The sequence below is a fragment of the Anarhichas minor genome, unplaced genomic scaffold (assembly GCF_050575085.1).
Source record: "Anarhichas minor isolate MPS153535 unplaced genomic scaffold, ASM5057508v1 ptg000040l, whole genome shotgun sequence".
NCBI lineage: Eukaryota > Metazoa > Chordata > Actinopteri > Perciformes > Anarhichadidae > Anarhichas > Anarhichas minor.
In genome coordinates, this window is record NW_027466486.1 from 5,017,163 (window position 1) to 5,136,161 (window position 118,999).

At 43.6% G+C, this 118,999-nt stretch overlaps 2 protein-coding genes across 3 annotated transcripts; both read left to right on the forward strand.

Annotated features, from left to right (window-relative positions):
• Positions 1 to 45,578: 45,578 nt before the first annotated feature.
• ddhd1a (DDHD domain containing 1a) lies at positions 45,579 to 63,643 on the forward strand. 2 transcript variants are annotated; one of them, XM_076108736.1, is made up of 14 exons: positions 45,579 to 46,836; positions 48,502 to 48,678; positions 52,710 to 52,811; positions 55,907 to 56,035; positions 56,856 to 57,003; positions 59,874 to 59,983; positions 60,438 to 60,544; positions 60,632 to 60,894; positions 61,392 to 61,467; positions 61,657 to 61,806; positions 62,119 to 62,183; positions 62,289 to 62,461; positions 63,012 to 63,209; positions 63,314 to 63,643. In XM_076108736.1, exons 1-14 carry the CDS (start codon positions 46,062 to 46,064, stop codon positions 63,499 to 63,501), a joined length of 2,661 nt encoding a protein of 886 aa, XP_075964851.1. In that variant the 5' UTR covers positions 45,579 to 46,061; the 3' UTR covers positions 63,502 to 63,643. The 2 variants fall into 2 exon arrangements, with proteins under 2 accessions (XP_075964851.1, XP_075964852.1); XM_076108737.1 differs by lacking the exon at positions 52,710 to 52,811.
• A 219-nt stretch (positions 63,644 to 63,862) lies between these two features.
• Positions 63,863 to 105,772, forward strand: fermt2 (FERM domain containing kindlin 2). The gene is made up of 17 exons (XM_076108738.1): positions 63,863 to 69,528; positions 70,326 to 70,483; positions 82,942 to 83,175; positions 89,181 to 89,309; positions 91,672 to 91,704; positions 93,270 to 93,495; positions 93,662 to 93,764; positions 94,342 to 94,449; positions 96,855 to 96,989; positions 97,614 to 97,663; positions 98,068 to 98,192; positions 98,326 to 98,432; positions 98,524 to 98,742; positions 101,023 to 101,043; positions 102,226 to 102,350; positions 102,487 to 102,628; positions 103,372 to 105,772. Coding segments are annotated over exons 1-17 (2,091 nt in total). The 5' UTR covers positions 63,863 to 69,526; the 3' UTR covers positions 103,546 to 105,772.
• Positions 105,773 to 118,999: the final 13,227 nt, after the last annotated feature.

The following is a 118,999-nucleotide window of genomic DNA, read 5'->3' on the forward strand; positions in this document are numbered from 1 at the left end:
AACAACTTCAGAAATGAACAATGTTTTTTTCCCTTTTATTCTAGCTGAAAGTCTGCGCATTGTCATCTCCATCTTCCACATTACGCACGGGGATGACACGAAGAGAAACATACACAGGCATCGGTGCCAATCGGGCAAATTCGGTGCCAAACTTCGGTTTGAAAAGTAAAAATCTGAATAATGTAAATATTTAAATTGTTTTGAAGAGAGACAGGCGTAGAGAAATGGACGCTCTGTTTGGAAATGACCTCACTATATTGGTTTGTCACTGCTCAACTCTTCGGCACAAAAGGCTTTAACCTGCTTCGATCTCCACTAGGATTATTGCCCTATTCGTCCCAAAATACACTTCTATTTCACCTGGTCTCCGTTTCTGTGTCAATGAGGTAGACAATAACAAGTCTATGGACATTTATACTTCTACATTTCTACCTGGAATGCTGTCCAAACTTTCATTGAAGTCGGTTAAACGCGCGCAAACACCGACAACCAAAAGTAAAAGCCACAAACTGTCAACTTCCTCCTGTACAACTCAATGCGTTTCGTATCAAAAAGCTGCGTTGCGGAATCTGTTATTTGTGAACGTGTCAGATGTGCGCGCTTACCATCAGTAGAGGTACAGGTATCCTCGAATGAAGTGAATATGAAAGGGAAGGTGTGAGGCAGTCCAGGCGTAAAGCCGAAAAACGGCGAAATGAGCCTTAAAGGAGACGTTGGGTGCCTTTTTGGCTCATTAATCCTTTGGCGACACCTCTAAACGGACAAGAGGAAACAGGGTCGGGGTGAAGACCGGCGCTCGGGGTCTGCAGCGGGGTTTCCTATCCGTCTCCAACTCGGCTCGTGACGGCGGGTGGTGCGCAGGACGGCCAGACTTTACAAATGATCCAGCATCTATGGCCCCTTGCAGTTTTTATGTGTCCGCCCAATTTACCGTCCTTGCCTCCTCCTCCCTCCCGCCCTCCCTCCTTCCCCGACCCCCACCTCCCTCATCTGTCTCAAACACCTTGGATAACCCCCCTTCTCTCCTCCTCCACTTTAAATAAAGAGAGTTCATTGCGCGAAGTAATTTCTTTTTCATTACGAGAAACGTTGTAATTTGACTGTGAATAACAGCAGACGGGTCAAACGCTCAATCTGCATTTAAATGCTGAGACTCAGACAGTAAACTACTCCTTGCAAGGTGACGTCGTGGTACTCTGAATAAAAAGACCCATGCAGGCCACCTGTAGATGTAATCGGTCTAAAGAGAATTTGAGTGGCATCTAATGGCCACATCAAAATTGGGCAACCAGCCTAACTTTAAGATTTGCACGGTAAACAATCAACAATCAAACATCAAATAAAAAAACAACAGCGCTAGACCAATTTTAATAAAAAAGTGTTCCCTGCGCGGCTCTGCCTTAGATTCGAGTGGACCTGCTGCTAATGTATCACATCCACCGAAAATCGTTTTACTGCTCCGCATTAGCCCTGAAATGAAGTCCATTTGGGGGTAACACAGTTTTCCAAAACGTTTCGTTTTCTTTGGTCCTTAAGCAGATGTGGTGACGTTTGTTTGGCCTCTAGAGAAGTAATTATGAGTGTTAATGAGGTCGTTGCCTTCTTCACTCACTGTCACTGGTACGAAGAAAGCGAGATACTGAGGTGCTCGCTGTCTTTTACTCCTCTGTTTATTAGGTTAATGTGGTCATTTTTAGGGGATCCTGAACCAAATATGTTTGTTTTCCTTCCTGAACCTCATTACAGAATATTTTTGTTGTTTCGAGTCAGTATAGAGCTTAATTAATACGACGTGTGCGAGCCATTTGATGCATTGTTACACATGAGTTCTAAAGCTCATTAGGGAGTAATATAAGTTAAAAGAGGGGTGTTCTTGGAACCCGAAAATCCCACAAGAAAACAGTACGCCTGCTATCTTTGGAGTGACCCCTATTTCACATGTGGAGCTGGTAAACAATGATTTAAACAGAAACTTAATTGGGCTTCTCTTTTTAGTAGCTCAACACTATAATAAAAATAATAATGATAGTAATAATTAATAATAATAAATCATGATTACAATATAATATTAATAATTGTAACAACAATATTAATGATGACATTAATAATGATGGTATTGATCATAAATACACATAAACTTCAATCAATTAATTCCATAATACTTTATGTAAATATGTTGTCGTATATTTGAAATGCAGAGAGGACTATAACACACAATAATACATTCATCTTTAACATGACATCTTTAATATTCTTTATACTTTTCAAAAGCATTTCTCAGTGTTTCATTCAATTATTGTTTGGCAGAAAGAAATGAAGAAATCTGTTTTCCCTTAAGATGTCTGAGAAATGGAACCACTACTCTCTGCTCTTATTTATGTCTGACCATTCAACAGCCAAAAGCATTACAGCATTAAACTATTTCAAAATAACAATTGAAGCTCTGTTTTGTTTTGTTTGCAGTCATGTCTATCCTTGTAGCACCTCTCCAGACATCCACACACTCAATATGGATCTATTTATTCTCTTTGTGAAATGGATTGCTGTTTTCATACTCAAGATAACAATATTGTCTGACGTTTAGCTTAAGCAGCAGATATATATTGTATGACTCTTTGAATGAAAAACGCAGGAGACCCAGAAAGCTGACCTGAGGCACACCACACTGTATGAGGAGGCTGTAATTGACATCATATTAGTGGAACAATTTTCATAGACTCCTGTGATCAAAAGCTGAACTAAAAACTAAGGAAAGCACACAAGAGATTTTTTTAAAGGCATGCAGACTTTCAAAAATGAAACAATTCTCTTTGATATGACCCCATAGATATTTATGCACTTCTCACTAGATTATCCAGAGCTGATCCGCTATTGTTTAACATAAGAAGCTTTTTATTGTCTTTTAGTGGTAATATGGGGAAAACTTGTCAAGCTTCCAGGTTTTGGGGAAATTCCATACTTATAATGTGCAATGGAGCTGAAGTGGATTAACTAAGTGATAAGCTGCATAACTCATATGTGTCATTGTCACTGCCCGAGGATTTACCCTCAGGTAATGATTACATTTGATTGAAACTTTTTCACTGATTTTATGTCCAATGTGAGTGCAACAAGAAAGTAAAAGATAGCTTCAGACAAAACGGGTTGAAAGTTTAAAATCCAACAAATATTTAATGCCAAAATAGTCCTAAAGAGCGATTATAGGTCTGACACTTATTGCTGAAACACGGAGATGAGTTACCCTGAAGGAAAACCCTCAATGCTTCTTGAGGCCATGTTGTCTGAACAGTGGTCTGTTGAGATCTGGGATGCTAGAAAGCTGACTTTATTGGCCATGTTACATTTATTTGTGTGAATACATTGTTTGCAATGTGTGCTCCTTTGAATCAGATCATTTATTTTGTTAATCATTATGGATCTCCTCAGACTTTGGTTCTTCCTTCAGCTCTTGACTCCGGGGTTTTGGAGATAAATTCAAAAAGTCATGCAAAAACTGCAGATAATTGGCATGTTGTGTGTGTGTGGTGTAACCCTAACTTTCTGGCTCATACCTTCTGCATGACTCTGGTGATGGATATCCAGCTGTGATTGTCTCATTTCAACACATATTACTAAAACCATTTGTCTCTTTGATGGGAACCTTGTCATGCACAATTACATTTTTGGTCATATTTACTGCTTTTCTTGTGGGATCCATATTTCATGTTTTCACTCTCAAGTTCTAATGACTGGCTCTGATCATGCTGGTGACCTGATGGATCAAACATTTTCTGTTTGTCAGCCTCATTGCATGGTTTGATATCACTACATTATTGGAGGCAACATTTCATATTGAATTACAGCTGAAGGTGAAACAGTAACAAGTGTCGCAGCTCACTCGCACTTTATGCTAGAACCAAGATAGATAATCTATGGTGTTTATGCAATACTTTTTAAGATAATTATGATTATCGGAACAAGGTTGTGTTTTTCAGTGTAGGTCATTTAATCATCTACACAGTTTGCAACATTGTCAATATATTTCACATACTTTGAAATGAACATTTCTGCAGCTTAACATCAGTATGATGTTGTAATGTCGATTTGTTTTTTGTTAATTTAACACATATGCAAAGTTGTTAGATATGTGATACAGTGTGACTCTTCATAAAGTGTGTGAGAGGACATTGGTGCAGTGTTACAGGACATTATACTATCACGTCTGGAGGATAAACTAACAATGAGCCAATTATAACATAACATGATGTCTGTTTGAGTATAGTTGAGATGTATGAGATTATGCAGTATACGTCAGCATAGTACACGTACTGTAATCTGTGGTTGTGTAAAAGACAACTAGGCAAGACTACACCAGCATCACCTTAGACCACAAGATGCAAATCGCAGATAAGCCTCAAAAACAGTCACGTAAAAAACAAACCAAACAACAGAGTTATGGAGCAATTTGTGATGGACAGATAACACAAAGATCAACCCGTACGTGTACAGTACATGTACCAGTGGTTTCAAATGGAAAGTTTGTAGAAATAAAGAAACATTCCGTTGTCATCATTTCTTTGGGTGGATCGGTGTCACTGATGGCAGCAGCAGCAGCAGTCTACTTCATCATTTAAACTGAGAAGTTGCTCTAACAAGAAATTACTCTTATGATTATTACTGCAATTTTACTCTTTGAGGGTTATTTATTATTCAATTTATATATTATTATTTCCCAAATTTGATCATCTTACCTTTTAAAGAGTCCATTTGGCTTTCTCTTTCCCGCAAGAATACACAAATATATTCATGTGTAAAATCATATTTAGCATGTCATGGTTGTGATGCATTTGCAAGTGTTATTTTACAGAAAAAAAGAAGAATGGTCATGGTTGTTTGAGGACAAAATATATATTTTGGTGATCAAATAATTGTGTAGCAGCATGCTTGTAGTTACTTAATATAGATATGGACTCGTTTTCAGTGTAATCTTTTTTGAATATTTTTGAATGTATTTATTAATATTTTCACTTTATTTTACTATTTAATTTTGTTGAAAGACTGCAAACCGAAATGTCCTTATGCTCCGTTACGTTCTTCATCGTTATTAAGTTACAATTTCAGGCAGATGTTCAGCGGCGCGGCCTATAATGGCTTCTTCCACCCATGAAGCCTCAGCCGTGTTTTACCAACCAGGCTGCTGGGAGCACTTGAAGATATGCTGTGGATGTCCCCTCTTAGGTGTTGACCAGGCTTAGCCCCTTTGAGCCCCTCCAGTTCCGAAGGTGATTACCAACTGCGGGTGGCTTTTAGACCCGCTGACTATTGACTTACTCCACAACTTACAACATGAACCTCTGATCCCAAAGTCTGGGACTCGTAGATCAGAGAAGATTGCAAAAAGAGTCAAGTGTGTCATGCCTCCAGCCATCTATCTAGTTCTTTATCTTGTTCTCTTTTTACAGTTATTTTTCTATTTTCTTTTCTTTTTTGTCCATAATTTGTTTGAAAAGTGACTTAAAAATATTGCGTTCCCCTGCCATCACTTTTCTTTGCGTGAACTGAGCTCAGTCCCAGAGCTCACTTATCTTCAGCCATTTGCCTTTGGCCATTTGGGGGAGAGGTCAGCAGTGCTTTGCTGCTTCGACGTTTGCTGGGAGAGTGGGGGTGATCTCACCTCTGTCACTAAATCCTGCTCGGAGCCGCTCACCTGTGAACACCAGCCCTTAATCAGCAGCAGCTCAAAGGTGACCCAGCCGCCTAGACCCTGAGCCCCATGTCATAACACACCTTCAGTTTCTCTTTCTTCTCTTTCAGACGCTCCATGAAGTGCTCACTAGTGCAGACACGCGCCACCGCCATTGATCAAACCTCAGCTTTCACTAATGCTCGGACATCTCATTGGGACATTCTTCGACACAGCCGCCTTGTGTTTCTTTGGGTGCTGGGGCTGCAGCGTGCTTGTCCTGTAATCCCCTAACCCAGCCCTGGGACCTGAAAGCCTGTAAGTGGTATGAGGGGTTAGGGGAGAGAGAGGGACAAGGGAAGCAGAGTTTGAGGATGGATTGGACAAACTATTTTAATCCCTGTAATGGAATTGGCATGTAAACTCATGAATTTAGAAGTAAACAGAAAGAAAACGGAGAGGGATGGATGTTGAATTGGTCTCAGCCTTTCCGGGGGAGCTGTGTTGAAACTCACATTCAGCCCCCTCTAAACTGCTTCAAACCCCCCCCCTTCACCCAGAACAAAGATAGGTCAAAGTCTTTTCCGGCCCATCCTCTTCAAAAGACATCACTGTTTAGATAAACACTATAAGTTTCCCTTTATAAAGAATGTTTAGGTTTCAAGTCTCAGAGTTTTTGTTCTTGTTCTGTGGTCAAAAATACATTTGTACAGAGACGTTTGGCCTGAAGTGAGTGTCAGTTATTCTAATGATAAGATAAAGGGATTTGAGTTCAGAATAAAAAGCAGCCATGCCAAGCCATCATCTCATATAACACTCTTGTTGGAGAATATCATCAGACCCATTAGAGAGAGAGAGATCATCAGTGACACTCCAGCGTAAGCGATTGAGCTTCAGTCTGCCGAGTTACCGACTGCCTTCCTGCCAAGTGAGTGACAAGACTTTAATGTCCCTCCATCTCCTGCTGTCGCTGGTGCAAACCTGCCCCTGCCAGATGTTATCAAAGCGGGGCTGGTCAAGTGAGTGGCGGAGGGGGCCTTTTTTTAGGCCTTTCTCTCCCTCTGTCAGGGTGCAAGGAGGCACACTTGGGCCCCAACACTGTCCAGACGCAGCCTGAGTGGGGCAACGCCTGATGCTGGGACTCTGGGGGGGGGGGGTTACACCGGCAAACCTTCTCAATGGATTAAAAAGCTTTTTTATCACCATTTGGATTGGCACTTGAGGATACTCCTTTAATCTGAGAGGGGAATTGACTTTGCCCACACCGCAGTCCCCAAGAGGCCAAGCTAAGAGGCAGCCAAATAAATTCTCCGGCGGTGGCCCCGCTTTGTGACAGAGAGCCTCACAAGTGTTGTGTGCTGGTGTTCGAGAAAGACAGATTAGACTTGAATAGATGGAAATTGATGCGGTAGACTCTGATACAGTGTCCTGAGAGGGTCCTGTGACCAGAGCCTAAAAGTTGAATATCTGGAATTCTTTGTGTGCCAATCAAACTCTGTGTTATTCTCAAAATCAGGTTATGAAGTCACTGAACAAAATTGCCATTTAGCTGACCGTGAATGAAAGCAAAAATGAAAAAGCGTCACATTATTGATACACTTCAAACTGCATGTCATCTAAAGTTTTTAATTCCTTCAGCGGCAAAGGGTTTAATTAACCTCGTAACTCATAAATGGACCAGAGACCAGCCACAGACATCCCAGCAAACCACTGTGAAATAAGACATCAGTGATGCTTTACAGAGGTGGAATACACTCATCTCCAAGCCTACCATTCCTCTATATTATATTTTCATCGTCTAAAGCTGTCTTATCATTTGAGGCTATCAAGAAGGTCCTAAACGGGCGAGTGTCAACAGTGTCTTTTCGAAACCGTGACCTTTAATACAGCATGTAAATCACTCCAGGGACCCGTTATTCCTTCAAGAATGTAATTACATACTTTCAAATAAAACTTGAAAGGGTCCAACAAGTTTTAAAAGGCAGTGTGTGCTTCCAAGACAGCAGGAAGGAATTCCAGGCACTTGGAATATGCTAACATCCCTGTGTCAGCGAACGATGGGCAGCAGGAGAGACGAGGAGAGAGTTGAAACAGAAAAATGGACAAAACACATAACGAATAACAATCAAAGGCAATAAAATGCTCAAATCAATGGTATTGTATTTTTCCCATCATAGTGAAACGAAAGTTTGTAAGCACCACCTCACTGTTGCTACGGCTGTCAGGCTTTCCTCTTACTTTACATACTTTACAGTGATAATGACGGCAGACTTACCTCTTGAAATTCTTTCCAACTTTTGAAAAAGCGTGTCTTTGAATTCAGACAAAGATAGAGAAACTCAGGCTGCGTATGTTTAGCCTGACAACTGTCCCTGGCAGGTTTTATCAGCTAGAAAGTTAAGCTAAGGATAGCTCTGTGTATTGGCTTAAAACACTGTTTTCAGCGGACGTGTTTAAAACAAGAACCAAAAGGAGTCTTAAACATGTACTTGATGGCTGTATACATATAATTTGTGCTAAAAGAATAAGGTTATAGCTGGATTACCCAAACTATATGTCTACATCTCCACCGGTTCATAATGGAAGCAGAAGACATGGAAATAAAGAAACAGCAGCATTCTTGTATGGCAGTGTAGAGCTTATTATAAGAAGATGTTATTATAAGGAAAAACGTTATTTCATTCTGACATAACCCTGTTTGCGTATTAGGTATTATTTCAAGCAGAGTGTCAACACTCATGTCGCCTGACATCAGTGTACACTTTTAAAAAATACAGTAAAGAGCAGGACAGAGCTGCTAACGTTATCCTAAACTCCTTCTCCTAATACAACTGCAGTAGCTAGTTAGCAGAACAAGCTAACTAAATATACGAGCTTACGTCAAATAAAGTTACTGTTTATTTCACCTGAACTCTTACGTTTTTGGTTAGAAAAAGGCAAAAAACAAAAGACAGCACTCTCCAAAAGAGTATCCCTCTGGAGCCCCATTCACACCGCTTTGGCATGTCATGACAGACCTGCCTTGCTTAGTTACAGTTGCTAAACTATGATTGGACAATTGCTGTTCAGTGGTGTTTAGCAAACGGTAAGATCTGAGAAAGCTAGACTCAAAAAATGTAATTCAACTTAAATAAGGATAGATTTGTGGTTTGTCTCTCATGGACTGGTTCCCACAAAGTGAGTCGAATTTTGGGGGAAATGCTCGGACATTTTATTCATTTTACTCAGAATGGATATTTGCCAAAGTGAATTTGTTTGTAATGTCAACACTGCACAACAGCTGGATGTGAAATAGAGGGGACACTTGTGTCACAGTTCAGCTCGTCAAAGACTTTATTGGGATTGACTTGAGGGTGTCAGCATATATGTTTATACTCAAAACTGATTTGGAAATACTTTGACGAAGTGCAATGCAAAGTTATCGCACATGTAATAATCATACATAACCATAAACTTACATATAACAGTTATTTATCAGACTTATTTTCCACATGTGAAAACAAAGCTCAATGGTTACTTTTTGGTCTTTAACAGTGTCCATTAAATGCACTGTGACACTATAAACTGAACAATATGGCTGCCAGAAATGACACGTTTCCTTTCAGTGACACGGTTTATTCACCGGTTTAATCCAGTCTGAGTAAAGCTCCTGTGTTTGTGAGCATGTAAAGCTGTTCTAACCGAGGCTCAGTATCCAATGACTCACTCCTGACGTAATATTTCATGGTGCAGTCGGATGTTACTCTCAGGAGTGTCTGGCCTGCTGCTTGGGATTTGGCACGGAGCAGTCGGGTGGTCAGGCGATTAGGTCACCACACTGCTCAGAGATCCAGGAATGCTGTAAACCAGGTTTTGGGATCCGCCGTGATTCCGATCGCTCTGTGGGAACCGATATGTTGCATGCTCGTGCCATGGAAAATGCACTTACGTTGAAGCAGAGAGGAGAGAGTAGCCTCCAGGTTCCACCCAGCACCACATAATTAAACTAGGAGGGAATTTTACACACTTTAAAGAGAGAACCTCTCCACTTTGCTTTCAGGGCAGCGGCATGTAATTGCTTTTGCTGGAACGGTTGACATTTTAGGAGTGGTCGAAATATCTTGGCGAAGCCGGTAGCAACAAAGCTCTCGTGCTTGGAAGAATGAGCCTGTTGTGGTTGTTTTGGGAGGAAATTCTACAAATATGACCATGATGTGACATATACACTCTCAAACCACCGCTGTGTTAGTGTGCACGGTAACTACATCAACCCTTTCACAAAAACTGGGGAACATATTTTGGAAGCAAGTCACTTCAACAGCCATGACAGTATGGCGTTTTAGGAAAAAAGGGAGAAGGGGAGGACTACTGAAGAATTCCATTTTGCAGGGTATTCTATGATCTTTTTCTGGATGGCTGACTGAAAACTTAATTTCTAGCTGGGGATTGTAATTGTAGGTCATTTTGCTCTGTGAGTGCAATTGCAGATTTGATAAACAAGGTCCTCTGGCAGTGCACTGTTTACTTTCAGGGCCTTGATTTGAGAGCTGAAGCTCAGGGGTGGGATACAGTTTACCCCACATACACTCACGCAGGCACGCTAACACAACATACTGTAGAGTGTGTGCGTGCGCACAGACGTGCACACGTGCATGTGGGACGAGAGGTCATCATGCTAAGTGATGGTTTTATTCTGTGATTTTCTGATTGTCAACAAATCACATGGAAATACTAACAAATTGTTATTTTGGTCTCTCCATACTTTCTTGCTTCCCCAGCCTGTCTGTAGCTCTCAGCTACAAGCACATTTCTTACTACTGAAGACGTAAATCTTTAAATGCAGATCGCAACTTTCGCTTAATAAAAAACTAAATATTTTCCCAAAACAGCTGGGCTCTGTAGGTTTTAGTGAACATCACTCAAACAGGAGTATATATCACATATTGTGGGAACTATTTTCAGCGACTGAGCATTTACGGATAATGAAATGAACTACAGCCCATGTTCATTGTACTTAACATGTCACCCTGTAGAACTGTGTGGCTCGTTGATGTGTTTCTAATAGTTTGTTGGAAACAGGAAAATAAAGAACATCATCAGAATAACGCTTTAAATTTCATATCGCTGCTGAGCTGCACATAATCTGTGAATTATCTGCAGGGTTGTTTTAATTCCCTCTCGTTTAAGTTATGGTCTGCACCTCTGGTGGGCTAGTGCAGATCCTAAATCAGAAAGTTACGAGGCCAGATGTAACTTGAGTTGTTGACTGCTGGGAAGCTCTTAAAAGCATGCTTAGTCATATTACCTGTAATTCCACGTCAAATCAAGATTCCTGTTAAAAGTCTGTACAGAGAGGAGAGCGCGTAATGCCAGAGCAATGGAATAGCAGAGGTAGTGTGGTTGTGTCGTAAAAAGAGATGCTCCAGTCTCCACAAACAAACACGGTTAAATAAAGATAAAGAGGGGAGGAGAAAGCAGTCAGATTCATCTGCTGTAGTTTCAGAGACGTGGTAACGGATCCAGCTAACTGAAGCCACATTGCTCTCCTCTCTGTGCTTCACCACTGGTCCCCGGGGCCCGTTGACATGACACAAATTTTCCGCTGACAATAAAATAAATGAATAAGTATACAAAGAGTTGGTGAATCGCAAATGAGTCGGGAGCATTAACAGCTGTAGTGCTTTTTCATTATTATTATTTTTTTTTTTTACTGCAAGAGCATACTTGAGGGCTGCAGCTGGAGATCACACACAGACACACACACACACACACAGACTTCGAAGATGGGGACAGGCCCGTTGACATTTCTGTGTTGACGCATGCGAACATTGTATCCTTTTCACAAAAACCCAAAATAAGCTCATGGAAGAAAAGCTTAATGGGAAAAAGTTGAAATAAGAATACCACTGTTTTAATGATATTAACCAGGATTATGATGCATGTGTCCATGTTTTTCCAGTTATTGTTGTCTTTAGCGGGTTGGCTCACTTTCAATGGCTTCTGAGGCCTCATTAGAAATGTTTTGTTTGTTCATATGTGTGGTCATATCCGGGAGCACGATCTAGAAAACAATATGTAGAAACATAGTATTCTGAATTTGATCTTAACCAGAACGCAACAAAAATACATAAAAAAGGAACAGTGTGTGTGAGTAAACCTCCCTCCACCCTCTTTGTTCCTGTAACAAACACCTTCCATCCCAAGCTGCTTCCTCCCTTCTAGGTGAGAAAAACGGGAGGCCCCCGGTCCCTGCTGCGGGAGCCCGCTGGTCACCAAGGCGACTGCTCAAACACGCCAGTGGTTGGTGTCGGGGTAGCTGCCAAATTTGTTGCGTTACTCCGTCGATTTCCCCTCCAGCCCTTTGCCCCACCCACAGGGTGCCTGGGGAGAGGAGGTGAGAACACAGAGGAGGTGAGAACACCGAGTGGAGAGGGTGGGGAGGGATGAGAGGAAAAAGGAGCAACCAAATGACTTCTCAGAAGTCTCCATCCCTCCTCTTGCTGCTTTGAGTAAAATGGCACCATGCTTCATGCTTTCTTGTTCTCTCCTCCCATCACAGAACTTCTGGCTGGCTTTTTATTTATCTATCACAAAAAACACTAGAAGCTAACTGTGAAGAGGTCGGGGTTTGGATGCATGTTGTATTTTCCCAAAACTTGAAGGCCTTATTCAGACTGAATGATTATTTTAGATACGGTCATCATCACATTGCAAGAAAAAAGAAAGAAAAAGGGGGTCCTGGCTCAGCTTTTGCTGCAACGCAATACAACCTCATCTGCATTGGCCGATCAAATACGTGCAATAACACATTGTGTGTAGCAGGGCCAGGAGCCAGGAGTTCAGAAATATTCAGGGGATGAGTCCAGATGCCGACAGCAGAATCCCCGCACATACAAGAAATTCTGGAAAAGCTACCAACCAAGCTCTGTACAAGTGAAATTTGTATTTGAAAGATAATCCCCAAATTCCATATTTTAGCTATTCATGTTTTCAATTATATCTCATGTAAACTGTATATCACCCATTATGTTCTGAAGTTGTTTCAAGCCTTGTCAGAACTGCCAGATGCTTATAATCATTACTGTATATTATTGTTGTTGACCAAAACAGTCACATTTTATGATAATTACTCAAAACAAATATATCAGAATCACTCTAGGAAAAACAATACAATGTATTTAGTGTGCAACTGTTTTTTTCCTCATATTACTAAACCCTCCAATTTCCCAGAAACATTAACAGAGGACAGGACCTCAGCGTCCTCAGGGGTCTGGTGCAGTGCTTTCTAATGTGAATCACATTATTCTACTTTGCAAACATGGTACAAATGTCACAGTGATCATTTGCCAGAGAAGTAAAATCCTGTACTTCATTACTTGTATGAATGAAACTAGATCATACTGGATCATATCTGATCTTTCTCACTGGTACCTTCAGCTCCACACCCACGCTCACGTGTCTTTGGAATATGTTACATTTTCCTGTAATTGCCTGCTCACACTCTTCTAGCTGGAGGCAGGCCCACCTCGACGATTTGTGCACAACTCTAGTCTTTCACTGCCAGCCACTGAGCGGTTATTAGTAAGTGTCATGCTCAAAGGCACTTCAGCGGTGGCTTATAAAAAAAGAGAGAACAAAACATTTTGCCCGGTAGGGATTCAATTATGTAATCAGTATTACGTACAGTTGGCTGGTGTGACTCATTCCCAGATTTTGCTCATCCACCTTTGTGTCTCTTTGGCGTGAAACCAAATCGGTAAACATGTTTGAATGAAGGCTCCTGAAGAGGGGTTGTTGACAAAAGGGCAACAAACATTTACAGAAGCTGCTGCACCCTTCTTGGCAAGAAGAGCGGGAGATGACATCAGAGGACAACACAGTAATTCACTGTTTACGCGGTTTATTTCGGGGCTTGATTATGTGTAACTCCACAGCGCTTTGGAGGCTTTAAGAACACTTCGGACCGTCGGGGCCTCAGCCGTTGTTATTATTGCCTGCATCTGTTGAAAACCAAATAATGGCGGGTGGTCACCTTTCATCATGGAATGACGGGAATGGGTTCTGTAAGGTGAAACCGTACAACACAGCCATGGCTGTGACATCATTGCTTTTAAATTTGTTGTCCGTCCATTCGCTAGCAGTGACAGAAACCATCTGTTGGAGGAGCCTGGGTGATCAAGGGAGCAGCAGTGTGAGTGTGTGCATCTGTGCTTGTGATCGCATATAGCACAGTATGTGTGAGCCCAGTCTTACTAAATTCTTGTATTTTGGGTTTCCCTGTAAGGTTTTAAGCTGTTCAACCCACTTTGAGCTTTAATGCGCTCTCAGGAGAACGATGTGTACGATTGTGAGAGAAGGTTTTCTGGGTGAATGTCGAAGAAATACCTTCAAACTCTCTGACACTCTCCCGGTCTCTTCTTCCATGAGGCCTATGCTATTTGTGCAACCCAGTCTACAATAAATACACGTATGACTGCACATACACACAACCACAGAGACACACACACACTGTTACCCATTATCGCCAACCCTGCCCACACTCTATTTCAGTCTGGACTTTACCGTTCCAGGGACCGCAGGCCACGCCACATAGAGAGGACTGTGTTGGGCTCTCTAAGCCCAGTCAGACCAGGCTATTCGCCGGGGCGGGGCGGAGCGGAGCGGTGGCAGCGGGGAGGTGGGGTGAAGGTGGTGGTGGTGGTAGTGGGGAAGAAGGGGGGGGGTGTAGTGCTATCTCGCAGCTGTTTTGCTAAGGACGGCGAGGTCTCTCAGCATAAATTTCACTGATATCACCTCCATCAGAGGGCCATAAAGCTGATTTATTATAAATACAGCGGTCATGTGTTTACTGCGCGCATTCTTGGGCCTGCAACATCTTTCAAAGTGAGCACTTGCAGGTGCTCTGGCTCAGTCTCTGTGGGGCCGATTGGAGGAAATCAAGGAAAAAAACAACGACCGGGAGACACAGGGAGAAAGAAGGGAGCGATGCACAGGGGAGGGAGTGAGAAGGGATAACTGATGATGGCGAGCTAGGAAAACACGGCAGCCATTACGACGGTGAGTCTGAGGTGATAAGGATAATGTGTGAAAGTATTGAGTTACTTTCTGTCACCATACTTTCAGCTCCCAGAAAATAAATCTGCAGGTGAAATCCCAGCTAATCGGCCTCTGCTGCTAACATTCCTCCATTGAGATAGCTAATGATAGCTAATGGTGCATGGACGGCCACAGTGGAATTGTGATTTCAGTTATAGCAACCATTGTAGAAAATTACGGATGGTGGACAATTATGCACAGTTGTGGAATTTAAAGGATAATTAAGGACAAAGGAACCTTAACGCAAGGTCCACTTACTCACTTGCTGTGGAGCTTTCGACTCTATCGCACAGTCCTCTTCAGCAGATTGTGTTTGCTCAGTTATCTTTGAAGTGTAAACGTTCAAACTTTCTGTGATTCTGAGCAGCGTAAGAGGTTCGGCATGCTTCAAATGAACCATGTACAAAGTGTAGTTACAAACATGTCTTGAGGCAAACGTTTCGGACAGCCACTCGCGAAAGGGATCGCACTCATTTGCGCGTATGAAAAGTGACGGAAGTAATTCTGTGAAGATAGAAAAATGAAAAGTTGAGAGAAAAGTTTGAACCTGCATACTTTCTAACCTCCGCACCACCTGGTCAATCACTATGTGAAGTGGGCATGCTTGTTACATTGTTACGCTAAAAATGTTGAGATCATCATAAAAAGAGAAGTCTGCAGTCAGATGATCATACAGGTTTTTAACATATATCGCCAGCTTAGTCAAATATAGTGTGAAGAGAAAACAAAAGCAAATGGTTAATGTTTACCATCGTCTGAAATCCAGGATAAACTTTGACCTGGTGGGCTTGCCGTAGTTGTGCTTTGATTTTGACAAACATTGAGACAACCCTGTTAGCCAAAACTAGAAAAATGAATGAATTAAGTAAACCTCTGTGTCTCATTAAGGCTTTTCTACTGTCCTACTGGTAGGAGACCCGATAACACATTGAAGAGATTATACATCTAATCTGTTTGGCAAACTTCAGTCATGAATGACTGCATGGACGAATTTAAAATAAACCAGAGTCATCCTTAAAATAAAGTAATTTCTGTTGCCTCTAATTTGAATGAACATCCACTGAAATTAATTCAAATTTACATTCACTTTAAACTTTGCATGAATGACTAACTAGACTTAAACGGTAACTCGAATAACAAATGTTAGCCACAGTACCTCGTGTAGTGCCTTTTTATCTTACACTCCGCATCTTTATTAGTTAACCGCTTCTGTTTTCAGACAAGCAGTAGGATTTAATCTCATCCCTTCACTCTCTTGACATGAATCTGTTTGTATACCAGCCCTGCTGTCAGAGAGCATGGGAAAAACACTTTTCAGTAATGACATCAAGTGCTATTTAATCTTGTTTATGAAATAAAGACTTGGCACTAGTGATGTAGAGTTGAGAAAATTAACAGTTCTCATCTTACAAGTCCTGTTTATTTTAAGCACTTTAATCCATTAACATAACAGGGGTTTGTTCTTAATCTTGCCACTATATTGTTTGATTGCAAAGCACTACAAAAAGATAGCATCTAAAGGAAACAAAATGGAGTCCAGATGAACGAGAAGGGAGTATCCTTCACCGCTGCTCGGTGGATTTGCTTTCTCTTGATCTCACCTCAGTTTCCGAGAGTGACGCGGCAGAAAGGACGAGTCAGGAGGGAGAAGCGAAGGAAGGAAGCGAAGGAAGGAAGGAAGGAAGGAAGGGGGGCATCTTGGCTCAGAACCCATAGGAAGATCAGCAATGATTAAAAAGAGAGCGGAGAGGGAAGAAATGTGAGTCATTCCAGAAATGCGAGGGAGCTGCTTGCTTTGTGGATACAACAGGAGATTGACTAAACCTAACACCGGGAACGCACTGCTGAGCTGCATCATTGTGTCTCTCTGACCTTACGCACAAACACACTCATACATTTTCATTTACAAAACATATCTGGTGCAAAGACGAGGCTGAAAGTGAAAGACAAGTGAGAGATTCGAACGTAGGAAACGCTAAAGGGCTGATGTTAGATAGAGCAGAGTAGAAATTACAGCTACCTTTCACTTTGATGGAAGCCTTTTAGCAGACCTGTCAGCGTCGATTGTGGTCCCTTCAGGCTCAAACATTTCTAACCTTCTCCTTCCCAGTGCCTCAACGCTTCTAATCAATCTTCTGCCTCGTCCCTCGATCCTCTCTTCTATTTGTTAAACACTCCAGAGTAAAAGCAGCTTTGGTAAACAGTAACGTTAAGCTACCATTGTTTTAGAAGCACCTGCTATGCCACGGAGAGCGGTTAGGCTTGGTATTTATTTGCAAAGGCACACTCACACACACACACACACACACACACACACACACACACACACACACACACACACACACACACACACACACACACACACACACACACACAGACAGCGACATGTAAACAAATACCCACAATCGTCCTACCACTAGTCCACAATCTGGCTTGTGTTTGCTTTCCGGCATTTTTTCACAGGGTGGAAATATTTAGCCCTGATGAAACATGCATTTATCTAGCTTTTTTTCTCCCCAACCACAACCTCTAAAATCAAATAAACGAGGGAGCTCTATTCTTTTCTTTTTTTTTTCTCCATAAAACCCCATCAAGAGGAATGCTGGTAATCCATGTCTACTCCTCCATCATGCCTTGTTCCTCTCATTACCAGCCATGTTGTTCCTATTACGCCTCAACATCCTCTGCTCTTATCAAGATAAATGCGCTGAGATATCATTTCATGTTCCCTCCGTTTTGCTTATTGCCTGCCCAAACACAGAACACAGGTTCACTGCACTGAACCAATTTGCTGCATGGTTGTGGTGTGGGGGTTTCTTTTCTTTTTTCTTTTCTTCCATCCCTCCTTTCTTTCTCTCTGTGAAAGCTTTTCCACTGACTTGCCCGGCTGCTGTACTCTTTTTTTTTTTTTTTCCTTTAGCATAAGGACTTGTTTACTTGGCTCTTGTTAAAGATAGAACACAAGCCTCAGAGACTTGGTTTAGCGAGAGTGATGCAGAGAAAGAATGACGACAACATGTACGTGACAGATATACATAACACAGAGGGCGGTCAATGTTCATTAAAGGGGATCGCAACACGATTTGACAGGTCCCACATCAGAGGAAGTATCTGGGGATTTTCAGAAAGTCATATTTTGAAAAATCCCCAGTTGTTTACAGTTGTTGATCCCATTCACCATGACCTTGCACAGATCATCTTATTTCTCAGCAACAGCTCAATGTCGCTATAGGAATTACACCCATATTGGACGATTCCACACCTCATGAGTGGCATCTATTGCCAACTTTCAGTGCCAATGCATATAGTGAATGTGAAGAAAGAATGTGGCACGTCTAACTTTCTTTAATGCAGTCCAGCTTTCTACGGCTTTATCCAGCAGAGCAGGGCACGTTTTGTACGTCATCATGTTTCTTCTGCGATATCCATCCATGCTCTCTGTTAACGTCACTTCCTCGATTTATTTTCTTTTTTTTTGCTGATATCGGACGATGCTGTAAAATCCCAGATTACATTCCATGACAAAGTTATTCAACATCTAACACTTTTCTTAAAAGAATTCCACTCGCTACCCTATCTGCACATGCAACTGTAGGTTATGGTTTTGGTCAAGGAAAGATTGTTGCTGTAGTAGATAAACTATGGTTAAGGTTAGCCAATTGAAAACTTGGATATGGTAAGGGCAGGATTGTGGTTATGGAAATCACATCTGTGACTAAATGCACCCTCCTGTCTGGCCTCAGGAAGGTGATGCTTTGTGGAACACTAGATTGATTAAATCTAATACCAGGAACTGTGAGCACATCCCTGATCATCACTAACACACACACTGCAAAGATGACGCTCAGTTGCGGTGACTGACTTCCGACTAAGCTGTTGATGTTTAACCTGCAACGGTCTTTGCCTTTTGGGAAATAGTGCATGTTAAAGGCATTTTAAGTTTTCAAAAAATAGTTTTCTAGACAAATGACCACATAACATACATTAAGGCAAGATTATGTTGTAGTTCTTGTTGAATTTGGTTTTCTTACTCCTGGGACAGAACCTGGAAGTTTCGGTTCCTCTTCAGTTCTCTATATTGTTGTCTTCTATCATGTCTTTCCTCTCCTTCCTCTCCACACAAGCGTGCAGAGAGAGAGGATGAGAGAGAGAGAGAGAGAGAGAGAGAGAGAGAGAGAGAGAGAGAGAGAGAGAGCACGGACGAGAACGAGGACAATTAGCCAGTGTGTGAACAAGCTCTTGTTTATTGACTTTCAGGGAGAAACTTTATTAACCTGCCCAGCCTTGAATGGAAGACACCTGCTGTTGGCACTTAGGCTGTCATTACCGCAGTGGAGAGCCACAGGGAGGGCCCTCGCCATGCCCAGCGTCGCCTGCTGTTCCATTGTCCAGCGCCCCATCATCCAGCAATTGAGTGCTAGAACATTTACAATGAGATTGCCCTTTATTGGGTATCGTCACTAAGCTGACAGACCTTTTTTCCCTCACTTGTCAGCAATCAAATTATGGTGGACAAACCCACCGACTCCGGTTTTGTTCCTTTTGTCTGTTGGTAAAAAATAGGCGCGCCCGTGATTGACTGTTCTGTTGAGGTTGCTGTTGGTGAAGTGGGCGAATGCGAAAGAATTAAGTTCACTACAATGCTGAAAACAAAACCCCAGTTTGGATGGATAAAGAGCCTAAATGGGAGACACTGAGTCATTGTTAGCTTTAAGTTAGCCAATGTGGACACCATACAGTAGACAGGACTGGGCATTCTGATTTCACACACTTCCCTGTCAAACTCGCTGCACTTCCTGACATTTACAGTTTACAGAACTGAGTTGTACGAAACCAGAATTTTCCTTTAACATCAGTCGGACAGAACAGAAGAGCAGCAGCAACTCCAATAGTCTATGATTCAGTTTGACACCAAATGCTGCATTCTGTAGCAATAGTAATAGATTTAATTGCAGTAGCTGTCTCTGTCTATATTCGATCTTGCCTCAGAAAGGGGAACTAACTGTCACCAAGGAGATGAGAGGATAGATGGGGACTCCTACTGAGTGACACTTCCTCTAAAGTGCATAGTGTCAATGGCTGACTTTCAGCAGAGCAGATAAAAGCCTGCTATCCTGGCTTTTATCGTCCTTCGCGGGCTCAGGGAGCACTGATACCGCCCATTACAAGGACAGCGCTGAGGCGAGCCTGGATGCGTGGGCTTCGGTATGTCTGCAGCTAAAAGGAGTATCTGTGTGTATACTTGTGTATGTCTGTGTGTGTGCGCTCATCCACTAACTGATGTATGTCCACTAAAAAAAAGAGTTAGAATTATGGAGATGAAAACGGAGTGTTGCTTCGTCGTCTAAAGTCTCTTTACGCAAGTGTGTATTTATTTACTTGTTCTCATTCAGGAAATTAGGTAACTGAAAACCAAAAGCAGTTTACAACCAAACATCCACAAATATACAAGCTGTGCACATCCAACTTTTAACCTTACTGGAGCCAACATGTACTCTTTGGACCCCTCAGGCAAACATTATGTTGATGATCATGGTTCAACAAAAATAATGTTTCAAATTCACTTATTGGCTTGTCCTTCCGTCCTCCCTGTGCCCGACAACAAACTGTCCATTTGTTTATACACTGTTGGAAAAGATTTGATAGCAGACACTGAATTTCCTGCTTTTGCTTCTTTGTGTGCAACTTTTGCTCTCATTCCTGTCAAACTGGCCCACAGTTCTGAGCATGTTATGAGGGCCGAGGTGATTAGCTGTAGCAAATTCCCAAGGATTACCAGCCAACTAACAGTTACAGGTCAGCCCTGCCTGCCTTCAGAAATACCAAACTGTAAACAAGTCAAAGCATGACATAAGCACATGTTTTGGTCCAGCCTTGCTGCAAACCTGCATTCTACTGTATCCTCAAACAAGCTGCTCTATGATTTGATTTAAAGAAAATGCATTTGGCCTAAAGGAGGTGTCAGTGTGTGTGTAGAGTGTGGGGAGTGTTAATTAGGTGTGGAATGATGACCTTTGCCTGGCCTAAAGGGACCTTTATGCATAGCAGCCATGGAGAGATTAATAGGTATTGCTAGGCAACATCAATGAGTGGTCTGCAAATTCTGCCTCAAGTCGTTAAACACTTAATTTGGCCATGCCAACACCAAATCTACACGCAGTGTTAAGTTGTGGACTGTAAAGTTATGATTTAACCAATGTAAATGTATTAATACTCGGCTAAACAAAATAAGCGAGGCTCCAGTGAGTGACAACTTGTGTACTTGTTGCTCCTAAACAGCTTCTTGCTGATGAAAATGTGAAACAATGCAAAGATAACAGAAGTTATTTGTGCAAACGAGGTATGAACAGCATTATTAAAGCTTTTGTTCATTGTTCTCTCACTCAGCCTCAACACCAGCAATAACATATACCTCGGAAGCAAGTCTGTATAAATATAAATGTATTGTCGTCTACTAAAGGCATTCATTTCGTGACTCCCAAAGCCTCCATCCCACCCTTCGTCTGCTGCTTGTTGGCCAGACTCTGCTAACCAGCCCGCTCAAGAGAAGAAGCAGAGGAGCTAGTGTGGTGGTGGATAGATCCGTTAAAATAGAAATTATAACATAAAGGCACGGCCACTTTCTCTCTCTCCCTCCTTCTCTTGGTGTATCTTCCTCTCTGTCTTGGGTCGTTCTATCTGCTCCCGTATGTGTCTGAGCACTGCTGAAGCCACTTTTGTGGTGCTTTTCAAGAGGAACCCCTTCGAGAGGCAGCTCCTCAGGGAATGGGGACAGGCAGTCGGCCAGCTTCCAGAGTAAACATATAATCATCCTTGGACAGCTATAATTATATCTGGGACGTGAAGGAACAGAAGCAAGCGAGAGCCGGGCAGATGCACAGTAGGAGAGGTAAAAGCAGAAAGCTGTGCACTTAATATTTGTTTTTTGCCTTGAAATAAAGCTCATGTTGTGTTCGGGCAAACAGGGAGGAGAGGGGAAGATGGGAAAGCAAGTTCACAGCATGTTCATTTTGGAGAATCATTCTGGGCAGTATTGTTTTTGCACAGACGTTTAATGTTAAGACACGTCTGCGTCCATGCAAACACACGCACGCAGGCACACACACCTTATGTGCACATCTCCACCCACGTACAGTTGAACCACACAGGGAACAGTGGGTGGTTTCAGGGCCAGTACGGGGAGCTCCCCTAAGGCCTGTTCTTTAATCCAACATCTCTCAACAGAGCAACTTTAATGCGGTTCAGGCTTTGTGGTCAACTACTATTCCACCAAGCTACGCTGAAGAGAAATTGATTACAGCGCCTGGCTGGAAAATGAAACGACTTCCAGGATGTTTATTCTGTAATTAAAAATAAATTTGTCGCTACTGAGCAGCAGAAATTAACTTGGCCAGTAGGTACCTGTCTTCCTTTGCATCACCTGACTTGAAACCAGCCAAGCCTTCGTCTTTTATGTGAAAGTTCCCCTCTAATTTTCCTTGTCTATGGTGCCCTGAGGCGGGCTGGTTGGAGGTGGGGAAGGGTGACATCACACCATTTAGGCAAATTCCATATGAAAATAAAAAAAGGAACGGTTGAAGCTATTCTCTATAAAACAGTGGAAACGCTATAAAGTTATAGGAAGCGATTAGCTAATAATTAAGCAACCTACACCCCCCCCCCCCCCTCCTTCCGTTCTCATACATCATTACAGCCTCACCTAACATACAAAGCAGCACACATGTGCACACAGTGGAGGCTGTGGCTGTCTCCAGGGCCGTGGGTTCAGGCATCAGGAGCAGTAGGGACCGAGGAGGGAGGGACGAGCGAGCAAGCTGCAGCTGGGGTCAGGAGAAGGCACGTTAATCACCGCTATCCTGTCAACAACAAAGAGTGAGCCTCACCCAAATGCTCCACTCGGTAGCCATAATAACACCACGTAGGTATCACTGTGAGTCAGGCAGAGGTGTCACAAGAGAACCGAGGAGAAGGAAGTGAAGACGCGGTGTGATGATGCAATTACAGGAGTAAAACAGGAGAGGGGAGGAACAGAGAGTAGGACAGAAAAAAAAGTATCGCTTAAGTATCACTTACAACCACAGGGGTTTTTTTTGGACAGGGATCCCACACACCCGCTCACCCCCCCCCCCCCCCCCCCCAATTAAAACAGTATAAATTATCATCACTGGCTGGTGTCTGATGTGACTTATTGCCTGTATGCCCCACTCATCCCCGTAAACACAGCTACTCTTTTGACCCACACCAGTCATACTTGAACTGAAAGTCACTGAAAATGAATACTTTCACTTCTTCATATTTTTTTTTATTGTTGCTCCATAACCTCTGATTTAGTGATTTTTAGTTATAGCCTAAATCTTAAAATGTTAAATGGACTGTGCTTGTATAGCGCTTTTCCGACAACTCAAAGCGCTTTAACACTACATGTCATCATTTACCCATTCACACCCAGCAGGGGGCTACCATGCAAGGTGCCACCTGCACATCAGGACTATCTACCCATTCATACCCATGCACACACCGCAGGAACAGCCTGCGGGAGCAATTTTGGGTTAAGTGTCTTGTCTAAGGACACATCGACATGGACTAGCGGAGCCGGGGATCGAACCGCCGATCCTCTGATTGAAGGACAACCCTGCTCTACCACAGTGGCTTAAAGATGCTCCTTAAGTCTTCCTCAGCTCTCTGCGTACACACATGCACGTAAACTCTTTTTAGTTCCGTCAAGCAAATGTGTTGATTCAAGCCTCAGTAATTGAAACATAAGCCTTTCCTGCAGTGACCAGACTGCGACCCCACATCGGGTCACATTACTGAGCAATGGACATGTTTAGATTTTTCACTCCAAAAGAAAACATCATTAGGATCTGCGAGTGGATTTCACTTTTCCCTCATGTCCACCCCCCCACACCCCATACCCCCCACCCCCCCACACCCAGCAAGGGCCGTGGCCTTAGACCTGACATTCAACCTACTGGCCTTCCACAGTATACACACACACTCACTCCTTTTTTTTTGCATTTAAATTCTAAAACAGCATTGTCACTTACACAAGTGAACTGTCTCCAACTGGTCTTTTTCTCTCTGCCGCTCTCTCCCTCTTCCATCTGGACTGTCTCTGCTGCAGCAGTTGTCTGATCTGACACTCAGTCTGATAATAGGGTCGGGCCCAAGTGAAACCAGAAACAATTTGTTTTGGTCTGAGCTATCATTCCATTTCCCATAAGCCGTGCCTCTCCCTTCTCTCCTCTCAGCCCCTCTTTGTATCTCTTGCCAAGAATTAAAAGGAATGACTTTAGACACAGTTACAAAAAGCAGCTGCTGAGTAACTTCCCTCTTAGAAACATACTAAAGGCCATTACAGATTTACATATCTTATTCCAAATCACAAACTGCATGCCTTTTAGAGAGCCCCAAGGCCCTCTGCTCGCTCAGATGGAGCAGCATTTCAGAGCCCTCCTCTGGAATGAATAAGGGAGGAAGTGGAGAGGCCACACTCACCCTAAGGCAGGAAGTGACATACACTCAATGACGCTAGGCAGCAGTTGTTTTGAATCTTGTAAGACAAAAAGAAAGTTCTTAAGAGCAACGATAGACTGAAGGGGAGAGGATGAGGAAAGGAAAAAAGGTAATTTGATTAAAGTCGTTGCCTACAGCAGCATTTCCAATTCTAAACATGTCCTTCCTAAACCCGTTGATGTAAACACAGCATGCTCTCTGACCTTTGTGGTAAACATCTGGCCAGGGATAGGCTTTCACCCTCATTCGAGCACCGCCTGACATGACATTGATGAAAACGCTTTTAATCACCAAAAGCAACACATAAAATGAATCTTCATTATCTACTTAAGCAACTAAGTAAACACTGCTGTCTTGTGAGCACCAGAGCCTGCAAGTAAAGCTGTACAAGCTAACTTTATTGACACAAACAAAACGGGAATTTCAAGCTTGCTGCGAAGTCTATAATCCATGAGGGTTTAAAGAAACTATGATTGGATCAAATCACTTTGGGGTGAAGAGTGTGAAACTTTGTCCTACTTTATTTCAGGACTAATTCCCCTTCATCACTTCTCATCACTCCCTCTATCTGTCCTTAATCTCGATGGCAAACAGGTTCACATGTTGGTACAGCTCTACTGTATCATCTGAAAATGGAGACAATTGGAGTCTCGGTGCCTAAGGAGACAGAGGTACATCCCTCTGGAGAGAAGGAAGACCCTTGAAAGGGTGAGCAGCAGCCGGTGGGTCCGGGGCCTGGGCCTCGTAAAAGAGCCGCAGCCGGCTAGGCCAAGGGGGAGGAAGGAGGCAATTAAAAGACCCACAAGTGGCCTGAGCACTGGGCACCAGCTGATTTTTATCATGTCATGAAATACCTACATGCAGTGGCAATGGCAAAGATCGAGAGAGTGAGAGAGAGATGGAAAAAGAGACAGAAATTGAGATGGAAGTAGATGAGTGGTTGACTGTATGTTGGATTGGTGCTATAGGCCTGGACGGACCACTGCTGAGAAAAGGGGAAGGCTATCTAGACAGACGACTTCCTACCGAAGTCTGATTATCCCCTGGAGGCCTAGGGAGAGCGCTATAAAAGCCTCCTCATTAAGACCGGACCATTTATAGACAACTTAATGAGTCTAGGCCACTAAAAGAAGAGAGGGAACGAGGGACTGATAAAGAGAGTGTCCACTTACTACTTTGGGGTTCCTGTCTCTGCACCTCCCTGCCCACAGAGGTCTAGTTGAAAAAATCCCCATCGTAGGTAAAATTACGTAAAGCCAAGGCGACAAGTCCAAATTTTACAAACCCAAAAGTCAACTTATTTGTCCTGAAATCTTTGCCTCCGTTAGCACTGTTGGCTCACAATGGGAAGATTCTGGATTTTATAAACGGTCCCTTCTGTGTGAAGTCTGCTCATCCTGAAATAGAAGTCCCTTATTTCAAAGAAGCAGACATTATGTGGGTTGCAGACTTATGTCATACATTTGTGAGTGTGTTCAGAGTGCTTCCGTTTTACCTCAATGTAAGTTGGAATGTACTGAAACCTCCCCATGAACGTTAATACGTTTAAGGAGCAGCATAAATGTGCTACTCAGGCAACACTGGTCTCTGATCATAAATGTACATCCAGACCACTGATTGCTTACTTAAGTTGCGCAATGGGTCCCGTCATTTTTACATCTAGCTTGAAGTCGTCACATATTATTGTTCCACCTGCACATCGATTCACACTTTTTTGCCTCAGAGGCAAACACTGAAATCTAACCAAGTGATCGGATGGGCCCTCAGCATCTGATAAGTCCCACAGTACAAACGATGAGCTCCGATAGGTCATTTGTCACACCCCTCCTCCTCAAGCTCCATGCATCTTGGTCACCGCCCTCCACGACTGATAAACCACACTGATGCTATCTGTTCCTCTGAGAACAACAAACGCTACGTCTTGACACCAGCTCCTTTAAAGTCACCCTAAACCCATACATGCATGCGCATGTGCATACGTACCCACCTGTGGTAAGTGTGCACAGGAATTTAGAAGCACAAACCTTGTCTGCTGTAATCGTAATTAGAACCATATGCTTCTTTGTGAGATATTTGAGAAGCATTCAACTTCATTCAACAAGTAGAAAAGGAGAGAAAAATATCATAAAGCCTCCCTCATTTACACTTTATCCAACACCATCCTCGAGACCACATTGTAAAATCCCAGTTAGACCAATCATGCAATACTTATAATAATGCAATGCCAATAACTAGTCCAATAAAAGTGCTGGCAGTAGTCCTGGAGTCCTGTCACAGTGCACTTCTAATGACTGCAGATGGATTGGTCTCTTCACTTGCTCGGCGGCACACTGGGTGTTATTCTCCCCCTCGGGAATAAATAGGCATTTTGTCCTTTCAGAAAGGGGCTTTGGGGTGGTATCAGTGCGCCACTTTGTGCCAAGGCAGAGAAAAAGAAAGTGAAGAGCGAGTGAGGCAGTTTGTGGAAGAGGAAGAGGTTTAGAAGAGTGAATGACTAATAAGAGCGCTGCGAGCGGAGAGCAGTCAGGAAGGGATGAGACACCACAATAAGACAGGATGATTAGAATCTTACACATTTAATTAGATAGGTTCCCTCCCACAGATCCCTTCAGCATTTGAATCCAGGCAGCATAATGCTGCGTCTCCCCTGCAAAAGGACATCATGAAGAAAAATGGTGTCTCACAATCAAAGAATAGCTGAATTCGAGGGAACTTTTTTTTTTCTTTCAGGCAAACCGTGAAGCACCTTGGAGCATGAAATGTGGCTCCAATTGTTACTCTGTGTGTATCCACCCATAGCGCTAGAGAAGGGTTATTGGCAGGCAGGAGGAGGGGAGTTTCGGGAGGGGATGCTGAGCTGAGAATGCCAGGAATGTCCAGCCCTGTTTACAGCCCGGGCCGGTTCACACCTGCAGGTCAGGGTGCTATCACCAGCCCCGGCCCCTCCTCTCCCTTCTGCCATCCTCATTACAAGAGGGTCAAGCTCAGAGGTGACCTAATTAGAAGCTCATTACATCACAGACAATCTCCATTAGCATGCCAAGCTGGCCTGTTAATCCATTAGCACCACAGAGGCCCCCAGGGCAGCCTTTACATTCCTGCCCCTGTGGCCCTCACTGAGGGCCCCCGCCACACACAAACACACAGTCGCACACACACTTATACCTATGTTGATGGGAGACACAGAAATAATGCGATTGTTCCGGCACAAATATGAACAATAGAACAGATGGTAATACAATGTCACCCAAAGAATAATCAAAAGCATTTACCTCTAAGGGAACACCCACATATAATGGTTGCTACAGTATCACGCCTGAGTCATTGTTTTAATACCATTAATGACAATAAAGGGTAATTTTGTCATTTTTCATAAATTGCGTACTTTGTGAGAATTGGAACAATATGCTATGGTCTGTTATCTCTTTTAACCCAGCATATAATTTTTTGACCCAAAAAACCCCAAAAGAAAACTGCTACCACTGGGTCAGGTAAAATATATACTATATAAAAATATAGTAAATCTATATTCGTCGTACAGTAACTTTAGTTTTCTCAAGTTACATTTGGCCTGCGAAAGCCACCATTCAGAAAGAAATTACTTGTCGTGTTTGGTGAGACCTTGCCAACATGACAGTTAGCCATTTTGATGAGGCGGTGGTGTCCTGACACTTAAAGGTCTTCTGACACAATGGGACAGGCAGAGGAGGGGGAAGTGTCAGCTACTTCTGGGCTTTTATACGACTACGAGTGTTTTGGCTGCAACGAGCTTGAGAAAAACTCAAAACATGTTCGCTCTACTATGCTGAAGAGCATGTGCAGCTCCAAGATAAATCCTTTCCTCCCCCATTTGACCATTAGAGAGAAATGGAAAAAAAGACACAAAACTGAAAGTCATATTTCAGCAAGCTGTTTTTTGGCACTGAAATTTCAAAGTTACAACCCTCTAAATGCTTTTGTGTATTCGCCCTAGGTCTGCTTGTCATTATCGTATACTTCCAAGTGAAGTTTTAAAAAGTGAAAAAGTACAGATCCTCTCACAGTAAGGTGCTGAGCTGGAGTCAAGCATGTGTCAATGAATTTCCTTGCTCTTTTTCCACTGTTTACCACAGTAAATTACCTTCCCGCTCTGTGTCTTTGTTGGATGAGGCCTCTAAAGTGCTGGGTGCAGCTGTGGGGTTGTGCCTCAGTGCTGGGGACTGAAAGAGTCAGTATCTGTCTCCTCAGTAGGGACCTGGGAGACACTGAGCCCCACTACCTTCCCTTTGAAACCTCTCCCCTCTGGTGACTGGCAGACCATACAACGCTCAGAGCTTTGTAAGTGACTCCATTGTCGGGGGCAGATTGAGAGTAAAAAAGGGGGCTAGCCCTAGGGATAGAAAAGCAAGGTGAAACAAAAAGGTCTGGCTCTGTGGTCTGAAGAGGGCAGAAATGGATCAAAGGGCTGGGTGCTGACCTGCGGCCTTTGTCCGTCAGACAGCCCTGGCTTCATTTAACCTCTCTCTGGAGGCCGGCAAAGCCCACTGGGATATCGTGCTACACAGAAGCCATGCCCTATGGGGACATCTCAGTGCCTCCTCTGCAACCCCTCCACCTTTCCCTCTGTCTCTTCCTCCACCCCTCCACCTGGGACAATATCACAGGTGAAAGTGGAAGGGAGGGGTTGGTCCGCGCTTCGCCCCAACCTGTCAGGGATCCACCACAAAGGGAGCTGAGCTCTCTCTCCGGATGCCCGACGGCCAAGTCTTACCTTACTACACAGCATTCACATGGCCTTGCTGCCTCCCTGCCCCGGCTCCACTGGGAGAGCCACAGCATGGAGGGAATCCGAACAGAGAGGAGCTCTCAGTTGCTCACCTGGGGACGATAAACCTCAGCTATGTGGCAAACAAAGGTGAACTTAGTGGATCTCTGCTGCATTGTTTAGTTGGGGAAACTTAAATCTTCCAGCCTTAATGAACTGTTGAATAGAGGGGATTTTCTATGGTTCAAGGGGCCATGTGTGACTTTTAAAAACCTGTCCATCATGCTTTCTATAGGGGCAAGCCTAACAAACACACTGTGCACAGGATCTGTTCTGATATAGTCAAATTTTATTTACAACACTATTAGGCCCATTATCACATGAATTGATATAACGAATCTGCAGGTTTTAAGTGGAGGCCCTGCTCATCTCTCTCATCATGAAATTCAAATTAATAGAGGTTACAAGTAAGAACCTTATAGAGAAGTTGCATTAGAGCAACAGGTGAACATTTCCAAAGGAGGCAATTGGCGTGATTACTGGGTCACTCTGCCCCAAAAGGCAACCAGAGGTCAAGGTGTGGAGTAGTTGAAGAGGAAGAAGGAAGCTGGGACTGGAAGGCAAATGGAAGCAGAAGGAGTACCTGCGCTGAGATGGGGATAGGGGGTCTAAGTATGTTGGGAACGAAAGCGGCCAAATCGTCCTGCTTTCATTAGTGCGCTGAGTGAAGCCTCTGCCGAGGCCTCGATTCCCAAGACTCTCAGATAACAAGTGGCTTCCCACACTGAGGCTTTCTGTTTTCTGTTTCCTCTCCAATAAAACCAGCCAGAGAGCGGGAGAGAGGGAGACGGGGGAACAAGAGTGATAGACGGGTGGGGAAAGGAGAGAGGGGACCCCCTTGGTCTGCTGTTATCTGTCTCAGTCATTTGGGGGAGGGGAGGGGCAGTTTGGTTTATTTTCCCTAAGCCCAATGAATGGCTGCTGACAAGGCATTTCTGATGGCCGTGATAAGATATCCCACACCCGGTGTCCAGCCCCTCTAGCCCCGACCAGACCTCCAGCTCCGGCCTTTCAAGTAACCAGGTTAACCATCCTTCGAAGAGCTGGTACTGAAAGACAAAGTGAGGTGGTCTCGCGCTGAAACGCACAAATGTAGCAGACTGAGTGAAAGCGGAAGGCAACGAGTGGAGGTCACTTAAATGACCCCCCACAAACAGTAATGCACAGACCGAGACAAAAGCATTCCATAGGCAATGTCAGCCATCCTGTTAGTGATAGGCTCTAGATAGGGCCTATAGGACTCTACTCCATGCAGCTGGCTGGTGTATGCAGAGAATGTTGTGTTTGTCTGAGGCCAAGCCACGGTCCTATGGATACAAACATTTTGAATGTACAGAGGTCAGTGCTGTGGTCTGTTTAACCAGCTGCCAGCTGCTATCATACGGTATGATCATCAACATGTATTCTGTATATACAGCAAGAATGGAAACAGTAAAGGCATAAAGAGTCATTCATCCATTTGTGATTTGTGTTATATAAGTGAATGGAGGTTCCTCGTCCTCCTCAAGATAGTAATGCGGAAATTGTTAAGGCTTTGTCACACGGAATTTGCATTTGTTAAAGATAAAGGTAAAAGTTAAAGTTTTTGAAAGATCTGTATATTTGGTACAGGGGCCGTCATATGAGCTCAACACGGATGGACCGTTTTCTCCGCTCTGTAGAGTTGGCCTGTTAAACGCCACATAAAACGGAAGTTAGGAGGAGGCCAAGACATGAAATCCAGCAGGGACAGCCTTATTACTTCCTGCATATACCCTATCATCCCTCCTCCCCCATGATATGAAAGGAACACATTCGAAATATACACACAAATGTGAATTAAATTGAACTGAAGTAAATACTAATTCACACAGTCAGAAACCACATACAAGCAAGAACTTCTAATGCTTTCTTGTCAGCACTGAGCATACAGAGAAAGGGCTTAAAACTGAAGCACAGTGAGATGAGAGGCAGCATTGGCACAGAAGCTAAACAGATGTACACTAAAACACATAAACACACAGCAACAGCATACTGAGCCAAGCTGCTTCTCATTTAGAGGTTCCACTGCAGAGCATGCACACCACTGAATGGTCCTAATCGAACACTCCCTGCTCTGCCCTGTCCGCTCACCTCACTGACAGCAGCTGGGGGACGCGGTGGAGGGAGGGACGGAGAGGGGAGCAAGCGGGTGTTTGTGTTGGAGAGGTAGGGTGGCAGCAGGGGTGATAAACTGTGACCTTCTTCTCATACTGCAACATGCCTAATGGCTGCCCTGAGTGCTCCTGCTCAAGGTGTCTGAGCCTCTAAATGGAGGGGTATTTTTATCCAACTCACTCACACACACACACACACACACACACACTCGCATATTAACAAACGCTGCGAATGGTGTGTAGAGCCGTGTCTGACGTCCGGGTGCACCACAGGGTGAGGGAGGGCGGGCGAGTTGGCACGCAGTGCTGGCAGTACTCAAGTTCCTGATAGCTTTCAGGGGCCTTTGATGTTCTTTGCATCCCCCGGCCCCCTCACCGCTCCATCCCCCCCTCCCCCCCTGCCTCCCCCTCGCAGGAAATTGCATTCTGTCCGCTGCCATAGCAGATAAATGAGGCAGGAGAGGGGCTGCACACTGTCACCAGCCGACCTGGCCTGTCTCACGCTGCAACCTGCTGTGTGTTAGCCGCGTGTACTCCTATCCGGGACCCACGGCTGGCTGGCCTCAGGGAGAATGCATGTGCACATACATGTAAACACACGTGTGTGTGTGTGTGTGTGTGTGTGTGTGTGTGTATGGACGGACGGACACATAGACAGAACTGTAGACAAGCATGTCGTTGTGTCATCTCACATACAGTTAAACTCATATATAGGTGCTCATGCAGTTACACAGAGAAAGCAGGCAAGTGTACCACAAATTCCCAATAGCTGTGCAAACACATACATCCTCACTTTCGCTATAGCATCAGACAAGGATAACAACACTTGTCACGCTTGCAGCTAGCGTGTCACATCTGATTACATCATGGTGAGATTCCTGCGATTCCTCCATAGACATTGTCTGGGAATGTCGAGAAATAATACAGCTAAAAAGGACTGCTCACGCAATGGGGACCCCAGTGGTATACTTACGGGCATGGAGGTGACTTGAAATTTACGGGACGTTGCCTATGAGCGTGTGTGTCCGTGCATGTGTGAGATCATGCTTTGTGATTGTGTGTAAATGTGCACATGTGTGGCTCTAGGTACGTGTCTGAGATCATGGGCGTTTGTGCAAGCGACTAGCCTCAGCCAAGAAGTATGTTTGATTAATGTTGCACTACATGCAGCAGGATTCACTGTAACGAAATGAGTTACAGCTACAAGGTGATGTCAGTCCTAATGAAACCCAATGGTACAACCCCACCCACACACATGTAGCCCTCAGACCAGGGGGCCACTACACTGCTGTTATCAGATTTGTAAGTATTTCACATATATACATCAAATATTCCAGTCGAATTAGGTGTCCATGTCCAAATAATGATACGACCATGACTCTTTCTTTCTGAGGCTTTATCAAGTTGTTTCAGAGATATTTTGGGAACTTTATGGTGCACTGCCACATGCCCAGGTGTAAACTTTTATGTTGCGTATGACTCATGCAGGCCATGAGCATGTTCATGGGACATTTATTACCTTTATATAGTTTCGTTTATCTTCCCGCTCATAGCCTTCCTCTTTCCCTCAGTCTAATGATTGAGATGTTGGGCTTAAACGGGGAAATCAGCTTCATGCTCTGAGTTGATTCTTTTTTTAAGGATTCCAGTTAGAAGTATAGGTTTGTCTTCCTGGAGTTCAACTGAGTTTTAGAGTGGCAGGTGGTTGTTCAAGTGTATATTAACCGCACTCATTTGAGGTGAGTGGCATGATGTTTGATGCACAGGCAGCTGTTCTTTTACCTTGTGATTCAACTGTGTTTCATTGAGGAATTTGCACTTGTTTAAGTGAGTCCCATTTTAGCAAGTAATGAAGAAATAAGGCATTTGAAAAACACATTGGCATTTAGAATTTCAATCTGTGGATGTAATAAATAAAATATTTAATCTGGAAAATAGTAGCCCTTTTCTCGATTTTGTTTTTTATTTTGACATTTTGCACATGAAAAATGTTCGATAAGCATGTTTAAGCATGTTTATGCAGAAATAAATGTTTATCTGCTGTACTGTATATGCATGGTGATCCGTTGGCCCAAGTTACATTTACTGTGGCACCAAGATGGCATAGTACTGACTGAGTGAATTAGACATAGAAAAATGATGGCAACAAAGTGACAATCAATATTATTGAATAGATTTAAAGTTAGAATAGCAGTGTACAGTATAAATCAATTTCACCCAGATATTCACTAAATATAAATACATTTTAACTAAATATTCAGTAAATGTAAATCAATTTCACCCAAATATTCAGTAAATGTAAATCATTTTCCACCTGTTATTTAGTAAAGTAAATACATTTTGATGGTATTCTCAGTAAACATAAATCAGTTTTGCTTGTGAAATTGATTTGGATTCAGTAAATATTTCAGGTCAATACAACTCATCATTTGGCGTGCTGTTACTAAATACAACACATTTTAACTGTTGCTTTTATTATCATTTACATACTTATTCTGTTTAGATTTAATTCATTTATTCAATACTTTTTACTCAAAGTTGTAGCACTTAAAATCAAATCAGTTATATTACGTGTTACTTTGTTGCCATATTTTCCACCTCAAAGGGCATATTTGTTTTTTAATGAAGGAATTTGTCTCTTCTGGTCCATGTGTACTTTCTGTTGTTTTTATAAGGAGTTATTGTAATAGAGAGGGGGACATATGCAACAAGCGCCACCGTCTGGACTTGAACTGAGAACACTGCAGCTACAACCACCCCCAACACCCTGCTTGCAAGTAACATTACATGGATGTTTTTATTACACCTGTGGTGCAGATGCAATAACAATATGTCTTTGATATATCTCTTTCCTTCAGCCATCACTGGGGCTTCGCTTTTGTGATATGGCAACCTTTGTGCAAAATGTTGGCTACATTTTTCTAGTTTCCTGGCGTTTCCACTGGAGCTTTTATGAGCAAATGGCTGAAAACATACACCACATGTATTGGTTTATATATTAGTCACATTGATGTAACATGCAGTGCAATTACAGAGACAGTAGCCGGTGGGATTCATAGCATTGCTGACTCAATGAAGAATTAAGCCAGTGAAAATAAAGGTTTCAAATGTATTTACTCTAGACTGTGTTTTCAAAAACATTTATTTTAAAAGCCAATTTGAAAAGAAAAATATGCTTTTTTTTGTAGCAAACATGGCCTAACTCCCTCATCCTTTCCTCTGCGCAGAGACTCTCCCCTCCCCAAAACACTCTCCTGTTGATGGGAGTGATCCTGCATGTGGTGAGTGAGGAGAGCAAGGACACCATGTGGTTCTCTCGTGTGTAACACACACACCAAACGCACATACACACATCACACCGACCCCATTACCCACCACCACCACCTCCGCAACTGCCCCACATGACCCTTCATGCTCTCCTGAGCTGTACCAGAGCGCCCCTACAGATCAGCGGGCTTCTGATTGACAGGCTGTGAAGATACACCAACATGGTCTCCATTTAGCTCAAGTACCACACCGCCATCACCTCAGAAACCCCCACCCGCCCTCCTCTCCGAGTCCCAGGAGAAAACACACTTGAGCCAAAGTGTTTCAGAGCAGGATGTTTCCTGGGGAGAAAAGGTTTCGTCTCGGGTCAGCGTGCACTGCTGTGATGGAGGGTGCTTTTTCACGAGGGTGTGGGAGGGGGCGGTCAGCTTATGGTGAGAGGCTGGAGGAAAAGCCAAGAGGAGGAGGGGTGGTGAGAAATGGAAACAAGGCGTGTGGATGTTTGAAGAAGCGAACCATGGCATAGGGTGGCAGGAGTGTGTGTGTATGTGTGTGTGTGTGTGTGTGTGTGTGTGGTTATGTGTGTGTGTGTGTCTGGAAGTGGAAGTTGGGTCAGTGGATGAAGGGGTAGAGGGGTGTCAGGAGTTTGGAGAGGTGAGGTGGTGGAGGGGGTGCTGAGGGTGTTTAGTCCTGAGAGGAAACATTAGCAAAGCGAGGAGGAAAAGCTGCCAAATTAACTTCTCACCCTTTCAATCACACCCCTGAGAGTTCCTGCCCCACTTTACTTCTGCCGATCTGGCTCCACTTTTTGGATGAAGGAGTTGTTTCTTTTTTTCTTTTTTTTTTGACCCTGCACAGTATAGAAACATCGCACCCTTGTTTCACCCACCGGCCAAAACCGACTACAAACACTAGTTCCGCAGCCAATCAGCTTGCAGGACCTCCCTCTGCCTCCGCTCCTGATTCTGCAGAAAAGGAAGGGCTTCAAACACGCCTGTCTAAAATAACAGCAATGTGTCAGAAATCAAACTCATACCTTGTTAAATATATCCACTCTCAAACACTGGCCAACAGACTGAATTTGAGCCCCAGAGAAAAGGAAAAAAAACACTCTCAATGTATCACATCATTGTAGGAAGAGAAAGAAACATGCATTAATGTGGGTTTAAAAGATCACCAGAGGAGTGGAGCAGATGGTCTTTCATGACTGGCGCTTTTGTAAAGCCATCCATGTGCATTCAGCTCAACCCGCTCCAGCCTGAGCAGCATGGTCTGGAGTGTGGTAATACAGTTCAGACCTGCTCTCCTCCTCCGTCGTTCTCTCCCGCCCTCCCTGACATTCCTACACAGAGCCGTTCTGGCCTAATTTGTTTGTATTTGTGCATTTTCTTTGCCTGCTTTCTTTTCTCGCTCCCTCTCTATCATGTACCAGATTAGGTGGTTGGTTCCTCCTCTTTAGGTCCCTTCAATCGAAAATAGATGATTAGAGTCATTCTGCAAGACAAATGTAACTTTTCTGGATGCTCTAAATCTGTTTAGGCACATTTAATAGTGTCAATTATTGTGGGGCCAGACGGGGGACTTGGGCCTTTCTGTAGTCAGGGCCCTTAATAACATTGGCTACAATGAGAAGCAGATGCTGACCTGCTTGGTCCCTTTGAAAAAAGACATTTGAGGAGCTCTGCTTCTAATTTATGAGCCCCCCTCCACATCTGGAATTCTTTATAATTAAAACATAAACCCCAAAGTTCTACTTCCACCTGTCAAACGTTGAGAAGATGAACATAGTAATGGGCTTCTCCTGTATTGGTGGAGAGATGGAGAGACTGGTTTTGCTTGTTCTTTTTTTAAGGGAGGGGGAATAAGGGGCAATAAGGGGCAATAAGGGGCAATAAGGGGGTGCAAAGAGAGGCCTTCTTTTCTGATTGTTTTGCTTTATCGCAAGGTCTGCTGCACTGCACAATTTTCAGATCAAGTTTAACCAAAGTTCCTCGATCCACAAAAGTGCACATAGAAGTTAAAAATCACACTTCGGTTGTGGAAGTGTACAAATTCCTATTTGGAGTCAAATCCTCTCTGGGTCAATAATAGGGAAGAAAAACAAGAACAAATGTGCCATTATTTCCTTTTGAAGTCTTTTTTTCTCTCTCAAGAATCAGGTTCAAAGTGATGAGAGACAAAAGCATTACAGCGAGACGGAAACAAAGATTTCCGATCTCACACTCAATGCGAACCGGAAGCAACACGTTCAAGCTTAATAGATTTCCTTTCCATGTATTAGCAAGTAATGAAAGCAAAAAAATGGATTTGCCATGGCTGGTGAATAACATAATTGCCCATAATAGGGTTTGTTCCAACAGATCAATAGGACCTACATGTGTGAGTGCCGAGTGTGTGTGTCCATGTGTACGTGCCTGTGGAGGTGTGCGAGCGCAAAGCCTCTCAGACTTAAAGCTACCTTCATTAAATCGAATTAAGATCCTGCACCCAGCAGATTAATTTTCTTTGTCTTTTTCTTCTCTTTTCTTCCTCTCCTCCCTCCTCCTCACACCCTCCTTCCGAGACAAAAGCAGCTGTGAGAGGGGCCGCCGAGCTTGTGGAGGTTGCAGAGTGCAGCTCGTGCAGTTAATCCTGCTGTGAGTATGGCCATGAGGACAGCATTCCTTCCATTTTCTCTGCTATTACCAGATCACCGTAATTAAGTCTTCAGTGTTAAAGGGGACACCAGGCCCGGGCAGAGAGCTGATTCCCACCAGCTTCATGTGGCTACTGCTAGAAATTGAGGAGGGGGTCCCACATGCCGAGTGTAGGAGGAAATGGGTGTCTGAGAATCTTCTCCCAAATGCACACCTGTAACACCTGCAATACAACTCATGGACATATGAGCCTGCATGGATTAACACTTGCTGGACCACATGAAAACACAGCCATAGTTTTTATTCCCAAAGTGAAGGTCAACATCCTGTAGATATCTTGCTCCTAATGGGGTCTCTGCAAATCTTCCTCATCATTCTCCTGAAGACAACTGGCCTCTGTTGCTACTGTCAACTCGTACTGTCAGCTGTGATGAAGAGGCAACGTTGTCTGTAGGTGTAAGGTCGTTAAAACCAGACCAAAGTAGTTCCCAACAACGACATAAAATGCACAGCCTCAAAGGAGATGGAGTCGGGTGTTTTTAAAAGGGAGGAGGTTACGCTGTTGTCCTGAGGGAGAGAAATGAGCACAGTGTGTGACAGGTTTGGGAAAAGAGCGGGGCAGCAGGGAGGAGAAAATGAGCTAAACAAGGTGGACGGAGAAAGAGAGGGCAGACTGTGAGTTGAGCACAAGAAAAAGGGGGGAAAGTGGCAGAAACGCAAGGGGAAAGGAGGGGAAGGGAAGCTGAAGGGATGGAGAGGGAGAGGGAGCGAGAGAGGAGGGCCTCTTTGTGGATCATTGACAGATAATGGGCTCATTAGGCCAAACGTAGCTTAAAAAGGCTGTGGCTCTCTAAACAAACAGAATGGGCGCTGAGGAGACGGACTTAAGGACATGGATAGAGATATAATGAGGCCCTCCGCCCTCGTCCTGCAGAGCAAAGGGAAGCCTACCAACTGGCTGCCCGCTCAAATTCCCCAAAGATCAGCCAACCAGCTTCAACCCCAGTTGCCCTCAGCTCCCTCACAAATGAACCTTGATTCTCTGTTTCCCTTTTTTTTTCTTATTTATGACTATTTGGGTACGTTGAAAGACGTGTTTTCAAAATATTCGTACATCTGAAAACGCATCTTTTCCCCTCTGTTTTGGCCAACGTATGGGAATTTTTATCAATAGCACAACATTTTCAAGAGTCGTTTTTAAGCATTTTATACTTTCCGCGTGTCCTTTTGCGACGCTTTTGGATGTGTGTTGTTTCGACACATAGCTTTTGTTTTTTGATATAGCCTGCTTAGAGCAGACAAAGTCAAAATCTCACACACATACGAATACAAACACTTCTCAACTCCCCTTGCTCCACTTAGAGGCCTGGCCCACACATCAGCCACCCAGGTCTTACTCATTGCAAACAAGTCTGTTTGTTGACGAGTGGGAAATACTCATTTTGACTCATGCATTGGATCGGTTCTCCCTCACAAAACACCTGGAGTTATTTATTTTCCGTCACCTTGTAAAAAGCAGTCAATATCATACTGTACACGCCATTGTGCTGTATTACTCAGTCATTAGGCTTAGCAATCCAGCACTGTCCTCATCCCCAGCTCTCCCCCAGGAGCAATATCGCAAATAAAAACCCTCAAGTGATGCAAATAAAATGTTACCGAGAAGGCAGAAGAAATGTGAGCTGCAGTGTTGAATGTTTGCGGTTGTGGGATGCTGTTCCAACAAAGACGTTTGTGGGAAACTTGAATTCCTATTAAGCAATTGGGATGTGAGTTTCATTGCCAGAAGGGGATAGACCTTCAGTTGTGTTCACTCAGATGCCACTTACAGTAAAGAACCATCTCTGTGCAGCAATCGCTTTGGTGAATAACGAATTCCTTTTGAGGTCCAAATTGATATTGTATGACAGCGCAGGCGATTGAAGTGCTCCACTGTAGCATACTATTAGGTACCATGGCTGTAAGCAATAACAGAGCAGTTCGCCTTGAACTCCTGTAATCAACTCAGGGAAACGTTAACACAGAGCATGGCCATCAAACCATTGAAACTGCCACGAGATTTATAGCGAGAAGAAGTATAGAGGCTGCTGTCTGGTTCTCCAGGAAACCAAAATATCTTCCTCTCCTCTCCCATTACAGAATGTTTGCCTTTGTTTCCCTTTATTAATACCAATATATTACACAGGGAAAAGCAGGAGAGCATTACTTGGAGGGAATAAAAAATGGAGGTATTGAACAGGAGGCCCGGGCAGTTTCTGTTCATCTCCAGCTGCTTCCTTGCTCATCATGCTGAGAACTAACATGAAACTCGCTCACGCTACGGCCTCCTTTCACACACAGCTGACATCCATTAAGGAAACTGATGGAGGACCAAGCCTCTGAGGGGAATTGCGGTCCCATCTCTCAGCTCCTCTCCGAGAAAAGAAAGGAAGGAAAGCGGGAGGACGAAAGAGATTGTTAAAAAAGGGGATATTTCTGACAACTGTTGGTGCAAACTTGGGCTACAGTGCACACTTTTTCTCCTCTTGATGGGTACCCAACCACATGTGCATAGTTTGGTTTCAACAAAGTTCATATAAAACAACATTTACAATTAGGTAGGACATACATTTGTAGCACGACTCACGGTGAGAATTGAGGTATGTCTTTCTACTTTACAAACCATCACGGCATGTAACCAAATATCACCTGGTGGCCATATTATACTTCAAGATACCAGTTAAAATTTCTAAATACAAAAAATTGATAGACGACAAACAAAAAAATTGATCTATTTCTTGCTCTGGTTACCACAGCGGCAGTTTTGCAGAGCCTGGATCATACCCATCTTTGAAGGTTCCTGGGCCATTCTGTAAAAACATTCCAAAGGAGTCTGTGGGATATGTCTATTCCCTGGGAACTTTTTCCCCACTCAGATAAGTCAACCCTGACAGTGTGAAACATCATGTGAAAACACCGAGGATCGGCCCAACACATGTAGGTCTCCATGCAGGGCCACACAGGTCCTAAGGGCAGAACACTCACCTTGTAAATGACAGGCAGATCTAAAAGAGAAAGTGTTCTCACGGACAATATATTCAACATCACCTTTTAGGGATTATTATCCTTCCTGGAAGAAGAAAAAAAGCAGTGTAGCACACTTGCAGGTGACAGTGACAATCAAACATTTGTGCTGATATGTTTGTTGAATAACCTTAGTTAAAACTTAAAAATGTAAACAGAGGGAAACAGCTAACCTGGCTCTGTTCTATAGTAATCATACCCACAGCATCTTTTAAGCTCACTAATCAATATGTTATATCACATTTGCTCAATCCATCCAGAAAATGAAACGGAGAAACACACTTCTTGCCTTATCATCGGACAGCCCTATGCTAGCTTCTACCCCCTGTTACCAAACGTTATGCTAAGCTAAGTTTACAGGCTGTAAGCGAGTGGTATTACCCCTTCTCAACTTACTCTCAGCAAGAATGCAAATATGCATATTTCCCCAAATTGTCACTTTTGGCAAGAGAAGAAGTTCAGCTTGGAAAAACAAGATTGATAGATAGGAAGTGTGTAGATTGAAGATACAAGCTTTAGGAGAAAACGAGTCGGAGAAGGTGTTTGTCTAAACAAGGTAACACAAGCTCCGTGTTTGATGTGTATAAAGCTGAGTGAGAGGAACATCACCCTGCTGTCTCCTCTACTTGTTTACTTCAGCACGGAACCCCATCGGGCCACCCCACATGGAGCCCCACACACATGGACCCACAGCCCGCACAGACAAACAGAGGGACAGAGCGAAAGGTAGTGTGAAAGAGAGGAGAGACACACCTCATTAATCTTCCTGGCACTTTCCACTCCGCGGCTGTCTGTTTCGCCAGCGAGTTTACTTTTAAGCGGAGGTGAAAGTGACTGATACCCAAACGGCCTCCTGAAAATGCGAAATGTTTAACATCACCCACAAGTAATCATTTACACAGTTTGTAATTTACACGCCATCTTATTTTCCAAACTCTTTCATTCTCTCTGCATTTTCTCATCTATTATAGTGGAATTCCAAATATGTTTGGACAAATACTTTCTCCTCCTGGCCGGGGTTTTTAAGGAGTGAAGTCTATTATGACGTGTTGAAGAGAGCACATCACAACTTACATGTACAGTTAGCGAGTTTTCCTGATAACATTTTTGGTCTAAAGATGGCCCTCCTGAAGTGCTCTGACTCACTCACCCCAAGTTATTTTACTCAAGTGAAAGTATTCTGTCTGCAGACACAAACCAGGCAGGCAGACTTGTCCACCTTATAAAACGGTGTGGCATGTCCGTTCGTTCTATTAAAGCAGACAAAAATAAATGTTTCAAGGAGGCAGTTGTCTGGTGGTGCATTAAAAGGAGTGTTCGACCTTTTTCCGGAAATATACTTGCTCGCTGCCTTGCAGAGACGAGAAGATTGCAGTCTTGTCCACACTGTGAGGTTACCAGGCAACCAGCAAACTCACTGCTCCTGGCGAAGAAATAGTCGGGCACAAAACTCCACATAAAACCGCAACTTGTCATTTTCACACCTTGCTTTTTAATAATTTGTTTCTGTTATGTATTATACAAACAAGATACAATGAGCTTTAAAGGTTTTGGCAGGTGGACTTTTTAACCTTTGGGTACAGCCAGGTTTGTTGTTTCCCCCAGTTTCCAGTCTTTATGCTAAGCTAAGCTAAGCTAAGCTAACCGTCTCCTGGTCCCAGCTTCAGTTTTGATGCATAGATTTGAAAGTGGTGTAAATTGTCTTACTTAAATCTCAGGAAGAAAGCCAATATGTGTATTTCCCAAAATGTATGTTGTCTGCTTAAGCTTTGAGTTAAGTCTGTTTGTTGTTGTTTTCAAGTCTAATTTTTAAAAAAGAGACAGCGCCACAGACACTAGAACAAACAGTTCTCCCCTATAAGAACACATTGTAATTGAAATACCACCACATATAAAGGCTTATTATTCTTGACAAGCTCACATTCTCTCACACAAACAAAGGCGGGGACAGCAGTCAGGCAGCCCGTCCCAGGCTGGGCTCCAGTGTGGAGGGATATCAGACTTGTGAATTGTAGCGGGGAGTCTGAATGACAATGGGTCTGGGATCCCTGTAGGAGATTGTTATGGGCAACAGGACCAGGCAGCGGCTGCCGTGTGCAGGAGTCAACAGCCCCAATCCCCCACCTGGAACCTGGAGCCCAGACAGCCGGGGGGGGGGAGGTGGAGCCGCCGCCCTGACCACGGCTACAGGCTGCAGGGACAGAGGAGCCCCTGGCCCAGACGGATCACCCTGGACTGTGTTGTCTCTCCGCCCTGTTGGTGACCTGCATGCGCCCCTCCCTTCCATTATAGTTGCCCAAACCAGCCTTGTTAAATTCCCCTCCATTTGCTCCCATCTACTACCAGCTCCTCCTCTTCAGGACCCTTTTGACCACACCCAGCTATCCCCACCTAAAACTGCTGTGCTCCGGTTTAATCACCTCTGGATGTGGGTGGAGGTGGGTGGGGGCTTTGAGGGAGTGGAGGCGAAAACCACACATTACATCATGTATTTACTTATCCAGGGTTGCTAGCGAGTGACATGGAGAGTGGAGCTGGGGGTGAAAGGTGAAGGATTCAGGAGTAAATGAGTCATGACCAAAACCAAAGGGTTGTATTCTGGGGACACGGTTGCTTGAACACCGAAAGGTTCACAACACCTCTATAAGGACACTAACATATCTGTGGTTGGAGCGTAAAAGTCACAAATCTCTGACACAAACACCTGGGGTTCGTGTGATTGCTACAGACAAATTTCTAACCTAATCCTCAGAGGCTTCCCAGATGTACACATCTTGAACATAGCACCATAACGTTTCCCAGAATACAGAGTAAGCACTTTAAGATTATTTGCTATTAATGAAAACAATTAGGGGCTCAGGCTTTTGGTATCCTGCCAACTGTTTCAACATTTTTCCTTCCTTGCAAGTGGAATTTGAACTCTCTAAATTGCTTCCCTTTAGTAACAATGCCGTAAACACCCTCCAATCCCCTCTCAAACATCTGCCCATGGTCAACATCACCTCAGTAACTGCTAGTGACATGTGCCGCGGATCGGCCTTGTAGTGCGTCCAGCCACCCAACCTTAGAAAGGTGGTGCAGCTCAGAGAGACCAAACAGACCCAGTGAAGTCAATCAGCAGACTGTTCCATTTACCGCGAGGGCGGGATTACTTTATTTTAATCGAGAGATCCTCAATCCTGAGAAAATAGAGAGGGTGAAACAGAGGTAAAAAAAAAAAAAGAAAGATAGAGGACGTGAGGGAGAAAGCAAAAGAAAACAGAGGAAGGGTGGATGGACTTCCACTCATTTATCTCTCATGTCCCAGCAACCCTGGCCTGTCTGTTGGAGCGGCAATGGCCCGCGCGGAGACATCAAGCACATTCCAAGAGTCGGCCCAATTACGGGCAGATGAGGGGCAGTTCTCTTTGTTTAAGAACAAAGCCAGAAGTGACACAACTGGTCTTTAAAGGGAGCTCTCACAGCCGTGGCTGAAGAGAAGGGGGGCCCAGTGGGTGGGGGAGGTGACCAGCTGGTTATAAATATCTATTTGGTCAGTTACTGGAAGGAAAATTTGCAGTTTGTTTGTCATCCACTCATCCAGGTGGTGGGCCTGGTGGTTGCAAAACGTCAGAGCAGAGAGAGAGAGAGAGAGGGGCCAACCTGTTTCAGTTTGACTGCCAGAGATGTGGAATTTTACTAATTCATATATGAAAGCCACGTGTCATCCTCAAGTGTGTACCTGCAAGTGAGAGAAAGCTCTTGGCAAGAGCTCGTTGCATATTTAACCAAGTAATTATCCTGGCCGTACAGATTAAATGTTACTGCAAAGTGAATTATGTCTTGCATTTATAATTACGAAATAGTGGAGCATTATTTGAATGGTTGTCATCTGGAAAAAAAACTACATTAGAACATTCATGTTGAGTTGACTGGGATTGCAGAACATTCTACATTGAGCAATTTATAACTAATTAAGGAAAAAAAAGTTATTCCAGGGCTTTTGACCACAGACAATTTTGTTCTATTGTCAAAACTATGAAATGGAATTATAAGCTTTTGTGGGCTTTTGAATTGGGAATAACTGTTGGGGTGACTCAAACAGTTAACACTAAACCCTAATAGGCTATAAATGTGCCTGTGAAAAGTATTTTTGTTGCTAGTGAGTGGATAGTGAGTTACAATGGTTTTCAAGTTTTCACGGTGGGCAAAAACATCCACAGAAGCATTTCAAACCACTTATGCAGGATAATCTCCTTCTCAGCTGTCCATCCATAATCCCAGAAGTTTCTCTTTTTTTTCAAAATAGAGCTACATTATGCAGATTCCACATTGTACTATTGCCTGAAAAAAATCTAAAGCTCCTCTGGAAGCTGCAGTGTCTCATTGTGAAAGACAACATTTTACACATCCATCTTCCAAACCTACCAGGGGTGTGAATTTCTTGCTAAAAAGACTGATCTGGGGTGAAGAAACAGTGCTACAATGCACATTGTGCAAGTAGTTATTGATGGCCAGAAACATGGAGTATTGGACTGCAGAGGGGCGGGACAAGTTTAAAGTTTAATTCCCACTCTGTAGTAAATTAGAACACAGCAGGGTAATGTCTGTTTATCCCAAATACAGCTGCCTGGGCCTCTCTCCTATCCCTCTCATTCTCTCCCCACAGTCCACACCATGGCCCCAGGATCACCTGGACCAGCAGTACACACACAAAACACGCATTATGCGAAGACATGCACTTGCATAAACAAATAAACCAGCACATGCATACATGCATGCATATGCATACAGATACAAACACAGACTCATGCAAGCACATGCAGAGATGTAAACACACTGGTTGTGCACTAGAACAGATACATTACAAAATAGATTTTGGAGTTCAATGACACTCGTGGCTTGTGGGCTGAACCTAAACTGAGAGGCAATTACTTTGTGGCTGCTAGCCTCATTTTGATTTTCAGTAAGGGGATGATTGTATCTATCTAGATTGTATCTTAAAATAGTATGTAAGAAGTAATTTGTAGAATGAATGTGTGTTTATTTTGGTCTATTTAAAATGCTGTGGCTGTAGCAGAGTTTGCCGTCATGCTGTGTTGGTCTGTTCTTGTTACTTTGGCCACCCTTCTGACTACAAAAGTTGCAGAAGTTTGTAATAGGGTTTTTAGACAGTACATTTACTCTAATCTCTCCAAAAAATAGCAGGCCAGCAGGGATATTGCTTTATTTTGAGTTGGTATTTGCTGCCAGCTAGTGGAGGCTCAAGTCATTGCATGTTATAAACCATTAAATTAAGACGAATAACCATTAATGGTTGTTTGTCTCCATCTGGTGCACAACAAGAAGAACGCAGTTTTTGAGCGGACGGGATGTCGTCATGCTCGCGCAGTTTGTACGTGCGCGTTCACGATTGAATCCTGTGCTCAATGCGTCAGCTGTCAAGCGATACACACGCACATCGCAGTACTGTCTCTGTGCAACATTTGTTTGGACAACGAATGAACCTGAAATTCCACAGAGACTGGAGCACCCACAAAGTATGGTGACTGCAAATATTACGCCTATCAAGCTGGACTAAAGCGACCCGGTGACAGCTAACGTGGTTTGACGATGGTTTAACGTTTTATTGGTTTAAGAGGAGGAGAAAAGGGAGAGAACAGGTTTTCCGCTTGCAACGTTGCAGACCTGCTAATAAGCTAGCCGCGGAGTTCTACAGCCGGCTTCATTAGCTTAGCTTAGCTAGCGAGCTAACAAACTGATGTAGCGACAGCTGTGGGGCAACAACGGACATGTGGTGGCAGTTTGTCTGGAGGTCTTTCATTTCATCAGTATGACATGTTGTGAAGTAATGGTGAGAGCTTTAACGTGAAGTGGCAGACGAGGAGGTAGTGTGTGGTTGGGTTGCTCGGGTAACGTCAGTTATGAGCAGTTTCAACGTTACAACCAAAACCTCCACGTTCAGCTCTTCATTAAGCCCCGACAGGAAAGGCTCGCTGATCAACAACAACAACAAGGAGTGGGATTTGGGGAGCGATGTGTTTCCGTGCTGTCACGAGATGATTCCCATGGACGACACGATGCAGGCAGGAATGTCCTCGGTCCAGTCGGGACTGGACGGACACCTGCCGCTCCTACACCACAGCGCCCAGGGCGGGCTGCTGTTGGACCTGAGCTCACCGACGGCCTTCCTCGACAGCGGCTCTCTGGAGTACAGCGACACCGACTGCAACAACGCTGGCCCGTTGTTCGGGAGGAGGAAGAGGTCGCGGTCCAACAGCTCCAGACACCGCTTCAACGAGGTGGTCACGGAGCTCGGCGCGGAGGAAGTGCGGTGGTTTTACAAGGAGGACAAGAAAACTTGGAAACCCTTCCTCGGGCACGACTCGCTTAATATCGAGCGTATGTTTCGGAAATACTGTGAGCTGAACCCTGGTGCGGCGAGCTCCCAGGACGGCCGCGGGGATGAAGATTGCGGGACTAACGGTGTGGAGAGCAGGGGACTTAACGGCGCAGTGCCGGTGGAGACGAGGACCAGCAGTGTGCACGGAGGCCACGGGTCCGTGGACACATCCGCCGTGTCCTCGGAGGAGAGGGACCCTGACAGCGTTGAAATCAACGTTGAGCCCGTTTGTGTCCGGGGAGGGCTCTACGAAGTGGACGTCAAAGAGAAGGAATGTAATCCTGTTTACTGGAAGCGTGAGTATCATGGGAAATATAACGTAAACAAAGTCTACAAATGTATGTTTTTGCTTTGCGTCAGTCACAAGTTGTGTAGTTTCTGGTCTCAAAAGCATCACTGAGTGTATTTCCATAGGCACTGATTCCTGCTGTGTGCCTATACCTCATATATACTTAATATTCTGCAGTATAATGGCTGACAGCATGCAGATGAATGGCCCACAGGTCATACAGAGACTCATTGACAGCAACATGCAATCTGCTCCCCCTTTAAAGATACAAACCAGCATTTGATTACCCATTTAGTTTAGTTACTGACTGACTCCTGCGTTGTTTTGTGGTTCTTTCACTGGCTAAGTAATTACTTCCTCTTGTCTTTTGGGAACATCCAAGCAACCCAGGAAGTCAATCTATTAGACTCAGCTGACCTGTGCTAACTAATTCATGGACATTTCTAGGAAAAGGCCCGGGAACAAATGAAGGCGGTCACCAGTGTAGAGCCTCGGCAAACCCGACCTCGATGAAAGGGTTCATGGGTAGCCGGTTCTTTTGAAGGTTGATGCCAAGTGACATTTAGAGAAGCAGTTATTTTCCTCAATGTTCCTGCTGTGGACGTTAAGTCCTTTTGTAGTCCGCTCAGACATTCCTGTGCCTTTTCAGCCTGGCCTGTACCACTGAAAACACAATGTCATGTTGACACCATGTCATGTTGACACCATGTCAGGTTGAAGGATGTTATTTTAAAAAGTCAAAAGCATATCAGTTAGGACTGGAGAGAGGTTTGTTCATGCAATAGGAGATGTGGAGAGGCGGGGATGTTGATATACTGTAATCCAAGAAGTAAAACATCCACACAAATATAATGGACTGAGGTGTTGGGCCGTGTAAGAGCTTTATGTTTTAACAAGGTAAAAAGGTCACTTAGACCGTGAAACATTGTGTTCTGTGAAGCGCACAGACTTATCTTAACTGGCCAAACACGAACGACCTTAACAAACGAGTGAATAGTTGCTACTGTGAGCCTCTTATCAGTGTGTCTTTCTTGTGTGTCTATCTTAGCGTGGTTTCGTGGGCCTCTTTGGCCGTAGATAAGAGCGTGCTCATGTGCTTTCATACCTTTTCCAGATGAGCAGTCTCACTCTGTTCAGAAATGAGTCTGTCTCTTTGCACAGTACTGCCTGTACAATCTTATTCACCACCAGAGAGTCGGTTAATAACGCTGCTCACTGTAATCAAAACTGTCCCCGCCCCATGAGCCGCTGAGACTTGCCCCCCCCCCCCCCCCACCCCTGGATTTGCCAGACGTGTTGAGTTCAGTGTCCAGAACACATTCTGAAAGGCAAAGCGATGCACTCAGTTACTAAAAAGTGACTAAAGCAGTTTAAATCCAGCATTGTTTACGCCCGTGTTTACAAGCTCGCAGGCTTCCTCTCCCCTGCCTTTGTTGGCACGTCGCTGCATGTCTTGGCGTGTTACCACCACCTTTTAGATGAGAGGTATAGTGGGAATCATTTGGCATCCACACTCGTAGAAAAAACAATGCCACAAAGAGCAAAACAAAATGTCAAGTTTCGTAATTTAGATAAGTATTCCACCACAGACTACAGACTAAACATCCATCCCTACGGTTAAGTCGTTCTTTTGTATCTAAATCCATGCTATTTTTTTTTTACTGTCTTACAGAACAAGACCATATTCCAGTCATGAGGGGCCAGTGGTTTATCGACGGCACCTGGCTCCCGCTGGAGGAAGAGGAAAGTGACCTCATCGAGCACGAGCACCTGAACCATTTCCGCGGGCATCAAATGCAGGACACCTTCGAGACGGACCTGCTGGTCAGGACCGTCGACAGCAAAGATGGTGAGAGAATCGGGGACGGGGAAGAGTAGAAGAACACGGATAAGGCTGTGTGCGTTCAGGAAATGTGACAGACGCTCCTCAATCTAGAAAGATCTTTTAAACAACACAGCACTGAAGCATCCACTCTGGTTACTCAAGTCTGAATAAATAACTGCAGCTGATGACTTCATGATAACTACATTAGAGATTGAATGTTGTGACGGAGTCAGTGTGCGGTTTCGGGGTAGAAACACAAGGCCAAAACACATTATTGCTCAATCGCCAGTATTTTACTGCTGCATTCACTAACCCTGCAGTATTTTTAATGCAGGCAGTAACAAAAAAACACACATATATAGTGCTGTGTTGGTACTCTCATAGGCATTATTACTAATGAATCCCATTACGAGTAAAGTCAACAGTTTCACAATAAACCAAAAGGAAAGCATTGTGCGTCATATATATATATATATATATATATATATATATATATATATATATATATATATATATATATATATATATATATATATATATATATATATATATATATATATTTATTTATTTATTTATTTATTTGACAACCCTATCGATTCAACGTGGAGAGAAATGAATGAAGCAGGTGCTTCCATTCACGTGAGTGTAGGTTTTGTCATGTCATCCTCCCGATGCAAAGCAGGTGCAGCTTCGTACACGAAGAGGACGTTCTCTGTCTGGCTCAGGCGAAACGTAGCAGGCTTTAGCTGCGAGAGGCAATAAGAAAGAGGCTCTTTGATTCAGCCGTCTCCTTAAGGCAACCAGATCTACAGGACCTTCACTTGGTGATGAATGTGTGGGTGTGTGAATGTGGCAGATAAACGGAGCGAAGCACGGAGAGAGAAAAAAAAGATGCAGCAACCATTAAAAGGGAGGGACAAAATGTTTAGTCTTGCAATCATTACAACTGAGCAAAGACGTGTGAGAGAGACAAAGATCATTTATGCAAATGTATAAATCATCAGCAAATTGCTATCAATCCTTTTCAAGCCTTTAAGTTTCTAGAACACTGTGACTGACATGTCAGGATCCTGTCACTCCCCCCCCCCCCCCCAGAATAAATGAAGTCCTATAAATAAAGATGTCAACAGAGCAGAAGAAAGTCACACTTCTCTGGGTCGGTCAGCCCGGCCTCGCATCGTCACCGTTTTGTGCGATGTGCTCGTAGCTGCCGGTACTTTCCTGAGCTGGATCACAGAACTCTTGAATGAAAATTGGAAGGTCAGCCCCGGTCCACAAGCACTCGTGTACATGTACACATGACACGAGTGGATCTCTACGTGGAAGCAGGCTTGTAAACAGAAGGCTCAGCCTCATAGCTGACTTGTACCTTTTTATAATTCTTCTCACCATATCATGAGGTAAGAAATAAGTACATACCCTTACAAAATACATGTCATTAAAACCTAATGCCCGCTGTATTTTTGACACGTTTCCTCTGCGCATTAACTTGAAACAGCGAGCATCTGTTTTGAAACCCTCCTGCTGCCTCTGTTGGCAGATTGCTTTCCACTCCTATATTTAGCCGAGTGTGAAAGCAAAGTGAGTGATAAATCCTTTTAATTCACCTTGTTTTGGTCTTTATTGCAGGGAGCCTTTACAGTAGAGTATTTCATCTTGGAGCTAATAATCTGAAGCACTCTGAGCCATAAGCGGGCTACCTTGAACTGCATTACAATTGATAAATGGACCATAAAGCCAGTGAGCAGTACTGCAGTACATACATCCCCCCCCCCCCCCCACCCTGCTATCTCCTCCCCTCCCCATCTCTACTCTCCTCTCCCGTCCTTCTCTGTGTCTGAGTAGCTAGCTAGCTGAGGCTAAAGGTTGGTAAAGCAGAAGGCAATATGGGAGGCCTACCAACATGCTATGCAGGCATAACATCATAATGTGGGCAGGACCACAAGGTACAAAATGTTCGTCTTCGTGATACAAATGTACTTTTGTTAATGAATCGTAAAGGACGAAGGCAGGACGGAAGTAAAAATGGTGTCTGCGTGATATAGTATTCTTTACGAAATAAAAGCTCACTAGTCGGTTTTAGTGCTATCCTAGTAGATCTTTCAGATATCGGAAGAAAAAAGAATTAATTGGAGGACTTCTGTCAACTCGAAATGATGAATTGTCCTTCACAAATGTTTTTCTTAATCACTGTGTGTGTGTGTGTGTGTGTGTGTGTGTGTGTGTGCGTGTGCGTGCGCATAGAGCAGTAAGCCCATTGTGGAAACTAAAGGGTGTGTCCCCGTCTGTCTATCAGACGGCAGAGGGAAAATAAATCATCTGTCAGCGTAATGCTTTTGGTTTGTTTGAGGTAGGCAAGGCCCACACGTGTGTTTGTGTGCACTACATATTCAGCTGCATATTTATTTAACCGTTACATGAGGCTGGGAACACCGCATGGTTGATAGCAGACATGTGCTCGAAAGAACAATTGATCATCTACAAACCAGCTCTTGAGGTTTTTGAAATGTTTTGTCTAAACATGCCTTCAGGTGACCCAAAAGTCATGTAGTGTGATCTTAACCCCCGAGGCTGAGCATGCACTACAAGCTGCCACACCAATGAGTTTTTCCTTATCACGTAGATATTCCAGTCATTAGGGAACACATATTCATATTGATGGATCCATCAGTGCCGTAATGCCCAAATGGACTTTACCGATCGCTTTTACTGCAAACAAACTTCCTGTGCACTCAGCAGGTCTCTCCTCCTCCTCCTCCTCCTCCTCCTCAGCCTTTCACCTCTGCTGAGGGAGACACTGCTGACATTTGCAAGTCAGATGTCTGCGTTATCACGGAATGAAGGATTTAGCCGAGTCTTGCAGACTTTGCTGATTTGATTAACAAATGCAGAGAAGGTCTTTTTAGATGTCAGACATCCATTTACAACGGATTCAGTGGTTCAGTGATCATATGGCTGCTGTAAGTTTGATTTGAACTGGTACTGATGGTAGGGCAATCATTTGAATACAACACACATTTACCAATATCTATGACCTAATTAATAACTTATCGTTGATCTCCGTCCATTAGTGTTTATTTGTAAGTATTGCTATGTGTGTTATTAAGATCATAGCAGACACACTTGTTTGGCTGCTTTTAAAATATGTTTTGATCAGTATAATAGAATTGGATTTGGTTACCATCGAACCATGAACTCTTGTCAGTGTAGCTTTTAATCTACTGACAGAGAACATTATTTAACATTTTTTACCATTTGAATCACTCGTACCGTAGCCTTTATTTCTCCAGTTACCACTAAAGCACAATTGTTTAACTCAATAACTTTCCAAAGAAAATAACGATTCACATCTTTACTCATCCCTCTCTAAAAATGCTACAGCTCACCCAATGTTTCCTCGACTGAAAGATTGTATTCAACCACACTGCATGTCATTTGTCTCACCTGTCAAGCTCCAAGTAAGAGTAATATTATACTCTCACAGATCTATTTGTATGTTTGTTGTCATTATGTTCCTTAATATACAGTATATTATTATTATTATCTAGTATCCTATGTGTTAACCCAGTTGGAAACATAAGTGCTACGAGATGCTGTCAGTGACTTTTGAGGTTTTGTTTGTAGTTGTATTTTCTTTTTTTTTTATATTGTTTTCTCCTTATTTTAGTCATGCACTAATGTGGCAAAGAAACTTCCACCTACTGTATACAAGTTTGTTATTAACAAACTAAATGTTTTCCAATGATGCTGCCTTTTTTTTTTTTCCCAGAAGAGTTTCAGTGTCTTCCACATTTGTCAAACGTCTTGACGTGTCGATCTTCACAGTGAAGACAGTAGCTTTCTGTAATGAGTGTAAAGCAGACGCTCCGCTAGTCATCGTGTCAAGCAGCGCTGCACTTTTTGACATTGTCTTAAGGTTAGCCCAGGCTCTGTCAGTGGTAACCTGATAGCAGCGCTACTTGATAGGAGTGATCAGGAGTGATGACAGCGGTAGCCTGTGTGTGTGTGACTGACGCCAGAATCATAGCCATTACTCACTCTCTCTTGGTTGTTAGTTCTCTCCCACCTGCCCCCTTTCTACCTCCCTTTTCTGTTCAAATGGAGTGGATATCAGACGAGTGCTAAAACTACATGTCACAAGCGCAAACGCTGCCAAGGTACTGTAAAATACCAAGTTATTTTCTGTTTTTATTTGTACCTCTGCTGTATTAGAACTGCTAGCTTGTGTGCTCTCTCCTAGTCGATCCTAGATCCTTACGAAACTAGATTTTCCTCTCTGTTGTGGTTCAGACCTGTTCAGTCTAATATTTCAAACTAGACCTAGGCTCAGTTAGAAATGGTTGTGTATAAATGGATTTTGGCTGCTCTGTCAGTGCTCCATTGCAGCCCTAACTGGGCCTAGTCGCTAGAGCTTCTCCCTTTTTGTGCTGTGACCCGGAGTGTGGTACGACTGCTGCTGCTGCTTTTTGAGGAAGCTTTTCCTTCCCGTCTCTCCTCTCCTTTTACCGGGATAGTGAGTTAGATAACATGGTTCACTCGACTGCTAGGGCAAGACCCTTTAAACCAGTAGATGTGAAACAAGAAAGGCTGGTCCTCAAACAGCCACCCTTCTTTACCCCATTTTATCTCTCCGGCCCCGTCTCCCACCTCCTCATTGCTTTCCTTTCCTCATCTCCCTTCTGGCGGTTTGACCGCCATTAATGAACCATCCCCAGTCCTCGCTCTAAGAGCAGCGAACAAAGCTCTCTGTTGAGAGCCGTACACAAGTGATGAGCTGGACAGTGGGGCCCTTGTGGTCCTCTGCTATAGCCCCCTAACATGTCGAGTAGAGTCACCCTTTTAGACGTCCCTAGCTGTCCTAGTTCTGGGTGTATTGACCCTCGTCAAGAATTCTAAACGGAGAGGTCTCGGGGTCTGATTCCTCATCTCACAGTTAATCTAAGCGGCCATTGACCTCAACAGAGACCCTGGGTTGAGAGTATTACAGTACTGCTAGTACTACTACTACATTACATTAAGATTAACCTAATACTCTGTCTTTTCCTTCGCTACAAGAGGTGTGAAAACCTTATGAGGGGAATGTAGCCGATATGTTTTTTTTTATTCTACAGCCAGGAAACGGTTGTAACTGGTATCTTGCCATCTCATCGTTGGACAAATGTTCCAAAGTGCAATGCAGACGTGATTAGTTAGAGGGGGCCCTTCCTTTTTAATTTCTTTCACCCCTCCTCTCCCAGCTCTGTGCTTCCCATATATTTACCCAACTCTCCCTCACACAATTTCCTTGTTTCTCTTTTTTCTGCAACACCCAGTTCCTCCACGCTCTTTGTCACATTCTCTGCCCTTCATCACTAACTTTTTAGCCCTTTTCCTCATCCTGTGTGTCCCTCTGTAATTCACCAGCAGTGTAAGAGAAAGCTCTCGGTAAACTCTTCTAAACTTTGGTGTTTGAGCTCCGGCTCCTCTGTACATTCTGATCCCCTGCCTTTCCGTTACTTTCGCAATGCATCGCCTTTCATTGTAAAACAGGAAGTGTCCCAAAACAGCCCCTAAGCAGCACTCCGTCTTGCTGGCTACATTGACGCCTATAAATCCCATCAGACTCCTATTTTGTATTGATAAAGCCAGCTAACGGGAAAACTTCACCATACAGTAGTTTCTATTCTAGCTGGACTAATACCTCCTGTTTTACAGTGGACTCGGCTATGAATATAGCTCAACAGTCTATAGTGGCTTCATTTGAGGATCTGCTAAAGATAAATGGAAAGGTGCGACTTAGGAAGCTGCAGCTCTCACCTCAGGTTCCTCAGGACATGAGCTTTATTGTTTTATGTGGTTGGGAAAAACAATGTCCTTCCTTTTTGTTATTCCAAATTGAACGAGTGCCCTTTTACTCCTATGCTTCTGTTCCTTATAGAACATTCTTCTTCCACACCCTGCTTGTTCTTCTCCTTCAGAGGCAGCCATTCCTGTTCACACTGGTTGCCCTCAGAGTGAACATATAAGGTGCAATAACTGCTTGGCCTCACATTACCCACCAGTCATGCTCGTCCAATGAAGAAATCAGGCTGCAGAGGCCCAGTTTAACTCCACCATGTGACACACAGACACATGGCTCTGTTTTATATATTTTTGGTTTATTAATTTACATGGTAAGTGGGAATAGAGACAACTTATCGTGTCTTATTTACTCCTTACTTCCTCGTATACTATATACACTAAGGAATGTCTTATAAAAGTCCAAATATTCAAGGACGAATGAGAAGATATAAAACCTAATGAAAGGTCTGACACATGACAAAAGTGATTCATATTTCTACTGCTCTATGAAACTTATAAAAGGATATTCAGTAAGCCCTGTATAGGTTCTCCGTGTACTTCTCGAAGCCCAACTGCAATACAATGCTACTGTTATTTTTATTGTTTGTGGGACTATATTGTTACACGTGTGTTAGAAAAGTAATCTGGGGCATTTTTTTTATTTTTGTTTATTCCTCCAAGTACTTTACCCCATCCTTAAGGGTTTTAATCCCCCGATTGGTTCGGAGCCGTACAAAGAGCCATGACTGTGCACTCACTTGGCCGACGCCAAAGTCCTCCACTTATTTCATCCAGATGAACCTGACTGCACAGGACGTTTAAAGGACATGCTGCAGAGACTTGAATAACTCTCAAGTCAACCAGTTTCATTTATCGCTCCTCTGTAAGCAAACAGCGTCTCCTCCCGAGCCACACCTCTGCTCTTACTTGCCCGAGCCACTGCGTTTCAGTTTGAAGCAACAACATGGAGAGAAATTGAACTGAGGGTGAAATTAATTTTAGACACCTGCGGATGAAACATCTTCGGTCTGACGACACACAAGCAGGACAGACAAGCAAGAGCTGAACTATGCAATCATGGTGTGCGATAGTTTGGTGTGTTTTTTTTTTTCTCTTCCGCCTGCAGATCAATGCTCCAGACTGCATTTGATTGGGCCGTGAATAGTGTTCCTAGACTTTTGCTTCATCGTACTGCGTTTTAAGATGATCACACCTTGGTGTAATTCTCACAATGTCTTCGCCCTCCTCTCCCTCTGTTCTCTTGGAATTCGTAATCGCATCCCTTTTGTATCGGTGATCCTTTTCCCTGATTTTCCCCTTCTCTTTGCCCAATTTCCCCCACACCATCTACCAATGCTCTCCACTCTTTCCTCTGTTCATTCATTCATACATTCATTCACTCATCTCTCACTGCCTCCCCCCCTCCCTACAGCCATCCACAGTAGTAAGCTGAGTCGGACCCATGTGGACTGGCACAGCGTGGATGAGGTGTATCTCTACAGCGATGCCACTACTTCCAAAATCGCACGCACCGTCACCCAGAAACTGGGCTTCTCCAAAGGTCTGTAATCTACACACTGTTTTTTATCTTTTCCGTTATTAAGGTTCAGAAACATGATCAGTCTGTATTTGTTTGTGCTAATAATTACACTATTCACCACCTTAGTTTCTTTTCTGCGCATACTAACAGTTGCTAATTAGTTCCTACTCTTCTGCCCATCGAATACATGATATACTTATAGCCGCATTGACAGTGTGTCCCCATTTTCTATTATTCAACAGTTGTTTAAACATGGCTGTGTACACTTCAGTCTCTTAACTGGATTAGCCCAGAAAACCACCCAGTGTCCATCTGCTATTCCCAGGCAGGCGGTAGCTGCAGTTTGACCCCATGTTCGACGTTTTGATCTGTATGGATGACTGTAATCTGATCCAAACTGTAAACTGTGCATTTTCATCTCCCGCTCGCAGATAATAAGAGGAGGAGCTGTCGCTGGCTGTGTCGACGACCTCTGCCTCACACAAATGCTCAGTGAGGGAAATCTCCTTTTAGTGCTATCTAGACAGCAGCACATGACTGGACGAGACTATAGATTCTAAATGGGGACACGCGGTCAACCCTCGAGGCACGTTACAAGCGCTGGCACAGTCACGGTAGTTATCTCACCTACTGGCCTCTTTGGACTCAGAGCAGCACGTTACTTAAACACACACAGATATTTATAGCCTTCTGGGGATTGAACATAGTCGGGATGTGTGTTTGTTTTTTTTTTTTTGCACAGAAAATAATATTTGTTTTGCTTTTCTTGCTGTACAAAACTCCCTTCCAATCGCTAAATACAGTAAGTAACAGTACGAGCCTGTGATCTGTCCTCTCCCAGCATCCAGCAGTGGAACGCGGCTTCATCGGGGTTTTGTCGAGGAGGCCTCACCTGAGGACAGACCTCCTCAGACTACACACATCGTCTTTGTGGTTCATGGGATTGGACAGAAGATGGACCAAGGACGCATTATTAAAAACACTGGAATGTGAGTTTTTATAACACATAATGGGATTGAGGATTTGCTTGTATGCATGTTGTTTTATGTCAGTAAAGCTACAGAGTTTTTCACTTTTGTTCCATTAGACTGTGAAAGCAGTTTTAAATTTATTCGCACACTAACCAAATCTAAGCTTAAGAAAAAAATCTTCCTCGGATGGCGAAATGTTTGAAATGCCATAAAGTGTTTCTTTTCCTCTTTTCCTCTCTCACACTTCTCATTCTTTTTTTCCTTTTCTAAAGAAAGCTCACTTCTTCTTTCTTTTCACCTTGTATATCTATTTGTTTACGACAAAAGCGCAACATCATCTTGTTCTTTTAGGTGGTTTGCGTGTGTTCTTCGCCCTCCCGATGATGCACGTTGTGTTTTCATTAACCGGTCTGGCAGGTTATTGTATCTACAAATAACCTTTTTATCCAGCGCCATCGCCAAGTATGCAACTTGTGTATTTGTGGAATGCGCAGTTACAGTTTTCACAGAACAACTTAGGCACTGCTTATTATATATTCACAGCTGAATTGGAGTATAAGTAGCATATTACTGCATTTAGTAAATACGGTGTACATGTAACAAACACAAGAATACTCATTCATTGTTGACCTACATTTCATTCATCGCTGCTCATGAATAGTTACAGTTTGCAGAGTGAAAAACGAAAACATTTGCCACCGTTGGAGGGGCCAGGCTTAATATTACAGTGGCACTGCCCGTCTCCTGAGAACCGCCATTGAATGTCTCACACTCCCACACCTCATCTTTGTTCATCCAAGGCCACTCAGGGTGGAAATTCTCGATAACACTGCACCTGCACTTTTTGTATTTAGTTCTCCCCCCTCTTCCCATCTCTTACACCCTCTGTGTCGTCTCCTGCTGATGTCTTATACACATTTGCCTGATACTTTGCATTTAGTGAGGCGAGTAAGAATATGCACGCAACACAACATTGTGAAATATTATGTGGAGAACATAAATACCCTTTTACATCCTAATATCGGGCAGAAATCTAAATTAATTAATTATATATATCAAACAACTGGGACTTATGCTATCTCAGTGTTAAAACATATGTAAATAACCAGTCACACCAACACCATTAATCCATATTTCAAGCTTTGCTTCCATGTAAATATACTTTCTAGTTTTCTACCACTCAAAGCATTGTACACTACTTGTCAACATTCTCACACACACACACACACATTAATACACTGGTGACATAGGCTGCCATGCAAGGTGCCACCTGCCCATCAGCATCTAATCTAAATGTCCATCCACGCACACTCGCACCGATGGCACCGCCTCGAATGCTTCGAGCAGCACAAATAAAAGTACATTTCTTCCCATTTTATTGGAATGCTGGCACAACCTTCAGAGACAGATGTCTCATAAACTTGGCACAAAATGATCAGCATGGCCTAATACTGCCAGCTGATCATTTAACCAGCCTGCCGAGCTCTTTATTTTTCAAAGGCTTAATAACATTCGAGTGGGGAACTCTGTCAATGGTTGATATCTGTGTAAAGGCCACAGTGGGGAAGTTACAACAGGCCGCAACAATGACTTGATCGAGCAAACGATGTCTATTGTTCTCCTTTTTAAGAGGGAAACACCAGTGAAGTCTCACTGCAATCATCGTCAGTGTCCAGGCTGTTGATCAGTTTTGAACTGTGACTCAAGCGAGGCACAGTCCTTAGTGTGACGTACTGTGTAAAGACATGACCCCCGACCCTGAATGGCACCGCTGCACTGGCCCTGGACCGCGAGCATTTACAGGCCGTAGTACAGAACGTGCGGACCAGAGCCATGTGTGTCTCTGTGTCACTGAGTTAGCGCCGGGCCACTGGCTGCGGCTTAGCCAGCTAAGCAGGTAAAGTAGACCAAGTGAAGCTGCAGAGCACTTTAAGCCTCACTCCCAGCTCCCTGTGGATTACAGCATACAGGCTTTCACCAGCCAAGAGGAAAGATCAACTTGACGTGTCCAGCCAGTCCGCTTGTTTTGCTTTTTATTTCATTTTTAAAACTAAATTAATATCAGCTCCGTGCCTTTCTGAGACTCCTCAGCAGCAGCGTAGGGAAATTGTGGAGGGTTTATGGTATTATTATCCTCTTAAACATAAACAGTGTCCTTTTTAGCTAAACTTAGTATGTAAAAAAAAAAAAAAAAAATCATTGCCCAATCAATACCAACGTAAGAGCTAGTGGGAGCAACACAGACAGCTCTGTAATGCAGCGCTCCACCCTCTTCATAATTGACACACAGATAGTCCTGTCAAAACTTGCATTAGGTGCTCCATTCACAGACCAGTCGCCTAAAAGCCTCCATTTACCCATGTAAACACCCGACCTCACCTCTCTCTCTTTGTGTATTTAGAGTGTCCTGTGAGCTGATGCTGCCCCATATAGGTGTGTGTGTGTGTGTGTGTGTGTGTGTGTGTGTGTGTGTGTGTGTGTGTGTGTGTGTGTGTGTGTGTGTGTGTGTGTGTGTGTGTGTGTGTGTGTGTGTGTGTGTGTGTGTGTGTGTGTGTGTGTGTGTGTGTGTGTGTGTGTGTGTGTGTGTGCTGCATCAGAGAGTAGCAAAATGGGCGGCATTCTCTTCTTACCGACGGTCATTAAATTGTGTGCGAGAACGAGTGCAAACACAGACTCCCTAGTCAGTCAGTAGCAGAGCTAATTCACTGCTGCCCGGGCAATGTGACGACGACGTTCATTGTTTCTGAATCAAGCACTTAGCTTGCATTTTTGTATCGAAATTGTTTTGGCAACATGTACCAAAAATCCACTCTTGTGTAATAAGGATGTCCGTGTGCAATGTTATCCTCACACACTGTATGGTCTTCTTTTGTAATGCGTCTCCTCAGGCTGAGGGATGGTGTGAGGAAGATGGAGGAGAAGCACTTTTTGGAGCACAATGACGAGCACGTGGAGTTCTTTCCTGTCGAGTGGCGCTCCAAACTCTCACTGGACGGAGGTCAGTCAGTTGTCTTTGAGTCTGTGCTCACATGTGTGCATGTGTTTGTTTACTCTGTTTGGTTTGTACTTTAATCGTGAGCAGTGTGTTAACTCTGTATATGGTGGATTCTTCGGTCTTTCTTATCCTAATGAATAAGTTAATGAAGAGTAGCCGTGGTCATCCCTTTACAGAACTTATTATTTTTATGTACATTTAAGTATTTCTTTCTACTCTATGTAGTACACTGACTAAGGAGAAGTACCTCCTACAACCCAACTTCAAATGATCAAAACTATCCCTTTAATTCCTCTCTGGCAGTGTCGATCAGAAACGGAACATTATTATCTTTGTAAATGTGGATTGTATTGTTGCGCTGCTTTATTGTTTTTGCATTAGACTTTGTAAGTATGGCTAACAAAGTGGCCACTGATCGTATGAAGTCAGGCACCATCGTGTGGCTTTGTTTTCGTAGATACGGTCGACTCGATAACTCCGGACAAAGTGAGAGGCCTGAGAGATATGCTCAACAGCAGTGCCATGGACATCATGTACTACAACAGCCCCCTTTACCGGGACGAGGTGAGAGTCGCGCACTTCCAAAAATAACCGAAATGATACTTCTCTGTGACCCCGCTATTTCTACTGAAACTCCTTCACTCCCTCCAGATTACCAAGGGCCTAACACAGGAGCTAAACAGGCTGTACACACTTTTCTGCTCCCGGAACCCCGAGTTTGAAGAGAGGGGAGGCAAAGTGTCAATTGTGTCTCACTCGCTCGGCTGCGTCATCACCTACGACATCATGACGGGGTGGGATCCCGTGCGCTTCTCTCAGCAGGCGCATCACGCTGTGGAGGAGGAGCTGGACCTGCGCTGGATGTCCTACGAGGAGAAGCACGTTTTGGAGCAGCTACAGCTCACGAGGAATAGGTAGAGCTCGCTGACGTGGGTCTTCAGGGACTCCTAGCTCGGCCTTAGGGGTTGAATGTACAGTTGTTTTGGGGTGAATGTGGTCAAGATCTCCAAGAGCACACATAGCACTGTGCTGTTCATCACATGCTCCGTTTTCAGGTGGCAAATTGTGTTTCCTGCTTGTTTTTGCGAGGCGGCAGGGTAATGTGATACCTCGTGATCCAACGGAAGGGAAAGAGGCTTTTAATATATTTCCCCTGCACCACCCCATCGCCCTGTTTGTAATGTCATTCAGTGTGCGCACCGTTACTTTAGTGAAACAAGAAGCCGCTGTGAAAGTAAGTTAGTTGATCTACGCGGTACTGAGATGTTTTTTTGTAGCTGATGGGAGAAATCAGTATGTCTAGGTAGCTTGACGTTATAATAATGCATACATGGATATTTAGAAAGAGGGAACTTTCCTAAAATGTTATCATATATTTATGAGCAATGTGTCCCTTTTCTGCTTCTAACAGGTTACAAGAGTTGGAAAATCAACTCCTCACACTGGAAGCCTCTAAACCTCCAGCACGCCCAGCCCTCAAATTTAAAGTAAGATGCTATATTAGTATTGTAATAATTTGTGGTACAGTTGAATGTATATTATTTTCATGTGTCCATTATTACGAGAAAACAAAATATAAATGATTATCGTTCACAGCATTGTGTTCACAACAAATGCTATTGATGTCAATAGCAAGGACTCGCTTTGGGACATTTCTATCATCTTTTGTCTCGCAGGTGGAGAACTTCTTCTGCATGGGTTCTCCTCTGGCCGTGTTCTTAGCTCTGAGAGGGATCCGGCCCGGTACCAGCTGCCACCAGGACCACATCCTGCCCACCTCCCTCTGCAGTCGGCTCTTCAACGTCTTCCATCCCACAGACCCTGTGGTCAGTGTCCCCTGAGTACCCCAGCCCATACAGAGGCTCTTTCTCACTCAGGCCTGTGACACCAAGTCAAGATTTCCTTTTTCTTAATTCTTTTCGACTTCAGCCCAGTACACACACATGTAGGGTGTGATTTAGCTCTTTTTACTGGACTTGCCATTTTCCACTGCACTCGGCAAAGGGAAACCAGGCCTTTGCAACTCACTCAGTAGGATGTTGAAATTGAAAATGTGCACTGTTCGCATTTGACAGCTGGAAGAAGTGAAGACATTTATCTGTCCTGTAAGCTAACTGAAGTTGTATTGATGTGTTCAGGCCTACAGACTGGAGCCCCTCATCCTCAAGCATTACAGCAACGTTGCACCTGTTCAGATACACTGGTAAGAACTTACGTCTTTTAGCACTTGAAGGTATTCCTTGTACGCACACAGAATGTTTTCAGAGTATGTATGTTTTAATCGTTTGGGGTTTCTTTTTTCTGTCAGGTGTAGCGCCATTAACCCCACACCTTACGATGAGTTCCGGCCTATTTATCTGAACCCAGTCAAAGACCCGACATCTGACACGGAGAGCATCCCCAGCCCGAGTACTTCTCCTGTACTCCTCCGCAGGCACTACGGAGAGTCCATCACCAACCTGGGCAAGGCCAGCTTTCTGGGTAAGACTCTGCCGTCACTTTTCAAATTCGGGTCCAAATTTGGCTCTCGTGGTGCACGTGACTAGATCGGTCTTTTAAAGCTACCTCGTGGTGAAGAATACAGTACATAAACGTAAAATTGTTGAATAAGCCAATAAAAAAAAAACATATTTAACTATTTAAAAATGTGTGAGGATAGACTGCTGTGATGATAATATAGATAGATAATCTCTTTTTAATACATACAACGGCATAGGGAAATAACATGAGTTCTGACAGCAATGGGAGATGCTCCTTACTCCACAGGTAGAATCCATTCTCTCCTCTGTGGTTCAATATTTGTGTTTAATATAATGTGAGATACTCACTTACTACATCAACAGTGCCATCATGTGGCGGGATAGAGAATGGGTTTTCCACTTTGCTTACCCTGTACTTTGAAATATATTGAATTTAGAAATAAAATAAAAGCAGAAAGAAAGGCCTCACTTGCATTCCTTTTGTTCCCTGAAACCTCAACCCACTCAGCATATCTCTTTTTCTGTCTCTCCTTCTACCACAACCAATGTAGGAGCGGCGAGCATAGGGAAGGGCATCGGAGGCATCCTCTTCTCTCGTTTCTCCCGCTCCAACAGCCAGCCGTCCGTCTCTTTGGGACTGGAGGGAGGAGCGAGCACTGAGGAAGAGGAGCAGAAGCGGACAGAAAGCCAGTCAGCATACGGCCTCTCCACCATGATTCGGCCCACCTCACCCATTATTGACACGTCATGTGAGTTCGCTTCACCTGTCCCGGCACTAAACAATCGTGGCGAACGTCTATCATTTGTTGGTGGGTTACAAATCAGTTCTGATGTCTCTATTTCTGTCTTACAGTGGAGCTGGAGCGGCGCGTCGACTTTGAGCTCCGGGAGGGTCTGGTGGAGAATCGCTATTGGTCAGCGGTGACCTCGCACACCGGTTACTGGTGCTCACATGACATAGCGCTCGTCCTGTTGACCTTCATATACAAGCAGAAGACCGCACCCTCTGACCCAGCAGAAGAGACTCCGGAGCCGGACTGAGGCGGCACATTCGTCACACTTGAATGGTGTCTTATAACCCTGAAGGGGGGTTATGTCCACTTCTTGACAAGACACAAAAATAAACCTTTTATTTTTTTGATCCCGCGCTTTTAACTCGTGGGAATCATTACTGACAAACTGACTTAATTCCAAGATGTGCATTTTTGTCTTTTTTTGTGTGTAGTTTGTACACAGTTGCGCACCCTAAGGGTGAGAATGTTGGACGAGGAACCCCTAAGGAGGTGCACCCTTGGCCAGTATGACCCCCCAAGCAACACACAGACATGGAATAAGGGTCTAATAAGTTAAATCCAGATGAAGAGAGTTCTAAGTTCAACCCCAAATCTTCAACCTCAAACCTTTTCGCTACTACATCTCAAAAACTTAATGCTAAACAAGCAAATGCGATGCCTTTCAAAATGATCCAAATAGTTTTAATCTTGCAGAATTCCTGTTTAGTTTTTCCAAACACAAACGTAGGCCGTTATCCCTTTAACGAGGTCTTTGAAGTATGAAGAAAGACATAAGAAACATTCAATTATTAGCTGTTCTTTCTCCGATTTTTTTCATGTTTTTTTAACATTGTTTGACTCTTTAAATAGATTTGCACCAAATAAAACATCAACAAAGCGCCACTTTTATATACTGCACAGTCAAACAGTACCAGGCACACACATGTCACAGCTAAACATCTTCAGTTCTCATGCGATGTTTGCTTTACATACAGAGGTTTACAATAATTATTATTTTTAAACATTGATGTCATTCACCAGACTAGAGGTCTCACACAAAAGCATCACAGTTATTTAAACTACTGCTTCTATGTTAAGCATAAGTTATGGAGAGCATTTCCTGTGCTATATCTTTATATTGATACCCAGATGAAATTAGGGGTACTAGATGTATTTTTTCTTAAAAAATAAATATTTTTCCGAGTGATTTTCAGGCTCTTGTGGATATAAACCCGGATCTCATCTCTGGGATTCAAAATTTGCGGCCAAATAACATTTACGTGTCTAGCTTATTAGCTGCTTGGCATTAATAGTTTGAAGGCATATTTCATGAAGAAGTAATTAACCTAGGGTAAAAAAAAATAGCTTCTTTATTGTTTTGGATCTCTTTTGCCTTTTCTTGTGACCAATTTTCACTTTCCTCATTTTATCAATAGACGTGTCAGCTTGTCTCTTTATTTCTGTTTTTAGTCTTGGAAAAGAAACTAGACACCAGACTGTGTCTCTGCCTAAATGACACTATTTGCAAATTTACTCCAAAAGAAAATGTGGACAGCTGGAGACACCGAATCAGGATTTCTGTTTTCTAAAAATGACATTTGCTGCTTATCGTGACTCTTGCCTTGGGTTTATCAGAGCCCTTATAAAAAAAAGATGCTCTCGTAATGATGGATTGTACATCTGTCGAATGTGGTCCTTTTTAAAAACATGCCCAGTGAAGATTATGCAGAAGTCAGACCACATGCTCACTTTGCATGGTGTTATATTAATAGTACATGGATGCTGGAACAAGACGACATTGCAGGGAGTGCCAACACACATCTAAGAAACCACTCATGATTGTTTATGGGCTTCTGATGAAATCATTTATAAGACATTTGCAATGGATGAAGAAATGGAATTAGTCACATGTGACAGACTAAGAGATTAATGTCAGTGTCAACATTTTCTTTGTTTCCTACTTGTTATACTATCGTAGCTATCAAAGAGCTTCTTTTTTTAATTTGCTTTTGGTGCAAGCCGCTGCTTTTACTTTTCCACAAAATCAAGGGCTGTTGTTGACCGGTCTACCACTGAATGGAATCCATTTCTTGGTATTTAATGTCTGTTTCATTTTTTTATGCAAAGGAAACCAGGCTGCCTCTCAGACAACCGGATAGGTGACAATAAGGGAGAGCGAAATCTGAAAGTGTTTCTATGTTTGGTCTGGTGGATCTCGCCCCTTTCATCAGCTATGAAATTGCACAGAATCGATGTAGAAAACTGCCCATTATTGATGTTTATTTCTTACTTTTTGCTGAGCATGTGTTACATTGCAGCAGTAGAAGCCGAACTCACTTTTAACACGTAACCTGGACGGTATAGGCTTGTAGTTTGCCTTGGAGACCTCAGACAATGTAATGCAAAATACAAGGACAATTCCATTGTGGCCTCTGGATCTTTAAGTCGCACTGTGTTGGGTTCAGCAAATACGTGATGTGAGAGTGTGGACAGACCATCCTAACAATGACAACAATGTTCCCGTTTTGTGTTTTTCCAACATGTATGTTGACTTTGCACATTTTTCATTCTCGCATTTATTGATTCGAGCACGGGTTTTCAAACTGTGTTATCTCTGCTCGCAAAGAAAAAGTAACTAAACTGGAGAGCATTTAACTTTTTGTCGAGACACGTCATACTTTTGACCACGTGAGCATTTAATGCACAGCATTCTGAATGATAAGTCTATTTTTTTTTTCTTTTTTTTTTTCTTTCTTGTTTAAAGGCACCGCAAGCGTCAGGGAAATGTCTGCTGTGACATGTTTTGTCAATCCATCACTGCTGTTGACATCAGTTTGAAGCCATTATTGAGAAAGAGAATTAAGTCACAGATGTGTTGTCAGTCTTTTTAATGTCCAGTGGTAAATAAAGAAGGGCCTGCAGCATAATGTAATCAGTCACTGGGTGAGAAAGAGAAAAGAAAAAAAAAAAAGTATTGAAATTTATTGTGGGTTTATTGAATGAAACGTGTTCATTTTGTGTTAGGTACCACTGTTGCTCTAACTTTGAATGGATGTCAGGAAAGAGTTTTTGTCTGTCCTTAGAGCTGTGCAATAACCCATGCCTGTTATGGATTCTAACTGCCATCCAAAGCACTGTATTTTTTTCCTTTTATTAAAGCATTTCTTTTGTTTTTGGATACAATACTTCTTCTTAATCTGTCCTATCCCACGGACAATAGTAGGGGAAAGAAATAATTGAATTTGGACTCTGTTTATGCTGTCGCGTAGGAGGCTGAAATCACCAGAGGAAGATGGTCTCGTTGCTTATTTCCAGCCTGGTTCAGGCGGAACAATAGAGCTATTTGTTCGTCTGAAACTCAGATCAGATTCTTTCCAAGGCACCCCCTGGTGTGAATAACAAAGCTGACTTATGGATCATGAATAGGCCGCATTGTAGTCCACGAGCAGTCATGGCTTCCACATGAGTTAATCGCGCTTTTAATGCAGTTTAGCAGCATCTGCAAAGGCCAGGCTGCACAGATGGGACCGTTTAGAACAGAGGTGGTTCTCATACATAATGCATTTGGCCCTGCTGTTCTGTGTTTGTCCAGAAGAGGTCAGTCATCTATAGGTAATGCTGGAACAAAGACCCCCATTCACCATCTGTTGTCCAGCACCCTTTCTCCATTCCTATTTCCATCTATTGCCCATAACTTATTGAGCTATTTTGATAAGTGTTAATGCTCTCATTTATGACTTGATCAAAGGCTGTTTACATGCAGAAACTCACTCGTTTAATATCACCAACTACAATCCCAAAGCTTAAAAACTGACTCCCGCAGACGGTGTAGACCTCCCCTCACATCCTCCACCCGTCTTTCTCCTCTTCACCTCATCATCATCATCGTCAGCAGCCAAGCCATGCTCTCCCTCTCCATCTGACTCTCCTGCTCTGCATCTGACTGACTCAAATGTTTACTCTGCAATTAAAACACGGCCTATAAAAGGCAACGGGTCGGGTGCCAGACACTGACGAGGGGGTCGGAGCTGCAGGGAGAGGAGTTATAAATCGCTTTGATGCCGGGCCGTATAGTCTGAAGAACCAAGATTCCTGAGCTGGAGGATTGGAGCTGAGTGAGTTCACCGGCATACGGAGCCAGAAACACTGATGATTCATGGGCCTTTACTGCAGACCACTTGGAGAGCGTGTGATGGAGTGTGTATTGTGGAAAGAGAGGAGACAGCAGCCTTTCTCGACCCTTTCTCCCCCTCCCAGCTGATCATTTGTTTGAAACCATTCGTAATTCATCTGCAGCAGTGAAGACGTAAGCAGCGACCTGCAGACAATATCATGTCAATATCAGGGCTAGATGTCTAACGAATATTAGCAAAGCAGGAGAAGGAGTTTAATATGTGAAATTATAGGTGAAGTACTATTCACCGTACTTAACTACAACTTGGAAACACTGGCACATTACTTTCCATCTCTCCATCTTGTGAGAAGTTACATTTTTCTGCAACTGCATGTAGGCTACATGTTACTTTCCAGAATGTAATTTTATATTAGAAAAACAATTTCTTAACTTTAAAACCCAAAATAATTTGTGAAATATGTTTGTCAAACCTCCACATGGACCAGCTATTCAGGGTTGTGTCAGGGTTGAAAGTAGATCTCTGGTTACCTTGGCTAATTTCTAAATGAATTAATCTACACTGAAAGGACAACAAAAGTGGAGAAACACATAAAAGGGAGATTTTGGAGAAACTTGTCAGTTATTAAAACTGTAAAAGTGACAAAACCAGAGTGCCTTGTTGTGTTTGTGCCGTTACTCCCGGGGCTAAAGACCCAAAGGTCCCCGGATGCTGCTGTCAGGCTCAGCAGCATTATTGCCATAAAAGGCAGCTTGAGATCTTCACTGCATGTCCATCAACCACAGTGAATGTTGTACTGTAGAGGGCTGCAGTTCGAAGAAATCTATCAAATCTGCAAGTTTGTACACATGTTTTCCCTTTTCTGTTCACATTTAAATACTGTGTTGTTGAGAGTTATTGTATTCATCTTTTTTTCACAAAGCCATTGAGTATTTTAAGAAGGTAAATATAGTTTGCATTACTTGCCAGCACCTGTAATCACTACTTAAGGTCCAAAACAAGATTTAATATTCAATTAAATTATGCAATGTTATGGATAACCCCCCCCAAAAAAAAAAAAAATATGTGGGAGCATTAGTAAGAAACAAAACCAAAAAAAATCACATGAACATGTCTGTAGTGGATTACAGAAGTGGAAAATATTTCAGATTGTTTTTGACTGTTTGAAAATGTGTTCAGGCTGAATATTAGACCAATTTACTGGTAAAACAATGATTAATTTATTTAAAAAGCATGACTGGTAGACCAACAAAGAGGCTCTCCGGTGAACAATAAAAAAGGTCAAAAGGGAGAAGTAACCCACGGTTCCCACTCCTGTGAAATCCCTAAATGTGTGTGTGTTAAATGTGTGTGTGTGCGGCGGTGTGAGGTGACAGTGGGGCCAGTAGGGGACCAGCAAAGCTCCCAGTATGAAAGGAAAAGTGGGATTGGAGCGGTGACGTTATATGCTGCTGGAAAGAGGGAGGGAGAAAGAGAGACGGCTGGACTCCATTAAGCCGAAGCCTGCGGGAAAACTGTTTGGGATACTTCACTTCTTCAGCGACTTCTTCGGGCATTTCTTTCCGTTTTAATTGTCTCAAAAAGACGGTATACATGATTTAAAGAGGGGGGACTTGTTCCGCACCGTGTAGTCGACTGCTTTAGTGTTTTCTTTTCGTCTTTGTGAAGGTGAGTGCACAGATTTAAATGTTCCGTCCTCAAAGCTGCTAGTTCGCCGCTGTGAAATATGAACATGTTTTTTGTTTGTTTGTCTGGTACATTTAACCCGCGCTTCAACCAACAACTCTTTTGCTCATTTTTAGCCGGTTTGTTTGATTTTTTTTAAACACACTTTCCGCTTGAACTTCTGCTTTAACGACCGACTGAGTGAGTGAGTGAGTGAATGAGTGTGCATGTAGCCGAGGAGCTGTTGTACGGACTCGGCTTACATTAGTAACCCCTCTGCCTATTTGTAAGAGTGCCTTTACCGTTATTTTCTTTGTAACAGGTGAACTGGCACTTTATCGGCGATACCAGCGGCCAAAGGTCCTCGCTGAACTTGTAGCAGCGGTCCTACAGCCTTTTGTTTGCCGTGTTTATCGATTAGACTGCTGCTTTTTGATCGCCTGGCCACTCTCCAGCCCGGACAACATCACATCAAAGAATGACAGATCGGCTATAATGTAACTTTATTTATTTTTTGGCAGTGACTTCACACAACAGGGCGCGTCTTATTCCCAGCAAAGAGCACGAGGAGAGCCACAGCGAGGTTCACCTTCGTCCCTTTTTTTTCTTCTAAATCGTCCGTGAGGGTCAAATGTGCTTTAGTCAGCTAAGATATCTCATCTGCCGCCACTATAGTGTATTCATAACCGTATGCAAATGTTGGAGGAAGTACGTCATACTTATAGAATAGAGTGAAAGAAGCAATAGCAGAATGGAAAAAAAATACTCCATAAGCAACAAGTTCTATTTTCAAAATGGTACTGTTCAGCAGATATATATATATATATATATATATATATATATATATATATATATATATATATATATATATATATATATATATCCCTTTGTTCAAGCTCCACACCTCTGCTTTGTAAGGTTGGCTTTTAAGTATAAAACTGTATTCCCAGCCCAAGGTGACACACAGTAACTCTGATGTCACCACTATGACGTCATCCGAGTTACTTTTTAACACTTCGCAAAACTCTTCCCGGCGTTGCACAACTGTTACAGCTCGAGTAGTACCAACCATGAGTAGTCTTCTGACTTTGCTGTGCAGTGTTGCCTCCTAAGTGCACATGCACAGAAATATCAGCCCAGGGGTCGGCTTCATATCTACCGTGCGTGCGTGGGGCTCTGCGCCACATGTATTACTTTCCAGAGGGTCAAAAAGGTTTCTTTTCACTCCGGTGTGACAGAAATGTCAGCTGGGCCTTCTCCCCTTCTCTCTTGACGGTGTGGGTCTGTTTGGCAGGATGGCGCTGGACGGGATCCGGATGCCCGATGGCTGCTACGCCGACGGGACGTGGGAACTGAAGATGCATGTCACCGACCTCCACAGGGACGTGTCGCTGAGGGTAACCGGGGAAATCCACATCGGCGGAGTCATGCTGAAACTCGTGGAGAAACTAGGTACGTATGCATGCACGCTGCTGCCGTGAAGGGGGCCACAGCAGTTCACAGTGGCTTTCCAAAGCAGCTGATCAATAGGCTTGAGCTTAGTCTTAATTGACCAATTTTGACGCGATTAAAAATGACAGCAATCCACGGCGAGTCTTCAGATTTAAGATGCAATAGAGTGAATATGTTTGGCAGTAAAAACAAATCCCTTTCCTTTGACCTGATGGGACTCTACCTTGTGTCAATGGCGGACTTGTGTTATCTGTTCATATTTGTTGTAAGCGTACAAACAGTTTCTCAATACTGGCCAAAGTTTAGAAAACGAGACATTCTCCAACTTTGTCTTGTCTTGGAACTTAAAAGCGTGCTTTCTGCCGGGAACACCGAGAGAAAGCGCATGAAATCAGAGGTTGGGAACAAGCTGCATTATTCTCTTTGTGGATACAAGTAAACCTGTTTTGTTTGATGTGCAGACTACATAATGAGTAATGATTTGTCTTTGAGCCTTTTGTTTGCAGCTCAAAACGCCTCTTACGTGTTTGTGGACTTTTCCTTTCAGAGGGTTAATATTCCTCTTTGTTACCCTGCAGTGTATATGGGTCAGTAACCCAAGGTATAAAGAAACCATACACAACCCCTCCCACTGTATCATGCACTGTTCTGTAGCTGCAGTCACGCACTTCACAAGTTTGGGCATAAGGGTCCTCTGTTCCAGCCCCTTGAACACTGCCCTGTTTCATGGAGGCTGGAGAACGTTCGCTGCTGGTGGTGGTGGTGGTGGCGGTGCGATTTGGGAGTGACAGTGTTGTGTGTTGACGGTGCTCGAGCGCTCGGCATTCCTGCAGCGCTCCCAAGGTTTTATTCCCTGCCCATGGTCCCGTTTTTAGCTCCCCTGTCAGAGCGCCTGCATAATTGAGCTCTTTGTTCTCTGCGGTCGTCTGTGCCGAGCAGCAGCGTCCACGCCGGGCGAGTGCAGCGTTTGCCGGCGTGGGACGACATGAATCCATTGGTCTTCCAACCGCCAACGTCACTCACGACCCGGCCTTATCCATTGTTTGACTTGTGTTTGCGCGTTTTGTTCTGCTGTGGTTGAAGGGTGACCTTTCTGGATCTTCACCATCTTCTGAGGTGTAGTGTGGGGAAAGTCTTTCAGTGGTGGAGGAAGTTGACTGTCTTTCTATTGTTTTCTTCATTCCTAATTTCTGTTTCCTTTTCTTAAGGATGTAGCTATTTGCTGATGATCCCTTTTTTAAAATCTTTTATGGATTCCGGCTGTTTGAGATCATGACGTCCACAGTTTTGATTTTGTTTACCGTTTTGGCTGTTGGTTGTTGTTGCACCAAAGTGAAATAACAGGACGTGGGTGTGCGTGGCGTTTCCACTGTCTTATCAAAATAAATATTGTAATTCCAGCCTCGGTTACTGTTATTCAACTTCCCTCCGCATTATTGTACTACTACCACCTTTACTGCAGTTAAATTAGCTTACTGTAGTATGCCTGAAGGTAATCAACCCTCCTACCCTCAGTCAACACGTTGTTCTCCGCGGTAATCATTAACCCGGCGACAACGTGGGTTTTCCACATGGCCACACACTGCAGGGGAGCTGTACACTATCCATGTGACGCACAATATTTAGCATTTGGAACAGGCGATGATGTGCTTTTCGGTAGCAGAGAAATTATTTTTGATCATTTGGGAAAGATTGGACGAAGCTCTTGATTCAAATCTGTCCAAAGAAATAAAATCTTAAACATGATTTTTCTGTGACCTCCACCCAGCTATGTATTAATGTCATTTGTTTGCAATCTGAGGTGAGAGGGAACAATCTGCGCAAATTAACGAGTTACATTTTGATTGATAATGTATTTGTATAGCACTTTTTAAAATACAACAAAGGTTGCCCAAAGTGCTTATGAGATTAAAGAAACTGGTAAGCCAACAGGTCTTTCTATTGCCTGTAACCTGTCTCGAAACCTCCCAGCATGCACTGGTGATGACAGTGCTGCACACTCACTGCACACCTCTGTCACATACTCGCTGTTGGAGCTGCTGATTGCTCGGACGTGCTGGTTAGTGGTTACACATAGACACTGTACATGTGCACGTCCACATGGTGCTGTGAGAAGGGACGCAGATGCCACAGAGTTTTGGCCGGCGATGCGTCAGCCTCTCATTCAAAAGGACATCCTGGCGCTATGTGACAAATCTCTCTCTCTGTCGGTCCCTCCCCGCTCTCTCTCGGACACTCCAAAATGAAGGACCTCCTTGTGATTCAGTAATGGCTTTCCATCACGGTGCTTTTGTCTTTTTCTTCTATCAAACATGTGTTGCAGAAGCAGTACGTGTTTGTGTGAGTCAGCTGTCCTCTGTACGATGACCGGTGTTCTCATTGGTAGTATTTGTGCGCGTGTTTCCACACGTGAGCCGGCTCGTTGGGGTCGGCGGGCGTGTCTCGCCGGCATGTATCCCGCATCCATTTTTCAACTCCTTCCTGTGAGTCTTTTCGTCTACATTGCAGGCTCAAATGGCCTTTGATAATGGATTAAACAGACAAATGCCAGGAAGGCACTTAGCTATTGATCACGGTAGCGAACGCTGCTTCCATCCCCCCCCCCCCGTTGCAACCCTCCAAAGAGAGCAGTATTTAAAGCCAGCTGATTCACCGCCTCCTGGTCCCCCCCCTCACACACTCATCGCTCCTTGCTCACCATCACTTCTGCTTTCTCTGAGTGTTTTTCTCCTCTCTAAAAGCTAATGTTGCCATTGAGATGGGAAAACAAATATTGCACAAACAACAACATTAGCTGGTGAGAGATTTATTGGATTTCAAGCGATTGTTCCCAAAGTTACATTGCTTTTAAATCTGGTAAACTGTGGTTTACGGTAAGTGCTTCAGCTATCAATGTTTCACACGCATAGTGTTATTTTGCACACACTTGAGGTGGAAAGGCCAGTTTTTTGTACTCTGTGCCCCTGGAGTCAAGGCCTCCGGCTTTCAAGCCTGTCCAACCCATAGATAGGATTACCACATTTTAGCTGATTGTGCAAACCGCTGAAAAAGCAAGTCATGGAATAAGCAGCATGAGCATCTAGCGATCGCAAATGATGGAGTATGTTGTTCCTTTGCTGGAGATACGCTGGTTGCGTTGGCTCTGCTTTGCCTCACAAAAGACAGCTGAGGGCAGAGGGACTGGATGGAGAAGAAAATGGGAGGGAAAGAGAGAGAGGGGGGGGGGGGGGGATTGTGAGAAGGGCTGGAGCCTTCTCGCTGTGTCTCTCCTTCCCGTTGTGACGTTAGCCACGCTGCTAAAAATTCCATAAAAGTCTTCAATGAAGCAGGAAATGACTTCCAGTGTTTGGCATGTTGTTCTCTGATCGCTGCAGTCATTGCTGGATTCGTCCACCTCTCTCCCCCCCCCTCTCTCTCTCTCTCTCTCTCTCTCTCTCCGTCCACTCCCCCCACCTTCCCCCCCTTCTCATTCCCACTTCATCTCATTGTTTTGTGGAAAATATACATTTTTATTTGGCAGCCATTTCTTACTGTTTGACACGATCGGCTCCTCCGGCCACGTAGCGAGGCTTGACAATCGATGGGAAACCTTGAAGTACACATTGTTCCCGTTCTCGTGTCTTCTGAACCAGGTTTCTGTGTGCTGACTGTTCAATGTTCCATAAATAGAACTTGAGCGAACTAATTGGTCCAGTGTGACTCTTTGATAGTTCATGTGGTTGTTTCCAGCGAGGGGCCTCTGCAGTTTTTTTTGGCTGCCGTACCGCCAGCCGGCCGTGGAAAAAAGCTTTCCCCCTGCATGACAGAGAAAATGTGTAATTTGTGTCTGCGATGACCTACATATTGACTTCGCAAGTGAATCGGCGAAAGTCCTTTTCTAGAGGCAGTCCAGAGGCACCTCTAATAAAACAGCAAGTTAAAGCTATAATGTTCAACAAGAAGAGACTTTAATGTTTCTTCTGGGCAACTTTGATTTTCAGCTATTTGAGCTCTGTGTCTTTTTATTTATTTTTATTTTTTTTGTGACGTCAAGATAGTGTCTGCTGGCGGTTGTGGTGACCAGAGAGAGATGGCTTCGCTTTTGACAATGGAGCGCAGGTTTCATTAGGAAACAGACGCGATTTAACACAGGATGCTGAACTTCCTCTGGGCTTTTTTTTTTAATGTGCCTTGTGCCTTCCTTGCGTTCCCGCCTTCCTGCCCTCTGTGTTTTTTTGGGCTGAGGGGAAAGATGGCTCTTCAGTCCCCACAGAGAGCGAGATGAAGAGCTGCGATACTGTAGTCCCGTCTGTCTCGATGACGTGAGAGCTGTGAACATCTCCAACATTCATCGTCGCACACCAGGAGAGCGGGAGATTTCTTTTGATGGACGTCTGTAAGCACTTTCCCCTCTCCTCGCATCAGCTCGCCATTGCACACGGTACAGATATGTCACCGTGTGCAATGAGACTCATCGATTTTTGGACTGTGGAGCCATCCTAAATGTCTGGCGTTACGAAGTGAGAAACGGCCTGGCAGCCTGTGTGATCATCCTGCTCTCTAATCTCTCAAGACAGGAAGTAGTTAGCCTAAGTAGCGGTCCTGCCCAGGCCAGAGCTTTCCTGTTTCACTAGCAAGATGCTACAGTGATTGTGCTGTTCTGTGCTCAAGACTTGCAGCACATGTTCACACATAGACAGCACCTTGCCTATACATTTACAGACTTCAGTGTTTCCCACATAGAGAGAGTTCATTTTAGCAGCTACAAGCTAAACATATATATTTTTTAAATTATGTTTATTTATTTCATCCGGTCAATATTCTGCCCGGCAGTGCAGACGGTGGATTGAATGACAAGCGAGTTAAGGACGATCTTATTAGTCATGTTTGACATCTTAAACGTGCAGTGGGACACACTTTCATGGCACCTGTGTTGCTTTTTGTCCCTCTCGCCTTCCTGTAGTGGCAGGCGGCGCAGTAGATCCATTGGAAAGAAATGTTAGAGCAGCACATTGTTGTAACAACACACACGCACACCTGTGTGTGCGAATGGAGTAAACTGATAGGATGTTCTTGTCGAGGTTCTCAGCCTCCTTTTCATTCATTTAAACTTTTCCCCGCCTCGCAGTCAGTCTCTGTGCAAAGCAGCAAGTGAGCTGTTGGTTTTCATAATGAGGCTTTATTATTGTGACAGAGCTCAACTTGTTCAAAGGATTTCATTACAACTCTGTCACTCCTTGAAATGTAAACATGATTACAATTCCAGGTTATTTAAAGCTGAAATTGTTTCCCTCATTTATTTATTTCCATAGCAGGTGCATTTGTCTGAAAAATGTCTCAAAATAAGAGATTTACCGATTTTACAATTTTCTTGGCCAATTTATTATAATTTTTTTTTTGTTTAAGTTTGACCTGCTTCTGATTCTTCCTTTTAATTTCCAAGAACTATAATCAACAGCAAGGCTCCAAACACATTTTTTTTTCGCAACTGTCCCCGAAAAATAATTTCAATAATTCTAAATGTTATCCTTTTACTTTGTTATTGTCATCTATAGTGGTTATTTGCATAAGACACACATTTCAAATGATAAGGAAATAACTAATTGTATTTAAAAAAAAAAAAAAAAATACTTGCTTTGATTAAAAAAAACTATCTTTTAATAATAATTGAATAATGAATGAATAACAATAATAAAAAAAGTGTCTGATTAGGTTTTTCCTCAACGGCTTATTTTGGACTTGCATTCGTGACAAACTGCAAGCTTTATGTTCTCTTGACTCGCGCTCAGGAAGTAGCACAACGATGTCACACGTGTGAATACGTGACCAGCAACAAAACAGAAATAAGATCCGGTCGATGAGTTGGAAAACCTTCTGGTTACGATCGGCAGCCTGTCAATCAGTGCATCTCTACTCAAAATGATGAAAACCTTTAGCACAAGTCTTCAAATTGCTAGACAGTCAAACAAAGCACTACATTTACAATTTATATTAAAAAGAAACAAGCAGAACATTTTTGTATTAATTAGCTGTAACTAGGAAAGTTTTTGTACTTGAAAGTGAAGAATTGATTATCCGATTAGTCTGCTCACTTATTAATTGACAAATCAGCTAATTGTGTCAGTGCTGCTGTAGATTGTCCAAATATTTAACTTGAAGAAAGTTGTCCAAAGGGAGAAGTTCAGCTAGAAGAAGCATCAGCGGGGCGGCTCTTCCCGGTCGTGAGGGGACGTCTGGCAGGATGCATTCATGGATAGAAGGACAGATGAATACTGTCTATCTGCTCCATTGATCTCAGTCACAGAGTTTCTTTGTAATGTCATTATTCCACCGGGTCCCTGAACACTTAATTGTATAAAGCTGTGTCAGGGCGGAGGGGGGAGGGAGTACCCCCACTGTTTTGCTGTGTTTGTATTCTGACACAAATGGATACAAACTGTCTCTAAGGAGGTTTGTGTAATAGCCCCTCCTAGCCTCTCCTCATGCATCAAAAGCCTGTTGCACTCTCTTCTTACTCTAACAGGCTGGATGTTCCCAGATTTCCCGTTAAGATGTCCGACTCATTCCATTTTAAAGGAAACATCCTTTATTGTCTTTTACTGAGTATAAGGCACGATTCTGCCTCCACCACCTCAGCTGTAGCAAAGCAGGCTAATCTCATCCTTTTTGGAGACCTGAACCGTGATGCAACAGAGGTTGGGTCTGAGTGATACCTGCGGATTTGTGTGTGTGTGTGTGTGTATTTGATGTCAAATCAGCCAGCATCCTATTCTCTGAAAAACAGAAGCCATCTAGATTTGGACTGGGTTCGTCTGTCTGTCTGTGGTGAAGTAGTCGTGGCGGTAGAACACTTTTGAATGGAATCAATATCCGTCTGCCCCAGTGTCCCCTGACTCCTTTTAGGCCAGCCATGACCTTTAAAGGATCCCTCACTATATATTACCGACACAGGGCTCAACCTCGGTGAACCTGTGTGTTTCTTTGTCCTGCAGCCTAAAAAGCCTTAATGGCACCACTAAGTGTCTCTTTGTCTAAATGCTTTGTCAGGTAAAGTTAGACAGCTTGAAAGGGTTCAGGTCTGTTTTTGCATATTTAATGACCGCGGTAAATGGCCTGTTTGATTTACTATTGGCAGAGTGCTGAAATAAGCTCAGCGGCGGAGAGTGGGCGTACGCCGTTGTGTGGATGGAACCGTTGCATCGCACGTTATGACTTCTGGGTTTAGTTTGTTATCTGTTAAACATTCGTCACGAGTCCAGAAACGAGTTTGTCTGCTGCAGATCTTCCCCCTGTGATCCTGTCTGACTGTATCTCATGTCTGCCACGCAGATATTGTCATCACCTGTCTCTGTCTACCTTGTTCTATACATGTTGGGTGTATCTGATGTGTTGATGCTATCTTGTTCCGACCGCACATGCAAGCGAATGCCTAAAGACCGTTTTACAGCAGATCTAATTTAAGGACGGTGCGTAGCGGTCGCTTCCTGTCTCTTTTGCTGTTCAACATCGACCTTCACCTCGCCTCGGACGTGGAATGTATTCAGAAAGAGAGAGGCTGTCGTGTTGTAGAGGGGAATAAGCTGCGAGAGAGATGATTAATAAGACTGACGAACCTGCAGCTCTGTCTTTGTTGTGTATGAAAACAAGTTGTCGTCTCGCACCACTGCCCCCCCCCCCCCCCCCGGGCGTCAGTCAGGAGTCACCAAGGAAACGCCGTGACCCGCCTCACCTAGCTGTAATGTTTTTATCAGCTGATGGCTGGAAATGACAAAGCCTTGCACTGCGTGGCCTTGGTTATCATCACTGATTGGCTAACAGCTGTGAAACCCGGTGAAAACGTCCTGACCTGTACGTGTGTTCGCTCTTTAATCACCTTCATCAGTGATGCTGGAGATGAGCCTGGATTTATCTTTCAGGTGTCAGCTGACTGCGATGAGTCATTGCGTGCACATGCAACAGCAAGGACGTGTTGCTTTCCAGTCCAAAGCCCAGTGCCCAGTCTCAACAATGAGGAAATGTGTTCTTCTCATTCAGAATGTACCTTTAGCGCTTCAACTGATCAGAAAATCAACTCAAGAAGTGTATTTTACCTCATTTTGTTTAATTCCGATTAACCAATGCTGTGTCTCAACTTAAGTTCTTCCTTTATTTTTAAAGCGGGCAAACAAACAGGGTGACCATCATTGTCAAATGTTGGTGGTAAACTTCCGCGATGTTGCAATTTGCCATTAAATCAAAGGAGCAGTCAGCTGTTGCGATCGTCATTTCCAGTAAGTGCACAACAGCTGTGTTCGATTTGAGACTGCACGACCCTGACGAAATTCATGCACTAAGTGCACAATGTACGACATGGAAGTCTGCGCAGCACATCTCTGTTCTGATTTAACTGAAATATCACACAGAATTGCCAAATTCGCAGAGTGAAAACCAGTTAAATACAGCTTTCTGATTGAAAAATAACCAAGTAATGTTTATAGAACTACAAGGTGTGTGTGTGTGTGTGTGTGTGTGTGTGTGTGTGTGTGTGTGTGTGTGTGTGTGTGTGTGTGTGTGTGTGTGTGTGTGTATTCTGTCTCTTAGGCGTAAAGACAGTGTTTCAATGTCATGCGATAAAACCGGAGCTGCGTGTAAACTCTCCTCCTCACGCTTGCCTGCTATGTCTCCTATTATTTTGTCCTCTGCTCATCCTCCGTCCTCATCGTCTCTTCGGTCGTCCCGTCCCCTCCCCCTCACAGTCGGGCCTCCATAAACATAGCTGCCTCCTAATATAAACACCACAGATACTCTAGGAGGGGAGGCAAGATACTCTAGGAGGGGAGGCATTGAGAGAGCAACGAGGAATGATGGGGAGGAGAGGCAAGGAGGAACAATTCAGTTTCCCTAATTATTCCAAATAAAGCCCTGCAAATGCGGTACTTTTGGCCTTCTATACAATATTTTAAGCACCATGTGCTCTTTGTTTTCTTTTAATTGCTTTGTTGAATATGCAGAAATGAGCCCATGTCTTTTCAAAGCAGTTTCTCACTGAGGTATCTGCTGCTCAAAGCAGAAGGAAGTGGTCTCGTTAGAGAGCTACGGTGGTGAATGAAAAGAACTCAGTTTGACACAATTTATGGATTAATTGAGCTTGTTAAAGCGCACACGCGGAACTAATGTAGTTAATGGAAGGATAACACCCTCCCTTCCTCAAATCCCCAAACCAGTACGTACACACACACACACACACAATATCTGTATCATCTTTCACATCCTGCAGAGGTCATAAAACATGGTTTTCCTATTCTGTCCCCCCCTCCCCTTGTCTTTCAAGCCCTCTTTGCACGCACACACACGCACATATCACTCTACTGAGGAGCTGTGGGTCCACATTTCATGTACCCAATTACTTAGGCCCCCGCTCCTCTGGCTGCTGCATTACGTCAGGCTTGGCAGGCTGTATTTTTAGCTTGGAGATGCCATTGGCCCTCTCTCCCTTCCTCCCTTCCTCCCTCCCTCCCCTGTAGATTGAGTTACCGCCTTGTTGCTGAAAGAACCCAACGGACGCCACGTGAACTGCCCTCGTCCAATCGCAACACATCGAACCACTGCGTGATGACGCAAGCGAGCAGAAAGGAAAGGCTATGTCCAATAAGGTTTTGCCGGTGGGCGGGGACAAAGAAACGCTGGAGCAGGGGCCATCGAGACTGTGTTGAGGGTAACTGGGACCGGCCAAGGCCTTGCCACAGAATGTATGGCGGTCGTGCATGCTGAGTATGAGGACGTTTCTATAGAACGCGGTCTGTGGTGAAGACCGGAGTGCCAAATGTTAATGCTAGCTGTTCTGCATCGCTCCCAGACACCAGAAATTACACGGTCGAAAGAGGAAAAACTGTGAGCAGAGTTGTGAAAATACATTTTCGGGTCTATTTTCAATTTTCCTCTCTCCTTACTCCCTCTTATTATTTCAGCCTTTAATAGCAGCAGGGCACTTAAGGGAGCTGTTTGCTTGACGGTAAGCAATGAAGTTGTGTTGTGCACAGCTGATGCATCAGAATGGAGCGATGACAGCTAGACCCCCCCCCCCCCCCCCCCCCCCCATGCTGCAGGAGTAACTCACACAGGGTCCCGGAAAGAAAGCGTGGAATGTTTTCTCTCAAGTACCAAGTGTTTGTCCGCGCAGCAAACGGTACAACACCCAACAGCTTGACAAACAAGTCCTCCCCAAAATCAATTCACATGGCCCAGGGCCTTCACAATGACATCTGCATTGAGATGCTGGTGGCCACTCTTCTTTTTAAAATGTCCCCTCCCCCTTTTTAATCGCCAGTGTAATCTCTTCCTCATCTCAGTTTGCTTTGCTCGCATCACAGCGGTCTTATTTCCTGGTTCTAAGCAGACAATCCGCTAATCCCGTTCATTCGGCTTTTAGACGGGATCAGCAGGAGAGTGTCAACAATGCGTATGTAAAGTTAAGGGCGGGGAAAACAATGGCGGCACATGGAAACCGAGGGCCACTCGAGGTTTAGGTTACCATGACACCAAGCTGTTTTGGCAGATGGAGGAGGTCAACGTAGGCCAACATCCGAGTTCCCCCTAACTTTTAACATTGTTACCATGTTCCTTTTCACGATGTGTGTTAGAAGCTATATGCATCAGTCAGTGTTGGACTGTGATGGAAACGATCCAAACCGCCATGTCTCCCAACTGCTGCTTGCTCGCCGTGTATCGGAGAGTGATTTTTAGTCCATTAGCAGCTGCGTCCTTCCTCCTGTAATACACAGATGTAATGTGTTGATGCCGCATTTAGATAATGTGCTGCCAGCCGAGAATGTGAAGTAGATCTCGGGAATGTTCAGCATTCATTTGCACTGTATACAATGACGTGTGGACCTAAAGCATGGATACTTTGGTTGATTCTTATTTACCCAGCAATGTAGATACTGCTCAAACTATTAATCGGTCGATGAGAAAGATGGTCAACAAGTTTGATAATAGAGTATCGTTTGAGTCATTTGTTGAGGACTCACAACAAATTTGGTGGTTTAAGCCTCTCAGACGTGAGGATGTGCTGCTCTTCTCTTTTTATCTCTGTAAATTGAATATTTTCAGGTTTTGGATTGTTGATGAGACCAAATATATAAGCTAACAAACTTATCCAAGCTAACAGTTCTATTTTCTTTATTTATTTTTCTCAACAATTAATTTATCTATCTTAAGTTGCAGCCCTACAGTAAAGTACTAAAGTATTATTGAGAGATACATTATGGCAGAAAGGTCCTCACGTTAAGAGTTGGCAATTATTACTTGAATCCTGAATCAGGGTATATGCATTCAAACTATTGCTGACACTGCAGTATATATATATGTTGAAACGGTTCAGATCAACTGTTTTGACTAAAGGATGACGAAGCAAACGCACGTCTGTGCCGGGACACAGTGACTCTGAAAGGAGACAGAGGATAGGCTGGAGACTACGTGGGCGGAGGAAATGAGACACCGCTTTAGGAAGTGCCTTCCTGGACTAATGAAGTAATGACATCACTACATGTCCTCTGGGGGAGGACATCTGAAAGTACAACAGGCTAAAAACTTAAGGTGTATTCACTCCGTCTCAACGATCATAGACTACTGAGGCTTTTACACAACACTTAAAAAGTGAAGAAAAGCTTCTTTTTTTATTTTTTAGCTCGTCGGCCTGCTATTCCCTTTTTACCCACTTTCGCTATTTTGCAACTGTGGCGCATTAAAGTGATACACAGATAAGAAATGGATGCAAAGGAGCTCCCACTCTCTTGAGTGGGAGATGCTGCCTTCCACTCCTACCTCTCTCTGAAGTGATTGGCAACTGAAACACAACTTCAGCGCCGCTCGTATAGAAACCAGAGCAAGGTGATCTTCAGCAACAGCTGCTTTGAGTTCCCGTAAATCCCTGCAGTTATTTTACCTTCCCCTTGAAGTCGGACACACACACCATGAGACCACAGGTTGGTACCCATTGTTCCTGAGCCCCTGCGGAGCGAAAGCCCGGGAGCTATGTGGGGTTTTGGGTGGCTTGTGTCTGCTTTAGAGGGATCACGGTGTGACTTTTGAACAAAGAGGGAGGTATGAACCCGATATCTCCCGCAGTGTCGCACAAACAGCCGTACATTGAGTCGTCTCCTCCCTCTCACTTTGACTTCACCGCCCCAGTGCAAACCTTTTCTGTCCCCCCCCCCCCCCACCCTACCGCCCCTTCACCCCGAACGTGACCCTCTGCCCTGGAGGGACATATTTTGAGCTCAGGTCAGTACAGTGTGATGGTTACAGGCTGAGCGCTCTAGTTACACTTTCCATTTGCCAACAACATCGTCACCTTGCTGTCAATGGATAAAAATGGCGACTAAAATAGCGCTTTAGCAAAGAGAACGCTAGTAACTTCAGTCTTTTGCTGTGTTTTTATCTTGCATCTCTGCAGTCATTGTTACCAAAAACTCATCCACTTTTATTCCCCTCCTCCATAGATGTGAAGAAGGATTGGTCCGACCACGCTTTGTGGTGGGAGAAGAAGAAGACGTGGCTGTTGAAAACCCACTGGACGTTGGACAAGTACGGCATCCAGGCCGACGCCAGGCTGCTGTTCACGCCGCAGCACAAGCTGCTGCGCCTCCAGCTGCCCAACATGAAGCACATGAAGGTCAAAGTCAACTTCTCGGACCGCGTCTTCAAGGCCGTGTCCGACATCTGCAAGACTTTCAGTAAGTGGAGCGACTGACTCATTTACAGGACAGCTGGCCCGGGAAATGTTCATAATGTTAGCCAAGATGTGGGAAACCTGTGAGATGAGGTGTGACTGATTGCCAAAGAGTTCTAGGAACGAGTGTGCAGAGTCTACACGGCCCTGCTGAAGGTGCCCGCCCTGCTGAACCGAAAACATCTCCCAGTAAGACTATTTTTGAAAAGGCTCTGGAAATGCTCCACATCAAACATAGCTAATCATGTCCTTCCTCGCATTGTTTTTATCCCTGGCAATTTGTTGTGTTTATTAAACACACTCTGAGCTCTGCGTGCTGGAGTCGCGTCTCCTGACTGGTCGTCCACTGTTGGCTCTGCAGTCATGTCCTTTGGAACCTGGGCTCCATCGGCCTCACAGTAATGTTTAGTAAACAGAGATTATCAATCTGTCTCAGGCTTATAACACAGATACACACCAAAGCATACATCGCTCAGTGTTTTGCTTACCTACTGTCTCTTCCACTAATATCATGTCCAAATTGAACTATCCCCAAGGGTCTCACACACTCTCTATCGGTATCTGCCATCGCTGGCACCACCGTGTTCTATCAGAGACATGTCGGAGGTCACACACTGACCTTTTCCTCAGCTCAGACCTCGCTGTCTGCCTCTTAAGGCCTTTACAACACGTAAATGCGAGCTACTCTCCTGCAAATATTATATATTTCGGGCTTTTATTGTGAAAGGTAAGAATGGAAGGAGTGGATCTGGTACACACCGTCTTCGTCAAGGCTCAGAGGAGTAATAAAGTTTGGTTCAGACTATTGGAGCCGCTGTATTGTTGTTTTGTAAATACAGGCACAACTCAACTTGTTCTGTACAACGCGATTGGTCGATGCCTTTATTCGCGCTGCAAAAACTCAGAAGAATGAGCCTTGTTCTGGAAAAAAACAAATTTTCCCTGCAAAATATTCCCGTTCTGTGTGAAAGTATTCATGGCAAAAAAAAGCAACTTTTCAGATATTGACGTGCGAAATAATCGCACTAAAAAAATAAATGCTTCTGCTGCGTTAAAGCCTTTAGTCACCAGTCTCCAGCAGGATTCACAGGTTCGGAGAACCCTCACCAATATAACCAGGAAGGGTCATAACACACCTGTTGTGTCTCCGTCACTGGCAGGATCAACAGGCAGGATCAGGGGCCCCAGTGGCAGCGCTCCTGCTTCTATTGGCCTCTACAGGTAGCACTAGACCTTGTTTTTCATCTGGCAGGAATGGAGCTTTACATTTCAATGGGGTCAGACGCAGTTCTATTAAAACGAAAAGGCCAAATAACACATTTCATTTAGTGTAAATATACAAAGGGACTGTTTTTTGAAAGCAGAGGTGGGGAGGCGGGGGAGAAACAGGCCTGTAGCCTTTCAGGCCTAGTTAGGAATGCGTCTGCTGCTTCTGTAATAAATCTATTTCAGCTTCGTAGAAATTCAGGACAAATTGCTTTTGGCTGACATGGCACGTGCCAGGATGTCGCAAGACGTCAGTGGCTGTTGTTTAACTGTGCATTACTGCGTGCAAAACGCGGAAACTTGTGCTAACGGGACAGTCGGACCCTGACTTACAGCTGCTCTGGACTGGAAGCATTTCATTTTTTTGTTATCCGGGCAACTTTGAGTTTGACAATTTCCTGTGCATGTTTTCTGCTGACTCTGAACTGCACAGTATAGAGATTCGGATGGGACAGGAAGGGACGAGGTCTGTCCAACTGGCCTTCGCTCCAGACAGCAGAGAGGGAGGGGCAGAGATACTGGAGGACAGAAACAGGGGGAGAGTTTTGTTCTGTTTGTTTTCAGCTGTGTGTGACTTTGGCCCCAGTTCCTTTTCCCGTACTCATTCATTGGATTTAAAAAAAAAAAATTTAGCCGTAGTGTGTCCAGTCAAATGGTCACACAGGAGCTATTTCCTGTTCCAAAACAAGTTCAGTCCTCAGTATAGTGTTTGGCTGTCCCAGATTTCCAGTCTCTTTAGCACAACTCAAACTCTGGCACAGACTGTGCCATAGAGTGGAAAAGCATAGAAAATCAGCGTAAGACTCCAATTTAAAAGTATAAAACCAATTATCACTGCTGTACTTCTCCCATGTCCATGGCAGCTGTGTCCTGACGCAGACGCAGTCCATCTGGGCTGGCTGGGAACCGAGAGGACTCAGCAAAAGTTCATATTCGCTCAGTTTCACTCCTGTTTTGACCCCTGATTATATTTGGCTGCTCTTACTTCCTGTGCAGCACTGCTCATTTGATAGTGAAGCTAAGGAATTAGGGATTTTCCACTTTTAAGTTCCAAAACAACATTGTTGAACTCTGTCAACAATTCTGGGAATTCTCTGAACCCAAAGTTGAGTGCTTTTTGAAATCTGAAGAATCTCTCAGCTCTGGTGTTTGTTGTGATATAGTGCCAGCTGAAACTGTAAATATGCTGTCGGGGTGCAACAAGTGATTATTCATTGATTAAGCTATTCAGCATTTTTTTTTTAAATAGATGTCAGAAAATAGCGATGAATTCCCAAGCTGACGTTTTTAAATGGCTTGTTTTGTATGACCAACAGTTGAAAACCCAAGAATATACAGTTTATAATTGTGTAAAAGAGAGAAAAGCGGCACATCTTCACATTTGAGAAGCTGGAACCAACAAATATTTGGTATTTTTGCCAGATAAATAACTTAAATGATGAATAGATTATCAAAAATGAACTGTTAATTAATAAATGAATCGTCAAAGTATTTTAGCTCTAAAATTTTGTATGAAATGCAAAAAGTCAGGTCTGTAGTGGAGGAAAAAAAATGAATGGCACTGAACTCACTCCTCTGGCTTTTGTAAAGGCACATTTCTTTCCCAGTGAAGAAGAGTCAAGACATGAGCTTGTCCCGTCTAGACAACCTGGGACCCTTCCAACACATTAAGTACACTAATACACCTCGTCCCTCTGACAGGACTCTGTTCTACTGTTCACAGATGACTAACACATGACCCTGGACCTGAGGTGGGACAAGAATGAGGCTGTTTGCCTCAGCAAAGCACCACTTCAGGGTAACAAGAGTCAGGCTGCGCCACTTAAGCTCTGTGGTGTTTTTTTGTTTTTTAGTAAGCACTTGTTTGCTACCATGTGTGGCAAAACCGAGACACAATAGCATTCTCTGGAATATGCTGCAATGTTGTAACTTTTTCTTATTCGTCAGCACTGAAACTTTACAATGAGTCAAATAAATGTCTAGAGAAATTGATGACCGGGCAAGAAAGGAAAGCGATTTTTTTGTGTGTGCGTGTGTGAATATAGTGGGACCTAAAGAACACCAGGGGGATGAGTTTGAAGAACGACGTTGACCACTGAGAGGGCGTATTGCGGAGAAGTGTTTATTCTTTGTCCCCCAGAAGGCTTTTTAGATTTGTGTGGGACTGTTGCTTCATCGTTTCCGTCCAGCAGATGTATGGCACATCAACCTGCGGTCTGCTGGACTGGCCCGAATGAGCTGGCCTCTGTTGTCATAACACGGGAGGAGTGCAGCTTCTCCTTAGCTCCAACCCCTAAATTAAAGTGCATTATTATCCTTTTTGAGTGGCCTTCTAGCAAATTCTGTCTGATAGATGCAGAGAACCTCTGACGCTAAGCAGCTGAGGTCTATTAATGTCTTGTTTTTTTTTCTTATACAGCAGAAACGATCCATTTGTGTGCCTCATGTGATGCCATAGAAATTCTCTCTAAATGCCAAAAACCTTACTTCACTGTACTTGTCCTCAGCTAAATTAATATCTACACCACGTACATTCTGATAATTACCCTTTTCCCACTGGACTGTGGCTGTATGCGAGTTAACCCCTCTTCCATGGAACAAACACTTTGTATTGCTCTTGAGTATCGATCAGTCAGCCTCGCATCCCAATGAGTGCCCCCTCACAACATTATTTGTATCCATGTAGGGTCTCAAACTGTTGTACGGTAAACTTTGGTGCTGTAAAATGAGCCCGTGTGATGGTGTTTGTGATTCCTCTGCGGTTGGCCTTACTCACTGCAGTGAATCATGTGTTCCAAGGAGTAGATCTCGCAAGCCCAGCTGGCTCTCAGTCAACCCCTCCTGCTCTGGCTCCCGCCCTGGTTACCGCCACATGTCTGCAGGTCTCGTTGTCTAACTCTAAGGTGTCATTTCTGCTAATGGAAATCAACCAAGCTTTTGTAAGCACTCTAACCATCACTCACCCTCCCTCCTCCTTCCTCCTCCTGACACCGGCCACAAGTATGCGGTGAGCGAAGTAGCAGTCTTTCCCTCCAGATCCTGATTCTTACATTATCACTATAAACATACAATTCAACACTCAACGGAGTATGTCAGCAGAAATTGACATGAAATCTCTATTGTATCGACTACACCTCTACTCCCGTCATGGGAATGATATCCGTACGTTTTTGTTTTTTTCACCCCGCTTCTCTTGTTTCCAGGCAATCCAGTAGAGACATCTAATAAATTACTTTTCCAGGAACGTATTTACCACATTGAGAAAGTCTTTACCTTTGGAGCCAGACTTTTGATCTATAGAGGGTTATAATAATAATAGATGAATGTTGGTTATATCAGATGTTTTATTGTGTATCACGTTGGTCTTGCTTGCTAGATATTTGGGGTTGGTGACAATGAGGTCATAAGAATGAACATTAAAAAGTGACTTCGTAGTAAAAATGCCACATGCCTCTGCGATGCCTCACCAAGGGACGCCGTCCTACCCACGTACACACGGTTTGATACGATGTGTGTGTGTGTGTTGGCCTCCTCGCGCAGGGCTAAAGCTCGGCAGCACGCCTGCAACTCACATGGCTGTATAAGGGCACAGGGACTGCGCTTCATCGCTGCAGCAGAGCGAGAACGAAAGAGGAGGGAGACGGAGAAAGAAAGGGAGAGGTTGAGCTCCCATCTGGTAGTTCTTAAAACTCCTGGAATGCTTTTGCTTTAGTTACACAAACCAAACAAGCTTTCTCACCAAGCAAAGCCGTTCTCGCTCTCTCTCTCCCCTCCTGCTGCTCGTGCTTTCCTCAACACCATCAGCAACCTCTTTAATCGGTCACCTTTCCAATCCTTCGTCTTTAAAAAAAAAAAAAAAGAAGAAATTTGAGAGATTTACGTCAGCGGATAAAACAAAGTGGAAATAATAAAATATGGCTCTCAAATATCAGCTTGCTTACTTGATTTATATGGAATCTTGGGGGGGAAAACCATATCCAGCTGAGGATCCAGAAGCGCTTGCTTCCAGACTAGCACCATCTATTCTAGTCCTGACACACTCCGGCGGTCCCACTACTACATCAGAACCGTCCCAAGCCCGTTTTAAAGCGTCAGTGCTGCTGATGAGCGATGGCTCCCTGGCCTCCACGCCCGAGGGAGGGATGGAGGGAAAAGAGGGCAGAGAAGCTGCTCTGTTTTAGTCCTTATATTCAGTCTGATGTGTTACTGTTACTGTAGTATTGAAGATACTGAGATACCAGAAACTTACAATTACTCACCAGCAGCAACTGCAAAGTGTTTTTATGTGTGTGTGTGTGTGTGTGTGTGTGTGAGGGGAAAAATCGGAGGACGGAGGGTAAGGCGGAGATGGAGGTTGTGTCGGCCCTGTCTCAGTTGGGGATTACAGTTAAAGCAAGATTTGTTGGGGCCCTGAGAAAAGGGATTTGCAATTTTCCACCGCTCGTGTGCACAGCTGTCTACAATTCATACACATCTCCTCAGTCCCTTTGCTTTCTCTTACTTCTCCCCTGTTTTTTACCCCAAAGAATCTCTCTGTATTCACCTACATCACAGGTTCTACACACCGTCTGTGTGCTCTGCAAGAGGTCATGTGATTTATTTGACTCCTGTGGTTGAAACAACACAAATGACTGTATGTTTTTAAGTCGCACATCGTCGTATTTATTGGCTCGGCTTTCTTGTTAGGCGAGATTATGTTCATTTGATGTCAAAATTAACTTTTTTGCTCTCCTTCCCTTCCAGATATCCGCCACCCAGAGGAGCTCTCTCTACTGCGTAAGCCCCGTGATCCCAAGAAGAAGAAGAAAAAGCTGGAGGAGGCAGAGGAGGACGATCTGGAGCTGGAGGGTCCGCTGTTAACCCCTGGATCAGGTGAGCTGACGGATAGTAACTCCTACATGGAGTGTTTGTTCTAAAATATTACAGCTGAAAGGGTTTAGTAGGAAGGAATGATGATGAATAGAAAGGGGCAAGTGTAGGTTTTGCACTTCACATGTATAATTGATGAGTTAAAAGAGATTTGGCTGAAGCCTGTATGAAGTTTTCAGGTTCACGGTCTTCTTCGAAGTAATTATGGAGCGTTGGGTTTTATTTTTGTATTTCATTGTTAAAAGTAATGATCTCATTTCCCTCAAGCAGCAGGTTGAATAACAGGTTCCCCTGGCCGCTATGGAGCGTCTTGCTGTTTTTTTGTTTTGTGTTAGATCGCACTTGTGGTTCCAAACCCACTAAGATAACTCCAGAGTGCTGCACCCTGCTTCCAGTGACCAAATATGAATGTGTGAGGTTTAGGCCTGCATGACATCTACAGCTCTCAATTCCTTGGCAGGGAGGACGAAGAATGGTTGAGATTCCACGCATAGTTGGTCACGCTGCCATTTCAAACCCAAACCAGGCTACACTGGCCCTCCTCCCTCCTTTTGCGCCAGTGAGAGTTGCAACCATGTGAGCGGAGAGGAGCAGAACAAAACGGGCTGTGCTGCTGTCACAGAGTTAGCATTAATCCAAACGGCTAACGCTATGAAACGGGGCTGAATGGGACTCTTTGTGTGGGTTGAGTCTCTTCTGTCCAGGCCTCTGGTCTGTCCGCTGGCTCCTTAGACTCAGCTCAGAAACGCATAGATGCACTCTCATGTGAGTCCAAAGAGGGCTGACAATCATTGTGAACTTGTTGAACCATCACAAAGCTCACGGTCAAGAAAAACGAATTCCGCTGACATGCTGATTTGCTTCACTGTGACGCTAGCAGCAGATTATGTATCTATTTTCCCTTTTATCGAAATAAAGTAAGAGATTTTTTTTTTATGAACGGCAGATGCTGATCACACCTAAAGTTGCGTCATTACATTTCAAGTTCGAGATACATTTTGTTGTAGTGGGAGACTGTGGTCACGCTATGAAGCGGTGCAGAGAAACGGAGTTTTCAACAGGAATGTGCAGAATCTGTTTACCGTCAGTCACACTTCCTGCGTCCTCCCTATCAGATCACATGCTACAGTCAGAGAGTATAGTTCATGGCCAAGTTGTAGGGCGTTATTCTGTCCCTTGTGGGGAGGGGCTGGCCTCTTAGCTCAGGTCTCCTGATAGGAATCACAAGGCTCTGCAGCGATGCAATCACAACCACAGCCTCCCCCTGTGCAGCTAACTGCGTCTGCACACTCCACACCCCCTGTGGAGATGAAGAGAGGAGGACTCCCTGTAGCTCACCGTGGTCTAACTTTACTGAGTCAAATTCCTTTTTTTCAGAATGACTCCGGTCTTATTCGTTGATTATTTTAATAATCGTAAAAGTAATTTTTTTTTCAAGCAAGAAATAGCCAAAATCCATAGAATCCCCACTTTGCAATTGATAATAAAAAATACTCGTTAGTTGCAAAACTAAACCTTTAAAATCTTTTGAATAACTTGTAAAACACATTTATGTTAAGAAGTAGATTCCTCCCAGTGGCTCAGAGTACATATACTGTGAGGTCCAGACTAGATGACATGGATGGGTGGTGACCAGTAGGGTAATATAAGGAGAATATGACCAATTATTTCTACTTTAAGACTGACAACCCTTTTTCCAAAACCTCAACCTCTCTCCTTAAATGTACTCATGAGGAAACCCCATGTCCTCCGTCTGTCTGCGCACACATGTCAAGTGCCTGACAGAATTGGTCATTTTGGTTAAAATAAAAAACACACGTTACTAATCCTCAACTGTTGTCGTGACTCAGAACAGAGCCATGGTGTTGCCCATGATGCCAGTACCACAACTTGACATGCCTGCTATATCAAATGTATCTTCCCTGTCAGCGTGCACAGCATAGCTCAGACAACCCAGTACTTTTTTATATTTGTGCTGCAGTTTATACATGCATGGCTGGGTCACGTTGACCAACGCCTTGCTTGGGTTTTCAATCTGTCATTCTGTGTTGGATGGCTATGAATGGGGTGGACGGGAACGACGGAACCTCACTCGTCATTCCAGGGTGATCTCCCTCTGCAAAGGGGGTAAAACTGAGTCATCCACTCTGAGGCGAACAGTTGGCAGTGCCCATGGAAATGCACACAGATCTCCCCGTTCTTGTATTTCTCTACGTTTTGTCCTTTCTCATCCGTTTCCTCCTGTTCTCGTAGAGTTTTCAGTGTCTTAAATCTGTCCACTTGATGTCGTTTGTTCGCCTTTCCGCTTCTTCCCTCCGACTACCTCCTGTCTTTTCTTCTCTTACTCTTTCTCTTTTCATCCTAGCCTCTGAGGTAATATACATCGGACCTGTCAAAGGTAAGCTTTCCTCTTCCTCTGTCCTTTTACTCTTCAGCACTGCTTCCTCACCCTCGCCTTCCCCTTCCTCCCCCCCACCCTCTACCCACCACAGCTGGAGTGTTGAGGTCACGTGAGACCTGTAACCAGTCGGGACCAACAGCCGAGTCACCTGACTGCTCCTCCAGAGGAAGTCACATGATTAAGGCTTTGCCTCTCATTAGAAATGAGCTCAAAGCGCACTTTTTTCTTCCAGCTTCCCCAGGCCTGCTCACTGTGCCTGCTGACTGTTGATCACTTCTTTGCCTTGAAAATGGGGATTACTGAGATGGTCATGAGTAATTTATTATTAGTTTTGAGGTCTCAGTGATGAGGTTTATTGGTCCATATTCTTACATACAGCCAATAGTCCACACAGAAATGTTTATAAAAATCAAATCCACTAGAGACACTTTCATTTATTGACAACCCTCTCATGGTTTACTTCTGGTCTCAACAGCCCATGGTGGTCCAGCTCCATCCATCTAAGCCCTCTATGAATCCCCAGTGTGGGCGCATTATGGAGTCAAGTCATATTAACATTCTTTGTGCCTTTGCGCCTGCATTGGAGTCAGTAAACAGGATGGAGGAGGCCTAGTTGTGTTTTTAATGGGCTGCCAGCTTTCACCTTATACATGCTCTCGCTGGATTTTTGGTTATTCCTCAAGAGACCCTTTGGGAGATGGAAGTACTCTCTGTGAGCTGATGCACTCGGCATTTGGGAAAGACCTTGAAAACAAACAACAAGCTCCCCCAAAAGGGATGCGTGGCCATAGCCAGCACCCTGTTCTCATGACCTCAGCTCGCAAACACACGCACACTCACAAACACAAGCCGAGCCCACTTCCTGGTTTCAGAAGGGATTTAGCGATTTAGCCAGTGTTGCTTCTTGACCTAGACCCCACAGAGGGAGAGGGGGAATGGGGGGGGTACGGTTCCAAAAATACCACCGTAAGGCCAGCCAACAGGAAATGCACACAGCTTCCCTTTGGTGGTTTGCTGATGTTTGCAGCCAAAATGAAGACAAATTTAAACACAAAAGGAGATTAAACGTACAATCTCAAATGTTTTTCATCCACTCGTATCTTTGCGTTCCCCCTCTCCTCTCTGTGGCGACTCGTGTAGTAGTTTGCTGTGTGCAGTGCATTCCTGCAGGTTTCTTGTGGGTGACCCTGATCATGCTCTGCGTCATCTGCATGCTGATCCACATCAATCCCGCCATCAGCAGGAGGACATGATTGAAGCCGCTCATCTGCAAAGTGTTGGCTGGTAGTCACATGGTGTTGTTGACCGCTAGCTGGCCTGGCTAGGCTGCAAGTGTGTGTGTGTGTGCTTTTTGAAAAGTGTTCACTCCCTTTTCCCCTGATGCTGATTTTGTTGATGAACAGTAATTGTGAATATGCACTCCATTGCTTTAAAATAGTAATATTCATTAGATTCTTTTTTTGAATAAAAAAAGTATGTATGTTGAATTGTTCCTTTTAATGAATATTTTTTTTGGACATCAGTGATCTATTAGGGACTAACTGATGACTGTGTGTTTTCAGGGAGCATCTACTCCAGTCCAGGCTTGTACAGTAAGACTATGACCCCCACCTATGACTCCAGAGACGGCAGCCCACTGTCGCCCACCACCGCCTGGTTTGGGGACAGCCCCCTCTCTGAGGGCAATCCCAGCATCCTCGCTGTCAGCCAGCCAATCTCCTCTCCAGACATCTTGGTCAAACTCTACAAGCCCCAGTCTCTGCTGGATAAAGCCAAAATCAACCAGGGGTGAGATGACTTTGCTTAGTGGTTAGATGGTTTTGGGAAACTGCTCAGAGCCGGAAATGCTGTGGTGGATTGAAATACATATTTAGGGCTGTGCAGCTGATCAGAATAGTTGCAAGAGGCTGCAGAGAGTTTGTTTCAGACGACATTGTATTCACTGTCTGTACAGGTGGTTGGACTCATCTAGGTCTCTGATGGAGCAGGATGTAAAGGAGAACGAGGTGCTGCTGCTGAGGTTTAAATACCACAGTTTCTTTGACCTCAACCCTAAGGTACGTCCCATAGACGATGCAGTACAATGTGAGTGAGCACAACCAGCATAGGTACTTACACTTGCAAGTTAGTCGGTGTGATTTTAGGGATTTTAGCCTTAAAAGTATATGATTTATAACAACATACTGACAACCTAAAGGGGAACTCGACTGATTTTACACATCAAAGTCTGTGTACAGGTCTTGGGGAGTACAGCTGCACATGTGAAGAAGTTGTACAAAGCTTTTTATGGCTCCAGAGGGAGCTGCACGGAATCTGAGAAGGGAATCTGGAGATGTGGAGTTGGAAAGAAGCTCACCAGCCCTCCGTAGCCCACTCCTCATCTCTGCTTGCGGCTATCGGCTGAGGCTATATTCGCCGCTAATAGCGTAACTCACACAAATCTTTAGTCTGCCAATGCTAAATCGCTGCAGTTCTCCTCTAAGTAGAGTATTTGAAAGTCGGTGGACATACAACTTCTAACCCAGTGCTTCACACAAATCTAGTTGTGTCCTGTGTGTGTGTGTGTGAGAGAGTCTGTTTTTACTCACTGTTTGTTTGCATGCACGTTAACCTCTGTGTCAAACCTCTCCACAGTATGATGCCATCCGAGTGAACCAGCTCTATGAACAGTCCAAGTGGGCCATCCTGCTGGAGGAAATTGAGTGCACGGAGGAGGAAATGATGATGTTTGCTGCCCTGCAGGTAAAGAGACTGTGTGCCTGTGTTTGCGTGTGTGTCTGTGCCTGCTCTAAATGTTCCTGTTTCGGCATTCAATTGTCACGGTCTGAAGACCTGCAGTTCTCTTTTCATGGGGAGATGGGCACATTGCCTTCTCAACCGAAAGCCAATGAATTCGGTGGGCTACCAGCCCAAAGCAGAGACATATGGCTGCCGGCTCTGCTGCGCACATGCTTAAACTTGGCTGTTTCACATTGATACAGAATGAGTTAATGGGGGCATTATCACACTTTATTCCCACTGAGCTCCTCAATATGTCTCAATGTTAATCAATTCCCCCCCTTTTTTTGACTCATAGTTAATAGAAAAAAGGGTCATTAGCCTTTTGAACAAAAAATAATGAATGTATCAATAATTTATTACAATTAACTTGAAAGACATTAATGCATTTGCCTCACTTAGTTAATTAGAGTGAAGTGTCATGCTGTTTAATTGAAATTCTCTAATTTTCATAAATGTTCTTGACTATATACAATAACCTGTAGAAATCGGCATCATATTCTTCCAACATTAAATTCTCTCCCTAATACCAAAGGATCAAACATGTCTGTATACTAGGCCGAGGCTGTTGGCTTAATGTGACCGAGTCATTTCTACAAACCTGCAGCCACTCGTACAGAGCTGATCGGGCCTGGACACACACGTTTCTCTTTTGAAACCAGTTTAATGGAGGTTCAAGAGGAGAAATGGGGCGCAATTGAAGCGATATACAGATTTTAGCCCCCTGTAGTCTAGGGGTGGTGCCCCTGCTATTTCTGAGCCTCATAAACTGTGGGTGCCAAGACCTGAGGACGCCACTCTGTCCTCACCCCCGGGGTAATTATAGAGCATCTAGGGCCACAGGACCCAGTGCCTCGGCCCCCAGCACTACACTATCTTATAGATCGACTCACATTCCTCTCACACTCTGAGGTGTTAGGTGTGTTTCATCAGACCAGTTATAACTACACTTAACTGGTTTCTTGTTACTCTTCCTGAGAGAGAAATGCTAATCCGAGTCGGGTGTTTAGACTGGCGGCTACCTGTCTGTTGGCACGTTAGCCAGCGACTACTATGTTTCAGCTGGCTAGCATGAGCTCAGGGCTTTTTGCTAATGTTTCACCAGTGAGAGTGGATACACAGTCTAAATAAAGAGCAGTGATTAACCACATCCAGTATGTTGCTGGCTTGTGTTAGCGTGCTATCACCTAGACGTTTTACTTTGGCGGGACTTTGAAATTAGGTAATCGGGAGTCGAGAACAGCAACTGACCTCATAGTCACAGACTTGGGTGACAGGTTGTGCTTAAACACGTACATTCTGCCACAAACCGGAAACAAGCCCCCCAGTGTCGCCTTTTTTATTTGTGTCATGGCGAGCCCTTTGTCCCACATTCTGAAACCTTAGCAGGCTACAGCCTCGCATATCTCCCTCAAACTCTCCCTTTGTCTCTCACTCTCTCGACAGCTGTTCATTCATATATTGGTGGGGGGGTTGGTGATGGGTTGACATTATGAATACCATTTGTCAACAAGTTGTATTTAGTGTCTGTGACTCACACTAAGAGGTAAACACGGCTGGGTTTTCAGTTCATCCTGATGAATTGGTGGTTCCAGTGTTATCCTCACATGTGTTCCCAGTAAAATACATGTCATAGTCTGTTACAATTCAGAGACATGTTGAGAACACATTGCTGAAAACCGTACCCCTTATTTCTCTCAGGGAATTATCACCACCGACCTCTTAATCTTCCTCATCCTGAAACTAGTCTCCTCCTCTTCATCTCCTTCAAAGATGAGGGTCCTTGATTCATCGCTGATAAACTCAATGGTGCATACTGGCAGCACTCGCTGACATGGATGCCAACACATCTTAAAGTATTTATGTGGCTATTATCACAGACCAAATAACTTTCACACGATGAAGTTGGAGGGTTTGTGCACCGGTAGCACGCACAGCAGGGAACTTTATAGAAATCGGCAAAAGTGTTGACGAAGGTGTTTGAGTTGGAGATCGACATTTTTCGAGCAATTGCCAGCTGTTCCCTCTTCCATTACTTTAAGTCAATCTCTTGAAACCTTGTCCACAGCACCACAGACCGAGCTAGCCTCTGTTCTCCAAAGCCACCGTACTGAACGCGTTTATCAAAAAGGAGGATGTTAAGAACATTATTCTGAAATTTCTCTGAATGTAACTAGTTCATATGCATGGCTGAGAAGTCTAAAAACACGAGGGCGATTCATTTGAGGACTTTCAGATCTTAAAGGTGTGAAATCTGACCAAAAACGAGAACATTTCAGATATTAAAGGTCTGAAATAAAAACAAAACCTGGTTAAACACGGCAAATAAAGTGCTAAAATAACTGAGGTTATCTCCTTCTTGTCCTCAGTACCACATCAACAAGCTGTCAATCATGTCTTCAGACCACCACATGAATAACAGTGAGAAGGAGGTGGATGAGGTGGATGCAGCCCTGTCAGACCTGGAAATCACTTTGGAGGGAGGGAAGACGTCCAACACACTGGTATGACTACACTGCTTCATCTCCTCTACGCTCACTGCAGGAAATACCTTCTGGTTGTGCATCACATGTACTGGGTTCCAAAGTCGTTATGTGAATTTATTATTTCCCCAATTGCAGCAGCTTGACAGTGTGTTTGGTCCTTACTGTCTCCACTGTATTCTGAACACGTGTCCTTTCATCAGCTGTATTAAACAGGAAGTTAAACCCGCATAGACTCAGTACACTGACCCACGGGAGTGGAAATCCCAATGATTTTCAATGGAAGTGCTACATTTCACACAGGTCTTTATGAGGCCTTCGTCTGACAACAACCTGGGGGTGTGAGATGTTTGACACTTACACAAACCCAACAAAGGCTGCATGTTGCATGGATATGTTGTAAATATACGTGTCCTTTTATTAAAGCCGCCACTCCGCAAGAACTTGTTAAGTTTATACAGCGTATCAGAGGAAACTGTGCTTTGAGATATTACATAAGAAGTGTTGTCTTTCGCAAACTACTGAGCATTAAAACTGTACAGACATGAGCCTGAGGTCATTGTTTTTGGTTAACAATGTTCTTGTAGTGCTTTATATTGTTTATATTGTTTTATACTAACAATGTGTTTTTCCCCTTCCCCCTAGGGTGACATCACATCTATTCCCGAGCTAGCGGACTATGTCAAAGTCTTTAAGTAAGTCCACATCCAGAGCTACCAGCCAACAGGGATTGAATGCGTACATTTGTCCAAAAGATGTTTAGTCTCTCAGAGAATCCGGAATTAACATTTTCTGGCTAAATGAGAGAGCTGTTGCCTGCTTTGCATGATGTAATAAGATGCATTGTTTGCCAAAGGACATTTACAGGCTGAGCATATCATTTTTTATAAGCCTTTGCTGACTAGCAGGTGGCCCCTGGGGTGATTGTCTCATTAAATGTATAAACCATAGGGGGGGGGGGGGGTGATGATATCAAGAGGCGTTTCCTCTTCTAATGGTTTTCCATGAATGTTCACATCCAATGCTGACTTTGCACTTGGGAAGCTCTTTTTCTCCTCTCTCTTTTGTACTCACTTAAGATCTTCTCTATATGTTCCAGACCCAAGAAGCTGACACTGAAGGGCTATAAGCAGTACTGGTGCACATTCAAGGATATCACAATTTCCTGTTACAAGAGTAAAGAGGAGGCACATGGGACACCTGCTCACCAAATGAATCTAAGAGGTGCAAACGCACACACAAAAAAGAAATGTCATTTCATGCCCTTGCAAGAATGCAATGCTTGTTTTCTCTGTCTAAAGAATGCGTGTGAACTTTGACCTCTTCTTCCGCCCCTCATATTGGCTTCCATGTGTAGGTTGTGAGGTAACTCCAGATGTTAACATCTCGGGTCAGAAATTCAACATCAAGTTGCTAATCCCAGTGGCTGATGGCATGAATGAGATCTGGCTTCGGTGTGACATGGTAAGACTGAAGTTAGTGCGCCATTCGTGATTATTTCTGGTCCTTTTTTAGCAGGTTGTTTTGATCACCAGCGTTTAACGTTCCTCTCCAGGAGAAACAGTACGCCCACTGGATGGCTGCATGTCGCCTGGCCTCCAAAGGGAAGACCATGGCCGACAGCTCTTACAACCTGGAGGTCCAGAACATTCTGTCCTTCCTCAAGATGCAACACATGAACCCCGACCCTCAGTTCATTGAGCCAATCACCACCGATATCAACCCAGAATGCCTGGTGTCCCCGCGCTATCTGAAGAAGTACAAAAACAAGCAGGTAAGCCACGCAGGCCGTGTTTCAGATGCACAGCCCTCTGAATGCGCTGTAGGGCGGTACACGGGGAAGGTAAAGGGTGTGGTCTCAAGAGAGACAGACATGCGGAAGGCGACTATTTGCTATGTTGCATCTTTTGTGTGAGGATGTTTACTTGTTTGATGAGTCTGTTGTGGGGTTAGATGTAGCAGCTTCTGATACTTCCCAGATGGGCGCCTCCTGGCATCGGGCTTGTCTTGCATTGGAATGTAGCCTCCCTCTCCTCCCCCTCCTTTACTCTCCTCCTCCTCTTCCCTCCTCCACAAAAGTGTAGAGGACTCAGCCGTGGTCACTTCTGAGCAATGGTAGCATGCAAGCAACAAACATCGTTATAACCAGGTGTGGAATTTAAGCACTACGAATCAATTAGCTTTCTTGTGTGTGTGTGTGTGTGTGTGTGTGTGTGTGTGTGTGTGTGTGTGTGTGTGTGTGTGTGTGTGTGTGTGTGTGTGTGTGTGTGTGTGTGTGTGTGTGTGTGTGTGTGTGTGTGTGTGTGTGTGTGTGTGTGTGTGTGTGTGTGTGTGAGAGAACAAACAGCTGAGTACACGGCTGCCATAGCTGTGTGAGTTGGGGATGGGTGAGGGATGCAGGGAGGGGCGGGGTGGTTGCCCCTCCACAGCTCACTCACTCAGTCTGGTTTTGTTTAAGTTGTCGTTAAAAAGTGGAATGTTGTTGGAGGGAAGATGGGAGGGTGTTGGTACCGTAAGCGATGACTCAGAAATATACTGGATGTCTAGAGAGAGAGGTAGACAGAAAGATGGGCGACAGCGTGTCTTGTTGAGTATAACAACAATACAAACCAGACTTGTTCATCGTACCTTTGATATACTGAACTCATCCTTGACCCATTCATATGGGAGCGCTGTCACAGGTTAATCAACTCTACAACCTTAGTTCCACATACAGTGCTGCTAAAAATAGGAGTTAAACCCAAAATAACAGAAGTGCCAAATATAGTTTCAGTTCTCTCTTTCTCTGAATGTCTCATTTTCTCACTGTTTTAGTCGTTAGGAAATCCCTTAAATGTAGTTGGGGGTCAATGACATGAAAGTACTTCACCATCTTTAGTAGTAAAGCGGGTTCAACAAACCCGAGGAGTGACCGAGTCATCAGATGATGCACGTTGAACCATTCAGACTAACCAACCTGTGGATTTAACTGAAAGTTAAAACACGATACTGAGATTTCCCAACATATTCGACACTAAAAAAAACTCCTGTACCATGTTGTTGTTTTTTGTTGTTTTTTTAAGAAGAGAAAATGCTCCGTGGCATAATACATTGCCAGGAATAGAGGCTAGCTTGAACAGGGGGTATTAGCTCAGCAGGGTGTGTGTCCATCTGGGGCCGTGGTTCTTTGTGGTCCGGCTCCAGTCTCCCTCATAATCCCAGCCCGCGTAGGGGGGGTATCCCCCAGGCATACAACATGAAAGAGTAGTGGCTTATGTACAGTATGTGTATGTACCCGTGTCACACATATACACATGTAGTGGGCGTGGGGCATCAGGAAATGAGCCGTGCCTGGGAATGCTGCGCGGGAAAACTGTCTGGGGGGGGAAAAAAGCCCGTTCGCTCTCAGTCAGCTGTGACCCCTCCCCATCGGCCTAAAACTGGACTTCCTGTTGCAAGAACGATCCGAGGAGACTTCTGTGCTGCAGCTCTCAGCGGATACACGCGCAGGAATTTTTTTTTGTTTTTAAGATTTCCTGGACCGGTGTGGTCTCTGGCCGAAATCGATAAATTGACACCAGAGTTTATTGTAGTGTCCTTAACGCTTGTTTTCTCTGGAGTATGGAGACATGGCACTCCTACGGCTTGGTGCTTCCAAAATGTGCCGCTTGATGCATGCCGCCATCCTGTGGATGAAAGGGGAAGTAAGGAGACGGTTATTTGAATGGCCCATTATAAAGTATGTGCAGCTCCAGTGCCTTCTTACCTAATGTGAACCCACACAAATGTTGTGTAATCTTCCTCTTCTCTCCTAAAATCAATGACTGCCGCTGTGCTCTCCTCCCTGTTGTTGCTGAATTCTGCATGATCTCCAGACTCCACAGGCCCTCTCCCATCTTTTTTTAATCTTTTATTACAATTGTGGCCTCCTACTTTATTGTTTTTGATCTTTCCTCCCTCGACATTGATCTTACTTGCTTGTTCTCTTTGTCCAACCTTTCTTTCTTTTCTCTCTTCTTGTATGCATCTCCTTCCTTCCTCTGTGCCCACCCCTCCCCACACCTCCCATCTTCAGCCAGGCTCTATCAGGGACTTGGTAAGTTGAGTTGTGTGTCCACTGGGTGCCTCGTAAGCCTTAGAGACATGGATGTGCATGTGTGTATAAACTCTGAACACTTTTTTTTGTGTCCGGTTTGCCTCACCTAACCAAACGTAGTGCAGCTGTGTAACGTGTGATAGTCCCAGTAGAATAGATAGAATCCTTCTTGTTGGTTTACTTGTTTGTTTGTTACTTGTCACTCTCCTGTTTTCAGTGTGCCACAGGACGAGCAGATGAAACAAAATGCTATTGACACAACATTGAGACACCCGTATTTTTTACTTTTCTTTACATTGCCAGTAGGGACAAAGAGAAATGGTAGGAAAAGCAGCACATTCAGTAAAATAAATGGACCATGCTGGTGTTTTACATGTTTTAGCCCATTTAACAGCAGTTCCATTTACCATTTAATGTGGAACATTTCTCATTGAAATTCACAAGATTACACACAATTAGATTAAGGGAAGATTCCAGGTGTTTGTGTTATGGGCTTTATTATACCGCCTGTGAAATATGAAAAGTAGGACAGAAACTTGCTGAAGTGATCATCACAAAATAAAGATTTTATTGTAATGCAGTTGAATCCAAGAATGTTGCTTTTGAACACCAACAAAATGATCAACCTCATCAATTCATTCCTGACACTTTGTGTTTGCATTTTTTATTATTTTCTTTTCCCAAAGAAGCTCAAGTATCCAATGCCAGTCAGTAGCTGACTAACATGTGGGAGGTTGGCAAACAGTTCACAGTGGTGGATTACTTCTTGCTGACTCTGCATGTCTCTGGTGCCCTGCTCTTCCGGTGGAATTCATTGATCTAATGTTAAGCTGCAGCCCGGCAGAAGAAGGATGTAGGGACAGTCTGAGAATACACACATGCATGCACACTCACACACTCGCACATTAACCTTAGTCTGGCTCCTCAGTGGGCTCATAGGTTAATATTTGTTCGTCTGTAGCAGTGTGAAGTAGAACTTCCTGTGACAGCCCTCTGCTTATTGGCTGACACCGTGTGCGTGTGTGTGTGTGTGTGTGTGTGTGTGTGAGAGAGAATGTTGGAAGTTTGGTGATGGGATGCACTTGTTTACGCTGGGGAGTGCGTTTGTGTTTGTGTAGACTCAAATAGCGTGAGCATACTGAAATGTCACGTGTGTGATGTTTGCGAATGTGTTTTTGTCAGATTTCAGCCCGGATCCTGGAAGCCCACCAGAATGTGGCCCAGATGAGTCTCATCGAGGCCAAGATGCGCTTCATCCAGGCGTGGCAGTCTCTGCCCGAGTTTGGAATGACTCATTTCCTCGCCAAGTAAGCTGATGCGTCTTTACACTTATACCCCCCCCCCCCCCCCCCTTCAGTTGTATGTGTGCCGACTCATGTTTTCATTTGATCTGCACAGTTTAATTTCACAGTGGACTCTCTGCTTCTTCTTCTTCTTCTGCAGGTTTCAGGGTGGGAAGCGGGAAGAACTAATGGGCATCACTTATAACCGCCTGATCCGGATGGATGCGAGCACCGGAGATGCTATCAAGACCTGGCGCTTCAGCAACATGAAGCAGTGGAATGTCAACTGGGAGATCAAGATGGTAGGGAACCCATTGAATATGAATATTTTAATTTCATTGGTTTTTCATTTGGTCATTTTTTTCATTTGGTTTGCTGCCTATTGTCCCTCAAAGTGTTCCAAGTTAATGTTGTTTCTAGAGTTGAAACAATAAGTGGATTTAAGGGGAAGTCTATTGATTTTGCACATCAACGTTTCCCTACAGGTCTCGGGGATTAATACTGTTATTTGTGGGAAAAACCTGATAAAATTTCCCTTATGTGATGTCATTCGAGTCAGTGTCAGTTGGGGTTGAAGATTTTACGTTTGAAAAGGAAAACTATCTGAAATGATCAGACTACTGTAGCCTGCTGCTAATCTCTGCTTGAGGCTAGCATACTAGAATCTCCAACCGTACTGTTGACCAAGCTGCATTGTGGGTAATGTGGGGGCTAGTTTTGACAAGGAAGAAGAAGACCATACCTCAGGTTCTACTGCATCGATTTTGATACTCGGTCCATCGGGAGCACGAAAATGTTATAGGATTGCGGTCCTAAATCTGAGAACTCTAAGTATTATCAGAACAATTGTTTTTTTGGAGAAAAAAACAAGATTTGTACTGATTCCAGCTTCTCAGATGTAAATATGTGCTCGTCTTCTTAGATGGTAAATTGAATATCTTTTGGTTTTGTACTTTTAGGGGAAACAAACATGTTAATGTAACACAAATCCGTCTCGCCTGTTTGCATTGACGCATGACCGACGTGCTCTGCTCCGTGTGCTCAGGTGACGGTGGAATTTGCGGACGAGCCCAGTCTGTCTTTCATCTGCGCCGAGGTGGACTGTAAGGTGGTCCACGAGTTCATCGGCGGCTACATCTTCCTGTCCACGCGTGCCAAGGACCAGAACGAGTCTCTAGACGAGGAGATGTTCTACAAGCTGACCAGCGGCTGGGTCTGAGCGGCCCCCCCAAACCACCAGGGGCCACCGATTGTAGGTCAGGCGCCAGGAGGGGAGCGCACCGTGAATGGGGTTTATTTTATCCTATCTTTTTTTCCCCAGTCTGTTTAATTGTTTGGAGCTGTGCCGAAGAGTCCAGAGCAGCGCTACAATTACAATAGCTGACACCATTTTCATTGTTATAGGTTTTTTGTTTTTTTTGTTTTTTTTGTTTTTTTTGCATTAACGCTGACAAGGTCTTTTGTTACAAAATATATTCTGGTGAATGCAGTACAGATGACCTTATGGACCTAAACCCCTGTGGTTGAGCAGAAGCCTAACACAAACCTCTGTCCTCCTACGTCGTCCTCTCCTCCTGGACTGATCACCATCAACTAGCGTCCATGACAACCCGTTACAACCAATCAAACACCAGATTTAATCCCAAAGAATCTTTTTTTCTCTTTCTCTGACTGCTTTTTTTTTTTCTCTCTGGACTAAAGGAGCTGACATCAAACTGTCATTAAAGCATCATAAGCGCCACTGATACTTCCAGTTATATTGAATTATTTATCCTAAAAGACGGACTTCGTCAAATAGTCCGATCCAAATGCTATCTGTGATCAGCAGAGGCGCCTGATCGCAGCACTACGTGTCCATCCTCTATCCACTCTATGAAGGCTTCGGTCTCTTTGAAGTCACATGTAAGCACTTCTACAGTATACAGTCCTGTTAATGAATAAGCTGATGTTGAATTTCCTTTTGCTTTCGATGTCCGTTGTCTTTGTTTCAGAGCTCGTCCGGAGCGATTGTCTCCTCTGTGTCGAGTCTCTCCAGTGGATTCTCACTGTATTAGCCGACAGGTGTGACATTGAGACTTTTGTTTTGTATTTAATAGGCTGCGTATAGTGAGCATGTCTGAAAACAACAACACACTACAGTTCAGGGCACCGGGATGAATGTCCTGTGGGTTTGGAAATCTTTTCCAACTGATTTTAAAAAATAAAAATAAAAAATAAAGTCATCTTAATAAGTCATTAGCTCTAGTATTCAGTGTTCAGTGTTTCTAAAGTTTCTTGAAAACCTTTCTGGATGGTGTGTTGAACGAAGGTAGATGACTAATGTTCATGTGTATTTCAAATATCTCTCATCCTTGTTTTTAGAACTATTTGAAGACTTAACGTGACGCTTTATGACTTTCCAAGATGTCCGTTTGTTTCCAGACTTTGAGGAAAGGCGTTTTTTCATCTTCTGACCTGGCCATTCAAAAATAATGTGCCAAAATGCATTAACATTTTGCAAAACACGTCTGTTTATGGCTGCTGTTCTGACCACAGCTATAAGTTAATGAACATTCTGTCTCTCACACCATATAGTATTATTAGTATTATTATTATAATTTGCATCATTACACACCAGCAAAAGGTCAGAGTTTGAAGAATGAATATGCAACATTTTTTTTGTCCTTCTGTCCTCAGAATGAAGGATCAGTAAATGAAGTATTATTTTTTGTATCTAATGTAAAAACACAAACGTTTTATAGAATTGTACAGTTTTTTTCTGCTTTTTTTTTTGGGGGGGGGGGTTTGGAAGTTTTTCCTTTCAGAAAAGAGGGGAGAAGCGTTCCATCAACGTGTATTATTCAGAATTGTGCCTGCTTCTCTTGTGTCCGACTCCTTACTGAGTTTTCAGATGAAGATAAATATTATTATATATGAAGATAACACTAGTCTCAAACTCCAGGTTTGATTAAGATATTTGTCGAGTACATATTATAATTGTTTTTTAAAGATACAAATACCTATGCCTTTTCGATGTGCTCTTTGTTCTTGCATTTCCACTTTATTTTATTGATTTTCTGCTTTTCTCTTCTGTCCATTTGTGGCCCTGAGTTGTGTTTTTAGCTCATTCTTTAGACTGACCGAAATACTTCATTTGTTTTTGGCTGCAAATTTGATTTGCTCAGCGCCTTTTTAATATACTTCACTTATTTGTCTGGTGTTGTCACAACTGAAGTGTGCCATTTAATAATGTCCATATGAAGGAGACCCACGTTGTTTAGACCCTGGAGTTTGAGACAAATCAGCATAAGTGAACAGAAAACCAAGCCCAGTCTGTTTTTATTTTCTCTGATGTTGTTTTTGTTTGCCTCCAGTGTCAAGAGCAGCAGTGCATGTCCTGCTGCTCTGTTTTCTGACTGTAAAAAAATGCATTTATTTTAAAAAATAAAGTAATTTTTATTTAAAAACTGCGCCGTCACTCATTTGCCCAAATGCAGTATTTCTTAAGGGATACGGGTGGTGCGATTCTATATCCTAGTTATTGTGAACAATGAAAATACCAAAAATCGACAATGCGTTAGTGCTGCGACATCCCAGCCATGTCTGTGGCATTTATTCCAAAGCCTTTTCATTCCCACTAAAGACATCAATCTTCAGAAGTGGGTCACAAATAGACATTAAAGTTTAATTATTTTTTTTTTTTAAAGGCTCAATTTCCTCATTTGGGATTTTCAGCAAATGTTACTCAAGCTGAAGAACGTGCATTTGTAATGAAGGAACGTGTCATCCAGAACAAGGCTGTGGCTCGTCTTACACACTTTGTGGACATCAATGGAGATGAATGGAACAAATGAATAAGCTAGATCAGGCTTTGGTTACACGGGTTATGGTTGCTTGTAGGATGATTATTCTTATTGTTGGATATGGTCTTTTCATGACAGTTATTGCCAGCCCTATTGTAAGGATCTGTCATCCAGCTCATGTTGTATTTATGAGAAGGAAGTTCAATGTGACTCACTGTTTTAGTTATGAAGGCCTCTTCTTTAGTACGGTGAGCATGATTAACTCATGGAAAAAAAACAACAACTTTTGCTCATGGAACCCCATATTTTATCCACCCACAGAAAACAATGCTGTAAATCACTGCACTGAATCTCATAAAAAAAATCAAAAAGTACACCGTTGTCTTACAGATGAAGGTTTTATGATTATACAGCAGTGCATTGAGTCGGCATAGAGCAAAGTAAGATCAAGAGGGTTAGAGATGAATAACATACAGAAATGGTTTGCTCAGACAAACTATACCTAAAGGAAATGAATGTCGTTGTCTTGTGTTCCTCAACACTTCCTGCACATATGAGCACTGGTTGTGCTTCTCCACTAGAGGGCAGTGCCCAACCGCCTGTATTCCCTGTCTTCTTCTCGGTGAGTTCCAGATTGCTCCAAATGTTTCTTTGCCCAAATCTGACATGTTTCCAAGTGCCAGATGCAGACGGTCTCTCCACTTGCATGCTTTGGACACGGCACACGGCCGTCTGTCACCTGCCGAGCAGCTGGGACACGGAGGTGTTGGTGGCCATATTAGCTGGGGAGCTGCTGACACCACCTGATGGCCACAGTAGCACCACGAAAAGAAAATAAGGTGGTGACTGGTGATGACATTGAGCACAGTCAATGGCCCAATCCCAATGTCCGCCCTAAACCCTCAAACCCTGAACCCTCGAGGACTTACTGACGTCACCTGGTAAGTGGGTGAGTGTGAGAGACTGTGAGGGCCTTGAAATGGTGTAAATAGGAATGGGACAGCACTTTGCTGCAACATATCACGTTACCATGAAAACGACAAAGAATATGATGTACAATTGTGGGTATTTATGTTGTACTTTGTACTCCCTGGTTTGAAAGTCTCCCAGGCTCTTTCCTCACAAGATGAGAGGTGACTTCATATAATCTATTTACTCGTTTTTGTCAAAACAGCTTCAATGACTGAATCAAATATTTGATGAATAAATAAATAACTTCTGATTTCATGTTTATTTTTTGTTTTTTGAGAGAGAGAGAGAGAGAGACAGAGAGAGAGAGAGGGACAGAGAGGGACAGAGAGAGAGAGAGAGAGAGACAGACAGACAGATATAGAGAGGGACAGAGAGAGAGAGACAGACAGACAGAGACAGACAGATATAGAGAAAGGGACAGAGAGAGAGAGAGACAGACAGACAGACAGACAGACAGATATAGAGAGGGACAGAGAGAGAGACAGACAGATATAGAGAGAGGGACAGAGAGAGAGAGAGAGAGAGAGAGACAGACAGACAGATATAGAGAGAGAGGCAGAGAGAGAGAGAGACAGACAGACAGAGAGATATAGAGAGAGAGAGAGACATACAGACAGACAGACAGATATAGAGAGGGACAGAGAGAGAGACAGACAGATATAGAGAGAGGGACAGAGAGAGAGAGAGACAGACAGACAGACAGACAGACAGACAGATAGATATAGAGAGGGACAGAGAGAGAGACAGACAGATATAGAGAGAGGGACAGAGAGAGAGAGAGAGAGAGAGACAGACAGACAGATATAGAGAGAGAGGCAGAGAGAGAGAGAGACAGACAGACAGAGAGATATAGAGAGAGAGAGAGACATACAGACAGACAGACATATATAGAGAGAGACATAAATATTGTTTTCACCTACACGACACCGACCTTCTCTCCTCGCCTGCAGACGTTGGCGATGGCTCGGCCCACGGACGAGAAGAACTTGCCGTTGCAGCAGCTCTTATTTGTTGGTGGCGTCAAGTGTTTTTTGATGGAGGAGGCGATGGAGTTTTCAAGTGCCGCATCCCCACATCTCAAAGAGAGCAGCGCCATTGTTGCATTGCCCATCTTCTTGCAGAGTTTGTTAAAGATGGTCTTGTCGAGGTCCTTGAAGGTTTTTGGTGCGACATCAAAGTCCATGCCCTCGACTTCGGCCCACGTCTTGTCCAACAGACGCTGAATGGTGTCGATGGCCTCGGGTTCCACGATGCTCCAGCTCACGTTGCATTTCCTGAATGCCCGTGAAACCAGCTTCCCCAAGATGATCTTAATGAAGAATTTCTTCCTTTCTTCCCGCGCGGTGTTGTCCTGCGCAGGTCCATTGAGGAAAAGCCTGTGTCATATTTTCAGCAACACCGTCGACCTGAGTCCTCTGCCACAACTCCATGAGCTGCACGAAGTTCCAGGCTTTGGCCCATATATATTCGTACATCACAACATGTATATGGTATACATTATAGGTATCGATAAGCTAAATAAATAAGTAAATCAGTTACGCTGATGTCTCTTTTGGACTGCTTAAATTTGGTCTCCAGTTGACGCAGTAAGCGACACAGACATGTTTTGGCGAAGTCCTTTGTACTACGGCTCTTAAGTTTGCATCCTCTTGCGTCCGTTTCCTTGGCTTTCTCTTGCATTTCTTTAATAACTCGCAGAAGAACATCATCGTCCAGGGCATCGAAAAATAGCAATCTCTCAAAATCAAAGTCTGACATGTCACCAAAGAGAGGATCAGTGATGTCACTAAACTTTTCCCTAATTATTTCCTCGGGAGATGTCAGACTGTCTGATGAGACCTCAATGTGATGAGTGTCTGTGAACACTATATATTCAGGGTCAAGATGTCTAGGGTGGACACGCGCATGGCCTCCTAAAGTGTGTATAAGTGTGGGTGAATATCTGAGACCTACTGGACTCCTCTGTCGTCGTGTAAACACCTCTTTCATCTCGTCTAAGAATGGCTTCATCATTGTTGATTTACTGTTGATTTATTCTTTTATAGTTGATAAGATATCACGCTTCAACAACTAAATTGTGCAATAAAAGCTCCTTCATTTCCATTTCAGTGTATAGCACCACCTGCTGGATGTTTTGTTAAACTCTTCTCATGTCTCGTGGCTGAAGGAATAGTTCAACATTTTTGGGAAATACTCAAAATCCACTTCTTTCTGAGAAATAAGCAGAATGATACATTTCATAAATAATATGAACTAAAGCCAGCATGCGGTTAGGTAGCTTAGCATAAAGAATGGAAGTATAGCCTAGCCTAGTAAGTCTACAGCCATGTTTGTGGCTCTGTTACACTGTAATGCTAACAGAAAGCTTTAGACTCTTAGTCATGTTTCTAAAATGTAGTATTTAAAAAGATGTGTTATTGTAAATGCTTGCGTTCCACTTCTACTTTGGAAAACAATGTGAAAATTCTCCTAACACACGATTGTGCATTTTGCAGAGTGGAAGTGGCTTACTTTGAAGGAACTCATTTTACAAAGCAGGTAATTAAGTTTATTTTAATTATACAACAAAAAATCGATTGATTTAAAAAGTGAGCGGCTATGGCCGAAGAGGTACAGCAGGTCGTACATTAGTCGTAGTGGTTGGTGGTGAGCCACAATGTTGCAGTGGGTCGCTTCATTTACATGAACACACACACACACACACACTGCAGTTTAGTTTGGCTTAATCCCACATTTACCATCCTGCTTCCATAAATACTCACTATAGCACCCAATGAGTAAACATACTGAAAATAAATGCACTATTTACTCCTGTTAGATTTACCTCTTCGGTAGTAACTAATGGACTGAATGCTACGGACGGGGTCGGCGAGTTATACAGTATTGAGAGGTGGAAAATGGTATTTTCATGGGATTTATTGACAGTAAGAAAAGTATAGAATAATGTCAGGCTTATCTTTTAACAAAAGTAAAACAAAAACATTCAACTTAAGATAAAACAGTATTACTGAAGTAAACAACTTCTTCCTCTGGTCAGGTTCATGTCTATAACACACTGCTACGGCCATGTGGTAATGTATGACAGGAGCGCCTTTATCAGGAAGTGATGCTACACACATAAACAACTCTCTTGGTGTCAGGAGCTCAAGTCATTTGGCCAATGACTCTAAATTACATATCATCAAACACTTTGTTTCCTTTCATTGCAATCAACAACTACTTTAGGTTGATAAATTCAACTTCTCTTCTCTGGCTGGTGAGTTAAAAAAACAACTGAACACTCCAGCCTTGATGCCACATTCTTTGAATCTAAGAAAATGTACATCTTTCCTGCAATTGTGCATATTTCATCGAATAATATAATTTTACAGTAGTCTCTTGCAATCAACCCCGAACCCCTAATAGCTGACACTGCATTTCAACATCCCTGTGAGCTTGTATCCATCACCCTCCAGTCAATTATGAGATCAGATGAGGTGGGAACAATGAATCAAATTCCGCAAGAACAATCCTGTTCCTAGTGAAGTGGAATTCCTTTAGACCCCTTGGGAGGACTGGGTGGATGACGAGGAGACTTGAGCGTGACATTTATAGATTGCGCTGCTCACCAACAATTCAAATGCAGGAAGGGAAAACATAAAAGAAGTAACACAATACAGGGAGCAACGTTGCACCTGTTGCCCGTTGCAGCTTCCTGGTTGAAAACAAGTGCTAAGTTCAGTTTCAAGAGAGGAATGGCTCTGCTTTCCTCATTCCTGAAGTTCACAGCTGGTTAAAGTCATTGTTAATGTCATGGGGGATCTCTCTCTACGAAAGTGTTTCTGACATTCACCCTGCAGTGAATGCAGCGCTGTAGATAATGTCAGCCATGACAGCAGATGTACTGATTTGCTGGTTTCAGATTAGCTTTGAAATGAAGGAAACCCCTCTTTTCTCATCAGACCAGTGTGTTGAGTTTGACCAGATCCATTTCTTTTCTAACTAATCATCAGAGGATGTTTTATGGTGGATGGAGGTATAAATATTTGCTGCCACGGTGATAGAAAGTGAGGAGATCTTGCTGTTTTTTTAAACATGCTTGGCCATTCATGGTCCTGTGAGGATAAACCATACTGCCTTTTTATTAAGCACCACCAGGTCAACACTTTTGGTTTCTATTGCAGTGTCTTAACAACAATTCAATGGATTACCATGAGATGTTGTACAGACATTCATCGCCCCTAGAGGATGAATCCTACTGACTTTGGAGATTCACTGACCGTTCATCTCGTGCCATCAGCACTCATCCAGTGAAATATCTCATCACGTACTTGATGGATTGGTTCCAAATTTTGTACAAATTCATGGTCCCCAGATGATAGCTTCTAATGATTTTGGTGAGCACCACCATTAGATTTTGTGTGAACTGTCTCTACAGCATTGGATGGATTTACCATGACATTTGGTACATTCGGTACGGACATTCATGTCCCCATCAAGATGAACTAAGATGGTAAATATCATAAACTGTATATCACACTGCATTGTCATTGTGAACATGTTCAAATGCTCATGTTAGCATGTAGCTCAAAGCAACACACGCCACGAGTACAGCCTCACAGAGCCCCCAGGATTGCAGACTTGTTAAATAAACAATATACTTTATCGTCATATATATACATTTTTAAGCAATGCCATAACTGAACTTGGCAAAGTGAATGCTTTTTTTTCAGCATCACAGACAGCCTTGGAAATGTTGTTTTGTAAATCAACACAAAATGGCATAAAGTTCCATCAGTAAGTAGTCTGATGTGTTTCCAGTATGTGTGTGCCGCATTAATTCCCTTACGTGATTTTTTGCAAGCCGAACCATTTTGAAAGCCCACACAGCACAGCAACACTATTTTTTCGTCTTTGCTGAAAAATAATTAGGATAATGAAGAAATCCTTCTCCTTAAATACAAAAAAAAATGTCTAAACAATATATGATACTTTTTTTCGCCCTGTCATTTAAAAGAAAATGTTAGAACTCTCAAAATACCATGCTACATCACTACACACACTTTATGGGCTGTATTTACGCTTGACCTCTTGGATTCACATATTAAAGCGTTAAATAATCCACCCTAAAAAGAACTCACACATGTTTTTCCCATTGTCTTGGACAGTTCCGTCTATGTCTCCATGGAAAAGGCCCAGTCTGGGCTAAACACTGAAAAGTGCCAAGACTTTTATCTTGATGTCATCAATTACACTCTGGAGCTGCTAAACTGATCCTCCAGAAAACATATTATCTAGTCAAAGCTCTTTGTGGTTCAAAGGTTAAAACATCAGATATATAAACTCACAGAATCCTGTGATTTGAATTGATTTTATATGATTTGAATTAATCCATTGGGGGGTCTATTTTAGGGAGGTTCTATGGAAAGAAGTTTACATATTGGTCATTGTCTTGAGGTCTTAAGCGCTGACTCATACACTAGAAGTTTTCTAATTTATTGCTGCAAAAAAGGGTTATCCATCTTCTGTTCTTATATAGACATGAAAACAGTTTTAACCACAAACATTTGACACCACTACATCTCGTCTGTTGGATGATTGCTAACCTTAGGTCATCCATCTCTCTTAGTTTTGCCTTGAACAGCCAGGATATCACGCGTGCAGTTGCAGAAATTACAAGCATGTCATTAAGGTCTCAGAGTTGATCCGCAAGGTGTCCTCTCAGCTGATGAGGTCATGTCACATGGTGTTTAAAGAGATGAGATGAGCCTGGTGTGAGCCAAGGCGCTTGCATCATCAATTTCTGCAGCACGAAATAATTTTTACGGTCATGCATACATACAGTACACAAGTATACACAAATTGTGTGCAACACATAACAGCTAAAGCTACAGATGTTGTGTTTTCCAGCTCACGTAACATTTCAAGTTAAATCTTCTCTCGGGCTATTTGCTGTGTGAGTCTTTCCTAAAGTAATCCACTTTTCCCCCAGGGACCTGTTGGCCTTAAGCACTGTTGCACAAAATTGGGTTAGTTTGTATTGCCTCGCTCACTAAACCCTGTTTTGTAAATCTTGTTTTTCAGCTGAGTTAATGCAATTTATGGGGCTGCTTTTGTTCGGGGATACGTTTAGGAAAAACACGTGTCGATTCCTTTTTTCCCCCCTTTCTTTACCTGGGCCATGATCAGTCAGGCTGACTTGCCTGACAAGGAAGAAATAGAGGTATGCTGGCAGATATTTTGTCAACTCTGCAAGAATCGATAGGAATCTTGCTTTTGAAAAAAGATTAAGAAAATGAGGGAGTAGAGTAGAGGTCAAATGGGACACTAGGGACAAATTTATCGTCAATAAAGGCATGTATTTAGTATGAACTAGGCCTCAGTGTAACATATTGAAATAATTCAGGTGTTTTTAAATCAGTCCCCTTGGATCAATGTTAAAACACCATCACCTTCTTGGACCCCATTGGTGCCTTCTCCCTCAATTTCATCCACCTTTTTACCACCTGTGTGCCCTAAATTGTTCTCGGCTATCAAGACATAATAAGAAATAAGTCAGCTTTTACCAGTGGGTTAGTGGCAGGCAGGGACAGAGGACGGAGGACTCAGGCAGACAGAGACTTTTGGTTGAGACAGACTGAAAGACACATCGAACTGAATATCGTAAAAAAACATTATCAAATGCGTTACCTGATCAACAGGTATGCTATGGATCCCAACATTTGCAGCGCTGTACTTACAGGTGAAGATATGTGGTGTATAAGAAACTCATACTGAAGGACTTCTTCGATATAATTTGGATTGAGAGTCCAACAAGGCTATCCGATGGCTAAATTGTTTATAATGAGAGATGTGACTTGGTGTATTGAAGAACACCTCACACAAAACACACACTCCACACACCTATCATTCAGCTGTCTTACTGTGATGAAGATGGATGTAGTTTGTGGTATTTAATGGTGCTTGGCTCCATTACAGAGTCTTTTGCCCAGCGAGTTGCTTCAAAATCTGACTTCAGCACACCCCAGAGTACAAGCCTTGATTCACGATGAGCTTCTCCTTCTGAAAATCCTGTTTTCACTTCTATGTTAAGGTGCTGCCTGTGGGCAAAGGGAGATGAAATGTTTCTGTTGGCACGATGCGTGATAGCAGGTGAGGAAAAAGAGAGAAGAAGACTGACAGAAACACATCTCACAGCTACAATTAGTCACGGTGTCTTGCATCCCACATTGTATTTTCTTTTGTGCTTCCCCAATGAGGAAAATTAGCATTTACAATCAACAGTTTTGATGTGATGTTAACAGCATCTACACTGCTTAAAAAGTCTTGTCCAACCAGTTCTGTTGAATGCAAATTATTGCAAGATGAGCAAGACCTCCCCTTTCCCCTACAGTCTGAATCTAATTAGATATTGATTTTTTGATATTAAAATGAAATGTGAGGTTGATTGAACAACCGCCCTCATATTATTGATGCAGAATTAAGAACAGGGATTGAAAGCAGATTTCTCTTTCTATGTTTTATAAAGCGACAAAGCAGCTATGATAGATCTGAGCATGAAAGTCATTACTTGTGGCTGGCTGGGCATTCCGACGATGAAATCTAATTAAAGTGGCTGTCTTTGGCAAAGGAATATTCCAATGACTGCTCCCAAAATTCACGCTTAAAAAAAAAGAAGCAAAACCATTGTGAGCAGTTATTTGTAGGCATCATTTTACAGCTGTCCCAGGTCTTTCTGTTTCAGCAGTGCCCGAGAGGTCATACGGATCATTTCTATAATCTGAAAGATCTTCTGGACCAATCGGATGAGGCGTTTTGACAACAATTGTGCTGGAATGACTCATTGTAAAAGGAACACAGATACGCCTTAGAAAGTGTGAAATAGCCTTGAAAAGCGGCTCGTTGATGTCTTAAAAGCAACGCAGAGGTCGGCTTCATGACAAAGATTTAGTTCTTGTGTATCTAATGTGATTGGTTTAGGGGCCACAGGTGACAGATATCCCATCAGGCACAAGCAGGTAAAACCAATACCAGATTGGAGGCCTAAATATGTTTTCTTTTTTCACACTTAAAGATTAGCAAAGTGGATTGTTACACTTGAGCTGGTTCGATAACGTGAAACGAGCACGAGGAGAGCAGCAAAGAGCACACACACTTATTTCCTCACTTGACAAGTGAAACGTAAACACAAGGTTTCAGACGCCGCCGCCTCAAAACAAACACACAGTCCACCTTCCACCGAACGCGGCGGGTTCCACGAAATTACCGAGAACCAGCGAACAGCTCTGCCACTGATGGGTCAAACATGTACTCCTTGGTATCCTCTGCATGTAACACACGCATGAAATCTCAAAATGAAAGCACGCCTCATACACTGTGCACACTTTTCGAAGTAATGTTTTGCATGTCAGCTCGACCGCAATGACGCATGTTTTCCTCTCGAGTGAGCTCTCATGCAGCTTTGTAACCAGTGTCTGATGTGTGTGTTTCATGCCACACACTGTGAAGTGCAAACAACAAACCATAAGAATTCAGTGTTTGATTTTAGTGCAGCAGCGAGATGGAGAAAGGAAAAAAAAAACTAGACTAATAAGAGAGTGCAGTGAGGGTGTGTATAGCAGCCATGTGGCCGTGTGGGGAGATGAGAGGCAGCCGGTGGTCGGAGCGCCGTTCCATTCCTCTAACGTCAGATCTCCATGTTTACCCTGCTCACCACGGTGCCTGAGGCACCTCGTTCTCCCTAATCCGGCCAGTCTGCACCGTTCCTTGTCTGACGTCCACCGGCTGGAGGGATGATTATGTTTTCCAGGAGTTTGGGAGGATGGAGGGTATGCAGTGAGTTGTGTGGGGGGGAAAGAGATGAAGCCAAGGGAGACGTACTGCCAGGTAGAGCTCTGACAGCAGCTTCTGCCTCCACGTGGGAGAGCTTCTGAGGGGAAAAAGTACTGATTGAACTCAAGGAGTGGGAACGCCATTAACATCTCAACCCCGTGGATTCTTTGCCATGTCCATAATTAATTTGTCATGCGGACGGATCTTTACCAGAGCCCACACAAACTCTTTTTAAATTCAAAACAAGATTCCAAAGTATTGAATGACGCCAAATACTTCATACATAATTACAAGGAAAGATGTATAAAGTGATGCAGAAGACATCGATTTTCCATTTCATGTGAAGGGGGCAGCCGTTAAAAGAGTCATCTTGGACATAAATATTTCACTAAGCATGCCATCCTGACTTTAAAATGTGTATAAAATGACGCACAAGTCATTTCAATTCTTTATGCACGAGTGCAGCGGAGCCTAACAAATGTCACTCAGATTGACTATTACTCTTTATGAGGGATGAAGCACTGCAACAAGCAGGTACAGAACATTAAGCAGCATGAAACTAATTCATTAATGCTACTTGATCTGAGGGGAATATTAGGAACATTATTATTAACCCTGTTAGAATATCCAAGCAGATGAGCTTCTGGTCTGGATAAACTGCACTCAGGTCAGGGAAGCACAGCTGCTCCAGAAAATGACTAAACAAATAACTCCCCTTAAATTCCCAAAGTGCACAAAGGATACGGTACGAGTATACTGTACAAGATATTCAAGCAAATTCACCAGAATTAGTTGCGACTGGTTTCTTTCCTGCCGCCAGATTCCAGTCCGATAAGTCATCACGGGAATCTCAGCCGCACGAGCAAAACCTGACGGATGTTTCGGCCTCTGTGGTGTGTCACACATCCAAAAGCATAACCTCAGCTTTGAATTGAGCAATGAACATCGACGTCACGCTTTCACCATAGTTGTTGGGCATTCATTCTTCAGGCTGTTTTGGAGACTGGTAGTGCCGTATAGGTCGAAACCTTGTCTTGTTTCCGTGTGTTGCCTCTTTCATCAGAGCAATCACCGGCCAGCTGCCTGAATTCCCAAACTCACCGGCAGGAAACAGCTAATGCCCTTTTAACCCTCTGTGCTTTTGTGTGTGTGTGTCTGTGTGGTTTCATGTGTGTGTGCGTATGCATTATTTTTCCCCCCCTTGGCCACTTCCTCTTTTCCCCTCAATCTGGAAAAAGTGACTCATTTCAGTGAAAGTGTTTGCTCTTGTGGGGGAGCACAGAGGTACAGCTCTACAGTGTCAGTGTCAGTCTAGTATCCAATACCTTCTTGTTGCTGTCCCAATGGCCCTGCAGCCATAATAGCAAAAACACTCCATATCCAACTTTACACTCAACAGAAGAGCCTGTGTGTAAATCAAAGCGGATTGCCTGAAGGTATATAGTCTCAGTAGACTCAGCTAACATTTTTCAATTCTAAATTCTTGAAATTGAACTATTTCCACATGCTGTACCAGATGGTTGAGCAGCTTTCTGTAGTGTGGAATCACAAAGCCAGACACACGATTATATGATCCAGAGGAAACGTCAGGGGCTGGAGGAATAAAGAACTTTCATGTTTGATTGTTGGGATGATTTTGTTTTTTTAGCTGCATGGATTAGGGAATAATTTGTGTGGGAGCTTTATAGCCGGTAAATAGATTTTATTCATAAGTGAAAAACAGAATGACATCTGCAGTGAATTAATACAGCTGGTCATATGTTCTTAAAATGACACCTTACAAGGACTCCGGTGTTGCACAGATTACCATACCACAGAGATGCAAAGCCAAACAACCGCCTGCAAAGTGTATTGAAGGAAATCAGAAACATTCATATTTGATTTTGAACTGCTGTTTGTAAGCCAGAAGTGGATTTTGTTTATCCTTCATCATGCATTTAATATCGCAGCTTTCTCAAGAGACTCGCAGACATCTGCTACGGTAGAACCGGTCCTCTGCTCACCGTAACGGCAAATGGGTGGCTTAAATGCTCATCTTTTCCCTCTGCAACATGTTAATGATCAGCTGCAGAGACCCAGAGGCAAAGAAACAGAAGCACATCATCAAACTTGAACTATCTCAGATGAGGCAGCATCGTCCAAGTGTGTTCAAAATGAAGACGGAGCTTATGAAAGCAGTCAACTCTTGAGAGGAATTAGAGAAGGGAGATTTGGATGACTTGAACCCAGCCAAGCAAAACATTAGACAAACACATGCAGTTCCACTGCCTCTGTGTGTGTGTGTGTGTGTGTGTGTGTGTGCGCGTGTGTGTGTGTGTGAATTCCCAGGGAACAAATTTCTGTTGGCATGGCTGTAGAAACAAAAAATGGTCGTAAACTGCTGCTGGAAGTTTAGGACAGTTTTGAACACCGACTCCTCCCACACATCCAGCAGTGAGCTATTGGAAAATGTTCAGCTAGTGTAGGCTTGTCTAAACAAGCAACTCAAAGAAGTTCAGCTGCTTTTTTTAGTGGTGGCGTTTGGGGAATACCCTAGGACTCTGCTAATTCCCGCTCATAATGTGAGGATAATCAGACATGTTTATGGGTTAACTCTCAGTGACAGGGTGATAAAAAGTAAAAGATATTACCTGTATATTCCTATCACAGTATTTCCCTATAAGGACTTTAAGTGTCTGTTGTGGGGCCAGTAACCTCATCAGGTAGTGTACAGTCCAAACAAGTAATTTAACAAAGTTACAAGCTATTCTTTTGTTTTTTTATATAGTGAACATGGGAATGTCCTAGTTATTGTTCATTCAGCCACACTGTGGGAAGCTATTTAAGGTTTGACTCACACAGACGAGGTAATAAACAGCACTCATTCTATAACATCCCCATAAGGACTCAAAGTGTCTTTGTTATGAGTCCTCAGTCTCAACAAGTAATTCAAAAAAGGTAAACAGCTTTTATTTAACGCTGACCTTTGGGAATGCCCTATAGCTACTGGACATGTTTATTGAGTTATTGTGTGAGTCACAGAGACTTGGTAATAAAAACCATAAACAAAATAACTTATCAGTATATCTTTCAACTCATATTCTTATGACGTGCCTATTATTGAGACTT

Excerpts from the sequence above, each read along its gene's own strand:
- ddhd1a (XM_076108736.1), top strand. The coding sequence starts at position 46,062 with ATGAGCAGTTTCAACGTTACAACCAAAACCTCCACGTTCAGCTCTTCA. Across the intron at positions 60,895-61,391 it reads CTACAGCTCACGAGGAATAG|GTTACAAGAGTTGGAAAATC; the intron begins GTAGAGCTCGCT and ends TGCTTCTAACAG. Across the intron at positions 61,807-62,118 it reads TCCATCCCACAGACCCTGTG|GCCTACAGACTGGAGCCCCT; the intron begins GTCAGTGTCCCC and ends TGATGTGTTCAG.
- fermt2 (XM_076108738.1), top strand. Across the intron at positions 96,990-97,613 it reads GGAAGACGTCCAACACACTG|GGTGACATCACATCTATTCC; the intron begins GTATGACTACAC and ends CCTTCCCCCTAG. Across the intron at positions 98,193-98,325 it reads TCACCAAATGAATCTAAGAG|GTTGTGAGGTAACTCCAGAT; the intron begins GTGCAAACGCAC and ends TTCCATGTGTAG.